Source organism: Henckelia pumila, chromosome 2, assembly GCF_033568475.1.
Source record: "Henckelia pumila isolate YLH828 chromosome 2, ASM3356847v2, whole genome shotgun sequence".
In the NCBI taxonomy this organism is placed as follows: domain Eukaryota; kingdom Viridiplantae; phylum Streptophyta; class Magnoliopsida; order Lamiales; family Gesneriaceae; genus Henckelia; species Henckelia pumila.
Window position 1 is genome coordinate 15,856,340 of NC_133121.1, and position 141,496 is coordinate 15,997,835.

Here is a 141,496-nt window from a genome sequence, read left to right on the forward strand (position 1 = left end):
GAGTGTTGTATCTCGGATTACTTTCTCTTAGTGGATTCATATTGGGGTGAACCCAAGATCCTTGGATGTAGGATAGCAATATCCGAACCAAGTAAATTCTTGCGTTGTTGTGTTCTTGTATTTACTTAGCATTTGTTCTGATCGAATTGCATGAATACATCTCTCTCGCATGCTGTTCTTGAGATTTTTTCTTAACAGATCAACTTTGACATAATTTTTATATTAAAACTTGACATTATATGTTTGTGAACGAAAATACCACGACAATTATTATTATTATTAAAAGTTAAATTCGGAGGAATTTTCTGACCATTGACAAACAAGAGTATAAATAAATATTATTATTACTACTAGTGCTGAGTATACCAAAAAGTCGTGTCATGCATTTACATTGTACTATATTATAATATAATTTATAAAACACTATATCTTATTTTTCAAGTAGAGAATGAATATTCAAAAGCTTAAATGATAAAAGTAATTAATCGAGCGACCGATTCTTGAAAGTAATATTTGAGAAGAGGACCTTAATTATAAATATGAAACACCATATGGGCAGGGAAACATATTAGAAATATAAATTTTTTTTATATAAAACAATTTCAATTAATTTATGCAAAATCCATTTTAAAAATTAATATACCTCATGTGAGATAATCTCACAGATCTATATTAGTAAGACAAGTTGACCTGAATCATATTTATAATAAAAATAATATTTTTAACCAGTGTTTTCAAAACTGAACCGGACCGGCCGGTTCGACCGAGAACCGATCACTGGTCCGGTCCAGAACACTACTAAAAATCGTTTTAACGGTCGAACCACTTAGAACGGATCAAGAACCGATCAAAACCGATCGAACCGGTCAAAAACCGGCCCCAAGAACTAGCCAAGAACCGGTTCAACCGGTATTTTAAATTTTTTTATTTTCTTTTGAAAAAATAATTTTTTTTAAAATTTTAAAACCTTGATTTAATATTTTGTTATATATATACATGATTATTTGAAATTTATACATCGTTAAAAATATTATTTTATTATTATTAAAGTTTTTTTAATTAATTAATTTATTTTTAAAAATATATATAACTATAACTAATATTTTGAATATATTCATATCATTATTTATTTTTCAAACTAGGATAAATATATTTTTTCTATTTATATATACCTTTTAGGTTTTTAAAATAAAATTTAAAATATATTATTAATTATATTATATTATATAAACGGTTTTTCGGTTCGTTCTAGGGTTGGGGAAAAATACTGAAATGCCGTCATATCGCCTATACTGTACCGAAAAAAAAACGTATATATCAAAAATTTCGGTACGGTATCAATTTTTCGGTATGGTATCGGTATAGGATTTGCGAAATTTCGGTATTTCGGTATACCGAATTTTTTTTAAAAAAAGTTGGTATACACGGTATTGGTATGATATCGCGTATACCGACAATTTTTTCATAAAAAATAGTTTAAAAATATCGGTATACACGGTATCATACCGATACCATACCGAATTTTGCTATACCGAAATTTTTCGGTAAAAACAGTATGGATTTATGTCATACCGATATTTCGGTATACCAAAATTTTCGATACGGTATACGGTATTCATTGAATACCGCGGTATACCGTACCGAATCACCCCGAGTCCGTTCATCCGGTTGAAACGATCCGATCGATTGGACCATTTTTTCAAAATAGACCGGTTCTTCGATCACCAATCCAATTATAAAAATATTGATTTTAACATAAAAAATAATATTTTTTTCATTTATCAAGTTAAAAAAAATATCGCGTCACAAAATTGTCCCGTTCGTCGTCTCAAAAGAGTTTTTGGAAAAAAAAAAAGAAATAAAATAAAGAAAGGACTCTTGGGTGGTTTTTATATATATTATATAATTGAATTTGGTTTATACATATATAATTGAATTTTATGGTTGCACTTACGACCTTTCAAATGCTACATAAGCCACAGGCCCACAAGAAGTTTAAGTTCATTTAACGTTGGATGGAAATAGATTATATTTAAGCTACCGTTGGTCGGTATTCTTATTTGTTTCAATCAGTGCACAAACCCAATTGTTGTTGTTATTGTTATTATTATTATTATTATTTTTTGTTGAGATAAATTTAGTAAAAAAATACTATATAAAAATTGATAGTTTGATTTGACCTCATGAAAGCTACCCGATTAAGAATTTATTGTTTTTTTTGTCCTTGACAAAAGAATTTATTGTTGTTACTTGTACTATGGTACACAAACAAGATAAACTTTTTAAACATAAGAATTCGTGGAAATATAGTTGCAAGATTCTTCAAAGGTGAAAGGTTAAATTTGTAAAACTCGACATTTTAAGTATTTTTTATTTTTTAAAAAGTAAGATTGCATTAGAAACTTTTATAAATGGATGTTTTATTAAAAAATAAAATAAAATACAGCATTGGATAACGATACAACTCAACCGTCATCTTTACATTGTCTTTCCTTATTTCAACCAATATCAAACATCAATAATTTGTTAAAAAAGAGAGAGAAGTTTTCACTCTCTCTTGAAACCACATTGTGCAACTAACATGTCTTGTTCAAGAATCACCCCAATTGATAATGCTAAAGGTACAACAAATATCGTGTACAACGATATTTACAACAATTATATCGTGAGATTTGCTATTTTATCGTGAGATTTTGTATTCAATTTATCGTGATATTTTGATATATATAATTTTTAACTTGTGTTGTAAGATTTGTTGTACAAAATTTTGTTGTACATGTAGCATTGCTCTTAATTTTAATGCAAGTCAATTTTAAAACCAGGTTGACTTTGAATTCCCTCAACAGTTCCCACTTATCGTCTTCTTTAATTAATTCCCTCAAACATCAAATAACTCCCAAAAATCTTTCTTTGAGTATTAATCTCCAAGTTATTTCCTCCCTATGGCCATATTTCAAAATTTCACTTACAATCCTCAAACACCTTCACCCCATCAATCTCCTTCAAGCAATCCGGACAATGGATTTGCAATATTTGCTATAGCAGTATTAGCCATCTCTGCCACAGCTTTCTTGTTACTCACTTACTACTTCTTCGCCACCAAATGCTACCTCAGATGTCAACGGCGGCGCCACCCTTCCACCCCATCGCCGGAACACGAAGACGAAGAAGTCCCGGTCTACCCCTACTACTCGAGAGGGATCGATGAGTTTCTGGTTCAAGAAATCCCAGCTTTTTTGTACATCAAGAATGACCAAGGAAACGGCTGTTTCTTGAAATGTGTGGTGTGTTTGAATGAATTCCAAGATAATGAAATGCTTAGGATTCTTCCAAAGTGCAGCCATGCATTTCATTTGGACTGCATTGATGTATGGTTACAGAGTAATTCCAACTGCCCTTTGTGCAGAGCAACCATTTCTTGCATGAATGGATGTGGGCCGTTTGAGAAAATTTTGGCGCTGAGCCAAGAAGAATTTGTGGTGATTGAAGTGGTTGGAACAGATGGGGATCAAGAAACAAGTGATTCGAGCAGCAGCAGCAGCCATTCTTCAAGAAACTTGGAACAACAGCAGAAGATGGAGAATCTCAAGAAATCGAGAACCTTTCATGAGATGGGAGATCATGAAGGCATAGATTTAAGAGAGAAATATGGAGAATTTTGTGTTCCCCCCATGAGACGATCTCTATCCATGGATTCTGTCGTGGATTCCCGAGTTCATTCACAGTTCGAGAGGTGACACCGAAGAAAGCAGTAGCAGTAGCCGACTGGTTTTTTCATTCGGACATGGAAGAAGATCAAGAAAGTCCAGTTGAGTTTCAGCCAACTCACCATTACATCACCGATTCTACTCATAATAACACTTGACCAAGTTTTTTTTTTCTTTCTATCAGACGGGAATTTTAGTTTTTGGTTGCAACAACATTATTACGAGGATTTAAAGTTCTTGGATTGATGGAATTGATATCATGTATTTCAAATTCGTTGTCTTGTTTGGATGAACTAAATTGAAACGAATTTCAAATATGTCATATGAAATTATGTAATTTTAATTGTAATTGTGATGGATTTTAATCATACGTAACAAATCCTTCCCTAACCTACCAAATGTTTCCCAGCAAATGCCCTTTCACCATAATACAGTTTCCCTTTTGGGCTTAAGAGTTAAAAAGATTTTGGGGGGACAAAAAAAGAAAAGAAAAAAATAAACCAATGGCACTCGTTTTCTCTTTCCAGGCTTTTTGCCGTTGAAAGTTTGAAACCAGAAAAATTTTGCATTGGTTTGAAGCTTTTTTTTAAAAAAAAAAAATGGAAAAGCAAGAACAATTTTCAGAATATAAACCATAAAATTGATAGCTTGAACACAAAATTTGACCAAAATAAACACACACTGGACACTGCAACTCATATCCATCCTGACTCGAAATCTTCGTTGGAATAAGGACCTCTGAACTTAACTAATTTCAACTAGTTGAATTAATATACGCTAAAATTATTTTATAATATTAAATCATATAATTATAAGGTTTAAGAGAAAAATCTTGTAAATATTTTCAATTAACTAATAGAATGAATCAATCAAAAATTAATAAATCTGACCACGCACGTCATCAATTAAGTTGACATTTATTTTTCTGAAAAAAAGCTAATCAAGATGCTAGTGAAAAGTCAAGCATCCGTCAGTAATGAAGGATTCTGTATTTCTTGTTTGACTAAAAGAAATCACTAATCTCGAGACATTTTTACATTATAACTCTGTATTTTTAATGAATATATAAATAAATACACATGTATATCATCAGTAAATGCGTGTTTTACAATTCAGACTACAAAATCACAGATTCGGGCCTGTTATTATAAAGTCAATGGAAACAGCATCAAAGTAAGAACAGTTCGACATAAGATTGTAACCATTATATTATGGCAAGACTATATAATAACATAACGATTGTATAACACTATAACTCCAATTATTACAACATTTGGATCCGAATGTTAGATCAAACAAAGAATGTTAGAACAAACAAAGATGTGAAAATAATTAATGCCAAACAATGCCCGACACCACAGGAGAGGTATTACTGTATAAAATTAGTTACAGCAATATATGGTAGAATTAAGGTTATATTACTATTATTATGGTATTAATTAATATGCCATATACAGTTGTAGTATCGTACCAATGAAGGGATAGTTGTCTTGTCGTAGCATGGAAGTTTTAAGCATAGACCGCGGTGGTGGTAGAGTATCGTTGTACAGCAATAACACAGTAGTATAACACGAGAATGGTAGTGTTATCAACAATCTTGCGGTGCAGTGACATAAACTTATCACAAGGAGGGAGAGAGTGGGTTCAAGTCCATGTTAAAACAAAAAATCATCCACCCACGTTTTAATGATTTTAAAGAGAGAGAGGGGAGGAGGGGGGAGGTACTAGAATGAACATAGTGCAATAATCATAATATTCTAGGCGATAGCAGCTCATAGCAACTAGAGATACCTGAATATTTGATAAAGCACAAACGCAGTTGCAAGTCTCACGGTGGACGCCGTGATCTTTTAAAGGCCACTTTACAACATTGGATGAAGCTAAGATCTCCAACAAACCCCAAAATGAGATCTAGCCAAAACATAAGAATCGCATTTGCCAAAAAGACATGAACAGGTAGTAGCCAGAAACTACACGAGCAAGTAGTTGCCAAAGAAAAAACCACAATTGACACTACTCCTGCACCACTAAGGTATTACTTCACATTCATAGTTCATCTCTTGTGATGGAACCGCACCTTCACCAAGAACTGCAACTTGACCTACACATCATAATGTTCAAGTCACCAAACCTTGTGCAAATGCACTCATGCATAAGTGCTAAAGATTAACTGCGCTGAAACATTCACCAAACTAGATTCATTACAGATGAATCGGTAGATATAGACATTTGTTAGCAGAATTCCTACACTGAAATGAAGAAACCGGTGGCCAGTTTCAGTACATGATTTCTGAGAACATAAAGCCAAGAAATTTATTTTAGCAAGGCTTGAGAAACTTTATATTCTAACCTTCTAACTCAACCCTCCACAAAACTAGTTACCAGGCCTTTCATTAAATGCGAGACAAACCTACTAGGCTACTACTAAAGTATAGCATTATATAGGCCAAGTTTTGCTTCATGTACTCGGCGACAATGATAAATTATAGTTCCACTTGTGTTGTTTTTTTGGAAGAAAATTCTAATTCCACTTTTCAAGTACAAGAACCACAAATCAGATTCCCAAGAAATGTGTTGCGAAACAACTATTGATGATTGTGAAGTCAGATTTTTTTAACCAAAAAAAAAAAAGATTAACTAACAACATTAATTTGTATGTTAATAGCAACTATTTGCTGAATTAGTCCAAAGAAAAAATCAGGTCTTTAGTAACTCGTACACACGGACTCGATCCTAGAACATTTCAATAGAAAATTACACTCCACAACAATGGTCAGCTCAAAACATTACTTACTTGAGCTGTGTTATAGACAATATACTCATTGTACATTAGCTCCGATGCCCTGACATTTGATGCTGTTGGTTTTCCACATGGTACAACCACATTATTCCTCCACTCCAAATATTCAGATTGTAGAGGCACATTTTTGCCGAGGCCTTTTGTGGAGTGCTTCCCTTTAGGCGGCTTATCCATATACTAAATTAAAGTTCCACAAATTAATTTGTTACACAGAAAGTGAAAGGCGTGAACATAACTAAATGTGAAGGATGTCAAGAACTACAATCGAGAGCCAGTCTGGATCTCAGAATAAAAAATTTTCAAGAATAACCAAAGATAGGAGGTAAAACATAAGCTTCATGTCACCTGGGACTTTGTAAGCTCGTAAACATCACCCAAGGCAACTTCACTGAGAAGCATAAATCCCACTGGATTCTTCCGGTCAGTATAACAATATTGGGCACTTTTACTAACCAGATCAGCAAAGTAAATTCCCTTCCCAAACTGTATAGAAAAAATTAAAGGTAAGTTTGTCTCTTCATAAAGAAGTAATGAAAACCTACATGAAGCGATGACTGGTGGGCAAAAAACAAAACCATGTATCCAGTAGCCGGGGCTTCAGGAGGAGCAATTCTTAATCCTTCTCGAAGGATACCAACAAAGTTGGTCAATCTCGAACCTGCAAGAAACAGAGTTATTTTCCCAAAAGCGACATTTCAGAGATTTAATTCAAGTGTGCGATTCTGTTATCCAAGGAAATGGCAGGAGTATCACCATGCCAGAGAAGCATCTTGTTCTTGAGTTTTTCTCTATAAGGAGCATATTTGTCCAATTCCCCTTCCCTTTCAAGAGAAAACACTTCCTCCAATTTGAGAGACCATTCCTGATAACATCGTGATGTACATAATCAAAATTTGGGCACAAACACTTGGCACTCTTAAGAACATTGCTTTAGCCCAAACCATCATGCTGAACGTAACAGTGACGAAAAGTGAACTCAAGCACAAAAATGGAGGGCATGTGGAAAGGAAATTACTGTATGAGTGGGAGCATGTGTAGTATGTAAATACTTCTCAATCAGCCGATAATCTTCACTATCCTGAGGAAGAGGGGAAATATTGCAGCGCAACTTCCTGTATTTCTCATCAACGGAGTCATTGCTATCAGTATCAAAACCAACTACTCTGGATGCTATTTCAATGTCCTGGAGAGCTTCCAACATTTTCACCTAAAGAACAATATAATCAAATCATTCATCACACAGCAGACAGGTCAGACACATAAGAACAATGGATTGCAGTGAGAACTATTTTTCGAACAAGGGAGCGAGAGAGCATATGCTGATGTCTTTTAATATCCATCGCCTCCAGGCTGTTTCTTCAACCACATACACAGTCACTGACCTCAGCTAGTAAGAATATTTCGAAGCCAAGATCTACTTTTAAAATACACACACACAACACGGAGAACAAAGAGAATGACTCGAGTCTCTGTAAGTTATCCCCTACAGGTTCTTGTCTCAATGATTTGGTGATATAAAGTTATAAACAGACAGTCATAAAAACGTATGACCAAGTATAGAAGCTCTTAACAAGCTTTAAAAATGTCGATTACCGAACCAAATCTCTCACATAATACTTTAAATAGCTCTGATTACAAAATTAATAAACCTTGGTACAGTGGTACTCAGCACTCGCAACGATACACTCAAAAACCTCCATTTCCATACAACAACGAATATGAAGAGTTTCTTAAAAGAAAAATGACGAGGTTAAAGCATTATACTATGTTTCTTGCCAATTTGAACGTTTCACATCCCAATACCTTCACCCTCCAAATCCAATTCAGGAAAAAAAAAACATATGCATGAGTGACTAGAAGACCCCGTAGTCAACAAATAAAAAGAGACATTTTCTTATATGGAAAAGGATGCAAAGAGACATCATCATTTTTATAAACAAAACTGTTAGTAGCAACGCCGCCCCTGTACCTTCATCTTAAAGTCGTCCTCATCACTAATTACATGTGGATGGATGGAAGGGATAACTGTGAAAAATCTGTTGCTTGCATCGACAATCAAATTCTCTCTAACAGAAGGAGCATAAGTAGTATCATTTAATAAATTCTGTATCTGTGTCAATGCCTCGAAACCTGAAATTGGGACAAAATATTAGAAGTGCATTGATCAAAGCTCAGTTATTAGATTAATGAGAACTAGAATAGAAATATAATTTTCAAACAATAACTTGTCTAGATATATCATAGATACCTCTTTGGATGTTACTTCTGCTTAATTTTCCAAGTGGCATTTCAGATAAGTTGATCTCAAATTCCATCATCGCAGCCCTGCAAAAATTTGAACCTCCGTATCTGTGGTTTGAAAAGCATAACATTTCATCAAGAAGTACAAATCAGTAACCTGTATGTCTCCACGTTAAAAAGTATTTTCATCAGTTCCACCAACTGCGGTGCAAGTTGGCTGTTTGCAAAGTCAAGCTGCTTCCTAGGTGAATCTTTAACCCCATAATCCTGCAAAGCAGAAATTAGAACAATCAAACTGATAACATCTCATGATTTTAAGAACAATGCTTGCATTCTGGTAGGAAAAATTCAAAATCAGAGGAGAAAGATATTAGCCATACAATGTCCAATGGATAGAATCTTCCAGGTTGTTTGCGGAAATTTTTCTTTTGTTCCCATGCCTCCCAAGGGTTCCCAGTCTTCTCGAGAAATAGACGCTTGAATTCTTGAATTGCATCAGATTTAGGCATCTGCTCTAACTTGTTTCCCCCTATTTTTTCATTTCCAACTCGACCCCATTTTCGGAAAACATGACAATCAGAGCAGTTATCATCTTGAATGATTTGAAGAATATAGTAGCTTCACATGACAGACAAAAAATACAATTTCAGGAAATATCACTAGAAAACAAAGTATTTTACATATCAGAGCAAGCATATTGAAATTTGAAGTTTATATTACCTTAAAAAAAACAGCATGGACTGTACTAGAGATGGTCACGGCAAATCATTGAGATCACACACACACACACACACACACATGCACTCAAATGCTGTATTTGGCGGTGACTGACCTTAGGAATATGAAGTATAAAATATAACATTATGTAACAAAAGTATCACAATTTAATCTCCACATGATTCACCAACAAGATTTTAGTTTTCCATCCCACTCCAAATTTTATTTTATTTTTTGAGGGGATCCCACTTCAAAAATATGAACCAATAATTAACTTCAGAAGAGTTGAAGCACTTGATATGCACAAATTTGCATAAAAAATAGTTTTTCAAAATATAACATATGAATAAAATAAGAGATGATTGAAATTTGGAAAGAAGACTTTTATAAGATGACCCTAATTAAATTACATCAGAAAGAATAAGAGCATTTACCTATTAACCCCAGTTGACAAGTCAGAAATGTTCAAAGTTGTATTATAGATACTTTTTCCAACCTCCAGAATGTGCCCAGAATCTTGTAGACCAGAATCCGCGTGTACAGCACTTTGCCCTTTCACCTTGACTGTAGTCATGCCATGTGTCTTTTCAACAGATTCTACTTTGTACGAATCAAAAGGGAGTTTTTTTTGTCTTTTAATGCAATCAATCAAATAATCTTCCCTTAACACTGGTAGTTTCATTCTCCTGTCAGGAAGAAATCATTGAGTGAAGAACTGAAAAAAGGTAAGAGAGGTAGGACCAATGGGTCGTATGATATTCTTTGCAGTTTCCCAAGATTACCTTGCCTTTCTTATTTCTGCACCAATTTCATCCAACACACCACTTACAACTAAGCAATTGGTTTCTGTGATATTAGAAGAACAACAATTCGGATTTACAAGAACTGAGAGACAACAAAACCAAAAATTCAAAAGAAAAAAAGTGGCTACAAACCTTTTCTTATCTTGGCATGAACCTGTCCACCTGCTTCCGTTATTTTGCTCTTCCACTCTTCCTGTGAAAGCACTTTGTTAAGCAAAAAGCCTACTTCAAACTCGTTATATAGCTCAAAGAACATTTATCAGCAAGAAAATGGGGTAGGGGAAAAAGATGTCTTCAAAATACCATTGATTCATGCGGGATTCCAGCAATAGCAACTTTCAAATCTTCAATCTTTTCAACCTTTGATGATGGGCTCAGCCAAATTACGGCTTGACTGCCTGATGATCCACCAGGAGAAGATTGAAGGATAAATCGTTCTGGTTTTTTTGCTTTTTGTGACTTAAACCACTGTGGATATCAATTGGGTATTGATGTTAAATTTTAGGTCAAGGATTCAAAGAATTAAACACATCATGGTGTCATAGAAGGACAAAATAAAATATAAGAAAAACTACATGGTGCTAATCAACTCATACCTTCAAGAGAAAGTCGTTACTTGTCTCTTCGGGGATTTTCCACTTTCCCTTGACACGCTCAGGTTTAGTGGTGGAATATGAACACTTACTCCACTCTGATATAAATCCACAACATCTGTACATACCTAAGGAATAACGAAGCCATCCCGAGCAAAGAGGGCATTTTGAAAGTGCTCCAAAAAGCATTCCATCAGCACTAGAAGGACCAAAAAGGAGAAACAATAAGAGGGGTCCCACATTAGAGAAACCTTTGACACGATAAAAACTGAATTGCACAATGATTATCAGGTTAATGGATGATAGAACCAATCAGGACATGTATCGTACGAGATATAATAATAATAATAATAATAATAATAATAATAATAATAATAATAGTTATGATACTAGAAGTAGTAGTCGTCATAGAAGTAGTAGTGGTCTTAGTAGCCATAATCGTGGTAGTAGTAGTTGTTGTTGTTGTGGTAGAGTTGGTAGTGGTCGTCGTGGTAGCAGCAGCAGTAGTAGTCGTAGTGGTGGTGGTGGTATAAGTAGTAGTTGTCGTCGTAGTGGTGGTACTGGTAGTAGTTGTAGTCGTAGTGATGGTGGTGGCGGCGGCGATTTGGGGGCCAGGGTGGGTGGGGAGGGTTTCTTTTGGATTTTCTAAAGTAACCATGACTTTTTTTAGGGGCCTGGAGGATCAACCCAAACACAATGTCAAGTTTGTTAATACTAGAAGGCATAAAAAGCCCATTTAGTTAACACGTGGGATAGGGGGAAAATATAAGAGTCAGAATGAGGAAAACGTTGAGTAGTTAGTTATCAAATATTCTCATATGTACTAGCTTGGCTAGGGGTTTACAGATTCCAAATCTGGGAGTTCTTTGTTCTTCAGAATTATTATATTTTAACACAATTTCTACCATTATTGTTCCATCTCTTCTTTGTTATTGCTATTGTTGATATCCAGGGAACCAGCCTAACAACTTTCAAATGATTTCACAAGGTCAATGAGTTTTGCTGTCAAACTGATCAAAAAGCGAATGAAAATTTACCATCGTTCTCGTAAATCAAGCTCTGATCCCCTCGAATCCTGCTCATTGGCTTCAAGCATCTCTCTCAACACTGAAGAAGTCACATGCTTTTTGAGATCATCTTTAAGCGCCCACTGAGCCTTAGTCTGAGCCTCCAGTTGGCTTTCCAGGGTAGATTCTTTTGAGGGTTCACCTTCAACATATTTCAAATTATTTTCAGAAGGCGACTTGATTGAAGAACTGTTACCTCCATCTTTAGAATTTTTCAGTTTCTGATCACTTTCAAATGCTCTTTTCCTCTTGATACCACTTTTGGATGTTGAATCCTGCAACAGCTTTTTCTCCTCTTTAAGGTCTACGTTTGTGCCTGAAACACAAATCATGGATCATCAGAATAGTATCCAAAGAAACCCCCAAGAAATCTAATGATTTATCATGAAAATTTGAAAGTTGGACCTTCGAAAGCAGAGGCATTATTTGTAACAAGAGAAGTAACCGTCGCACGATCAGTGGCTGAAAGACTATCCCATCCAGAAAATTTTTCTACCTGGGAAGTCGGTGACATTTCCATGTAACACTTTGCATGGTGCCATGCCAAGGCTCTAGCACTTTCACCTTCGGGTTTAGTTGATATACGAGCCTACATAAAGAGGGGGAAAAACAGATATTTAACAAGGCTTCCACGAACCTGATGGCATCTGTATACATGGTCCTGAAGCAAATTTACAAAATCCAAAATTGCGAAAAGAAACAATGGTAGCGGCAGTTCGAGAAGAACCCCTCTTCAGCTCAATTGGCAATGGGGAGAATCAGAATAGCATCAGGTAAAAGCTTTACAGGGAAAACCAGATCAAAGTATGCAAGGCCTTGATTGTTATATTTGCTTACAAAACAACACGTGATTAGACATGAAAATAGTTAATTATTTCCAAACAGCTATAAACCTGTAACTAGAGTAGTAAACAGTGATTAACAGAGATGCCATGATTAGGTTCTTGACAATTCATTTTGGCACTTCCCTCAAATAATTTTCCGCTACAGTTATAAGTAACTGAAAGGCCACACAGACATCCCCAACTCATCTGATTCATTAAGAATTGTGCACCATCATATGGGTCCAACTGGGGTAAAAAGTCTTAAAACCGTCTTACTTGGCTACTTGCTAATTAGGAAGAAGGCAACCTAAAAGGATGGCGAGGACATCCACAGACCACAAATAAAAGACTGGCTAAATTAAATATCAATCTCATTAATGTTTAACAGGGTAAGTCGCAAGATACTTAACCTCTCCCTTGGTAATCTTTTGATTGCAACATCGACAAGTAGCACGGGATGTTGGTGAAACTTCTATGCCACATTGGACAACAGGAGAAGCAGCAACGGAATCCGTCTGACCGACACCATCTACGTATTTCCTAATTGTCTGTTGATCTTCCCATCGAAGCAATTCTAAGCCTTCAACGTCATCAACCCTAATGAGAATATAAGAAATGTAGGAGAATTAGCAAACCGAACATTTACCATTAGTTCATTCATCAAAGGTTGAATAAAATCTACCGTAAAAAAAGGGTTGAATAAAATCCTGAATATGATAACACTTACGATTTTATCTGTTTTTTTTTCTTCATAATGCAATGAGCATGGTTCCACATCTGGCCCCGAAAACAAACACAAGTGAGGTGGCATCAAACAAGTTAGTTGCTTAACTAAGAGCAATTGAGTATCAAGGGAGGGAGTTAAAAAAACGTAATGGCAAAAACCCAGGATGTCAAGAATATCTCGTGTCACACAACTTCCAAGCCGGAAACACAAAGAACCCAGAAACCCCAGAGAAGACAAAACTCTTTAAATCATGCAAATGACAAGAATGAACCCCAGATATGAGTCGAACATATAAATGGCATGTGCTAAAGGAGAAACGAACCAGGAAACAAAAAAAAAATGACATCACCGTACTTAGAAAGCCAAAAAGTTGTCATTTTCAGATATATGACAAAAAAAAAACCTAAAACTAAGTTCATTTTTCAAAATTTATCCGGAAAAGAGGAAGAAAAAGAGAAATACAGGCATGAAACCATCGAATTGGGAAGCTTGAACCATCTTTCCGAGCCTGAGATTCTCCTTTTCAATGTGATTCTTGCAAGTCTTGCACGACGATCTTGATGACTTTGCATACTCCACTTTCCACGGCTTTGGAGGGTTCGCCATTGCCCTCACTTTCCTATCTTTTTGCCCCTTTTCTGCTTTCCTTTTTACGCTCGCGTTGATACAGAAACAGTGACCGTAACGTGACTACACACACCCCGACTGTGAAGAAATGATAATAAAATACAAAAATTTTGTAAATTTCGGGAATCAATGACTCTTTGGATTCTGGTTTAGCGGTTACTTCCAGCGAGTCACTTTGAGTTTATTATATTTCCACAATCGAAACCCAAAAGCTTTGTCAAAATCTGGCCTTTTAAATTGCAAAACAATGAATTTGGTGGTAGCTACACTATTAAATTGAAATATTAATGATTTTTATTTTATTTTTTGTATTTTCCATATATACATAATTATTACATTAAACAATTTATTTCAAAAAAAATTGTCTCCACACGAGAATCAAAACCACAATGCTGAGGAATCTTTTACCACATTATCTCAAGTCATGGGTGCCTATGCCCATGTGGACTACATTAAACAGTTTGTTGGAGTCCAAATTTCCTTCCTCTCTTGCAAAAACAGTAGCCTTATTCTATCGCAAATTGCAATAACAATAGGCATATTCTGGCCACCATTTTATTTTATATACAAAATGAGCAATCTTTATTTATCCTCTTTTTTTGGCAAATTATCTTGTGAGACTTATGGTATTTGAAAAAGAAGGCGACGGCGACGGTTTTATCGGAGGATTCTTTTGAGTCGATATCAACTACACGGAAGATCATAACGGCTGTGAGCCATGAGACAGCCGTTAAATTCCTTTTTTGTAAATGGAGGGAAAGAGTTCTTCAAGTTGGTTTCGCAATTCTCCCAAAATGATGAAACTTCCATCGCACTCGGCTCCTCAATGATACGAGATGGAAATTTTTTAAAGATTCATTCTTTCTTTGATAGCTACACTTGAACGTATTTAAAGTTCAAATTCGCATTAATAAATTAGAAGAAATCTAAACATGGGCATCAAATATCAAATATAATATACGTCTAAAAACGATTGTCCAAACTTTCTTTTTCACCTATTATTTCTCGCAAAAATTGTGAAGGGAAGAAGAAAACTTGCAAACATGTTTCGAACCGAACATTGAAACACCAAGAAAGATCTGTTTAAAAAGTATGTGAATAATGCTTTGGTCTTTTGATAAATCATCCTGGGTCAGATCTTCAACCGGTTAACAAAACGGATTAGATTTACTCAGCATCACAGAAAACTCGATTTCCGGCGGCAAATTAATGGCTAAGCAATGACATGATTTTAGACACATATCATTCTAAAGCTAACCAACCTAGACTGACATTTGCTCGACTTGTGGCGCATGCATGAAGAGGTACTGCACAAGAATCAAGAATGGATCTTAGCAACTGATACTCGATTAAATATTTACCGTTAAAAAATTATCAATTTGGGTTGTTCTTCAGTTACCTCAAAGGATTTTCCGGATCTCTCAAAGTCGAGCATGCTGAGAGCTACTTCACAGCTCTGTGAAACGATAGGCTCGGTGTCCTTGGCAAATTCCTCGAGCAAGGTTATACATTCTTCATCTGTATATTGCAGCATACAAGGGTCAAACGACAAATATAACATGAAACGTAGATCACATATCAGGTAAAACATGTAAAGCTGCAAAAAAGGGTTTGTATTTGGAAGTATCTGGAAAAACAGCGGGCGTAATGGGACCATGGGACCATGCATATTTTATATACTCTATCACATGAAATGGATGACGTCAAGTTCTTTCACATAGCCTTGACATCTATGCAAAGCAATACTCGAACAAATTTTATTTTGCTTATCTCGATCAGGAAGTTCTTCTCTGCAAAACAGGCAACTGGGTCTTTGTTATATCACGCACATCGTTATTAATATTTTTTTGAACGAACTTTTGTAATTCTAACTCTATTTAAAAAATTCACATTACAAGTCCACCAAAAAAAAAAAAATCACATCACAAGCTCATTAAATATAAGCAATCCAAATGTGATTATCATCCAGGAACAGAAATATGTGGAGGGGGTCAAACCTGCAATAGAACCAAGTGCTTCAGCTGCTTCATGTCTGACCATTGGATGTTCATGTACATCTCTGAGGACTTGGGACAGTGCATCTGAAGCTTTCTTGTTTTGCAGTTGCCCTAATACGTAGGCAACCTGAGGAAAAGTAAACACAAGAAGGAGATTAATGAATAGAAACAATGAACAGAATATATCATTATATTGTTAAGGTTAATAGGATATGAATGAAATTGTGTTGGCTCATACCAATTTAGAAAAAGTCCAGTTTATATGCTTGCACAACAAAGTTACATACACAAACTATAGATTTAACATTAGTGCTAAGTAATAGTAACACAAATAGGTGCACAGTGTCGAATGGAAAGATAATAACCGACAACTAAAATCCTCTGGATATATTAAGCAAGAGAACAACAACAGACCTCATGTCGTAGAAGAGCACTTTTTGCACCAAGGGATTCTATAATGGCAGATATAGCATCATTGTCACCAAGATTCCGGAGGGCAAAAAGAGCAGCATAACGCCCATACATGCTCTTATTTTCATTCAATAGAATTTCTCTGAGAACCAGAAAGGGGAAAAAGTAAAAGAAACGGTAGAATGGGGATATATATATATATATATAGTCATCTACATATAGTCATGACTCATCTACATATATTAGAATGGCTACCTAAGTTCTTTTACAGAAGAACATGAGGCAGGGGCAGCCGGATCAACCGACAAGAAAGGAGATGATTCTACAGCCATGGAATTCTTCATCTCATCTATTCGACTCAGTGCTAGTTCACATGTTTCTCGAACTTCCTGAGCAGGATCTAAAGTCAAACTATTCTTCAAAAGGAGAATAGCACTCTCAGAACCGATGGCACCAAGAGCTTCCGCAGCCTATGGATGCGTAAGTTCAAACGAGTATCAAAAAACCAAGGGAACATTTTCAAGTGACTGAACCATGTAAAAAAAAGATTCAAGTGCAAGTTACCTCATGGCGAACAATGGGATGCAATGAAAGATCGTTTAGAACATCTTCCAAAGCAGGAATGGAATGAATATCTTGCATCTGACCCAAAGCAAATGCAGCCTCATGGGCAAGCAGATTTGAAGCATCCCTAGTTGCTGAAGTAAGAAAAGGCCAAAACTTTAGGACCCTAATTTATAGGATAAATGGATAATAAACACAATTTCACAACAAAAGGTGGAAGTCACTTCAACAATACAATGACTGATAACTTATTCCCACTTTCAAGCTTAAAAGGGACTACTTGAAAAATAGTAGCATTTAAAATATCAGTAGCATCTTCTTGTTTTGGTTTCAATCAAGTATGTGAAGAGTTTATCATTCTTGATGAAGCCTTTCAATGTATATATTTCGCATTTACAGTTTTGACATAATTCAAATTAATCTCAAAATAGATAGATAAGTAACATGGAAGTTCAACTGGAAAAGAAACGTGAAACATTTAAAAGACGAAGAATTTAACCGAACAAAGAAGAACTAATCCTATCAAACCTCCACCAAAAGCCATACACAAATTCTAAACATAAATGGCAGCCAATATTGAAAAGCCCGAAGTCAATATACAAAATCCCAACCGTGTTAAACGGAAAAGAAAATATTTTGAAGTCTTTTACAGCCCAGTGCCTGCAATATACCTTGTATTAGGGCATTGCGAGGGGCAGAACCACGGAGGTTTCGGAGAGAAAATAGAGCCCTGAATCTCTCGGGTATCGGCTGGTTCTGGTTCAATAATCGCTCGCACAAAAACCTCTCGGTTTCGGCAGAAACTCGGAATGAACGATCGGAATCGGGACAGGCCTCCATCGGGGATCAATATATGCAATCGAAGAAGGCCCCTAACCGCGCAATTCCGACCACCGCCGAACTTCCGGGAATCTAGGGTTCAGACAGGCCGTACCTTCGCCGCGGGAAATCTGGACCTTCAGTTTGGCGGAAAGAAAGAAATGGACGCGTAAGTTATAGAGAATTTCAAATTTTTAGTCACTGTTTTTTTACAAGGTTCAATGGTTGTTTCATGTTAAGGGAGAGTTTTCTTCACATAATTTTTTTTTTTGCGAAAAACCCGATAATTGATTTTTTTAAAAAGTTTTTCTAAAGAGAATTAATACCAAGTTACCAGAAGCAAGTTGGAATGAGAATTATATTATATTATGCTAGTAAAAAATGCAACGGGATATAAAATAGAAGTTATTTTTATATGTATTTTTTTTTTGTGGGTGGAGTGAGTGGGAAATTGAGTGAGATAGTGGATAGAAATGAGACGAGAAGTTAACTAGAAACAAAAGTTGGTGTCATCAAAGTAGCAGTTACTATGGTAGTGTTTGAGAGAACTTCTTAGAATTATTTCTCAGTTTTTTCTTAATGAAAATCTGATTAGTGCTTTCTAAAAGCTTTTTCAAACACTAACTATATGTTTCTCAACTATTATGATATAGAAGAGAAGAATAGATATAGAAGAGATATGAGTTTAAAAAATGTTTTTACTTTTTTATTATAATTTTAATTTAATTTAATTTAATTATTTTTTTGACGGTTAATTTAATTATTTTTAGTCAAACAGTATATAGAAAAAGATATAATTACCTTAAATTTAAGATTAAATGAATAGATTTTAATTCTAAGAACATGAAAGTATTGAAATTATAATAGTTAATATTTTTAAAAACAATTACAGGATAATGCAATAAAAATGGGGTATTTTTTTAACCTCGGTTAAATATATTTAGGAGGTCATTTTCTTAAAAAAATAAATAAATAAAGAAGGTTGACCAAGTCTATTTTACAAATTTTTCCGATAAAAGTAAGCTGATTGCTAGTTAATAAGTCAATTGTCATATTTATATCATGATTTTTTTAATTTAATATTTATTAAAACATATTCATTCGATACATTAATGCAATCTTGTGTTTTAATACAATATTTGCAAATTGATACCTATAAAAATTGATTATAGAGTTTTGAAACACAAAACTTAAGCGAAATCAAACGCGTTAAAACTAAAATGATAAGTGTCGTTTTACTTTTCACATAATCATATGAATAATATGCATCAAATAATTTATTATTAAAATTCTTGATAACGACTTTTCAATAATGTCAAATTTAAAAACAAATTATAGATATTTTTATTATAATTATAATTATAACTATAACAATTAAAATATGTGAAGGACATTCATAAATTAAACAAAATACGTACCACCGCAAAAATTAGTACAAGGTTATACTAACCTCTTGTTTTTTTAAGGCAAACCTTTTGTTAGTGATATTGATGTATTGAATAAATACGAGTATATATATATATATATATATATACCCGTTTGGATTTCTTAGAATTTTTTTTAAAAAAAGTTTTTTTTTAAACTCTAATTTTGAAATTTTGAAAAAACTCTAAATTTGACTTAAAAAATTGTTTTTTTAAGCACTCAAATGATCATTCAAAACCTTATAAACTAAAAAAAGAATTTTTAAAAAAAAAATATGTTTTTTTGGTCTGGCTTTTGATACTAAATGGGGTTATATAATGATGGAATTTTTTAATCACAATGGGGTTATATTATGATGGAGTTTTTTAATCACAATGCGCCATCGTTTAAATTTCTTTCATTTCCCCACCCCCACCCCCAATCTCCCCTCCCCTCCTTCCGTCCTTCGCACAGTTTTCTCTTTTCTCTATTTTTGTGTCGATTTAAATTTTGTCTATCTCTAATCCAAGATTCGCTACCCAGACGAGGAGAATTTGATATGATGTCAAATCCATCGAAAAACGGTAAGCCATTTCATCAAATCAACCTGAACTTTTCGTTTTAATTTAATAATTTGAGTGTACAATCGATGTTCTTTGGTGTTGTTTTTACTTTTCTTTATTTGTGAAAGTAAATTCATCTTTCATGTTAATAGATTGGAGCTTTTTGATATCTGTTATGCTTAAACATTTGTCATCTTTCATGAATCGACATTTAAGTGTTTGTTGTAACGGTTCAGTCGCCAAATCTAAACTTAAATTGCTAATCAGTTCCTGTCAAAAAAAAAATTTTGTTTAAACTCTTTGAGCCCACATGTTTTGTTTCGGATGAAATTTGGTACAAAACATAAAAAATATGGTACAAGTACATGATATTTGAGTATCAAATGTGTTAGATCTAGTATAAATATATGATTTTCGAATACTAAAAAAATATTGATATTAATAACACATTTATCTTATTTGGATGAAAATCGGTACAAAACACTGAAAATATGGTACTCATATGTGATTTTTGAGTACCCAATGTGTTAAATCTGAACAAATATATGATTTTTGAGTACTCAAACACATGTTGCAAGTTCACATTAATAAAATGTTAAGATTTTATACTCAAAATTGTATTTTTTTTACTCGATCTTGAACAATTAATGCTATCATGTATTTGTACCATATTTTTAATGTTTTGTACTTAATTTTATCCAAGAAAAATAATGTGGGCCCAGGAAGTGCAAACAAATTTTTTCTGACAAAGGACTGATTCTTAATTTAATTTTGGATTTAGAAACTAAACATCAATTCACCCTTGTTGTAACGCATCCTTTAAAAATAGAGTAAAAGTTTTATACTTTTAACGCCAAATCCAACGTCTTTCATCACTATAATCAAACAAGTTCTTACATTTATGGCTTGTGGAGTGAACAAATGTTTTACACGATTTATGCGATATATTAAAGAAATGCATAGGGAAAATTAGAGAGATAGCGACACAAAATAGTAACTGATGATGTCGAAAATTTATTTCGGGTTCGGTTCGGTAGAATGAGTCCTCCAACTTTTTTATGAAGGAGGTCTGGTCGGGTACCAATGAATTCTGCAAAAGCAACAGCTAGGTCAGGGGCGCCGAAAGTGTTTTCGGCGTAATCCCTCTGATGTCTAAGTCAGTGTCTTGAAGGCAGAGGGTATGATGAATTCGAAAACAAAGGAATATGAGTGTGTGAATGTGAATTGAGAGTGAATGTGTATAAGAGCATAACAGTACCTGTATTTATAGAAAAAAAAAAAGAAAAGAAAAAAAGAAGTAAGTGACCTAGTCGAAATCCAACTAGTCCTGAGGTAGGGCTCCTCATTCATTGGACCACCCTTAACACTTATTCCTATCTCGTGAATATCTGTAAATGGTCAAACTTATCTTGTATGTCTTTGAGTCCTTCTTGAACTATAAAAGGTATACAAGACCCATCAGGCCCAACTCGGGTCGGCCCATAAAGACCAGCCCTGATTATAACAAAACCCAACATATTCTGGACCGGGCTGTATCTTGACATTTTGGGCCACAACGGGTAGACCTATTATAAACGAGCTCGGATTGAAATATTTTCTCGGGGTAACAATAACATATAAAAATTATGAAGCTTTCCTCAACCAGGATAGTTTCAAGGAAGGTGAATGCCTTCTTTTTTATTGGCTGCACATCAATATATTTTAAAAAAAAATTCCCGTTCGTCCTTAAAAAAAGTACTCATATTCTTCCTAAATAGTAAATATTATTCATCATATTCACTCTAGTATTTATTGGAGTATTTTTGAATTTCACTATGAATATTTTGTTGTAAATGTCTCGTTGTAATAAATTATTAACTTAATTTTGAATCTTGGTTACGCTTTTAGCTAGTTTTAATTTTATATGATTTGAACCATATTTTATACTGAAAAGACATTTTATTTTTATTGTTTTGAAATCAATTTGGATATATGCTTTAATATTTTGTATTCTATATGATCATTTTAAAAAAAAACCGCAAACCAACCACCACGGACCAAAAACCACAAAAAACCATAATGCTAATTTTACATATAAAACCGCGATCTTTTTCTAGAGACTAACCAACCACCGATGATAATTCGATTTGAATTTTTTTAAAAAAAGCAAAATCGATCAGTTCACCCCAGTTTCTCAATTTCTCGATTCTTCTCTCCAAGCCATCACCAATCTTCGTCACTTTAAAATCGCTGTATTTCCTCCGTCGGTTGCCTGTATTTTGAAAGCAAATACATTGCCGAAATCCTTTCGACGAGAGCTATCCATTGATACCCATTTTTTAAGGTTTTCTCACGGCACCCGAAAACCCGCCGCCCCTTTGTTCATGTTTTTCGGCCGGATACCGCCATCGGTCACCATAACATCTTAGAACGCGATCTTTTTTTTTTTTTTTTTTTAGCTTTGGAAGCTCGAATTCAGAACTTAATGTTGAATTGTTACTCTTTGGAGGTAATTTCGAAACTAGGGTTTCTGATTTTATGGATTTCGATTCAATTGACTTTCAATAATTGATATTTGATTTATTATTGGTTATAGGTACTATAATTGATATAATTGAGCTGGTTGGAGGTGTTGGTTATCTTTCAGAATTTATTTGGATTAAATTTTGAATTTCCAGATTTTAATATTGGGAATTTTAAGATTTTAGTGTTGATTTTTCATTATTTAGATGTTTAGATGCTATAGAAAATATAAATGTGAATTTTTTCGAAATTTGTAGGAATTTTCAGAAAATTCATTTTCGTTCAAGTTTGGATATTTTATTTTTAGAGTCATATATTTGCTATTTGGACATGGATAGTATGTTGTGTATTGAAATATGAATTTTGGAAACTTTAATTTGTTTTTTGGAACTAGTGTGATACTTCTTGGATTAATTACATGAAATATGAGTTGACATGAAATAAACGATTTTCACATGATTGGATTTTTCAAGAAATACTTAAGATATGTATATGGTAAATTCTTCAAGATAGTTACAAATCAAAGATAATTTTTAGCAAGTTTAATTCAATAAGTAGATCAAATCAATCCCTAAATATCAGAGTTTGAATCTCGTAGATCTGCAAGGATTTCAACATATGGTGCCAAGAAAAATTTAAGAAATATGTTTTAAGCCAATATCCTAAATATATAACAAATCAAATACTTTGAAGATAGGATGTATTACATGTATACAAATGACATTCATGTTTTATATGAGACACGGAACGGGTCACGTGTACACGATGGTTGCTATATCAGATTGTCAAATTATGAGACACGGAACGGGTCACGTGTACGATGGTTGCTATATCAGATTGTCAAATGATATATAGCACTCGAGAGTTTAAATAACTAAAATTGGGTCGAGTTGTAATCCGAAATAAATAAAAGAAGTTATATACGTAATATATCATTTTTCTCTCTCCTATATATCTTTGTCGTCTCTTTTTATGGGAGTCTCGATTCTTCTTTGTCAAAGCCATCACCAATCTTCGTCACTTTAAACTCGCCGTATATTCTCCGATTGCCGGTTTTCGAAAATAAATATAGTTTCAGAATCCTCGCGACGGGAGCTATAATCCAGTAGCAATTTTTCATACTTTTATCACAATTCTCGGAAACCCTGTCGGAAATCTGCCGCGTGCCGCCGCTGTACGCTTTCGAAAATCCGAAATTGATTGAAGGGTTTTCTTTCCCATGTTGTAAGCTTTGTTGTGATACCAAAATTTCACCGAAAACCCGCAACTCCGGCGATCTCTGTTTTGCGAGTCGGCTGTCGCTCGCCGCTACTATGCCGCCACCGATCGTCATACAACTTAGGATGATTTGAGTTCAATTATTAGGCCTTACCACTGCTCACCATTTCAGAGGCTGTTTTAGGGTGAGCCGAATTGTAATTCGATTTATGCGACTTTCAGTTGGATTATGATTAAAATAAGTGATTATTGTTGTATACTTGAATGTAGGAACAATCTCTCCGTGTATTCGAGGTATAAAACGAAATTTCAGAATTTGTTCAAGGAAATGTCGAAAATTCAGAATTATATTGTAGGGGAGTTTCGAAATACCTTATCGTGGCATTAGAATCTTTAAATATAATTGCTAGAAATTATAATGTGAATTTTGAATTAAAATCCAAAGTTTGGCATATTAGTCTAGCAATGGGAAAGCTAAAAATAATATGATGCGATTATGTCAACTAGAAACAATTGATTTTAGGTACTTTAACCGAATACTGAAATTTTAGAAATTTAAAGTGCCTAAATAGTCGAAGTTAGAAATTTAATTGAATTTAAATGGTTATTAGATTTTTATACTATTATAAGACCATTTAAATGAATATCCAGGTGATTTGTCTGAGTTGACACGTCTAGGCATTTCTTGAGGATTTAAATTATTGGTAATTGCTGGGTTGAGGTACGTATGAATTGTTCCATTACGACGTCTATAATGACATGTGATGACATTAAGTATCTTGTAATGAGCTGTGACGTGCTTTATGTGTTTACGTGGATTATATGATTGCATTCACGCATTTATATTAATTGTTAAGTTAATGTGCAGAATTGAGAATAATCCCAATTTTCTTTTATAAAACAAAATAAATTCTCATTTTATTCAAATACCTTTTTATTAAAAATGATGAGGGATATTCGTCAAATAAGCACTTTTAACAGTTTTTCATAGCACTTTGAGCCTTCTCCTTTGATTGCTATTGATATTGACCTCTTGAGATGTATTGAGTTATCGATGGAGCGAGTGACATTATTTAACGCACTCCTGAGATAGCACGAGACCGAGCGGGTAGCAACCGTGCTCTCGATACTACGTACGACACTCCTCATGACAGCATGAGACCGGACGAGTCGCTCCTGTCGCCCTCGATGCTTGAGATCGGACGAGTCGCTCCTGTCGCCCTCGATGCTACGTGCGTGGATGGGCAATGATGATTCGAGGTCTGCTGCGTTCCTGGCACAGGTGGCCATTGAGATTATTGTGATACGATTATTTGGACTCAATTTGGTATCCATTATTCCATTGATACCTGTCACGCATTGCATTTCATTGCGTTTTACTTGATTTTATTTCATGTCAGTTATATTTGTCGTAATTTTCCTACTTCGTCGTACTGAGTCCGACCCCAGTTTTTTTTTTTTTTATTTAATGCTGTGGGTGTTTGTGATTCCATAGCAGATCGTCCAGGGCATAGTTATTAAAAGCGCTTGCCTGGCTGCGCCTAGGCGACATGCGCAGCCGTTGCGTCTGGGTACTGACCCAGGCGCATGTATTGCAACAGGCGCGCCTGTGCAGAGTCGCACAGCAGGAGAGAAGCGCTCGCTTCTTCACTCCTGCTGCACGCAATTTAGATTTTTAATTAGAAAAAAACCCTAGTCCAACCAAGTTTTAAGCCCAATAACTAAAGCCCACTTTTATTTAATAATAAAAAAGCCTCCATGCATGTTAACGGCGCAATAGTCTCTACATCTCCCTCAATCTTTCTGCTTTCAATTATAGTTTCACAATTTTCTGAATATTAGAAAGGAAAGAAGACTGCCCAAAACAACTTTTGTTTTCTGATTTCTATTGATTAAAATCAGGTAACCTTAGAAGGCAGCCAGCAGCCCTTCTCATGTCATTAACATTCTCCTTCACCTTTTATCTCTTCTAAAGCTTATTCTTGCCGAAAAATGCCGAATTTTGAAACAGCAAACATTCGAAAAGATCCGGCATAGAATTATGCAACCTTATTATACTTATGCTATGCACTTATGACTTACTATTGCGTTTTAGATGATTGAAGTTTGTACTATTCAAGTTTTTCTTTAGTCATGCACTTATGATTTAACCAGATTATATATTACTTAATGTTTTATTTCTATTGTTTGATATTTTTGTGAATTATATCTAATTTATGTAAAATTATAGCATACATCACTTTATATATGAGGAATTATAAAATTTATGGCTAATACGCTTTACTTCGATAAAGCGTGCGCTTCGCCTTGCGCCTCAGGCTCCAAAGCACGCTAGCGCTTTTGTGCGCCTTGCGCCCTAATTAACTATGGTCCAGGGGATGTGGCGCGTCTAGTGGAGCGTCATCTGTTGGCACCCAGTGAGTTGAGTTCACAGATATATCTATATATTAAATTAGCGAGTTTTATATATTCCGGGGAGATGCCTCGTATATCGGTATCGATAGTTTCACTTTGTTTTGAATTAATGTTGGTGTGATCGAGCCTTGCCGGCTCTGTTTGCGTTTAGTCCTGGCCAGTGCGGCTATAAGTTTGTAAATTGATGATGTGACTCTATTTTCGAGTGTAGTACTGTTGTACAGGATTTGGGATGTCCTACTTACGGATAGGTCATGCCGAAATTTCTGTAGGCCCAACACGAAAATTTTTAACTCGTTTCGCTGTTTACATTAATTAATCCTGGTAATTTGATCATTAAATATTAAGACACGGGACCTTTCAATAGATTACCACAAACAGAGTCTTAGTTCTAGAGTTCTTCAAATGATATTTGTGTAGATTGTTCAGGTGTACGTATGAATGAAGTTCTTGTAATCTACAAATTTTATTTCTAAAGATTTAACATTGGACTTGTTGGGCACAACAACACTGCAAAAAAGGTTTTTTTTTTTTTTTTTCTCTCTCGTCTTTTATTTGTGCAACCAAAACACTATCATTGAATTGCCCTTGTTGACAGATTGGCCGATGTCCTGTTATTATTTTTTGATTGGTGTGGTTGTTTATTTTTATTTTTAATTTTTTATCTATTAATTTTGATTGTTATTTAAATTTATGGTTTTTAGGAATCGTTGATGGGTTTGAGCAAAATTGAAGTGAATTTGAGAAGGTTACTTGCTACCGCTCCACAACAACAAAATCAAGCAAAGCTCTTGCACGTAAGCTCACATTTCTCTCAATCCATTATGATATAGGTCATCATAGCCTGATAATTAGCACTTCTATCAATTGAGTTTTAAATATTCATGCTTAATTATGTTTTATTAGCATTGATTCCTCTTGAAAATTTAGCCAATATAACATGATATCCATTTCTTCCTTAATCTATTGAGTGAGTTGTGGTGTTTGAGCTTCTAACCATCTTTGATATGTTGTCTGAACACTTAATATTCAGTTTTGTTTTTGTTTTCGTACTAACACGGAACCAATTGAAGGTTTTTTTTACCACAATTTTCTCTCTGTAGTATGTAGCCACTCTAAGAGAGCAATTGGAACAATTGGGAGAAGAAAAGGGTCCGGAAGGATTGCCAAGGTTGTTTACTTTTCTCTTGGGATATAACTTATTACACCTCACATTTTCTTGATGTCATTGTGTATGGAAAAGATTTGTGACTTCTAATTATGTGAGTTAGATTGTACTCTTATATGGACTTATTTCATTTGTTATGATTAGTCGTCTTGTTTTTTTACTCCTTTATACAAGTGGTTAATATTTCATGGGTTATGGATTTCGCAATTCACGTCTGAAATACGAGTTTGAGTAGTAGTGATTTTTAAAACAAATTATTCTTAAGGGGTACTAGAAAGAATTGATCTGTTGTGGCTTCCAACATGCATTTGTTTAATAATTACTGTAGGATAATGGGGGTACTTTGTAGGAATCTCACATCAGTTCTATAAGAACTGCCATTAGGTCATTGTCGGTACCGTGGCTAATGTTCACATACATGCTAGAGTGGAATGTATGCGTCAAATACTAAGAGGTGGGTGAAATGGCCTCCATGGTGGGATTCCTTAGATGTTGCTTCCCAAGAGTTGCGCAATGTCGTGATCTCACATCTGCTCCCCTATTGATTCGAAGAGACCAATAAATAGGTGCCCTTTCACGAAGGATAGCTTTTCGGGTTTGGGTTATGTTCTTAGATTTATGGCTTAACAGTTTTGATTGGTGTGGGTTGTTGTCAACAAAAAATATTTATGCTCTTCATTCAGAAAAAAAATAGATTTTGTTCACATGCTCCGTAAAAGTGGTGGTTGGTTGCTTCTTCCTTGATGTTAAACTTAAAATTTATGTCACTTCAATTCTAACTCTTCTTCCATCTATTTTTACAGAGTTTCAAAAGGTCAATTAAGTGAATATTCAAATAAAGTTGAAGCTATAGCAACAAAGTTAGCGGAACATGAGGTATATTTCGTGATCTGTTTTTCCCCTTCAAATTTCAATAGCTCCCCGAAACATTATGTGGGTATTTCAAATCTCAGCGGAAGCTTGAAAATGCATGTTCTCATATATGATGATATCATAAGATTTGTTAAAAATTTTAAATCCACAGCTGTTACAATTAATGTACTGATAAAAAGTTTGATTATGATTCTTTACTTTTGATGCATATTCCAACCGATAAACATAGTTTTATAATATGATTTACTCTCTTTTTAGAACATTGGTATAATAAAGGAACTGCTCAATGAAACCAGTTGTGTTTATAAAGTTTGAAACACTTCCTGTTTATGTCAATCATTTCTGACAACTCTTCTTTACTTGGCAAGTCTGAGTCCAGTGTAGAGGTACCTCAGCTACCTTCTCTGAAGACTGATGCTGGTGGATCCCCTTCTAAATCAGAGGAAGAGAGTGTTTACACTCCCAGAGAACTGAGGAGGAGATTTGTGTGAGTGAATAGGACATTTATGGTCATTGTTATATGTTTACTTTTTCTGAAGTCGATGTTAACCGATGCAGTCCCCTGTCAGAGCAGAGGTCTCATGTTTCTGTTGAAGATAATAATTCAAGGTCGGTCAAATTGGATGCTGCAGCACAGAGTCATATTGAGAAACACAGGTATCTTTTCATATTGGTATATTTTTTGGTGATGAAGTGTTATATCTTTTATGCAATTTGCATAAACAATATCGTAACTGCTAACATTTGTTTGAGAAATTGTATCAGATATCAACGAATTGGCTACTACACATCACCAGTCATTGCAGAGTTATGCTGAGTATGCTTTCAAATATTGTCCCCAGTAACTTGATAAGAAATATTAAAAATTTACATTTTTTTTATAAGAAATGAAAAAAATTTACTATTACTCTAGCTTCTTCCTAGATCCAGTAACTTGATTATGATAATTTTTTAAAATAACCTTGAATGACTATTCCAGTGTGTGTTTGTGTGCACACTTTCTTTTTGTTGTGACTATTGTCCGGTTTCAATAAATATGTCTAGGAACTTCGGAATTCGAAGGCCATTCTAGTGTTCAAATTAAAATGCAAACAAGTTTTATTAGTACAACAGTATCTAGAATACATCTCGATCAAAATCAATTGTGAGGAACACTAGGCTGGATTTATATATTCCACGGGGTTTTCTGGATGTGGTCGAAATATGTTCCACGGCGAAATATGTTTTATTTAGGTAATCAGGAGTCACAAATTTCAGTCTTATCTGATCTTGAATAACGGTTTGCCAGTTTCTGGCCTCGTCCATATTTTACTTTTCTTGATCTACTTTATCTGCTAGTTTTTAAAGTTTTAATAACTGCATCCATTTTAAAGCATTGTCCTTGTTGTAGATGTTTACATGCAACTTATCATCTTACTACTTTTCCATACAGAATACTTCAAGAAGATTTGACCGATGAAATGGTTGTTTTGGCAAGGCAACTTAAAGAGAGTGGTCTTGTGATGAATCAATCCATCCAAAACACGGAGAAGGTGAGTTTGAAAATTTGCTTGCTTGCGTTATTTTCACCAATGGCCTTTTGAAGAAAGAAATCTATTCGTTTTCACCCATGTACCGAAATTATTACTAAGAGCTGCTGCATTTGATCCCTCAATGGATTCGTTTATAGCCCCTTGACAGACCACAATCGGCCTGTCATTTACGCGTCCATAAAATTCACATCCACTTGGATCGACAGATTCATTATTTATATATTTGTCTCTAGATACTAGACTCAACGGAGAAAGCTGTTGAACACAGCCTAGCAAGCACGGGACATGCAAATACTCGGGCTATGGGGGTGTACTCTCAGAGTATGAAAACATCATGCTTCACTTGGCTACTGATGTTCGCGATGACATGTATTTTCATTATGGTTGTGCTACTTATTCGTATTACTTGAATCCTTTTCAACTTTATTTTGGCGGGTCTTCATGGTCGTTAACGTTGTCAGATTTGATAATGTCTTGTAGTGTTTAGTTTATATGTTAAAAAAAAAAAAAAGGATGTCCAAAATAATGTATATCATTCTTGGTTGAGAAAACAATTCAAACATAATAGGGTGGGTCATATGAGATCGAATCACGAAATAATGTATCTTGTAAATTGTAATGCTTACCGTATGTAGACCAGTAAGATACAGTGAAAATTCGGTGACATTGTCTTAAAAGTACATCCAACAGTTAATATTTGTTATACGCGAGTTTATTAAAAAAATTTATATATCTTATATTTATAAACAAATATCCACTTTTTGATGGGTGGCGTGGAAATTCGAATTATACAAGATATAGTTAGGAACCTAGCTAGCCCTCACAGGGTGACACGTGGCTTGACAAGTCTTCTCGTATCATTTGAGGGTGCACTTTTGATAGTGGTAATAGGAGCTACTTTGCCTGCTAGAACTTTTTATAACAAAAAATTAAACAACTCCATAAGTATTGTATTTGTATTATTATTATTATTATATGACATTAAATATCCACTTAGAAAATATGAGTATACACACATGGTTTTGTTGTTAATTTCTGAAAATGTATTTCGAAACACACCTTTGAGTTTGCTATAACGAAGAAAACTTACATTGGATTAACGAAAAAAAAAAAATTTGTTTTGTAACTTGCGTGTTTTTGAATTTTGATAATGTTGTTGGATAATTGACTATTTTAGTCCATTTATTTTCAGTTTGTTTGTTTTTCCCCCAAATTAAAGTTTATTTTTTTTTAGTGACGATATATGTATTGTCGGAAAATGATGACAGGTGTTGACGTGACACCGATATTTTCAAGATGTCTGATGCCATATATATATATATATATATATATATAATAGTACTTGAAGAAAACATATTAATTTTTTTTTTTAAAAAAAAATGAACAAATCGATAGACTAAAATCATGAATTGTACGTGCATGACACGACCAAGACATGAAAAAACATGCAAATTAATTGACAATCAGAAATAAAGGAATGAATAATGTATAGAGGGAAAATGAAATTGGTGAGATGAAAGCCAAGATGAATATTAATGAGACTGATGGTTGATGTTTGCCCACTGTGTTCCTTCCTTTATCCCATACCATACTAAAACCCCCTTAGCTTTCACTCTTTCACCAAAACACACCCTTTCCTAGCTTCTCATCTTCCCCATAAATATTCCTCTTTTGTCCACCATTTTCCACCTGCAGTACGTGCATGCTGCTGCCCTCTCTCTAATTATTCAATTTAATTTCCCTCTCTTTCTCATTATATATATATAACAATTAAATCAAAATAATGGGTTCTTTTTTGGTCATATATCCCATTGATATAACATATACAAGAGTATTTTTGTAGACCAAATTAATTAAAAGTGTGGAATATAAAATATAGTACTAGTGAAATGGCCCAAGACTTGTGATTATGCTGCTGCTGCTGCGTGCATCAACCCCATTAAATCCGAAACCCCTGATTTATTGGCTTTGAATGTACAATCCCAAGTCATCCAGGCCCCCAAAATAGAAACCCCATCATGCCACTGACACACAGCATTTGTTGGGAACATGCAAAAGAAATTAACATATATATACATATATATAATTCTTTCTTTCTTTCTTTTTTTTTTTTCCCCATTCACTCAAAATTATAATGATGTGATATATCCCTTTAATTTGTTTTGTGTAAGGTGCAGAAACTCAATGCCATTGCAAGTATTGAAAGAGGCTTAAAGGTACACTCACACTAGCAGTTTAGCCTCCCTTTTGTGTGTGTATGTATTTGTGCAATTTGAATTGATAGAATTTTCCTCAAATGTGGCTTCATCATAACAGATCAACTGTGTCTGTGCAGGTACTCTTTGCTGTGCCCTCTCCTCTCTCTCTCTCTCTCTCTCTCTCTCTCTCTCTCTCTCTCTCCATTTTTATATTCATTTCTTGTCAAATCATATTTCTTCATGGCTGTTGTCTTACTAATTAAACATGCTCATTCATTGTTCTTTGGGACTTGTAATACATGAACTTGCGATTTATAAATTGACATTGTTATAATTAGGTGTATTTTGTTGTTTTTTTTAACTAATTTAATTTATATAAATAATTGTACGTAATGTATTAATTATTGATGTTTTGTGTCCTTATTATTTATAATTAACAAGTATGATGTTGTTACACTCCTATGTTATTTTATCGACATGGAATTTTTTATTTCTTTTCTTTTCACTCGGCTTATAGTAAATTAATTATTATGTTTTTAAACCTCCCTTTTCTTTAATTCTTTTCTCGAAAGATATTTGGATAATGGCCTAGAATCATTGATTTGGAATTTGGAGCAATATATGCACTTATAAATTAATTGAATCAACTGTACGTAGTACTACTGTAATAATTTATTGCATGCTTTCATCATATGTCTATGTTGCAGAAATGATTATTAATTACTTTGCAAAATGAGTTCAAGAATTACTGTTAGTTCCATTCTTTGGTCATTACATTTTTGGAACAATGTACGTAGCTAGCCGAAGAAATTACTCATTGCAAATTAAGTCTTTGTACTATCAAGAAAATTAGGATTGGCCGCTAGCTCCCAAGCCCTCCATCGACACAGGATCCGACCTCAAGTCTGGATGAAATTTGAAAATTTCTTGTATGATTTTTCTAAAATACGAATTAAATACATTTAGTAGTCTTATATATCTTGTCTTAATTTCTCGACTAGTAAATAAGCCACTTGTCCTTGTCTTTCTGATTAATTGACTTGGAATTAAAGAGTTTATCTAGAGGGATATATGTTTGATCATAAATTTTACAAGTGATTCATTTGAATTACTAACAGAAAGCATAAGGCGTTTGAACTTTAATTATAGAACGTAAATGAAGTTTATAATAATAGACGAATTCAAGAACCAATTACTTGATGTCTAATAAGATATTTGATTTAATTTCTGCACTTAATTTACAATAGAAATGCTAAAAATTAAAGCAATAACCGAAAAGTACTGATAATCTTGATAATTAAGCAGCGATGTAATTAATATGATCATGCAACGTGACATCTGTGATCTACATCTGCATTAATTCTTGAAGAAATCCAATCCTATACTTCATCTTCTTGTAATTAAAATCAACACAATGCAGAAAAGTAAATAAAACATGATAAATAATATTTAAGAATACCCAAGTCTAAGCTCCAAATCCAACTCCTCATTTGAATCTTTGAGCAAAGTACCCATGTTCAAATCCAACTTAACAAACTCTTTGGGCTTCCAAACCCGGCAATCCTTTCTTCTCGCGAACTCGAGAATCCCCCCAACATCTTTTTTACTCTCACCAAGATCTCCTCCGTGACAATTCAACAAGTCGTGCTTATGCTCGACACCGAGCGCTGGAGCCTTAAGGGCTTTGCTCAAAGAAGCTGAAGCTGGTGAGGTATTATAATAGTTAGGTGAAATCATAGATGCAGCAGGTGATGATAGTAACCACGAGGACGAAGACGAAGAAGAAAAACTAGGGTTAGGGTTTGAGTTGGGATTATCCCAAGAATTAGGGGAGAGCCTCATTCTTGCCCTATCTCTTCTATGGACATTCATGTGGCCTCCAAGAGCTTGAGCAGACTTGAACTCCTTCTTGCAGAAGCTGCAGCTGTAGTTTCTTTGAGGCCAAGAGAACCCGTAGGCGCGATCTTTTTCGAAGCTCAAGTTGGTGTTTTCCCAAGAATCCCTCAACCTCTGATCACAATTAGCACCCCACTTGAACTTATCCATTGATTTTGGCTTCGATGATCAGAAAGAAACCCTTCAGTTTTCTTGAAACTTAAAACATTAATAATTCAGGCTGAGTTTTTTTTGGTTCAGAAACTTTTGGAAAGCTGTACTGAGCAAAAAGGTAGCTTTATAGCCAGCCCGAGTTACATTATCATAAAAAATAAACAGCAAGTAATTTTCGAATTTTTACATAGAATTCAGTATACTTGTCATGAGGCCATGCGTGTAATAAATTAGAATATGCACAGATATATTTATTTAGAGTCTAGAGTTGGTTGTTTCTGAAAATAGGGTTTGCTTAAAGAATAAGTACAGAAGCTTTGGATTGTTGCTTTTTTGCCAAATGAAGGAGAAATCTAGTGGAGGGTTTAACACTCTGACATTATCATATGCTTTTAAGCAGACTTTGAGGCATCACACAATTATATATATATATATATAGTTTTGCTATGGTGCCCATTAACCGTGACAATTTTTGTGCCCACCATGTGCAATAGTTGAGTGTTTTATACATGGTGGACACAGAGGTTGGCACGGTTGATGGGCAGCATAGCAAAACTGTATATATATATTAGCTACTCATATATCTTTTTTATTTTTAACTTTTGATGGGGTAACTTAAATCAAAATTAGCGAAGAATATTAAATGGTTCATGATATAATTTAAAGAACTAATTTATATTTTCAAGAAAGATAAATACTGTCTCCGTTCCAATTATATTGTCCACGTTTTTTTTTTGTCTCAAATATATAGTCATACATCATATTTAGTAATACTTTTTTACACTTCTTTACTAATATACCCCCATTAACTACACCTTGAAAATTGTACAATCATTTTTTAATACATTAAATAGGGATAAAATAGGAAGTTTATATAAAATTTATTTTCCCAATAAATTTTTCTTAATTCGTGTGAAAACTAAAACAAGACAACATATATGAGACGGAGGGAGTATATATTTGTACCTGTCCTAGCTAACGATGAAATACATGCTTCTTGAAATATAAGTGTGTACCGTCCGGTGATGTTTTGGGATCATCATATCGGAGTTATTGGTGTATATATATCAGATGCTTTCGTAGGGGCCTTGTCCTAATTATGCATCCAAGAATATATATTTATCGATATATATGATATCAACGTTTTTTTCTCGATGAATCTCACATTTGATGATCACCTTTATATGCATCCTTGAATATTACACAAAGGTTGATAACATGAAATTTTCCCGCCTATTAGTTTAATATATTTTATGATAATAAAAAGATTACTCTTTTAATTTGCTAAGATATCTTTATCATATGATCATATCTAGCCTCGAAACGAGAGACGAAAAAGATGAAAAAAATTGACCAACTTAAAATCGATCCCTTTCACTTTATAGCCAAGATTTAGAAGTTCCTTCGGAAAAGGGGGTGCAATTTTATTTTTTTTTCCATCATCCGTTTCTTTACGAGTTTTTAGTCTCTTAAACTTGTCAAAGTATGGTTTTGATGCACTAACTTTTCAATCTAAGTTATTTCGGTCCAATTACCAATATGATATATGCTCAAAACATTATCTTTTTTCAGTGTCGATGTTAACAATTTTCACTTTTCAGTGTTCTCACATCAGTATTTTATGATATCACAATACTCGCATTAATACTTCATCAAAATTAAAATTAATAAAAACAAAAAAAAAAACTCAAAATTATTGCAGAAAAACCAAACTTCGAATATTTAGTGAACTAATCCAAAACAAAACAAAACAAATTAGTGGATCAGCAAATTATTTTCGTTTTTACGTTCAATCATTTATTAGCACGTAGACTTTAAACTACACGAACAACTATTTCTAAAAACTATCAAGTACTTAATTGAATTGTAGAGGTAGGTGTGCGTAGACAAAACTCTTATGAGACGGTTTTACGTGTAAATTTAGTGAGATGGGTTTCTGTTTGGATCACTCATACTTTAATTTTTATGTCAAAAATATTACTTATATAGGTAGGGTTGATTCGTCTCACGAATAAAGAGGATGTGAGACCGTCTCATGGATAAACCGTCTCACAAAAAATCTACTATGTGCGTATAGTTGTACAATTCCTTGCCATTTGTACTACAGTGAATAACTTCTCCCAACTTGTAAGGACCCGATTTTACTCTATTAATTAATTTGTGTGTTAAAATATGTATTTATAAATATCGGTTTATAGACGATATTAAATTGCATATTTGATTTATAAATCACACAGAAGTTGAAATAACTCAAACCGGGTCAAGTTTTAACCCCGAATAAATAAAACGAGTACACACATTAAGTATATTATTAGATTATGATAAGATATATATCTTCACTTTCCTCAACCTTTCCACCGCCATCACCCTGCGTTTTCTTTTCTTTTCGTTTCCAAGTTTTCTCATTTCTTCAAATTGCCGTATCTTTTCCGTCGGTTATCGATTTTTGAAAATAAATATAGTTCCGAAATCCTCGCGACGAGAGCTTTATTTTGATACCAATATTGTAAGATTTCCTCGCGTTGGTCGAAACCCGACTCCGACCAGCCGCCGTCTTCGCCGCCCCTAGCCGCCGTCCGATCGCCGCCTGAGCTAGGAGGAGTGTTTTTCCGGTTGTTTAGACCTTTAATTCGAAGTCTTGAGGTATATTTCGAATTTAGGGTTTCGAATTTTGGGTATTTCGATTCAATTGACATCCGATAATTGATATTTGATTTATTATTGGTTGTAGGTATTATATCGAAGTCGATTGAAGGTATTCGATATTTTTCAGAATTTATTTGGGATTTATTTTGAATTTCCAGATTTATTTATATTGGGGATTTTCGAATTTAAGTGTTGATTATTCATTAATTGAGTGTTTAGATGCTCTAGAAAATATAAATGCGAATTTTCGAAATTTGTAGGAAATTTCGGAAAATTCAGATTGTTCTACTTGGGGTATTTTGACTTTTAGAGTCGTATATTCGATATTTGGTCATTGATAGGATGTTTTAATATTAAATATGAATTTTAGGATTTATGAGCAATTTTTCTGGAATTACAGATTCTGAAAATTTGGGATTGGAATATCCGAGAAATACTTGAGATATTTCTGTGGTAATTAAGTGTCGGTTGAGGTACGTATGAACTGTTTATATTACGACGCCTATAATGACATGTAATGATATTAAGTATTTTGTAATGAGTGATAATGTGTTTTATGTGCTTACGTGGATTATATGATTTCATTCACTCATTTACAAGTTTACATAGCACGTTGAGCCTTGACTCCTTTGATTGCTATTGATATTGATCTCTTGAGATGTATTGAGTCATCATGGAGCGAGTGACATTGTGTTAGTGCACTCCTGAGATAGCATGAGGCACGGACAGGTAGCTCCTGTTGCCCTCCGATGCTACGTACGACACTCCTGATGACAGCATGAGGCTGGACGGGTCGCTCCTGTCACCCTCCGATGCTACGTGTATGGATTAGCAGTGATGATTCGAGGTCTGCTGCGTTCCTGGCACGGGTGGCCACTGAGTTTATTGTGATACGATTATTTGGACTCCTTTTGGTATCCCTTATTTCATTGATACCTGTCACGCATTACATTGCATTTCATTGCAGTGTACTTGATTTTATTCATGTCAGTTATATTTGTCGTAATTTTTATAGTTCGTCGTACTGGGGTCCGACCCCTGTTTTCTTTTTATGTTGTGGTTGTTTGTGATTCTATAGCAGGTTATCCAGGGGGATTTGACGCATCTGGTGGAGCTTCATCTAGTGGTACCCAGTGAGGCGAGCGTGGAGTCGAGTTCCCAGATATATGTATATATATCAGTTTAGCGAGTTTTATATTTGCCGGGGTGATGCCCTGTGTATCTGTATAAATAGTTTTGGACCTTGTTTTGAATTGTTATTTGTGTGATCGAGCCTTGCCGGCTCTGCATGTGTTTAGTCCTGGCCAGTGCGGCTATAGGTTTGTAAATTGGAGTTGTGACTCTATTTTCGAGTATATATTGCTGGTTGTGTTGTACAGGTTTTTGGGATGTCCTATTTACGAATAGGTCATGCCGAAATTTCTGTAGGCCCAAACGCAAATTTTTAACTCGTTTTTGCTGTTTACATTAATTAATCCTGGTTGTTTGATCATTAAATATTAAATCAGGACACGGGCCCTTTCATTTGGTATCAGAGCGTATACTGGGATATGCTCAAACTAGAGTCTAGGACACTCGAGTTTAGACACTAACAAAATGGTTGCGTATGTGTGTGACTACTTGTTCTTACGTGACTTACTTGTTGTGTTTATATTTGAACGTATTTGTTAGAACCAGTAGTTCTTGGCTTTAGAACTTAGTTTATGAATTCTATTAGAACTCTGAGTTCCTATCATAGTTTTCTGTTTGTTAAGATATTTTTGCCTGTATTTTAATCCTTGTGTCTTGTAGAATGGCACCAGGAGGAAGAGGTAGAAAAGGGAAGGAAGTTGTAGAAGAGTCTGCAGCGGAAAATGTTAGAAATCTTGATGATATTGTCAGGGGAAGACGTGGTCGACCAGCTGTTCAGCCTCCGAAAGATGTGGAATTAGAGATGGAACAACAACCACGGGTAAATCCTGACAAAGGAAAGGCGATTCAGGCTGAGGCTGATCCAGTAGCCCAATTGACTGAGAAAATGGGAGGAATACGATTAATAATTTCTCAATTTCAGGAGTTGCGTCCGCAAAAGTTCTTTGGCAATGAAGGAAGTGAGAAAGCTGCTAGTTGGTTGAAAAGTCTCAACAATATGTTTAATGGACTAGAATATCCTGATGACATTCGACTGAAGTTAGTTCCTTTTCAGCTGAAAGACCGAGCGCAACTGTGGTGGGAAACGACAGCAGAAACACTTTCTGATTCTGGTGAAAAGATCACATGGGAAGTATTTTGTAAGCAGTTTGCACAAGAATATGCACCACCATCTTATTATTCTGCTAAAGAAGATGAATTTAATCTGTTGGTGCAAGGCAATAAATCTGTTGCTGAATATGCTTCTCAATTTTCTGCTCTTTTGCCTTATGTCCCACATGTTGCAAAGAATGATCGGTCAAAGCTTTCACATTTTCTGAAGGGGCTTACACGAACTATCCACACGCTGGTGACTACTGGAACTCCATCGACTTATATGAAAGCAGTAGAAAAGGCAAAGAAGATTGAAGCGAGTCTACTCAGGGGTGAACCACAATCAATCCCAGCATCTGTTCCTCAAGGAGCTGGAAGCAGTTCACAGACACCAATGGGTTTACCTTCATATCAGCCTATTCAATCTTCTCCGCAAGCGAAAAGGCCTTGGTTTAAAGCTAAGGGAAAACCATTTAAAAAGAAACAGCAGTCTAGTTCATCGAGTTCCAGTGGTAGTCGTGCAGAAAGTTCAGTTGGATCGTCTGGTAGGGTATACTGTGACAGATGTGGTGGTAAGCATTTGAGTGCACATTGTACAGGATTTCCAGGAACTTGTTATACTTGTGGGCAGGCTGGACATTCGTCTCGAGTATGTCCAAATGCTGGAAGACAGCAATTTCAGCCACAACAGTTTGGCCAGTTTCCTGGACGACCATCATTCAGACCATATGCTCCTGTACCACAGTTTGCTCCTACACAGCCTTATATTCCAGGACAGTCCACTCAGCAGCCTAGGTATCCATCTCCTCAGAGTCAGCAGCGTTTTCCAGGTCCACAGCAGGCTCAAGTCCATGCTATGACTCAGGATCAGGCACAAGATGCACCTGGGGGAGTTATTGCAGGTATTTGTTATATTTTTGAGTATCCTGCACGTATCTTGATAGACACAGGAGCATCTCATTCATTTTTATCTGTTACATTTGCTGATGAGCATGAGATTGCTTTTACTCCGTTATTGGATACTGTGTCTGTTGCTACTCCTGCTGGTGTTTTCTTGATGTCTAATGAGATAGTTTTGAATTGTGTGATTAGATTTGAGGATAAGATCATGATAACCAATCTAATCAAACTAGCTATGTCTGATTTTGACTGTATCTTGGGTATGGATACACTGATGAATTATAGAGCTACTGTTGATTGTTTTCATGGCATTGTGAGATTTAGACCGTATTATGGCAATAAGTGGAATTTTTATGGTAGTGATTCACAATCTCGCATTCCATTAGTATCGGCAATGGAAATGTTTAGATTATTGTCGATAGGAAATGAAGGATTTATGATTTATGCTCTAGATGCGACGAAGGAAGAGAAATTGAAAGTTTCAGATATTCCTGTCGTTAAGGATTTTCCTGATGTATTTCCTGATGAGATTCCGGGTTTTCCGCCTCAAAGGGAAATAGATCTTAGCATTGAATTAATGCCAGGGACAAGTCCTATTTTTCGAGCCCCATATCGATTAGCTCCAGCATAATTGAAAGAACTCAAGACGCAATTGCAAGATTTGCTGGAAAAAGGTTATATTAGACCAAGTGTATCACCTTGGGGTGCTCCAGTCTTGTTTGTGAAGAAGAAAGACGGAACGATGAGAATGTGCATCGATTATCGGCAATTGAACCAGGCTACTGTGAAGAATAAGTATCCTTTGCCACGAATTGATGACTTGTTTGATCAGTTGTAGGGTACATCTGTATATTCTAAAATTGATCTTCGTTCCGGATATCATCAACTTCGAGTTCGAGAGGAAGATGTTTCCAAGACAGCATTTCGAACGCGTTACGGACATTATGACTTCTTAGTTGTGCCTTTCGGGTTGACTAATGCTCCAGCGGTTTTTATGGATTTAATGAATCGTGTGTTTCGGGAATTCATAGATCGATTTGTTATCGTTTTCATTGATGACATTTTGATTTATTCTAAGTCAAGAAAGGAGCATAAAGAACATTTGACATTAGTACTTCAGAAACTCAGAACATCACAATTATATGCTAAGTTTTCGAAGTGTGAATTTTGGCTGGACAGAGTATTATTTCTAGGACATGTGATATCAGCACAAGGAGTATCTGTCGATCCTAGTAAAATTGAAGCTGTTCTTAATTGGTCTCGACCAACCAATGTCTCTGAGATTCGTAGTTTTTTGGGTTTGGCTGGATATTATAGGCATTTCATCAAGGGATTTTCTGAAATAGCTAGGCCTATGACTATATTGACGCAAAAAGATCGACGTTTTGTGTGGACTGAGGAATGTGAAGCTAGTTTTCAGACTTTGAAAGAGAAATTGACTACGGCTCCAGTACTAGCATTACCTTCAGGCTCAGGTGGATTTGTTGTCTGTACAGATGCTTCTTTGAATGGACTGGGTTGTGTTTTGATGCAAAATGGACGCGTGATTGCGTATGCATCTCGTCAATTGAAACCACATGAGACTCGTTATCCAGTTCATGATTTAGAATTGGCTGCCATTGTGCATGCATTGAAAATATGGCGTCATTATCTGTACGGTGAACAGTTTGTGATTTATTCCGATCATAAGAGTCTGAAATATTTATTCACACAGTCTGATTTGAATATGAGACAACGTCGATGGCTGGAACTACTTAAGGATTTTGACTGTGATATTCAATACCAGCCAGAAAACGTGAATCAAGTTGCAGATGCTTTGAGCAGAAAAGTTCATACTAAGATGTTGGCATCTTTAACTATTTCTAAAGTTCATGAGCATTTGAGAACTTCAGGATGGACTTATCGAGCTAAAGGTAATCATTTCATAGTTTCATCTATACAAGTTGAACCACGAATAATTTCGAAAATCAAAGCAGCACAAAAGACTGATCCATATATTCATCATTTGAAAGAATTAACTCCAGCTGGTCAGTCAGGGAAATTTCTTGTTGCTTCTGATGGATGTTTGCGTTATAATGGTAGACTTGTGGTTCCGAATTTGATAGATTTGAAAGACGATATACTACGAGAAGCTCATTGTAGTCGACATAGTGTACATCCTGGAATTAGAAAGATGTATCATATCTTGAAAGCCCATTACTGGTGGGTAGGTATGAAGAATGATATTTCTGATTTTGTGGCTAAGTGTTTGACGTGTCAACAAGTTAAGGCTGAAAGAATGAGACCAGGTGGTATGTTACTTAGTCTTGAAGTACCACAGTGGAATTGGGAACACATTACTATGGATTTCGTGACACACCTACCTCGATCTAATCGTGGTTGTGATGCCATTTGGGTTATTGTGGATAGATTGTCTAAATCTGCCCATTTTATTCCATATGATCGTACTTGGACATATACGAAAATGGCGAAAATGTACATTGATCAGATAGTGCGATTGCATGGTGTGCCAGTTACTATAGTATCAGACCGTGATCCCAGATTTACTTCTAAGTTTTGGCCTAGTTTGCAATCAGCTTTGGGTTTTAAATTGGCCATGAGTACTGCCTATCATCCACAGACAGATGGTCAATCTGAAAGGACTATTCAGACACTTGAAGATTTATTACGAGCTGTTGTGATGGATTTTAGTGGTGGTTGGCAAGAATCTTTAGCTTTGGTGGAATTCTCTTACAATAACAGTTACCAAGTATCTATCGGGATGGCACCATTTGAAGCCTTGTATGGCAAAAAATGTAGATCTCCGATCTGTTGGGAAGAAGTAGGAGAACGACAGTTGTCAGGACCAGAGTTTATTCAAGAGATGAAAGAAAAAGTTGAACTGATCAGGAAAAGAATGAAAGCATCCCAGGATCGTCAAGCCAGCTATGCTAATAATAGACGTAGACCTTTAGAATTTCAGGTTGGCGATTTTGTTTTCTTGAAAGTATCACCATTTCGTGGTACTATGAGATTTGGGCGTAAAGGGAAATTAGCTCCTCGTTATATCGGTTCATACGAGATTGTTGAGAAGATTGGTATTTTGGCATATCGTTTGAACTTGCCGCAGAGTTTGTCTGCGATACATGATGTATTTCACGTATCTATGCTGCGGAAGTATGAACCAGATCCTTCTCATATCTTGAGGGCTGATGATGTGGAGTTGGATAGTTCCCTTAGCTATGTTGAGTATCCAATGCAGATCCTTGATCGTAAAGAAAAGCAACTGAGGAACAAGACGATTCCTTTGGTTATGGTGGAATGGAGTAGACATGGGAGAGAAGAAGCTACATGGGAATTAGAGTCTAGAATGCGTCAAGAATGGCCTCATTTGTTTGACAATGTTATGAATTATGCCTTGTACTCTGATTTCCCTATGTACTATCAGTAATAGATGTTTGATCCCTTTGTATATAAGTTTGATGTGTGTTTGATTTCGAGGACGAAATCTTCTTTTTAGAGGGGGAGAAATGTAAGGACCCGATTTTACTCTATTAATTAATTTGTGTGTTAAAATATGTATTTATAAATATCGGTTTATAGACGATATTAAATTGCATATTTGATTTATAAATCACACAGAAGTTGAAATAACTCAAACCGGGTCAAGTTTTAACCCCGAATAAATAAAACGAGTACACACATTAAGTATATTATTAGATTATGATAAGATATATATCTTCACTTTCCTCAACCTTTCCACCGCCATCACCCTGCGTTTTCTTTTCTTTTCGTTTCCAAGTTTTCTCATTTCTTCAAATTGCCGTATCTTTTCCGTCGGTTATCGATTTTTGAAAATAAATATAGTTCCGAAATCCTCGCGACGAGAGCTTTCTTTTGATACCAATATTGTAAGATTTCCTCGCGTTGGTCGAAACCCGACTCCGACCAGCCGCCGTCTTCGCCACCCCTAGCCGCCGTTCGATCGCCGCCTGAGCTAGGAGGAGTGTTTTTCCGGTTGTTTAGACCTTTAATTCGAAGTCTTGAGGTATATTTCGAATTTAGGGTTTCGAATTTTGGGTATTTCGATTCAATTGACATCCGATAATTGATATTTGATTTATTATTGGTTGTAGGTATTATATCGAAGTCGATTGAAGGTATTCGATATTTTTCAGAATTTATTTGGGATTTATTTTGAATTTCCAGATTTATTTATATTGGGGATTTTCGAATTTAAGTGTTGATTATTCATTAATTGAGTGTTTAGATGCTCTAGAAAATATAAATGCGAATTTTCGAAATTTGTAGGAAATTTCGGAAAATTCAGATTGTTCTACTTGGGGTATTTTGACTTTTAGAGTCGTATATTCGATATTTGGTCATTGATAGGATGTTTTAATATTAAATATGAATTTTAGGATTTATGAGCAATTTTTCTGGAATTACAGATTCTGAAAATTTGGGATTGGAATATCCGAGAAATACTTGAGATATTTCTGTGGTAATTAAGTGTCGGTTGAGGTACGTATGAACTGTTTATATTACGACGCCTATAATGGCATGTAATGATATTAAGTATTTTGTAATGAGTGATAATGTGTTTTATGTGCTTACGTGGATTATATGATTTCATTCACTCATTTACAAGTTTACATAGCACGTTGAGCCTTGACTCCTTTGATTGCTATTGATATTGATCTCTTGAGATGTATTGAGTCATCATAGAGCGAGTGACATTGTTTTAGTGCACTCCTGAGATAGCATGAGGCACGGACAGGTAGCTCTTGTTGCCCTCCGATGCTACGTACGACACTCCTGATGACAACATGAGGCTGGACGGGTCGCTCCTGTCACCCTCCGATGCTACGTGTATGGATTAGCAGTGATGATTCGAGGTCTGCTGCGTTCCTGGCACGGGTGGCCACTGAGTTTATTGTGATACGATTATTTGGACTCCTTTTGGTATCCCTTATTTCATTGATACCTGTCACGCATTACATTGCATTTCATTGCAGTGTACTTGATTTTATTCATGTCAGTTATATTTGTCGTAATTTTTATAGTTCGTCGTACTGGGATCCGACCCCTGTTTTCTTTTTATGTTGTGGTTGTTTGTGATTCTATAGCAGGTTATCCAGGGGGATTTGACGCATCTGGTGGAGCGTCATCTAGTGGTACCCAGTGAGGCGAGCGTGGAGTCGAGTTCCCAGATATATGTATATATATCAGTTTAGCGAGTTTTATATTTGCCGGGGTGATGCCCTGTGTATCTGTATAAATAGTTTTGGACCTTGTTTTGAATTGTTATTTGTGTGATCGAGCCTTGCCGGCTCTGCATGTGTTTAGTCCTGGCCAGTGCGGCTATAGGTTTGTAAATTGGAGTTGTGACTCTATTTTCGAGTATATATTGCTGGTTGTGTTGTACAGGTTTTTGGGATGTCCTATTTACGAATAGGTCATGCCGAAATTTCTGTAGGCCCAAACGCAAATTTTTAACTCGTTTTCGCTGTTTACATTAATTAATCCTGGTTGTTTGATCATTAAATATTAAATCAGGACACGGGCCCTTTCACAACTGATCGATAACCATGAGGAATAGAATTGACTTCAAAATTTAATATGTATCTTCAATTATGTTATCATTCGTTTGCTTCTTGGGAAATTGAAATTCTATCGTTTGGCTCCGGATTTGAAATTTTAACCTTTTTTAATTAACAAGAAATGATACATTAATGTCATACATTTTTTAAACGATCATTATAAAATATAAACGGAGTCATGATTTTTAAACTAACATAATTATATGCATGTCTTGTAAAAAAATTAATGAGCTTTTTATATTTCAAACTTGTCAAATTTAGTGTTTGAAAACTTTAAAAATAAGTTATTATAGATTATTTTTTTAACTAATTTGTCAAAAAAAATCATAATTATTTATTTTTAGAGGTTGCAAAACTCAATAATTTTGTTTAGAGACTAATTTGCAAAGATTAGTCTTGTTATCCCCTAGCAAGAAGCATGTGAAATCATTTTAGTAAAATCATGATTTTTCCATGTGAACACGTTCCAACCATTCGATAAGAAGCATATTTTTCGAAAAGAAGCATATTTTTCGAAATCACATGGATGTTTTTACTCGCTAATATACTCATACTCGATTTTTATACGGTCACAAGTAGAAAATTTTTCAAGTTATTTGTACGATTCGATTTTTATTTATCACGTCATCTATGCATACGATTAGCTACTTTTACTGTGTTTTTTGTTTTGTTTTTGTTTTGTTTGTAATCAAACATCAATGTGAAATTTTATAGTTATTACTATTCAAAAAGATGCAAGTACGTTTACACTTGAGTTTTTCCAAATAGTGGACAAAAACTCAATCCAACGGTGTAACAGTTTAGGGAGAATTTGAGTAATGAGCAATGCAATTATCCTCGGATCCACATGACCCCAGGATATAAATTGCTCTAACGATAGCATAAAAATTGTTGAAGATAACGAATACAGATTGATTGCAGAAAGAGATTAGCACAAGATCCAGAGCTGTCTCCATTAAAAAGTGACAAAATTTAATGATAATCACAATTCACAAATAACACTATCCCATGTATAAACAATAGAACCAATAACCCCTGAAAACCAGCTGCCAAAACCAATTCAAAAGAAGAACAAAAGCAAAACTATATACCCAAATGTAATGAATAAGACAAAAATATTTCCATTACTCCATTGAAGTTCCTTATCTATATAGATTTTCCTAATTGCATTTGCTTATTTGCTGTGAGGCTCGAACTTTAAGATTTGTCAGTATGACTCGGGACTATCTTCATCTTTGGCCGCGACCCCTTCATTCATCGGCAATGTTGCGAATTTCTCTCTATTGCCACGTACCTTTGCTTTAATTAGTCATCTGAAAGATCAGTAGCAGAAAAATATGGATGGGTCAGCAGAAATACCGTGCATGAACTTTATTTTGATGTATATCATCAAAATCTCAACTCACATTAGACCTGTCACTCGTCATGAACAAGAACTCAACTGAGTAAATATCAGCAGAATCTGCAAACTAAACCAACATAAGCTATCTACGTGTTGAGTTACTTTCGCAAAGCATAAATACAGAGTCCAAGCACATTGTTTCATGCAATAACCATACATCTTAGACTGTAGCAATTATTGCTGTAAGGTAATGCTTACATTGAAATTCGTGGATGTACAACCTCAAGGGACAGAGTAACAGTCCACTTTCCGCAACTCTTCTAGCCGAAGAACTATTTCCTGAATTTAGTAATCGATCCTTTTACATCCAAAGCAAGTTAAATCTCAGTGTGTCTCAACTCTCTAGTGTAGCAGATGTTATTTCCAATATACTTGTTGAGAATGACAACGTCTTGTTCATTTCACCAACAAATCCATTGCCCCACATCAAATCAGGAGACTTGAAATGGGCAGGGGGTGCCTTTGACATACCGTTCTGAGAAAGACTCATAATCGACTCAAGCATCACTCTCTGAACAAAGGAATCACTCCCCTCATCCTCTTTGTTTGACAATGCCTCCCTATTTAAATCTTCAGGATTCTCTACTTCGATTTCTCCCTTTTCAGGAAACGAGCCACTTGGCATGTCATCACTTCTATGACAATAAACTTGACACAAGTTTTTCAAAGATTGCGAGATGTAAAGTTTTTCATCCTCATAGTCAACATGGGATATATCATGATTCGGAACTTTTAAAGTTTCTTGACCTAGATCATCTTCTGATGATTCATCAAGAAAGCTATTTCCACCCAATTCTAGCTCAGTCTTCAAGGCCTGCAATTCCTCTTCCTTCTCAGCCAGGAGATCATTAGCTCTTTCCAATTCCTCAATCACATACTCTGCTTGCTCCTCCAATACTCTTAAATATTGCAAGGCTTCCATATGAAATGCCGCCTTCTGCTCCTGCAATCTTGTTATCATGGCCATTGCCTGATTTGCAGCAATAGCAGCAGCATTTCTTTCTTCTTCCAACTCCCTGAATAAAATATCAACACATCTTCGATATTTATCCACCTGTCTTTTTAGCTGATCAATAGTGGTTTCACCTTCAGTACCATAGAAACTAATTTCATCCAAGGATTCATAACTAGAGCAGTTACTCACAAGTGACGATGAAAATGGAAGCCACTGAAATCTACACTCGTCGTTTTCTCTAGATTCTTCGTGTTGATAGTGAGTGTTTTGTCCATTATTGTTAAATGATGCCCCGGCAACAGAGAATGGTGCCAGAGAATTCACATCTTCTCTGATCTTTACAGAATCGTGGAGAAAAATTGGCTGGACCACACTCTGACCTGAAATGGACTTATTCTTTATACTGTGAGACAGAGTTAAAGGCTCGCTCAAATTTGTATCATTTGAATATGAAGAACAAACTTTGTCAAAAGAACCTCCAGCAGCAGCTTCTGTAAGCTTGGTAGCAAATGTGTTTTCATTCTCACTGGTTTCAAAAACATTAATTGCTGCCAAACAATTTCGCGAGTTAAATATTGTAAGAGATCAACTAGGATACTTGAAAGGATAACGTTTATAAACTCACAGACTCGCATTTTTACACAAAGACAAGTAACATTAACACTAATATAAATTATGAAGTAGGAGGAGGATTTAGTGCTTACATTTCTGTTGTATTGGTGCCATGTTGTCCAATGAAGGAACATCATACAATGAAAGGAGCTCGGATACGAATGGAAAGGTCGGTATGTGAGGGAGAGAAGCATTGCGTTTAGAAGTCTCTGTGACTCCAACATCATGTTTTAGATCATAATTTAAGGTCACAATATCTGCTCTCAAACATGAACTAGGCCCCAAATAGGATTCTGCCCATTCAACATTCCTAGGATCACATTCCTTGAAGGCATCCAATGAGGAAGAAATGACGTTCATGGAATCAACCAGGTTAGGCTGAACAATAACTGAAGGCAACACTTCAAAACCTTGAAGACTCCATTTATCCAATGCCGCATTATTGACAGGTGTTTCAGGTCTACTTATGCTGAAACAAGAATCATCTTCACTCGTACTACCATATTTTCGGCAATAACAAGGATTTCTGCCGTCATCATTCTCAGCGTGTGGAGCCACCAATTCAGAATCCGGGGATCTTTTCGGCTTAGCATAGCCAATACAAGGAGACAAAGGATCAAAACTATCCATAGCACATCCTTCACACATCCCACGACTATCAGCAAGATTACAATGCACAGAACAAGAAACTAAAGAAGAAATCTCCTCTCTGTGATTTTTACATAAAAGGTTCCAGTAACTTCCGGGCTCTGCTTTTCCGAGAACGCGATCAACCCTTGAGCACAGCATACAAGGTGGAACCAGCTCACAATATCGAGCAAACTTTTCGGCCAAATACGTTAACAAAGCATTCATGAACAACAATAATATTAAGAACCATTCACAAGCTGCAGATGATAAAGAGTTCAAGAATCCAAGTGATTTCCCCTTTCTAGCAAATATAATCTCAGCAGACATGGTGACCATATAAAGACCACACAAAATTTCCCCGAAATCAAATTCAATATCCCTTTTTGAAGTTGTAAAAGCTAGACAAGACACCAAAAAAAAGGCCAAATCACTAGATTATACGATAATGATCAGGCGAAAAAAAATATATCCCACTTCAGATAATTCCACATTCGTTGTTTTTACACCCAAATTCTCGGAACAGAGAAGAATTCCAACCAAAAACACATAAGAACCCTAAATCCAATCGAATTTACACAGGTGGTTGAGATAGCTAACTCATCAACTGAATCGACAGCAATGTGAATCGCGAGCAACCATTCCAAGAAGGAAAGACGAGAGATTTGGCTCAACAGAGAATTGGGAAATGAAAATTTATGATGAAGAAAGAAAAATGAGTAACAAGAAAGAAGATTGAGATTAAGAAATTAAACACCAAAAAAAGACGCTGTCAATGTAATCTTTTCGCATCGGGCAGTAAAGTTGGGGAAATGGAAACTATACAATTTTGAATGAAATCACAATTCAGTCCTTCTTATGTAACCAACTAAATGTCGTGGAATAGCAATTTAGTCCTTCAAAGAGAATTTTTTTTTTTCCAAACAGAAGATGATATATCGTTCCATATATGGGATCTTGATGTCGGTTGAGCATTCATTGGCTAATCGATACTAAAACCTCCATTAGGTTGCAACTGGATTATTGATATATTTTATCTGGACAAAGGATTTGAAGAAGTTATTTTTTAAAAACAGGTCGAGACATTACAATAAAAAAAAATTTACATAAAAAGTAAAAAAAAAAATATCAGTGATCCCAAATCCTAATACAATTCTTGGTTCACAAAATTGACATGTCAATTGTGAGGGCTGAGAAGCTACCTCACATAACACATGAATTTTTTGTGTTATTTTAAATTACTGACATATTCGATGGATTCAAAATCTTAGTTGTCTAACACGGTTATTATTAAAAATATATATATGATTTGATATGATGTAAATTTAAAATCCACTTCAATTTTATACATCCAAACAAGTTTAGAATTTGAAATCAATTAACTTCTTTTCAAATATATTCATCTAAGAACAATATTGCCCACCGAACAAGGAGACATCATTCCTTAATTAATTAATTTTTTTTAAAAAAAATTATCATTTATGATAATAAAATAATGATCACTTATTTATAATTTACTGAAACGGCAAATTATCATTCTCTAGTATAAGTCTTACATAACTACCTTCAACTACGAGGAGAATGTATTTATCATCACTTGGTGTCATTATTCGAGCACGATTCTTTCAAGTTAAATAATCATACATTTAAAAAAAACTAAAAATTATTTTTGGAGTTGTATAATATTATATTTACGTCAGAGATGATCAGGAATTCAAGATAAGGAGCTGATTCACTTGTTCATTTTATTTTTTCAAATTTATATGTATAATAATTTGTTTTAAAAAGCAAATGATTACCTTCGTCCAATGGAAAAATTGGATCAATAATTAATTATATAAAAATTTCAATTTTAAAAACAATATTATTTTGTGAAAATAAACATATTTTCAAACTTGAAAATTGAATTATTGTATTTTAGTAAAAATAATTTTTATATATAATATTTATTGTCAAGCACCTAACTACCTACATCCAGATCATCATAAATATTAGTATGAACAACACATATGTTGTGTTTACATAAGATATTTAACTATTAAAACTGTTTTTTGTTATAAAATTTTTTAACTAGAAGAAAAATTGAAGGAAATTAAGATTATTAAGGTAGTGTTTGGGAGAGTTTCTAGGAAGAAGTCAAAATTTTGTTAAGAAAAAGATGATAAATGCTTCCTAAAAACTCTCCCAAATACTACCTAAAATGATAAGTGCGGTGAAAGTTATGAGAAGTTGAGTAAGTGCTTAAAAATATATAGAAAATTATAACAAATCATATATATATATATATATATATATATATATATATATATATATATATATATATATATATATATGAGACTTGATCCGGGGAATCCGTGCACACCCGTGCTCAAAACAATTCCGATTGACTTGAAATTTTCACGGTAGGATCTTTTCAAAAATACAAATCCAACGATATATCATATGCTACAAAACCTTCACAGCAAAAAAAAATTATTTTCACTGCAGTTGTTGCGACTGGTAAAATCAAAGTTAAACTCACAAACTTGTAAGCTAATGATTTCTGCTTCAAAAATTTGTTTTTAGGTTTAAAAATCTTAAAACTCATTTGTGTCTAGTTTTAAACACTTGGCGTTTGAGGTTCAATTTTTTAAATATTATGAGCCACAAATTTTCGGGTCACTTTATGCACATAAAACAATGAAGATAACTAGTCAAATCTTCCTACTTCGACCTACGTAATCCAAATGATTACATTTTTTTCGCTATATCAATATATATATATATATATATATATATATATATATATAGAGAGAGTTTTTTTCAAGTGTCCACCTACCATACCCACCACCATGTCCACCAATGATGTGGCACTATTCTATTGGATGTGATAAAGATGTGATAAATTGTAGGTCCAATAGAATAGTGTCACATCATTGGTGGGCATGGTAGGTGAGCACTTGAAAGAAACTCTATATATATATATATATATATATATATATATATATATATATATATATATATGAGAGTTTTCAAACTGTCCAACAAATTTATGCCCACTTCGTTTCCAATCACTAAAACCCGATGTCGGGTTTTAGTTATTTTTGTTTTTGATTTTTCGCACCACTAAGACACGGCACCAAGTTTTAGTGGTCTGACACGAAATGAACATCATTTGTTGGACAATTAAAAATTTATATATATATATACCTATTTTATAATAGTTGAGGGCACATAGTAACTGCTACTTTGAGGACATCAACTTTTGTTTTTGATTTTACCCTCTTATCTCATTTTTATCCACTATCTCACCAAACCTTCTACTCACTCCACCCACAAAAAAATACATCTAAAATAACTTATATTTTACACATGCATAATCACGTGCATTTTTTACTACTATATATAATTCTACAATACTACTTGACATATACCGAATTCATTTTTTTACAAGGCTTTTCTGTTTGTCGAATAACTTGAAACCAACGCAAATGCGATATGTGTGTGTAATATATTAAGGGTAAATGATTTAAAAATCCCCACCAACCTTTCAAACTTTATCTTAACTCCCTAACCACAATTTTCTTTATTTCAACTCCCTAGTGGTCCTCATTTTTGAATTAAATATTATTTAGCAACTAATCCTTTGTACGTGACATTGTTAACCTATCCAACTAGTCCCGGCCATGCAAGACTATCAGTTACGCAAGGTTTCCAGCCGATATACTCCGAATTAGGGTCCAACATGCTTTCGTGAGATGAAATAAATTTAAATACCTCTTTGACCAAAATGTCGTCGGGTCATACTTGCCGAGTTTTACGAAGTGCTCCTCACACTCCAACCACGCAGTCGCAACAGATGATTTCTACACAAGCTCCTTCAACGACACCCAGCACAGCCTTAATTCATTTTCTACCTTAAGGCGTATGGTATATAAATTTAATTATAAAATATGAGCATGAAAGAACAAGAGGCTTTAAAGAAATTATTCAGACATGATATTATTACATAAATCAACTCCTCTGAAGAGGAGAAGACAACTTGTTTAGCTACTCATAGTAGCCTTGTTCTTGTAATACATAAAGAAAACTTAATATAATAGAGAAAGAAATATTACAACAATTTATTTGTAAGAAAACTAAAGGAAATGATCAATCTCTTCAGCTTCCTTGAACGCTTGTATTTATAGCTGAGATTCCACTCGTTTCACCGAGAAACTTCAAGGAATCTTACAGCTATCTTCTATGTCTTTATATCATTATTGATGGCATCTTTTACTAGTGGAGGAGGCAGTTGCCTCGTATTTTTTATGTCATTATTGATGGCATCTTTTAATAGTGGAGGAATCAAATGTCTGCCACTTTCTTTTGGCTTTATTCTCCTCACATGCCTGCTTTATTGTTGTCGGGGCATCTTTTGCTTTTGAAGTAGGCCCCTGTGAAAACGCATCTTTGGTGGTCCTTTTCCACCTTTGCTTGTCTCGAAAAAATCTTTTCGATCCGTTCGGGGTCTGAAGTTTTTTTCCGAATTCTGGCTCCTTCTGGTTGGGACACTCTGGGCAGATGTTCTCTGACCATCTTCCGATATGAGCCATGTTACAAAATTTTCGGCGAGTCTCTTTACTCCCCGGCAGCTTGTTGTTCCATAAAAAGTTTCTTTTCTTTTCGAAGAGTTCTTCCGCAAAAGCCGTAGTTTTTCCTGTCATTGTGTTTAACAGGAAATTATCCGTTCACAGAATTCTGATAAAATTTGAACGAAAACTTGACCTTGTCCATCTCGGTGAGAGAAACCCAAATACCCCATACCCTTCTGGTTGAGATTTTATTTTCTCCAAAAGTGGACACTAATGGTATTTCCTCAGGAATAGGGTCCTTAATGAATCTTTGATTATTCATGTCAGGTCTCCTTAGCTTGATGAAATGAAAGGGTTCGTGTGATCCTTTCCCTGTTGGTTCTGGAGCTGCACTAAAGAAATATAATTCAAGCACATCTCCTCTGGACAAATGGTCGTTATTTGCCCATGTTTCTTGGACTGCTTCCTGAATCCATTTGGGTAACTGTGATATCTCCGGGAAGCTTGGTGACGTTGTATAAACTGAGGCCAAGGCTCCAAATTCATACCAAAGCTTTACATCTTTAGGATTAACATTGTTTTTTAGCCATACCCTTGGATATATCCCTACAACATCAACCCTGCAAGTGTTAGGGTTAATTTCACTTCTTGTACTTAATTTCTCCCACATCTGTTGATAAACCTAAAATTGAGAAATAATAGCTGGATTAGTATCGATCTTAGATTTGCCCTTGTCAGTGTTGGGCCTAAGATTGATCTCTTCCTCTTTTACCCCAGAGGCGGAGGGTTGACTTGATGAGGAATCCTCATCAATTGTTGCTTCATCTAGATCATCAAAAGCTGATGATAGATTAGCACTTGTTTATTGAGTTTTAGCTTCCTCAACATCTTGTTTTCCAACCGGTGGTTGTATTTCTTGTTTTTATAAAACCAATGGTTTTAGCATATCTTGTTTATGAGAAACCAATGATTTCTCTATGGCATTCACAATTGGCCCTTGAATAGCAGCCCATAGTTGTATTTGAGCTTGCATACATCCTGTAATTCGATTAGATACTTTTATCCGATCAGCTTGTTGTAACCTGCCGGCCATTTCAGCATTAATGGCTAATTGGTTGAACTCGGTTTGAAGTAACCCAAGGTGTTCCCTGAGATGCCTCTGCATTTTCATGATGGAATCCACGTCGCTGCCTTCCATCTCTTGTTAAGAAATCTGCAAGAATATTTTAATGAGATTTAATAATAACAATATCAAAAATATAATTTTGACATAATGTTTGCCATCTTAATAACCTAGATTTCTCAGGTTTAGATTCAATCTTATTTTTTAAGAAAGCTTTTACCTGTGTGTTATCAACCTTTAGCGTGAATTTTTTAGCAAGTAAAAATAATGGCCATTTTTCGAAAGCCCTTTTAACTGCATAAAATTCCTTTTCGTTGATATGCCACCTGATTGCCTCTGATTTTGAAAAAAGACCGCTACAATATCTGCATGGTATTTCTCCATCCGGAGTGATCTTGGTAAGGACTGCTGCCCACCAATCCTCACTAGCATCCGTAAATAAAACCAGATCATCTTCATCTTCGGGTATAGCCATTTTTGGGAGATTCTTACATATCTCCTTTAATTGGTTTACCCCTTGAGTATGGTCTTCGGTCCATATAAATATAGCATCCTTTTTTAACAAAGGACTGAACACCTTTCTGTACATTGCTAGATTGTTAATGAACATCCCTGCGAAATTAACTACTCCAAGAAAACTCTGGAGTTGTTTTATGTCTTTGAGTTTATCTGAAAAATTCTTTACCTTTTCCACAATATGGGGTTGTAGAATTATTCCAGTTTCATCAATCTCAATACCAAGGAATTCAATTTTCGTTGTTGCTATGACTGCTTTCTTTTCAGATAAAACCAGTCCTTCTTGTTTACAAATTTTAGAGAAAATCTCTAAGTGTTTAACGTGTTCGTCTATATTTTTTGATGCTATAAGAATATCATCAATATAAACAAACATAAAGTTGAAATAATCTTTAAAAAGGTTATCCATCTTTCTTTGAAATATCTGGGGTGCATTAGCCAATCCCATAGGCATAACTTTCCAAATATAGTGTTCTTGTGGAGTAGAGAAGGCTGTGAATTTCTTACTGCCTTCTTCCATTCGAATCTGATAAAATCCAGACTTACAATCAAATTTTGAGAACACTCTAGCATTTCGTATACAGCTAATTAGGTGTTCTCTACTCGGTATGAAGTATCCATCAAACTCCAGGATTTTATTAATACCTTGGTAGTTAATAACTAACCTGGGTTTTCCTCTTTTTATTTCACCATGATTTCTGACCAGAAATCCTGGGCTGCTATATGGTGAAACTCCTTCTTTGATTAGACCAAGGTCCAAATGTTCCTTGATAATTATTCTCATATCTCTTTGATCTGTTATGTTCATCGGGATAGGCTTATATCTGATGAATTCATACTCTTTGCCTTCCTTTAAAGTAAGACTAGCTTTGAGTTGATTTCTATCTCACCATGCCAAAAGATGCTCGTTGTAACTTTTTTTGAGCCTCTTTTTGACATCTTCAAGGGATACCTTATTTTCTAACTCTATATCTCTGTGATTTAGAGTCACCTTGAGAAGCTCCATATCCTCTGTTTGGAGTTCTTGTTCTGTTGTTATTTTCAACATGGTTTCTCCAAACCTTTTTGGATCTTTCATCTTTGGGTGAAAAAGTTGTCTTTTATCAACACGCTGGCTGCGAAATATTATCGGTAATTGTCGATAAAAATCAACTTTGAGTCTTTGAACGATAATTTTATGATCACAAATTATAGTGAACATAAGTCTTCTTGACTCATTGTCTTGTGTGTACTTCTTAAACATTTGTAAGAAGTTATTTCCTAACAGGATATCAGCTCCTGTATCATGAAAATAGATTGGTGGTGTCTTTACCTTTTACCAAGGTGTTTGACCTGCTCCTTCCATGAGGATTTCTGCTTGTTTTATTCATTTGCAAAGAATTAAAATTCTTCTAGAGAAATCCCGTCCAGCAATTTTTGGCAATTCTTCTTCACATTCTTCAGGGAAGACTCATCTTTTTGCTGTACAAATTCCTGCTCCCGAGTCAATATAAGCTGCAAAGTATTAAGCTTTATATTGTTCATACAACATTCCTATTGGAATGTATATGGAGAAAGGACTTGTTGTCATTTTTTAAAGGGATTACTAAATGGCCCCGCCATTTTTAACAGACTATGTTGCAACTCAGTAATCCGATTAAGACTTTTCACCTTTAGTTTTCCTAAGGCTTCAGAAGGTATAGTATGGTTACTTCTTTCTACTTCTTCGATGCGTCCTAGTAAATCATGTTCATGACTTACTAATTTCAATAGTTGTTTCTTCATCTGTTTGTAAACAGACTTTTCGAATCTGTTTAAGGGAGTGTCCCTTATCCAATTCTCTTGGTTTTCCATCTCGTAGAATTTTTATTGAATCCTCCAAGTCTTCTCTTTTGCCATAAACTCTATTCCTTTTTCAAGGTGTTTCCATGGTTTATGGTCCTCCAGAAATTCTAGGCCAAGAATGAGCTGATCCATTTCTTTTCCTGAAATTCCACAGATTTGAACTTCCAATTCTCCAATATTTATCACTCCTTGGTATGTTCTTTTTTCTTGTTGTTCCAAATAGTAAATCGAGTTACAAGAGAACTGATTCCGATGACTTGTAATTTCGAATACTATTTTCACTTCTTTCCATCCTTCTGGAGATCTAAGTTTTCCTATTATAGAAAACTCCTTTTCTTCTGGTGGAATTTCTTGAATAGGAGATTTGTCCCATCTCCTACTTGTCATTCGGTCTCCTTAGAAAAATAACCTTCGGGGTTCTATTTTAAGGTCTCTGTATAGAACAGGTCTGTCCTGAATTTGAATGTCTGTTTTCTGAATTAAAGGAAACTCGATTCTTTCTGGGTATATTGCGTGAGCAACTTTCCCAAATATCTTTGGAATTTCAATGAACTCTTTTTTAATAAATAATTCAGAATGGTGAGTATTAGAAAGAGCATATGAAATTTGATATATAATAGAATATGGCCTATTACCTTCCTTCATTAGTCTTTTTTCCTTAAATTTTTGATGCAACGTCAAGGCTCGACCAAAATCTCTATCAGCTAAATTGTAGGCTATTCTTGGATAAATAACTCCCACAATTTTTCCTACGCACAAATTTCCTGAGATAGTTCCTAGAACCGCATCTTGTATATTTATCATTCTTTTATCGCATACTACGATATCTATGGGTGAATCTATTCCTTCTTTAAAAGTAGCTTTGATCATAATCTGGATTGCTCCAATATGAATCCAAGACATTGTCTTTGCTACTTCCGCTTTTAATTTCTGTAATTCCTCTCGAATTTCTTCAAAGGGAATCAACTGCATCTCAATTTGATTACTGGTTAATTCCATAGGAATCGCCATTTCTCTTCTGGATACCTTATAAATCAAATTATGTCTTCTTTGTCTTAGCCCTAGATTTCCTAAAACTCTTTCAACTTGTCCTGCCGAAAATCCTTGGTACTTCTGTAGTGTTGGATTTTCTCTCATAATCCTTTGAACCATATTATGAGATATCGTGGTTTGACTAAAGAACCCAGCCAAACTTTCATATGTTTCATGTCGAAACACCTCCTCTTTACTCTGATTCTGATTCTGATTCATCCTCAGAAACTTCTTGACTAAATAATATCTCTTCTTCGTATATGCTTTCATCTGAGGGGATATCCTAAAATTGATATACTTGGACTAGATCTTGAAAGAAAACCGCATCATCCATATCTGGTGTTGCTTCAAAGAGTTTGACTCCTTTTTTCTCGTTTTCTGGACAATTTGTAGATATGTGTCCTTTTGCTCCACATGTCCAGCAGTTGCAATCCTTGAAACTTTCACTTGCCCTTGTATGAGTTTTTCTGAAAGTTCTTTTTGATGGTGTTCTTCCCCTACTTTGTGATGAGCCTGTTGCTGGGGACGTTCTTGTAGGTCCACTTCTTCTACCTGATCTATAGGATCTGGCTTTTTGTTTGGACCAAAATGTTCTTGGTTTCCAAGAACTCTTCATTTTTTTATTATAGGGATTATTTCTGAATTTTTTTCCTTTTAAATCCTTGTGTTCTGTTTCCAATGATCGTTGGAAGATCATTTTCTCTACAACACAAAGGTGTACGCTTATCTATACCCCTTATTTTCTTGTAGTTCTTTTGTAATGCTGCCATATGGCACCATTCTACCAATTTTCCTTTAAAAAAGGACGCGCGTCTTGCCAATGTATCAAGATTACCTGGAACGTATTTTTTAATCAACATTTCTCTCCAGGGACTTGGCATTTTTGCGAAAAATAGCTGAATAGCTACATTTTTCTCGACTCCCGAATTCCATCTGTATTTAGTGAATAACATAATGTATTCATCAACTAAACAGATATCATGTAACTCGAGGCTATACAGAGCTTGAGTATATCTTCTTTTTTTCTCTGTATCTTGATTATTGAAATAGTCTACCCCTATGAATTGTGCTTTAAATAGGATGGTCATTCTTTCTCCAATCTCGCTGAAGGATTCTCCTGCTAAGATTGATTTCTTCGTATCTGGCATAGTCATCTCCTATGCGATCTTGACAGATCCCATTAGACTCATTTCTAGAAGTTTAATGAATCATTCTTTATTGAGATCTAATGTCCCTGCTGCAATTCTCATAGCTGACGTCCAATCATCTATAAGATCTTTTCTGTTTTTGAAGTCCAAAACATCAAGGTTTAACATAACCCCATAAGGATGTATCGGGTCTAAAACAGTTTTTTCATAAGGAGTTTGATGTAGTGGTATTTTACTCCTTCTTGATCTGGTTTCTGCTGGATGTGAATTTTCTCCCACATGGAACTCACTATGTGGTTCTTTTGTTTTTACCACATCTCTTGGGGGATTTTACATGGGTTGTTCACCCTCAGGGAAATTCATTTTTAGATCTACAACTTTGAGATTCGCAAAAGAATCCGCAAGATCTTGTAGATCCTCTAGATTTAATCTTTCTAAAGCAGTCATCAGATAGTGTTTTTCTCTGATACTGCTTTTATAAGATTAATCATCATTTCATCATTAGTTAAAGGTTTTTGAACCATTTTGGTTTTACCTTTCTGATGTAACAAAGGTTTGGTACCAAACGAGAGTGGTAACCTTCCTCCTGTATTTTTTTTTCTAGAACCAAAAGTATGTTCTAGGTTTAGGATTTTATTTTGAAGATCCTTTAGAGTTCCAAGAATTTCTTCTTGTTTCTTAAGGATTTATTCAATTTGCCGAGGTATTTCATACAACTGATTGCTGTAATATTGTATCGTCTTTTGAATTTTTCTAAGATCTCCAAAGAGTTTAGAGGAATCTGGGGTAATCTCTAAAAATTTAGAGTTAGAAGTCATTTTTCTTTATCTCTTCAAATTCGAGAGCATTAGTCGCAACCTATTGTAAGTAATCTATTGTGAATAGATTAACTTGTTTATAGGATTTCGTATGAATAAAATCCTCTTGATTCAAACCTTCGTTTGAAGTCATTTTTTTGTAACATCTTCTCCTCAACAAAGAAAAGCATGAATTAACGAATAATATTATGTCTGAATAATTAACCTAAAGCTCTGATACCATTTTTGCGCATAATTATTTATACTGCAAATGAACACAAAATCTCCAGATTCAAGCATAAAACCTTTACAAGTTAAGCATAGAACCTATAGATTTTAAGCATATATTAGCATAAATCCAGCACAAGAATTAAATATTAAAATATTCAAGTTTGGTGGTCCTAGGGAGTTATAGTAAAGAATCTTTTGCCTAGGGAGTTATAATAAAGTTAGGAAGGATATTAGGGATTTTAGGACAATTCACTCATATATTAATTATTGAAATAATTTTTAAATAATAAATTTCTAGTAAGCTGTTAAAAGATAATAACTATTTTAATAATAAATTTTTAGTAAATAAAAAAATTACTGGTAATTAAATTTAAATTAAAATAACTAAAAATAAGGACAATAAAAAGTCTGCTATCTATTTTTCATCTTTAGGGTTATTTTGAATGTTCATTTAAATATAATAAATGTGGTTTTTATAAGGTACTTATATAAACACAAATATAAATAATTAATATTTTTTATATTAATTATTTTTTTGAGCAAACAAAAGGTCATATAAAAATCCCTGATGGTTTATTATGGTATTCTCATTCCAATTGATAAAAAAACATATGAAAGTGACTAATTAAAATACAAAATATATGCCTGATTAAAAAAAAATAGGTACTTCTTGAGATGATCTCACAAATTTATATATGTTAAACGAGACGACTCGATTATATTTGCAATGAAATAAATATTTTTCATAGGTAATTGAGTTGTGTTGAAAATTCATCTCATAAAATTGATTTATAAGAACATCTCAGAAGAGTTTTTACGATCAATTAAAATGATATACATGTTATCCTGTCAAACAAAAAAAATGCTATACATGTTATAATTGGGAAAGTTTTACATTTTTCACATCATTTGCTATGTATGGGATATAGCCGATGCCTGAAAGAGTAAAATCATCATTCAACTCTAATGAATGAACCCACAATGATCGATAATGCAAACGGTCTTTTAATGGTTACATTAAGTCTCGAGCAAATTTTAGATGGTTGATCAAATTATCTGTCAATTGAATATTGAACATTATTGTTTCTTTTATTGAATAATTTTTTCATTATTCAAAAAATTATAGCTTCTGGGATTCAATATTCAAGTTATTTAAAATAGTTTATTTAATTTTTATTTTTTTTATACCATAATTAACTTACATGATTCAATGCCATCAAAATTACTAGGCCCTCCATTGGTTACCTATTCCATGTGAATACAAACCTTGTATTTTGTATTTTTATTTTTTATATAGAAAATAGGTTAGATGTATTTGTCGCTCCTTTATATCACAAGTTAATACCAATCAAAGATGGCCATGTGCATATGATGATCCTTGTGAGATTTAATATCTATTCATTAATAGAAATTTATTTTTAATTTTTATTTGTGGGACACCCTTCTATTAAATAATACTATGTATCAAAGAAGGTGAATGGGGAAAAAAAGAAGCTTAAATTATGGTAAATGTACCGTTTCATATTCATTCTATTATATTAATGAAAATTTCTTAAAATTCTACCATATGTAGTATAAGGATTTGAGAAATGAAAAATGTCAAGCCTTTTTTTTTTAATCAAATTGAGAATCCACTCTTTAAATATTTTATTCCAATCCATCTATTCTAAATTATTTTATTTGAAATCTATTCCAAAATCAAAGTTATCGATTGAAACGAAGTTTTTAGTTAAATATATATGAAAATAAAGAGATGTAAAAATAGATTGAGCCCATCGTGTCAATCCGCTCTACCAGATTATCCTATTTCGTGCCCTTGAGGTAGCATAGACTTTTCCGTAAAAATAGATTGGTTGGAAACTTTAATTATTTTTAAGCATGTTCTTTGGGGCATTTTTATTTATGGTTGATTATTCATATTCATGTGATCTAGGCCAACTGGACTCTCATAGCCCAACCCATTGTAAAACAGCAATGGGCTAAATTTGTTTATAGTCATGATTCATTTTAACTTTGTTTTAAATATAGATATCAAATCGTGCCATATATAGTTTGAAATTATAATTTTATGTAAGAAAGAAAAGTGACACACAAATTTTAATTAGAAGTAATGATTACATTGACAGATCTACAAAAAGAGAGTATATTTTTAACAACGAAAATAAAAACTGGGGGAGAAAAATTTTCAGAAAGACAAAATGAATTCTTATAAATTATAATATTTTTCAGTCTCGATCATTGGTGAAAAATAAATTCAATACGCTGAAAGTTGAAGTAAAATTATTGCAAAATGAGCCAGTGAATGATGTCGCTTGAGACCATGGATTAAAAGTGGTAATAGGAGACGAAAATTTTAAGGAAAACATAATCTTGGAAACTGAAAAACAGTCACTCAAGCGTAAGGATGAACGTGTTTTCATGCGAGCAAGGAACTCAGATCTGTTTATGTTTTACAAATGCCAAGAACACAAAGTTCTGCACTAAAAACTCAACCCGAATGAGTCTTTGTCTCGCCCTTGAGCGAGCCATACGTGCAGGAACAGTTGAAGTCAAACGATCAGGCATCTAATAAGTTATGCACATAAGCTTGAAAGAATATTGGCTAAGCCCTTGACGAAGATTTTATGCGTTGGTCGAATGTGATGGCAACCTCAGATGGTTATGTTCGCCTTCATACGTAACTATAAGCATCGAAGGATCATCCAAGCATCTTTCGACATGTTTTCTTGCAGGACATCCTCTCATACTACTGCATTTATAGTAACCCCTGCACGATTTCACGACCAAGAAACTCATCCAATCGCGTGTCAAATTGCATCATTACACATTTCTTGATTAATTGCATAAACAGACAGACGAAGACACAAGGGTGAGATTTTAATCAACACAAACTAAAACATCAAATAATAAAGATAAGCACATGGCATGCATGTAATATGGTATTTATTCTGATACTACCCGATTACACGTTTAACTAATTCGGATAAGCAGATTGTCAGAGCACTGTTCAAATGAGTATCAGCTCCTATAATCAGCGGAGGACTTGACAGTTATGCATTTCTTATCCCATCACAACTCATATGTATTGATTGACCAGTAAATATATGCAAGTTTTGTCACCAAGTAATTCTAACCAACTAATTATATACAACAGTGAGAAACTAATGACAAATGGACCGATATATCCTTCTACATTCAGTATGGTTTCCCTTAAAAAACAATGCATCAATTTTTATATCATATCATAACTCAAGCAAATATCAATCCAAGCCACTTAACTACTAGTTAATGGTCAGTGAGAAAACTGCAAATTAAACTTCGTGGGCAAGAATTATTTGAGTTTCAACTGACTAATGCTATGGCTTTGCTGAGGTTATTCCTCAACCTGAGAACCACAAATAATTACCAAGCAGATTTCCACAACAAAAAAAATGAATTATACACCAACATGGAGTCCATCAGATGCAGTCAATTAAAAGGATTGATCTTAAAAACGAGAGAGCTCTATTTTAAAAGTTGAATCATATATTCCATCCAATGTCGCTTATTGAGGAAAGGAATCAAAATTACCTCGGGTAAGGAGAACCTTTGATTGGTTTCTGTCCATATTTTCTCCAAGAATACTCATCAGGGGGGATATCAGCTACCTTGTTGCTTATGGCGGGTACTTTGATAGATCTTTTTACTCGGTGTTTCCTGTTTAACGTGTGAAAGATTGAAACGAAAAACAGAACGATCATGAACCATATATCATATTGTAAATGAAAGTAACGAAGGCAAACAAGTTTAAAGCAACCACCTCTTCTTAGAGCAATGACATCTGCCACTGCCTCCACATTTCACACTTCCATCCTCTCCCCTTCCTGAACACCCTCTCTTGTGATGATACAAGCTTTGATCCATAGACCGAGCTGGAGCCGCCCCAGTCAGATGAAAGCCACTCACATCTAAATCGGCAACATTGCCATCTACGCTCAATGAGGAAATGAAAGACCTAGTAGATGACATGGTAGGGGTGCAAGTAGAGCTATCAAAATTCAGGCTAATGCCACTGTCGCTACGTCTATATGTTAGGTCAGCTTGCTGGTTCAACTGCTGCTGCTGCTGCTGCTGTTGCTTGAGAAAATAATAATTCTGTACTGGTGATTTCTGGGAAAGCTGCAGATGATTCTTGCTTTGTGAGCTCAATTCTAAGCAAGGGTTCCCAAATGTGATGGACCGGTTACAGTACAAACCGGTTTCTTGATGTGAACTGGTCTCAACTGGATTAATCTGAATGAAATTCTGGGGCATATCGGTAGTTCCACACATTGGACTTTCCAATAAGATATTTTGGGGATAAGGAGTGTGATTCTTTTTGGATTTTCTAACTCTAGGATGACCAGTACTAGAATTTAGAAGTGAAACAACTTTGTTGAATTTTAAGACAGCCTCCCCTGTCTGTTCTACAAAAATCCTATACTTATTCTGATCTTGGGGGTGCTGAGTTAAGAGATTAATCACTTTATAGCAACTTTCAACAGCTGCAGTGTTCGATTTTACAACCTCATCCATTTTCACTCCCTTTATACAAATATATATTAAGCAAAAAAGGAAACCAAGCCCTAAAATCCCAAATCCTACTAATTCAAGAAATCTTTAGCCATCCACAAGAGGCAAAAACTTAACATATGCTAAAGAAAAAAACCTCCATATTTGGCAACCTACAAACACATAATAGCCATCCCAAGCTCAAAATAGATTCATTCCAGGACCGAAACAACATGACATGAACTGGGCATATGGAAAATCTGCCAACGACCCCAAAAAAAAAAACCCAGATGAAATAAGCTCAAAACAGGAACAGACAACCAAAAAAAATGCCGAAAAAGACTGAAATTTGGACCTTGAGATCGAATGTTGGCGGAAAATGGTGTCAACCCAAAATTGTTTCAACCTCCACAAGGATTTAACAAAAATAAGATATGAAGCTGCAATGTTTTGATTTCGCAATGAACTGACAAAACCCAAGGACCGGAGAGAAGTAATATTCATACATTTATACACCTCTTTTATACAAGAAGCATGAATTAAAAATTGTGATTCTGTAGTGAGAGAAAGCAAAACATCGTAGAGAGAGAAAGTATGTGGAATAGGGTTACACGTCGCCCACAGTATGAGTACGGATACTACCCTGCGGACGGCATGAACAAAACCGTGGAATAGATTGGAATTTGGAGTTGGAGATGTGCATAGAGACGTGTAAATTTTTTTTTATTTGCTAACTAACCTGCGCATACCAAACATAACCTTAACTAGGGGTGGCGAAAAATACCAAAATATCGTCATTACCGCCTTTACCGTACCGAAAAAAAAATCGTTTATACCGAAAATTTGGGTACGGTATCAATTTTTGGTATCGATATCGATATAAGATTTTAAAATTTTCGATATTTCGGTATACCGAAAAAAAATCGGTATACACGATATCGGTATGATACCGCATATACCGATATTGTTTTAAAAAAAACATTTTAAAAAAATCGGTATATACGGTATCATATCGTACCGAATTTTATCGAATTTCGGTATTCGATATGGTATTGATATGAATTTATGTCATATCGAAATTGTCGATATACCGAAATTTTCGGTACGACCCCTAACCTTAACAAAGGTTATATTTTGTAGAATTATATATTTTTTTATGAATTATTATTTTACTTTTTTCTTTCTCGAATAATCAATTCACGGTTCATAATGGACCCCACTCCGGCTCATTTTAGCAACGAGATTCACCAACTTGGGACCTACTCGGTGAACCCCACGGAGAATCTTGTTCCGCATTTCCCAATAAAAAATGCCACGTGTCAAATAGTAATCGATTCCGTTTCTAATTATGCGTTTGGTAGAAGAAATCAAAAGAGAAAAATAGTTTTTTTAATAAAAAATGGGTAATTTGCTCAAAAATCCCTAAATGCAAATATATTTTGTTTTGGGGTCCCTAGTCATAAAATGTGGTACAAAACAATACAATATGTGATATAAAACCATACAAGATATGATACAAATTAACAAAAATTGTAGTACAAAAAAGTGGCTAGGGAGTGCAGAGCAAAACATGTTTGCATTGGGGATTTTTGAGCAATTTGCACATAAAAAATTATATTTATTATTTTAAATGTGTTTGAATAGATTTGAAGTGTTTTTAAATTAAGATAAAATATAAATATTTTTTAAAAAACTCATATTTATAGTTTTTCAAATGTGTTTTTTTATAACTCAACTTAAAAAAATTGTTTACAATTTATTTATTCAAATACAAAATTATTATAATTTTTATTTAAAAAAATAATTTTAAAAGTCAACTTCAAAAAGTATTTTTTTAAAATTAAAATGTTTTTGTATCCAAACTAGCTCAAAATCTCGAACCAAATCAATATTATCGACTTTGCAATGTCGTAAATCAAAACGATTTTTTTGACTAATGTTAAACATACTTTTAGAATTGACTGATTATAATTATGTTGAGTTACCAGCTGAACTCTCAATTTTCTTGATGTCTATGCAAATTGATTAAAAAATATGATGTGCGGAAATATATTAAAGTGCAAATTCTGAACATTGAGTAAGTGTGTGTGTGTGTGTGTGTGTGTATGCAAAACTTGAAAGAACAAGGTAAACTGAAAGAACGAGACGTAATGAAATGTTTATGAATATTCGGAGATTTAAACGACTCCTATATCACATCTTTTTTCTCCTCGAAATGATAGTATTAGAAGACTTTGAATCTTACAATCAACTTGTAAAGTCTTGCTTTGAGATTAGGACTTACACACACTGACCTATCTCAGAACTCCTAGATACAACACAAAGAATCAGTCCCCGACTGAATAAATGATAATAATATTACAACTCGATTTTACAAACACAAATTGATCCTACAAGGATCGAACAATATCTGAAAATGTGTGCTTTGAGTTTCTTGATCAGTTTTTGCTAAGTACTTCGAAACTTTCAAATCAACTGCTTAGAATGAGAATTTTCAAAATGATGCGCGAGAGCAAGAACACTTCCTTGACTGATCAAGCTACCTATTTATAGGTTTGGGATCCAACGGTAATATTTGAAAATTATATAAAAGATCATAAATTATTTCCTTTGCACTGTTTGTATTTGCCACGTCAACATTCTTCTGACAAAAGTAGCATTCTGGGATTGCGACGTGTTGTTGCAGAGATGTCAGTGTCAGTGTACGGAAAATTCTATTCACTTGATGTAAACTGATAGTCATTCCAACTAAATCATTTGAACACGCGGGCAGAGCTAAATTGATTGGGCGTATGTTTGGGGGGACAAACTGATGTATTATGCCGATTGAGTAGTTTATATGCGAGTAGTTTAGTCACTTTCGATATCAGTTTAGTGAGACGATCTGTATAGCAACTCGCGATCAGTTTAGCAACTTGCGATCAGTTTATTCACTTCCGATATGAGTTTAGCGAGACGATTCGTTTAGAAACTTGCTATCATTTTAGAAACTTCCGTTATCAGTTTAGCGAGACGATTAGTTTAGTAAATTCCGACATAAGTTTAGCGACTCACGATCAGTTTAGCAAGTTAGTGCAAAATACCAAAACCTTAGAATATCCAACAGACATTTAATGTTTTTTTATACATTAAATATATTTATATAATATATGATGTGTGTAAGTGTTTGTACATTTTTTTGAACATACCGATTCTCGATTTTATTTATTATATTTATACTTACACACATGCACATTTGATTATATATGGTGAATTTTCATCTTGGATTCGTTAGACTTGTAATAGACAATTTCAATTAATAAAATTATAAGTCCACCTCAAACAAAAAACAAGAAGTAATTTCAGACTGTGAAATATGGAAAATGTGACTTTTTTTGATTTTATTTACTTTTAATTAGATTTACTGGTTTTTGAAAAATATCAAGTTGTGTTTTTTTTTTTATATTTTTTAAATGTTTTTTATATTTTAATTTGTCTGTGTTGATAATTATTGAATTCTTGATTTTTTATTTTTATTTACTATCGTTTAATTTGTTATTTGAATATAGAATTAAATTTTGTGATTTTATTTGTATAATATTATTTATAAAAATGAAATAAATTATGGTAAATTCTTGTTAAACTCATTTATATGTTGGGAATTCCAAAATTATATAATTAAAAGAAACTTAATTTCGGTGTTTGCAAAAAACATAATCAGAATCAGGGCTGGCATACCGAATCAAAATACCGAGTTTTTGACATACCGTACAGAAATTTTTTCGATATACAGACATTTTTTCGGTATACCTAATTTTTTTTCAGTATTTATACGATATCAATATGAATTTTTTCTGTACCAAAATTTTAGAATTTCAGTATCGGTATGAATTTTTTTCATACCAATATTTTTGATACGGTATACCGAAAAACCACCCCTAATCAGAATTATCAAAATTGTTAAAGCTACTGAACTGAACTAGTTATCAGTTTGATAGTAAAATTGGGAGGAAATGACACGAAAGAAACTGATCGTAACAACTAGCTGAGCTAAACTGATATTGACAATCAACAAAGCTAAACTGATCTAGAGAATCTACAGATCTAAACTGATCTAGCTTATCTACAGAGCTAAACTGATCTCGCTCAGCTAGAGAGCCAAATTGATTTCATTTATCTACAAAACTAAACTGATCTCGCTCAGCTATGAGAGTCAAACTGATCTCGCTCATCTACAAAGATAAACTGATCTCGCGCATCGTCAAAGCCAAACTGATTTTATTCAGTCTATCAGAGACAGTTATATCTACAGTTGAAGACTCAACACAAAGAATGAAAAACAAAGTCAGTTAACCGATCTGGATAAAGTTTTCCGTACACTAACACACCTGCTACAAAATATCGCGATCATAATAGAGTACTATTCACAGAGAATGTCGGCAAAGCAGATGACAAAAGAGTAATGGGATTTTCTCAAGAATTTCAGAGCCAATATTTTAAATTATTACCGTTTTAATCGGAGCCTATAAATAGGCATATTTATCATTTGAAGACGCTGATGAAAATCCAATCGCTGAATTGTTGAATATTCTATCATCGCTCAAGTATTTTCAAAAAAAAATTTCAAAGTTTCAAGAGCGAAACTGATCAAGAAAAACTCAAAGCACACACACATACACTTGTTTATTCTGATCGTTTGAGGATCAATTGTGTAGCTTGAAATCGAGTTGTAATACTTTTCTTTCATACAATCGAGGACTATCATTGAATTTTAGTTAGGAGTTATAAGATAGGCAGTGTGTGTAAGTTCTAAGTCTTAGAGTGGGGTTTGTACAAGTTGATTGTAAAACTCAAAGTCTTCTAGTGATATCCTTCCAAAAAGGAAGAAGGGGTGACGTAGGAGTCATTGAAATATTCGAACATCCATATACATTTCCTTGCGTTTTTCTTTTAGTTTACGTCAATTCTTTTACTATTTGATAAACTTGAATCTGTGTTCATAATCCACACTTCGACATATTTTCGCGCAGTTATTATTGTTTGTCGATTTGTGTAGACACCAATATAAGAACGAAGTTCAATCATTAACTTGGTTGAATTCAAATTTAGTTACATCGAAAGTTTTTTTAAGTGTATTCACACCCCTCTACACATAAATCAATCCTACAAGTGGTATAAGAGCGAGGTTCTTATCTTGTTTTTGAACAATGCGTCTAAGATGTCTTCATGCAGCGAAATTCCTATGTTCTCGAAAATGACTTTGATCAGTGGAAGATACGCATGCAAGCTCATCTGTCAGCACTAGATGATGACATGTGGTATGTCATTATTGATAGTCCGATTATCATTACCAAAATTAACACTGCAATAGAAATTTTTGGTGGAGGACCACATGCAGTACGTTGAAAAACCAAGAAGTAAATGGACCACGGAGGAGAAAAAGAAGGCAAATCTTGATAGCGTGGCCAAGGACATACTATATAAAACTCTTGACAAAAATACTTTCAGCAAAATCAAAATGTGCAAAACAGCAAAAGAAATTTGGGAGATGACAGAAATCATATTGCAATTGTATGATAAAATCAAGAGTCGGTGTTATCTTCAATGTTACAACACCAAAGACAACACAGTGCAGCGGAAAATAAATACGTAAAATAAACAAAAATAAATAACCCAAGAAATTAATTTTGCACGAGTATAAAAACTCGTATGAATGCCTTAGGGCTAAATATCACTAGAAAAAGTAAGATCAATCTTACAAACCAATACTAGTGATTTTACAAAAAATAAAAAAAATCCTAAAGTTCTCAACATGTTGAGAAATCAAATTTGCATCCTAAATAAATCAAAGTAAAAACAATTAGATGCAACTCTCGTATCCCAAATACAGACGACAATAACACAGTAGTGCAATAATCATGGGCTGACATGTACATCTGCAGCCAAGTGACATCAGGAAATCAATGGGTATTACCCTTTTTTAATTAGGCTAGTTAGAGTGTTATTTCTTAAGAAGATTTCACTAAGTATGAATCTATGAGATAAATATGAAGTTAGTCAAAGTGATTAGTGGAGAAATTTTGATTTAAACTGATCCAATCACACACTAAAGTATTATTAATGGTGCCACTTTGGAGGTAAGTGCTCTTTTAGGTTTGAACGTTTTGATTAGGTTGTCCCCACTTGTAATCACGTGAAATCTATTCACATTATTTTATGCTCTTGATAATAAATTGATATATGCACACGCATCATAAATTTATTTGTAGGATTATAAAAAAAATAATCGTAAAGATACATATAATGTAAGATATATATATGTATATATATATATACCTTTACTATATTGTATGATTTTGTTATTATTCAGAAGAATTTTGTATTTAATGTTTCATGATATTATAACAAATTGAACTTTCGCATTGAATTTTAGGTGATGAAAGAATTGATGCACAAATATCGATGTACAATAAAGTTTTAAAAAAAGTGTTTTAAAATAACTACAAGATGAAAAACAGTTGTGTTTTTTTTAAGCAAGTAATATGCGTTGTTAAATAGATGTATCATATTCGATGAGTCTCTAAATAAATAAAATGTTTACTTTAAAAAATTGAAAACAATTGGATAAACATGTTTGATTTATCCCAACGCATGCACACGGAGACATGATATAATTGGACATTGAATTCCATTAACCAAGCACTAAACAAACACCTTTTTCTTGTTTAACGAATGAAATGTGATGAAAATGTCACCCAGAAAATAATCCAGAAAGCACTAGGAAATCTTGGAAACCATATGAAAAGCCACAAAATTTAGAATGAACTGATTAACATAAAATCCAGGGAATAACTTCATTTGTAACAAGAGTGAAATGGATCCAAAAACCTATTTTGTCGAATCGGAGTGATGAAAATTGCCAGTTTGGCCTAAAATATTTTAGATAAGAAAGACATATCATTGCTTCCTTCCCCTTCCCTTCTTGGTTGGATGCGCCTCTACTTGTTCTTTTCCACCAACTTCAGATATATCAGCTGCAGAAAAGTATAAATTTACCATAAGAATGGCAATCAAACAATACCGTCGCAACAATAAATAACAATAAATGTAAACCAATAGGCTCCAGCTCCAAGCCTGGAAAACATGGATTAAACCAAAGATTTAAGTTATTGGCAGTTCCTCTTTTCGACTCTTTATTATCGAACCCAAGAATTCAATTGTGCCCGATAATCTGATAGATTTCGAATGAAGTAAATAGCTATTTTTTCAAGAAAATTACACATGACAATTTCAAAATTTTCCCATTAAGGCATATCCAGTATGACAATCACTTGGTGGAAACATTACCTCCAGGTCCACGAGCCATCAGAGTAAAAAATATATTATTGAGCTTCTCCATCTTTTTAGCATCCTGTGCTTGGTCTGTCTTAAATTTGATACACTGATACAATAGAAAAGAAGATATCAAGAACTGAAGAGTATCCATAGTCTGGAATTTCATGGAGCCCAGTTTGCTCAATTTATAAAATATTTAGAACAGCTTGTAAGATATTTAGGAATTTGTACAATGTCTGCAAGTGTTATTAATTTTTTGAAAAAAGACCCTTGTAATGTTTGAAATGTTTTACTAAGATGCCTAATACTTTTTTAAGGTTATATAATTGTTAGTTAAAATATAACAGCTTTTATCTTTATATCACAAAATAACCCCACCCCCCCCCCCCCCACCCTCTTGGGTCTTTCTCCCCACACTACTTTTTCCTCCCCAGCGGACTAGAATTGTGTTCTCAACTTGAAATTTTTCCTACCCCCAACACTAAAATCTTAATTTTAAAATAAGAAATTGTAATAGAAAATTTTTGATACGTCGTAAGTACCAAGCTATGCTAAGTTTTTTATATCCCTTAACATCATAATAGGAAAATGGGTGGCACGAACACATAAATCTATATGAAGAAATACATCCAATGATCCAATATTGAGCAACTTTTAGCTCCAACACCAAGCACTTCATGTAGGTGGCTGAACTATCGAACCAACTAGCTTTACAAAATTGAACCTCAATCTATTTTAGAGAAAGCTAAGAAGAGGTTAAATTGTTTTTCTCCTACTTTTCTTGATGGAAAATAATTAAAACTTCACATCCCTGATAAATCATATCCAAGGTAAATTTCCCTTACAGATTTAAAAAAACAAATCCCTGACCCCAGCTAAAGAAAAGGCTTGAAATGCATTCTTCCACGTGTCACAAAATTTCACCATCCATTTAGATACAAAATTTGTTTCCATTTGCTCGTTTGGGTATTTTTTTTAATTCCATGAATTTCAATTTCTTCTACCATTTTATGCACTTGTGTAATGTGTACAATATTGTAATGGATTTCAAATACTTCTAAATTTCTCTCTCAAATTCTTCTCGTACTACATACAAATCCTCGCATCAAAACCCGACTTCATACTAATCAAGTCACATATGCCACAGGTCAAGGTGGGCAAGGAGCCTGAGACTAGGATGGTCCAACTACAACACAATGTTTGTAAAAGGTGCGCCCACAAAGTTTTATTAAGGGTGCTTCTTGGGCTCCAAGTGCAAGGCAGCGCACCTGGAGACACACTAACATCGATGATGAGGCGCAGGCTATAGCTGAGATAAGTCCCAGGTGTGCTAAAGGTTAAAAACGTTTCACTTTTTTTCTGGGCAAGATTTTATCCCATATTCAACACACAAACTCTCCCCAGTTGAATTTCTCACGACTCCCTCCAGCCAAGCACGAACGGAGAAGTTAAAAAGAATTTCAAAATAAAGTATAAATGCACTTGAAATCACACCACACACACGAAAAAAGTCAAAATAAAACCCAACAAAATTAACCACTTGGTGCATAACTCCATCCACTTAGAAGTCAGAAAGAAACTTAAAAACTGGAGCAATCCGGGAGATAAATAAGCATATTTTACAGGGGATTACAATCATACCTCTTTATCATCGGTGACTTTCAGAACCAATTTACCATCGCAATGTCTGTATTTCATCACATAACGAGTCTATGACAGCAAACGAAACCCAATCAAAATCGGTTAGCAAAAAAATATAAAGTAAATTAGAAATTTAATGCAACGACAGTACTTTCTCGGGATCGGAGCGAAACAACTGGATGGATTTTTCGAGAAAATCATCCCAAGATGCGATGTACACCATTCTGGTCCGAATTGTGAGGCTGATTGAGTTTGATTTGTCAAAATTGAAATGTCTTTACCACCTTAAATCACATAAAATCAACAATAAAAAGCTCAAACATAGAGAACAAAACTTGCGACCCATACCTGATTGCGAGAGAAAAGAGAAGAAATAAGAATCTCGGTTGGGGCAGAAGCTAAGGATTGCAGCGCTAGTGACAGACGGTGTGCAAGAGCCGATGATGGGTGAAGATTCAGTGGTGGCGAGGGATTCCAATTGACACAAGTGAATTGTTGGAGCGAGCGGCGGCGCTCATAAAAATATTTGGGTATTTTAGGCTTAATTAATAATAGGATTTATATTATATTTGTTGTGAAAAAGGAAAAATTTATGGTAAAAAGTAAAAATTTCAAAACTCAAAATATATCAAACTCTACACTTCACAAATATTTTTCTCTCAATTCAATTGTATTTTTCATCACAAATGAAGACCTATTTATAGATCCACATTTGAGATTAGTCCAAAAATAAATACATCATCATCTACATCATCACACACTAATTTTCCACATTTTACAACTCAATATTCAACATTCAACATTCAATATTCAACATAATATTAATAATAATAATATTTTTCAACACTCCCCCTTGTGATGATGATCGTGATATGATGACTGTCTTCATTACGTGTTTTATACTGCCTCGTTAAAAACCTTACTAGGAAAAACCCAGTGGGATAAAAACCATAGTAAGGGAAAAAGAGTGCAGCCACGTAAACTCCCCCTCATGTTAATATGAGTGATTCTTCACATATTCCGCAGATTGCGCATCCCAATGTTGTATATATGCTTTCTGAATATCGTCGTGGGAAGTGCCTTTGTGAAGAGATCTGATGAGTTCTCACTTGATTGAATATAACAGATATCAATATCTTTATTCTTCTCAAGCTCTTGAGTGTAGGCAAAGAACTTTGGGGGTATATGTTTTGTTCTGTCACTTTTGATGTATCCTTCTTTCATTTGAGCAATACATGCAGCATTGTCTTCATACAACGTCACAGGCTTCTTGTCTACTGATAATCCACAAGAAGTTTGGATATGTTGTGTCATTGATTTTAGCCAAACACATTCACGGCTTGCTTCATGTAGCGCAATAATCTCAGCGTGACTTGATGAAGTTGTTACGAGTGTTTGTTTCTGTGAACGCCAAGAAATTGCGGTGCCTCCACGAGTAAATACATATCCGGTTTGAGAACGTGCCTTATGTGGATCAGATAAATATCCAGCATCAGCATAACCAATGATACTTTGATTGGTGTCTTTTGAGTACAAAAGTCCCAAATCTGTTGTTCCTCGTAGATAACGAAATATATGTTTAATTCCGTTCCAGTGCCTCTTTGTTGGATATGAACTGAATCTTGCCAATAAATTTACAGCAAAAGATATATCAGGTCTAGTGCAATTTGCAAGATACATAAGGGCACCAATGGCACTTAGATATGGTACTTCTGGACCAAGAATAATTTCATCATCTCCACATGGACGGAATGGATCCTTTTCTATGTTTAATGATCTTACGACCATTGGAGTACTTAATGGATTTGATTTATCCATATTAAAACGTTTAAGGATCTTTTCTGTATAATTTGCCTGGTGAACAAAAATTCCACATTCTTTTTGTTCGATTTGCAAACCCAGACAATACTTGGTTTTTCCAAGATCCTTCATTTCGAATTCTTCCTTCAAGTACATCATAACTTCTTGAATTTTTTTATTCGTTCCAATGATGTTTAAATCATCAACATATACAGCAATAATTACACATCCGGATGTTGTTTTCTTGATGAAAACACAAGGGCATATTGGATCATTTACATATCTCTTTTTCATCAAGTGATCACTTAGCCGATTATACCACATTCGGCCTGATTGCTTCAACCCATATAATGATCTTTGCAATTTTACAGAATAAAATTCTCTGGGTTTTGAACTTTGTGCTTCAGGCATCTTAAATCCTTCAGGAATTTTCATGTATATATCACTATCAAGTGATCCGTATAAGTAAGCTGTAACAACATCCATAAGACACATTTCCAAATTTTCAGACACTGCCAAACTAATCAAATATCGAAACGTAATTGCATCCATAACAGGAGAATACGTTTCTTCATAATCAATTCCAGGCCTTTGAGAAAAACCTTGTGCAACAAGTCTAGCTTTATATCTGACTATTTCATTTTTCTCATTTCGCTTTCGAATAAAAACCCATTTGTATCCAACAGGTTTTACACCTTCAGGTGTAAGGACTATAGGTCCAAAAACATTACGTTTATTCAGCGAATCCAATTCAACCTGGATGGCATCTTTCCATTTGGCCCAATCATGACGAGTTTTACATTCACCAAAAGATTTTGGTTCATGATCCTCATTTTCATTTACGATGTCACAAGCTACATTATAAGAAAATATCTCATCAATATCTTCTATGTCTTTTCGGTTTCATATTTTTCCAGTATTAATATAATTGATAGAGATTTCACGATTCTCGTCAGTTTGTGGTTCTGATAGAATATTTTCATCATCAGGTGATTCTTCTGGAACACCATTTTCTATTTTATGATCGTCGTGTTTCTCTATGCCTTTTCTTTTCCGAGGATTTTTATCCTTGGAACCGACTGGTCTTCCACGCTTCAAGCGTTTTATGACATCATGAGTGTCTTCAATTTGTTTCTTTGGAATTTCAATTCGAGCAGGGGCATTTACAGCATGTATATATGATTTTGTTACCCCTTTTGTGTCTGCAAATGCATCTGGAATTTGATTTGCAATTTTTTGCATGTGCACAATTTGCTGTACATCTTTCTCACATTGTTTGGTCCTTGGATCCAAATGTAACAATGATGGTACATACCATGTGATTTCTTTTTCGATGTGTTTCTTTTCTCCCCCTAACACTAGAAAGATTTCTTCATTAAAATGACAATCAGCAAAGCGTGCTGTAAACACATCGCCTGTCTGAGGCTCAAGATATCGAATGATTGATGGACTATCATAACCGATATAAATACCGATTTTTCTTTGTGGACCCATTTTTGATCGTTGAGGTGGTGCAATAGGCACATACACCATACATCCAAAAATTCTCAGATGAGAGATATTTGGTTCTTTACCAAATGCAAGTTGCAATGGGGAGAATTTATGATATGCACTTGGTCTGATGCGAATTAATGCCGCAGCATGTAAAATTGCATGTCCCCATATAGAAATAGGGAGTTTTGTTTTCATAATCATTGGTCTAGCAATCAGTTGTAGACGTTTAATCAATGATTCAGCAAATCCATTTTGCATATGAACATGAGCTACAGGATGTTCAACAGTGATTCCCATTGACATACAATAATCATTGAAAGTCTGGGATGTAAATTCTCCAGCATTATCAAGTCTTATTTTATTGATTGTATAATCGGGAAATTGATTTCGCAATTTTATTATTTGAGCCATCAATCTTGCAAATGCCACATTCCGAGTTGACAATAAACATACATGTGACCATCTGCTAGAGGCATCGATCAATACCATAAAATATCGAAATGGTCCACATGGTGGATGAATTGGCCCACAAATATCACCCTGAATACGTTCAAGAAATATGGGTGATTCAGTTTGGATTTTAGCTGGCGATGGTCTTATAATAAGTTTTCCAAGAGAACATGCTTTACATTGAAACTTATTATTCTGAAAGATCTTCTGGTCTTTCAATGGATGACCATGCGTATTTTCAATAATTCTTCGCATCATTATTGAACCAGGATGTCCCAATCTATCATGTCAATTTGTTAATATTGAAGAATTATTAACCACCATATTTGATTCGATTGGCCTTATATGTGTATAATGCAATCCAGTAGGGAGCATTGATAATTTTTCAACCACATATTTCTTTCCTGATTTATATGTGGTAAGACACATATATTTCTGATTTCCATCAGTTATCGTCTCAGTATCATACCCATGAGAGTATATGTCATTAAAACTCAACAAATTTCTTTTCGATTGTGGTGAATATAAAACATCATTTATCAGAAATTTTGTACCATTAGGTAACAAAAAATGTGCTTTTCCACAACCTTCAATCAAGTCTACAGGACCTGATATGGTATTCACCATTGTTTTTGTTGGTTTTATTTCCAAGAAATATCTTTCATCTCGCAGAATAGTGTGTGTTGTACCACTATCTGGTATGCAAATTTCCATGATATTATTTCCATGTTTGCTCATAGCATTTTCCATATCAAACTTCACAAAAAAATGCAATAAAGAAAAATTAAGTACAATACAAATGCAAAATATAACATGCTTTATAATACAAAAATGCATAAAAAATACAAATTTGTTACAATATAGTCCCACCAATCTTTTAATCAATGTCTTCGAAATCATTCAAAAAATCTGCAGCATTGAAACTAGTTGAACCAATTAAATGGTCACTATCTTCAACAAAATTGGTCTATTTTCCTTTCCCCTTTGTCGATTCTTTATAGAGCCTACATAGGTGCTCAGGGGTTCGACAAATATGTGACCAATGTCCTGGAGTGCCACATCTATAACAAACACTCTCAGATCTTTTTAAGTGATTTTCATTTTCACTTGTATTTTCATGCTGCCTTTTTGGTGGGTGGTTCGTGACGTTCTTTTGAGATGAGTTATTGAAATAACTATCTCGATTATTTTCATATCTACGGCCACGACCACGACCGCGATAATTTTTACGTCCACGTCCACGCCCACGCCCACTTCCTCGACCTCGTCCACGACCAAAATCTGGTCTATGCCTTTGATTTTGGTTTTCATTTTTCATTACAACATTTGCTTCAGGAAATGCCGTTGATCCAGTGGGTCGGGATTGATTATTTCTTATTAATAATTCGTTGTTCTTTTCCGCCACAAGAAGACATGCAATGAGCTCAGAATATCTCGTAAAACCATGCACTCTATACTGTTGCTGTAGAGTTATATTTGATGCGTGAAAAGTGGAAAACGTTTTCTCAAGCATTTCCATCTCTGTGACTTGAAGTCCACAGAATTTTAATTGCGAGACTATTCGATACATTGCAGAATTATATTCACTGACTTTTTTAAAGTCTTGGATTCTCAACGAATTCCATTCATCACGGGCGGTCGGAAGTATCACTTCCCTTATATGCTCAAATCTTTCTTTCAACCCTTTCCATAAAATCATTGGGTCTTTTTCTGTGAGATACTCACATTTCAACCCTTCATCAAGATGTCGGCGTAAGAAAATCATTGCCTTTGCTTTATCTTGTGAGGTTGATATATTAATTTTTTTGATTGTATCACTTAGACCCAATGACTCAAGATGCATTTCTACATCGAGAGTCCATGGCATATAATTCTTTCCAGTGATATCGAGCGCAACGAATTCAATCTTTGCCAAATTTGACATGGTGACTAGAAAAATAACAATGCATTTTATTAGTTAATTTCCATTAATATGACAATACAAAATAATGGATAAACGATGAGTACAAGTAAGTGTACAAATAGAGAAAAAGCATGTGGTGGAAAATCGCTGGTGAGTACAAAACTCGTGAGCATGATGATCATAATCGTTATGAAAGATATCCTTAGAAAAGCCAAAAACTCCATCTTCTTCTTTTTCGAAAAAAACCGAGAAGAAAATGTTTTGAGATGAAGAATGAATTTTGGTGTGATTGAAAATGAGTTTGAGTGAACATATTTATAGGGCAAAAACTAGCCGTTTATTACCGTTTGTGACCGTTGGGGGTAAGGAAAAAAATCGTGTATGTGTTGAATAAAAAATCGTGATAATCATGTGATGCACATAATGATAATCATAATTAAATAATTATGTATATCATATCACATTATTATAAGATCGGTGTCGTAGACAACCTTTTATATAATAACATGAGATTATACGAATATGGTTAGTATATAAATACACAATAATATATATCATATCACGTTATTATAAGGTCAGTGTCATAGACAACCTTTTATATAATAACATGAAATTATATATTAATACAGTTAATATATATACATAATAAATATATATCACGTTATTATTTAAAAATCTTAGAGGCTTTTATACTTGTCGTATCCCTTACCGGGAGTGTGGGATGTCGTCTTAACATCCTCCCAGGATTTATAACAAGTTTTGAAAAAAAACTATTTTTTTTTATAACATGATATTATATATTAATATATATACACAATAAAAATATAAAAACAGTAAAATAAAAATTCTTACTTGTTGAATATTTTTGACTTCTTCTTGTATTTTGGAGCGGCGGAAAATATAGAGAACCTTCGAGCGATCGTGCTGATAACGTGTTGTGAAAAAGTAAAAATTTATGGTAAAAAGTAAAAACTCCAAAACTCAAAATATATCAAACTCTACACTTCACAAATATTTTTCTCTCAATTCAATTGTATTTTTCATCACAAATGAAGACCTATTTATAGATCCACATTTGAGATTAGTTCAAAAATAAATACATCATCATCTACATCATCACACACTAATTTTCCACATTTTACAACTCAATATTCAACATTCAACATTCAATATTCAACATAATATTAATAATAATAATATTTTTCAACAATATTAAATTTTTTTATTTTTAATAAATGTATATATATTATTAGGGATGAGCATTCGGTTAATTCGGTCAAAAATCGAACCGAATTAACCGAAATCGAATTAACCAAATTGTATTTTGGTTAACCGAACCGAATTAAAAATCGGTTAATTCGGTCACATTTTAAAAAAAAATTAAAAAATTAAAAATTTTATAAAATTAATAATTTAAATATGATAATTTTATCATTATAAATATATATTAAGCTTAAAAAATTAAAATAAGAAAAATAAAGTAAAATATTAAATATTAAAATATTAAATTTATATTATAAATAAGGTCTAATAAAAAAATTCAAAATTAAATTATTTTTAATTCGGTTAACCGAATTAACCGAATTTTTTTTTAAAAAAAAAACGAAAACCGAACCGAATTAACCTATTTAACCGAAATTTTTTAACTTAAAAACCGAATTTTCAAATTAATCGAACCGAATTTCCGAATTAATTCGGTTCGGTCGGTTAATTCAGTTTAACCAAAATTTTGCACACCTCTATATATAATGACATGACACTTTTAAAAAAATGTCATTAAGAAAGTGTTACTATAGGTCTTTTTTTTTGGTAGTGAAAGTGAAAAAAAAATCAATAAATAATTTTTTTTAAAAAAAGATAGAGATTGATATATTATACATTTTCAAAACTCGGAAATAAATCATCACTTTTCCAAAATAAAAATAACTTGTATTTTTGCTTTTGATTTCTTTCTTCTCTTTTTTCCCCTCAAATTAAAACCACAATATCACACAAACCTCTTGTCCCAGACCCAGTGTACCAATTTGACACATATATCGAGTTAGAAACCCGTGTAAACCCTTTTTCTTCCCGCATATAATAATAATAATAAAAAAACAATAATAAAAACAAAGCTTTTACTTATCACTAATAAAAATAAAATAAAAAAATACATTGGGGAAATATTCAGACACAATATAAAAGGATATACAATAAATAAATTTCCCAGTTGTGTAATTAATTACATCAAGATCCAACCAGACCCTTATGCCGAGCATATGAAATTATGGATAGAAACAAGCAGCCGCTAACGAGTGCAGCAAGGAGGACAACCTATATATATGTAAAAGAAATATTGATTAATTGATCTAATTAATGATTGATGTAATAAAAAACTTAAATCGAATATTAAAAATTTATCATTAAATTAAAATTAAAATACCCATTTAAATAGAAAGCCATGGTTCTCCCTCCATGGGTATTGAATGTTCATTCCAAAAATTGCTGCAACTAAAGAATATACACACAGGCACACTGTGCCAGAACTCAGGAACAGCTCCAACTGCAATATAATTACGAAAATATCTTCAGCTTTTTGTAATCTTATTTTTGTTTTTTTACAGTTTTGGTTATCTATGTCGTTAAAATTGAATTTGTGTCACGTACGTAACTTTTAATTTTGGTCGATTTTACTCAAGTTTTTAGCGGAAAATATTGATATGATACTACATGTATGAGCATGCGTCAACAACATCATTTCAATATCTTGTCGATTCACACAACAACACATCAGAAAATAAAAGGATCGAGATTACGAAAACAACTAACGACCTACGTCCTAACATTGAAATTTACCAATATAGAGTTAAACAACTATTTTATCTTGTGTCGGTATTTTTTCATGCAATGTTTTCTTTTTGTAGTTTTCGAAATTAAAAACTTTTTTATTAGCTTTTAGCAATGATGTTGATTTTGAGCAGCGATTGTGCAATGTAGTCTCGTTAAAAATAATAGTAATAATAATAATAACTTTTTAATTAGCTTTGTTTTATGTATAATGATTAGTATGTATATACTGTGTACCTGTATCAATTGATTTCGATGGTTGTCCAGCTGCGACATCCAAGAAAAAAAAAATAGTGGGTAAATATATCACATAAATGTCATATTTATATTCCTAGAGGCTAGCTGATTAATTAATTTCACGTGTCCGCGTTAATTTGATAAAATTATTCAAGGGCAACTCAATTTTTCCAGTGAATTAAATATAAAATATTTTATTATATATTAAGTCAAATTGGAAAAATATATAGGTCTCTTATTATATATAAAATGGATCGATTTTGTTCATTTCGACGAAGTAACATTTTTAACATAAAAAAAAATGATATTTTTCATTAATTGTAGATTAATTTGATAAAATTGACACGCGAAAGTTTTTAAGAACTAAAAATAAAGTACCTGAATGTTGATGTAGTCTTCCGTGTCATCGATGTATTCTCTCAACTGCAAAAGAAAACAAAACATATCTTTAAAAAAAAAAGAGAGAAAAGAACAAGAATTTTATTATCTTTCCTTTTTAACAAATTTATTAAACCCAGTACTAATTATTAATCACGTTCACGTACCGTGGACAACTTGTTCATAGTGCTCTCTATTTGAATAAAATAAGCCTGCAAAATGGTGGGGAGAAAAAGCAAAAAAAATGTAATTTAAAAAAAAAAAAGCCCTCAAATACTCATCATATATATAATAAGTGAATTTTGTGAAATTAGATAAAAATAAATAAACCTCGAGTAACATTTCGAGTTCTTCGACGTTATTTTCCGGGTGGGAAGTTGAGGTCATGACAGCAGTGTTGTTTATGAATCCCATCGTCAAAGGATCATCCTCATCGATCGATCGCCACTTACCGATCCCGTAACCGCTGGCGGAGGAGTAAGGCGAGGCGGAGGTCGATTTCCTCGACAGATAAAGATCCGCCATGTCGTCGTCATCGTCCAAAAGTTGCTCAATCTCATCCCTCACCTAATTTTCATAATATTCATGAAACACAAGTTAATTTAATAAAAACTAGACAACTTCGTTCATTGGTTTGAAATGAGGAACAAATAAAATTAGGAAAGAGTGGTGCGCATACTTTTTGGACTCGACTTGTCAATCTTGTCATGGAGCTCTTCATTTTACGCACACGATCTAAATTTCTACTGCTGATCTGCCCATAATCACACGTCCCAATTTACGGATTATTATTTATACAACTTATTTTTTCAGAGTTAGGAGTTAGATTGTTCCAATTAGATTTCGAACACGAGATTTCATTTTAAATTTGAGACATTAGTACAAGATGAACTATGCATTATATAACTTATGTCAACTTAAATTAATACATTCACTAAAAAAAAAAAACCTTAAATTAATACATTTTTAATGTATAATCTATTATTATATCGGTAATTATTAAAAAATAAATTGTATTTTATTTATTTATTTTAATTTTTTTAAAAAAAAATATTTTACCTGAGTTGTGAGTTCATCCAAAGCAGGATAAGCAGCAGCCTCTAATTCTCTGGTTTGGGAATCGAGAAACCCACAAATGCCTTCTAATAATACTTCCAGTGCTCGGAATTCGAATGGGAATTCTGCACAAATATCAAATTTCTTCATCAATAAAATCTCAACAAGCTTATATATATAATAGTATAATAATACCACTTCTTTCATCTGTTTGATCGGCTTCAATATCTTCTCCTTCGCCGCCAAAAGCCATCGGCAACCGCCTCTGGAGCTCCTCCACTACCGGCACCACATTTTCGTCCAGCGGATTCCTCAAAAAAACCTATCAAAATCTCATCAACACCGCCTTCAAAATCCGACATCCATCGAAATTAATCATTACCTCATCGGTTGTTATTATAGCCTTAATATGCTGCAACGATTATGACAGATGATAATCAACACAAAATTCGGCAGGAAAACAGAGTAATTTCTGGAGAAAAAAAAAACAAATATCGAAATCGGACCTCCAAATTGAGAAGGATGGCCCTCTCTCTACCAAGAATGGCGCATGGATAAGACAGTAAGTGGTCGAGAATCCGAAGATCTCTGGCATTTATGGAAACCCTTTTCATGATAGCAAATTTGTCCAAATCCAAAATAGTCCCCCGCCCGCTGCTATCGAGCAGCATCCAGTTCCTGGAAGCTGCTGTTTTCTTCTTCAAAGATAGTTCTACGGCAAAATCTTCCTCCATTTTCATCAATCCCCTTCCACCGTTAACACTTACAAATTTACTGCACAGACATTAATTACTGCGATTATATATGTTCTTCGGAAGATATGTGTGTGCGCGAAATGATTCAAGGATGAGGTGAAAGTGGGAGAAAAATTGATGGGATGGGATTAGAGGAGTGGAGGGGCCGTTGATAGGAACAAATGGGGACAATTGTAGCCGCAGCTGCATGGCTGGAGGTGGCAGATGGTGGGGGGAGATTAATGTACAAGCTGAGAATGTGACTTGTACAAACTAACCAACCTTTTTTATTTTCCTTTTTTTTTTTTTTTTTATCAAAAATCTGATAGGATAAACTCTAGCAACATGCGAATTACCATAGTAAAATAAACTGTATTGGACAAATCATGAGGATATGATAGAATAAACTCTCGACTTAAGCAACGTGCGAATTACGATAGTCGAATAAATTGTACTTGACTAATCATGAGAAATAAAATTGTTGATAGGAGAACAGAACTCCTTACCACCGGTTAAAGGTTCAACTACAAACTAATAATTTGATAAGAATATGTGTAGGGGTTGGGATTACGAGTTTTTGATGGAATTTAAGGTAAAATATTTATCATTCTTTTATGAAGGATTAATGTAAATTTATAATTCCAGGTAGTAAAGCACACTGTGTGTGAACAAACTGTAATTTTTTTTAAACAATATATTGTTAATAAAATTATCTAACTGGCTGGTTGTGGAACTCGATTTTCACGTGCATAATGATTCAATAATGTTTCTTTAAATCAATAAGCAACGGCTACTATAATAATATTTTATATTATTGATTTTCTCTTTGTATTTTTACAACACATATTTCATATATCTAATTGTTGGTGATTGTTAAATAGCAAGATCACTCAAAGTGATATATTTGGTGAAAATATAGGAGAATTTTTATACACGTGCGACTCTTTTACTACCTTTGAGATAATACCCAAAGGCCAAAAGTGGGATCAAATAAATCCCTGTAATATGTTGATAGCAACATTTTAATTGTATCAGACTGCCTCAATAATTTAAAGGGATCTTACTCACGAGTGTTACAAGCAATACGCAAAACACATTATTTTCCTAGTGCCATCATTTCAAGACAACGGTAGGTAGGAATACCATCTCAAAATCAAATATGGGAAAAGCGAGTCGCCCGATGAACAAGAAATTGACACAAATTAAGCAAAGATAGCTTCATTGATTGCTTTAGTAGAATGGGCAAGGAAGCAAGTGGCTGCCACTTGCCATGGCTTCTTTTGGTAATTTTTTGCATCAACTTGGGTTCTCTATTTTGGAGAAGATGAAGATTCTGAATTCTCTTTGAAGTTCGAATTCTATGGGAACAAAATATGAGCATCCATCGTGCCATAAGTTTGAAACTCGGAGTCTGGTCCATGCTTTAATATATATTTTTTTTCAGAATGTGTCGATGAACACTTGAGCAGTGACAGTCTAATCCCCACATTTTCACTAATCCATATAAATTTGGAGAAGAAAGAAACTGTGACAAAAATAAGGGTATAATGATATAACTTAATTTCCGTCCCTACAACAAAACTTCAATCATATCGCCCAACATTCTCTCGATTTGAAAAACGATGGAACCGTGAAAATACTGCCGATCCATGTATCAAGCAGATTTCAACTTGGCGGATGTGGATGCGAGATGGGAAAGTGTTTTGTGTCCCACAAACATCAAGAACATCCCCAGGATTCCAAGTGCCTTTAGTGTTGTGAACAGATCCAACTGCAAAAAAAAAAAAGTGAAGTTAAATATTTGATTAGTTTTGATCCCAGAAAAAAAAAAAAAAAAAAAAAAAAGAAAGGGAGAAGAAAGAAAGAAAGAAAGAAAGAAAGAATATGCTGGTGAACAAATTATTACTTAAAAAGAGGAAAAATAATAGAGCCAAACCTTGAACCAGAAGAGTGCATAGAGTGACAGAACAGCTGCAATGCCCAAATGGAAGAAAATGGCAAATGCTGCAGGAATAGTTGACCTCGGCAAATTCTTCAGGTTGGCGCGCAGGTAAAAGAGCTATGGAGGTGTAAATGCAAGAAACATTAGTGACAAAACAAGGGGACACAGAAAATGGTAAGAAATAAAAAATGTAAATAGGAAGTGGAAATATAAATCGGAAATTACCCCAGCCAAGAAACCCAAAAATGGCAAGAGAACAAGACCCAAGAAAACAAGAGAAAGCTCTCTAGGAGGACGCTTCTCTGGAGCCCTAAAAATGTGAGTTATTTCCGCCTTGGGCCCGTATCTAGAGTAAGGGTCAACAGACTGTGGAGGAGGGTGAGCCACCTTTTCGGGTGCGTCTGGCAAATCTAATTCGATAAGGCCCAGAAGTTGGAAGAATGAGTTCTCCTGAAATAGATGAGAAAAGGAAATTAGCTCGACCATGGAATGGCATATGCAGGAACTATGGATGGAAGGGAATCTCAGCAGCGCAAAACTTTCACTCCACGCAACATTTACCATGACAGAGTCACCAACTGTAAGTTGAATGTCATATTTTCCAGACAAATAATAAAACTTCTCAACCAGTCCCAAAAAATCCTACAAGACACAACACAAAGATATGGACAAGTTAGCCATTTGTAGAAATGGTTAGATGTTTCATGTGCAAGCATTAAATAATGATTCTCAACAGTCGGTTTGAAGCTTCCGTTCTTATTTCACTCTAAATTGCATCTAAAATTTCAAAGCCCACATCATATAAATGGTGTAGCATTACTAGAGAAGGTTACGATGTGCTTACTAAAACAGTCTCGAACTTTGTCCCGGAGGTGCTCACCACAAAGATATGCTCAACTCCACTGTCATGTCTTAGTGAGAGGAATGCCTGCTTAGAGCATGATGGTCAAACATAAAATACTTAACGTTTAAGGAACTATAGATTAGAACACCAACCTGGTGAGGTTTGAACGCATGTCCAGAAGGAGACGTCAAAGTAAAAGACAACCGCAATTTCTGGAGATGGTTTGCATATAAAGAAACAGTACTCCCTCCAGATAAATCCAGCCTAAATCACAAAATATACAAAAACTGAGCTGCTGCTCTTAACTGTTTCCATAATGAATATAAAAAAATTACGAAATTTCTATGATCGTTAAGACTTCGAAAACCATAAGCCAAGAACCATGATATAAATATATATAAGATTGACAAAATACAAGAATGGCAGTGAAGGAAAAGAAGATAACTGCCAAGAAAAGACCTATGCAAGAGTTGGGTACGATTAAAAAATAAAGAAAACATGGTACCACGCTGACCAGTGGAAGAACCAAGTATGCAGAACAGAAGACAGAGAATCACGAGACAGGTAGTTTATAGCAGAGAAATAAGCCAAAAGAGAGAAGGATATAACAACATGAATGGTTTCAAAGGATGTACTTTTTGTGCATTTCTACACTCCCAAGATCACTGTCAAGTACCGCAATCTCTGCATTGTCGACTTGAACTACTCCCGTTAAATGTATTGGAACTTTCGTTCGCCCACCAGTTACATACGTTTTCTTATATTCTGGATCATCAAGTATAATCTACAATTTGAAAACAAAGAAAATCAGCACAAAACAGAAAAGAAGAGTAACTTTAAAGAATACATAGAGAATGAGCAACAGGGGAAAAAAGGTAAGTACCTCAAAAGAAAAAACATAGTTCCCGATATCAATATTAGTTGGCAATGTTTCCAACACATGCATTCCACTGTCAGGGTCAAACTTAAGCTTCTGCATCATAAGATTCGAAGCAATTCAATTGTTCAGGTGCATTGTTCATATGCAGTTTTTCAGATGTGCTCAAAACTATAGTGTGACTGAGTAAGAAGTATTGAGTAAAAAGGTGAACCTGGTTAACGACAGAAGCATCTTTTGAACCTGAAACAAAAATTTGCCTGAGATTGACAGTCAGTGGCGGAGCAGCAGATCCCAACACAGTGTTGACCCGCACCTACAAAACATAAAGTGGCAGAGTAACAGACCAGACTTGCATAAAACAAAATTCTGAGACAGTCTGAAGAAAAACTAAGTTGAAGACTTTCAGCAAACATTTTACAGGTGTAAATGACCCATTGTGTCGAGTGATGGACTAGGTCACATGATTGGAAGGTACAAAATTGATTTGAAGCATAAATAAAGCCAAATTTTACATTAACAGATGAATTATAAAATAGATAACTCACAAGGAGAAATATTATCAAACTGAAACAGAACATCAACAAAACAATTTGATAAAAAAAACAATCAAAAGAGCAGACGAGATATTAGAAATATGCACCTTAAGCTGGTCTGCCCTTGTTACTGAAAGCACAGTTGCAGGAAGTGATAAAATCAAAGGAATAGATCCCCTGAAGAAAAGAGAGGAATTAAGGACGGTAAATGGTTACATTTTCGTGTTGATATACAAGTGGCTTCTAGCAAAAATAAGGATTGCGATTTGCAATTTCAAATCAAAACGAGATCAAGAAAGAACTATTTTAAGGATATAGCATGCTATAGGGGCGTGACATGAATACATAAAAGAAATAATAAAGCACAATCGTGGCTGCAAAGAGGGCTGAAAATTACTTGCCTAATTTTTTCCAAACAAGCCAAGGCATCAATTTGGTGATACAATTCTTTCGCACTGCCAGGAACACCAATGCCCAGGAAAAATTTTGCCAAGCCCAAAATTTTCTCCCCTGGAAGCTGCAATCATCACGCCACTGGATTGTTACTAACTTCTTATAAAATAAAGAGTGGTAGATAAAACATAGAATTAATTAAGCAGTATCATAATTCATAGCTCCTAAACAACAGACATTTAAGCTTTCAGAGGTGGCTCCAGCAAGAGCTGCGATCCCACGAACTACTGAAGAGGAGGCTGAAAGAGGACCCTGATCTCCACGTGCACCAACAAGTTTTTCATCAAAGTAACAAGCCCCATCATCTAAAAAGAGTAGATTTACTCAAAAGTCGGTGACAGAAATAGCATAATTGAATCACTGGCTGAGCATTCAGAAATAACTTGAGAAAAGGGCCACTTTGCTAATCGTTTGTTGGTTTGTATAGACTAATCGGGTATAAGATAGTTTTTTCAGCCACAAATGTCATTCATATCCATATTTAAAGTCAATCTTATGTAACCAAACACATTATATTATTATAATGACTACCGACCGGATCTTATTAATTTACAAAAAAAACTATTAAATTATTTGATGGTTTCAACAACCACCAATGAAGAATGAAATTGAGAACATAACATTTACAAAATGTCATGAAACCATTTTAATAGTCCTAATTCAAAAAACAAAAACAAAAAAATGAGCATTACCAGTTTGAAACTTGAAAGAAAGATGCAGCGGGCATAGCTTATCATTGATGTGATTGTCAAGTATTTTTTGAAAAAGAAACCATCAATACTCCATAATGTTTTATTTTATACACTTATACTTGTTAGGCTCTTAACCTCAGACTTAGGCTAGCAATATGCATCATGGGATGATCAAACTAGTAATTAAAGCTTCCATTTAGTTTATACTGTTAAAAAATGCTCGTTGCTACATTGATCCCACATAACTAAAATAAAGCTTATATTGAGAACTACTCTCAATACAAGCACAGGTAACAAAAAAAAGAATGTGTTATTTGGGCCAGAGAGAGAAAAAGAATCTAAATACATTTCAACAATGAACCAGAATCAACTGTAAATTTTTAAGTAGGATTAGTGCAGCGGAAGGGGTCTTTCAAAGAAACAATGAAACTCAACACGGAGAAAGTATTTAATGCTGAAAGTAAATTTTGAACACACATACCAATTACATGTTTAAATATACCGCCAATCCTAGTCCTAAACCAAGTAGGATACCAAGAGTCCTAATAGAATGATAATACTAATTACTAAGAATCCTATTATACCTAAAATAGTAATGATAATGCTATTAAAGTACTAAGAATATAATTAAAACTAAGATATTAAACTTGTGCTGCATCAAGGACAAGCCAAAGCCACAATAAAGACAGTGGTTTCTTCTTTGTCATCATAGCTGGATTCAAAGAATTGTTCAAACTTGTCATCAACGCATGTCAAAGATCAGTTTCAAATGCTAACAGTAAACACAAGAAATTTAAGGATATTTACAAGTAAATGTACGTAAAGAAACAGACATTACGCTCAACTAAAACACATACCGTATCTCTCGATGCTATCAAAAAGCTTTGCTATGTCATTTTTTAAATTAGCAACCTGGAAACAAAGTAGGCATATATCAGGTACCAGAGACAGTTAACATGCACTCCACTTCGGGAGTTTTTGAATAGAGGAAAGTATAAGGTATGATGAAGGAGAAAAGACTCGCAACAAAGGGCATAGTGATAAGTCATGATGGTTGCCTTAGAGGCTTAGCTAAAACACATGGTGTTTTAGGCAATGAAATAGTCCAAGGACACGGTACAGATTTGATTGCATAAAATCGATAGAAATTACAAGTACGCGCCAGAAGCATTTAAATGAACATCAATAACAGATCACACAAATATAGTGACGCGGAACAATCCAATGGGTTGAGTGGATTCTCAACAGGAAAAGAAAAAGCTCAATGAATTAAGAATCTTTGCTATTAATTTATATCAAGTACATAAGTAACTTTTACATTTAGATTTGTTGAAACAATATGTTTTAAGACAAACGAGACAGACAAACATAAGGCTCACCAGAGAACGATCAATCTCGGAAGATGCTAACGAAATAACTCCGGCCAGGGTCTCAAGTGCTATCCCTATATAAGTAAATCACAATAGGCACACAAGACATTGAGAAGATGGTAAACCAACAGAAAGTAGACAGGATTCAAAGCTGTAAGCTCAAAAGAATGAAACCAGCTGGCACCAAAATTATGATTAGCAAACACAGAAAAACTAAGATCAAGAATGATCATTAAAAAAAATCCTTATCAAAATAAAAAAAATAACAAAAAAACCCCAATCGGATATTATGGTGCCGATATATACTGAATCTGAATTTCAGTTACGGAAGAAATTACCAGCAGCATCAGTGCTAGATTCAGGATTGCTGGAACTATATCTCCATCTTCCATCACTCTGGCTGAGATCCTGCCAAGAATCCAGTATCACTTAGGCCTTCAGACAATATAACATATAGAAGCTTCTGTTAATGGAAGCCATATTAAACTGAATGGTGATCTGTAACAAATCCACTATTCACCTTCAAAGAGCGAAAAATTTTATCCGCATCTCTAAGATGGATGTCACTGTTGGAAGTTTGATCCTGCATATCAACAGAAAATATGATAAAGCACAGCGCAGATGAGGATACTACGAACATAAAGAATGGCAGCAAAGATGGATAGAAAAACCAAATTAATCTCTATCACACCCTGAAGCATAGGCTGCACAGCAGATTAGGCGAAATGAAATTGAAAATATGAAGAGAAATTATAACAATAGGTTTACAGTGGAAGCTTGTTTTTTGCTTCCTTTCTCCTTAATCAATCAATTTTCATCAAAAGTGGTAATATAATTATAATACAGAAGGCTTAAATTTTCAACAACCTCATGAAGGGTATCCATTACCTTTACAAGCACTAAACTTCCTACGGAGTAGTAGAAATCAAGAAGTGATTTGGCATCATTCAAATTACGGTTAAATCTAGATGCGATTTCCTGTAAAAATAGTAAAAGACCTGAATGTGAGACATTAGATGACTAAAAAAATTGAACAAAAACAAAATGAAAGGAACAAGTTTTACATTACCACAAACGCCTCCACATTGATCTCACATTTCAATATGCCATTAACTCTTAAGGCATTAAACAGATCCTCTGAAGCTGAAGTAGTTGAACGAAGGGTTTCAGCTACAGAAGAACAAGCAGAAGCCCTTATATCAGGCTTCTTTTCAATTCCAAGAACCTCCAATGTTCTTAATGCCTCATACGTCACTTCCAGGCTAACAAATTGGTAAGTGGGATTAGCATCCATAAAACAGCAATTAATGACTACCCTTACAACTCGATGGATGACATGCGTAAAACCCTATCTTAGATCATTGGAAAGCAAAATAAACATGCGCAGAGAGAGCCCCAGTTTTTGTTCAGATCACGAGAAACTGATCCCGCAAATGCTCGACAAAACAATTGCAATTGCAAACGCCCGTAAAAAAATTAGGAAAAAATAGCGATTGAAAGAAACAAGGTTTTAGAATCTACCTTCCAAAAGATCCGTCGGATGGGAACAACAGCTCCAATGCAGCAGATCGATGGGAATCGGACACCGGATTAAAGACTGCAGATTCACACATCGAAAGCAATAAAAACGATGCTAAAACCAGAAACCCTAAGTTCCCTGCCATTTTTAGGGCCGAGTTTTGTTTGTTGTGGAGAGATTTTTGGAGCATCTGCTCAGTGACTGAAATCAAAGAGGTTTACGGTCAATGCATCTATGAAAGGGAGATTTAAGGATAATTCCCGAATATGACCCCAGTCAACTGTTGACCAACCCGGCCCAAGTCTTATTGGGCTAAAACAATATTTATCTGAGATTTTAGATGATTCATAGCCTGTACTGGGCTAGCCCGGATCCGGAATAATGATAAAGACTATAAATATACAGAAATCTGGCTAAAATAGAGGGTTTTTTTAAAAAATAAAATAACATAAAATGTTGTAAAAATGAAAAATGATGGGAGGCAGTGAAGGTCCAAACTCGAATGTCGAAACCTAGCCGGCAGCCGTTGGCTTGGAGATGGCCGATTGCAGTGCTAACCGTTAAAAACGAGAACATGAAATGAAATATTGTTATTCATTTCATTTTTACCCCGCTTTTTCGTACTAAACATGTCCTTAAAACAATTAGTATTGGATTTTGGCTTCAAAAATTAGTTTTATATTCTTCTTAAACTTAGATTTTGTGTTAGCTTTATATTTATTTAATTAGAAGTCAAAAGTTGATCTTAAGGTGAATTTGATTGTCCAAAAGTAGTAATGTTATTTTGGTAAATAATTAAAATTATTTTTTGAACCATTTTACTCTTATCATTTTTTTTTTCAAACATGAAACTCTTTCTCGTTTTTCTCATTTGACTGTCATCAATCATCTTTCATTTTTCTTCTATGATAACTCATCCGAATAAATCGTCGTCATATAATAATATAAAGCATTGGTTGGTATGATTGATAGGATAAAAGAATGATTATTTATTGAATGATTAGTAATTTGTTTTGGAGGATAAAATTAAAATAAGATAATTTATGTAGTGTTTGGTCAGGTTGATAAATAAAAATACTAATTTAAATTTACATTTATTTGAAATTTTCACCCTTATTTAAAAATAATTGTTATTTATTTCTTATAATTTCTTCACTCTCGCTTCTTCGCCTTCCACACTCTTCTCATCTTCTCCCGTGCTCCCAAAATTTTCTTCTTGCTCCCTTCACATATTCAGCCATGCTTCTCTCTCCACCTCCAATGTTTCTTCTCACACCCTTCCTTATTTTCGTCTCGCCTGTAATTCCTTGGAGCATCATCACATTTCTATAATTTTGTGAGATTCTGCACCAACAGAAAATAATTTGGTTTCAGTTGAAAAAAAAAGAGGGAGAAATGAAAGATAGAGGTGGTAGCAAACATGGTGATGGCGATGGCGGCCATGGTGTCTGTAACGCCCCGAAAAATATCCAATTAAATAATTTATGAGAATTGGAATTAAATTTCTAAGTTTCATAAATTAAAGGACTGAATTGAAGTTTGGAGATAATCATGGACTAGATTGCAATTTTGGGAAAGATCAGAGACTAAACTATAAATATGGGTTGACTCATTAATTGCATCAATTATTGAGATTATATGCATGTGTTGTGTGCATATCCACTCCCTCATCACCTTCACGAGAGAGAAGAAGCCATAACCGACACCTACCAAGCTTTTCAAGCCCCGATCCAAGGAGATCCAACCGATAGAATTTTGATTTGAGCACGGTTTTGCGATCCTCGCAACAAGAGCTACGTTTCTACGTAAGTATGATTAAATTCTACCAATTTCTAATTTTGAGATGTTGTTGAATTCGAGTTTTTATGGTATAAATATGTTCTTGAGATAATGGAGATGGTATATCTAAGACGGTTTGAGAAAATACCATCGTTGGAACATGTTTTTTATTTTTGAAGTATTTTCGAAATTTTTGGAAATTTTGGATGATGGATTTCGAAATTTAAGGATGACTTTGATGATGATATTATGATGGAATTTTGATAATATTGATGTTGAGAATTTTTGAAATACTCGATTTTTAGACGTTATGCTGTTGGGTTGAATTTTGAAGAAATTGTTAAATGATTATTTTAGCAAGGATGACAAGGAATGATATTGAGAAATAATGTTGTCCATTTCAGATTTTGAATTGGAATTTATTGAATTGAAATCACAAGAAATCGAGTTGTTTAGAGTTAGATCAAGATTGAGATTGATTATTGTTCGAAATGCGATTTTTGGATCGAACAAGAAATTGATATGAATTTCATATGAATGTAGCTTTCAAGATTTGAGCATTTCCGGACTTAGAATTGAGGTATGGATAGACAATGAAGAGCTTGGGCTTGAATCCTCGAGAATATTTTGAGATTCTCGAGCCCAATAAAAACACACACTTATTTGTTATATTATTTGAATTATATGAATTGATTGAATAGCATGAAATTATGAATTTGATTTTATTCGATGATTATCGATATATGATTCATGCTAATGATTTGATATATGAGATGAGATGCTTAGATTGAGCAGATATTTTGATATATTGAATTGCATCATCTCATTCATATTGAACCAGACTTTGTTCAGATTTGATGGCAGACTTGCCTAGATTGCAGCGGATGTTTGGATCTATATTTGAGTAGCATGGAAATTAGAGCAACTTCCATTACCAGAATACTCTATATAGTAGTGTCAAAGTCCGGGGTTGAAAAGCTCAACGCCCACCCCGATTGGGAGAGTAGGTGGTGACGTTATGTTTTCTTTTCCCTTGGGATCCCTAAGATCAAGATTCAGACCGAATCAGAGAATTGATAACCCCAAATTCTTGAGCATGCATTTCATCCATGCATTATCCATTTGAGATTACTTATGGATTTATATTGATATCATTGAAATGTTTAAATGCTCATTTGTTTCTGTCATTCATATTGGGTTTTTATACTCACCGGTTTTTCGGTTGTTGCTTTGTCTTGTGTGTGTGCATTGCAACAGGAGGTTCGAGGTCAAGCTTTAGAGGACCTTAAAGATTTGAAATGAGAGTAGAACTGGAGCTTGGGTCTAGCAGACGAATAATTTTAAATACATGTTGAAAACATGTTGAATTTTGGAGTGTTCAAACTTGTTGTATTTTACACTCGTTTGAATGATTTTCAGACATCCCTTTATTGTATATTGTGATCAAGACTTTGAGAGGTCACCATTCCGGGTCTTTGGAGCAAGAAAAGAATAAAAAAATAAAGATTTTCGAAGCCCCATCGCGCCCTATAGGCGTGCCCGCGCCTCCTACTGTAAAAAAAAAAAAAAAAATCTTTTCGCGACGCATTTTTGCGTCGCCAAATATCTTATTGATTATTTTTTTAAATATTTGCACCCGAGGTCTCCACATTAGGTGGTATCAGAGCGAGGTTGAGATACCTTGAGTTGACATTAGAAGATTGAGAACGGGGTAGATCGAGTCCTCTTGATTTTATTTTCGCATGAGATTTATTTTATTGCATTATTACATGAATTCCATGCGAGCATGCTTTACTGCTTTAAAATTATGTGTCTATTTGATTCTTTGAATTAATTGTAAAGCATGTCATGATTGAACAGTGAATCAGAACGATTCCCTTTTTGAGAATTTCAAAGAATGAATCAGAATGATTCTTGATAAGAAATTGAGCATGATTGAATTGAAAGAGCAGAGAATGAACGATATGAAAATGATCCTTTGATATATTAACTGTTTATGCATTGATCTTGTATTATCAGAAAATGGCTCCTTCTGGGATAAGAAACAATCTTAGAGAAGAGGAAGCACCTCAGACTGAGGAAGTGCGTCGAGCAATATAAATATCGCAAACTAGGGAGGGCATAAAGTTATTGAAAATGAGATTACTTGAATCATGACTATTAGATGAATATCTTGATTACTTATTGAATAATCATGATAGTTTTGATGTCTGCATGAGATTTTAATGCAGGATTATATTCAGTATGAGATAGATACGGGAGAGCCATATCAAGAGTTAATGATTTTGGCTATTAATGTCATGAGATTGAAATGACAACTATGAAATCTATTCTAAAGGAGGATGAATTATAATTTCTTAAGACCTGATAGGTTGGGACTAAATGAGGTAAGATCTGATGTTTTGATGCATTTGAACTAAGTGTGTCAGATAACCTCGAACAGAACAAAGATAAACCCTTGAGCCTGAGGATTTTGGAAGAATACAAAATTAATACGATAAGAATTCTTGAGATTAGAATTCTATTGTTTCTAACTCGTTAATTTCAAGAACAGGTTGTAGGCTTTGTGATAGTGTAACAAACATTTTGAGACCAAAGCTAGAATTACAGATACCCATCCTGGAAGATGAATCGACCTAACAGTGATGCTAAGATTGATATGTTGATACCAAGGGATCGAGCAAAAATGATTTGAGATCCAAATGTACCCAGTAAGATGATTGAGTTTATTATGCTTTTTGGGTTATGAGTATGAGAAATGAATAAATTATATCATGCTGCTTAGAGTTACCGTGTTGAGATTTTGATGATATATTGATTTATCAAAAATTGATCTAAGCATGCGATATAATTGAAACTTGTTGTTGCATTTTTAAATGTCAGCAGTCTTAAGCTAAGGATTGGGATGAGCTGATTAATAGGATGTCTTGAGAATCCTATTAGATCCCAATCGATTGTATCGAAGATTGATTATTAAGTTATTCAATACTAAGTTGCAAGAATAATGCTATGATTGAGTCTTACATAAATGATGTATATTGGGTTTTATTATTGAAATGGATCGACGAGATATTATGAACTAAATCGTTTAGATGATACGATTTGAGAAATGTTCAAAGAGAACCTCGATTTCTCTTGAATGAGAAATGAATATGATGTTTTGGGAAAATATGATTGAGTTTTTCGTGGTACTTGGTACCTTATTGGGATTGCATTTTGGCATTGATGTACTTACCAAGTACAGGGCTACAATGGATCACAAAATTGTCAGATTTAGACAAGAGATGGCAGAAAAAATCTATGGTAAAGGTTCTAGATCTAAGATCCTTTCGATTTCAATATTAGTTATGACACGTTTACTGCAGAGAGGTTCCAAGGGATTCTTGGTCTATGCAATAGATGTATTGAAATCTAGCCCAGAATTAGCCAACATCCCAGTTGTGAAAGAATTTGCATATGTGTTTCCAGATGAAATTCCGGGTTTTCCTCCAACCCGTGACATTGAATTCAGTATCGAATTGATGCCGGTAATTTACCTATTTCGATGGCTCCTTACAGAATGACACCACTGTAACTTAAAAGAACTCAAAGAGCAACTTGAAGATCTATTAGCCAAGGGATACATTAGACCGAGTGTATCACCTTGGGGCCTGGGGGTGCCCCAGTGATATTTAAAAGAAAAAAAGATGGGTCGATGAGATTATATATCGACTATTGGAAATTTAATAAATCCACGGTAAATAATAAGCACCCTTTGCCTCAAATAGATGATTTATTTGATCGATTGAGGGTCAGAGAGGCAGATGTGCCCAAGACCGCGTTTAGAACCAGGTATGGGCATTTTGAATTCCCGGTAATGCCTTTTGGAGTGATGAATGCTCCTACTGTGTTTATGGATTTAATAAACAGAATTTTTCAGAAGTATGTTGACGAGTTCGTGGTGATATTTATTGATGATATTCTGATCTATTCTAAGAATGAGATTGAACATGCAGAGCACTTGAGAATTATCTTGCAGATTTTGAGACAAGAACAGTTATATGCCAAGCTGTCCAAGTGCGAGTTTTGGTTGGACCGAGTTGTATTTATTGGTCAAAAACATCACAAAAGTTGCGATTGAAGATTATAAAAAAATATCGTCCAACAAAAGAATCAAATAATAAAGATATAAAAATGCAAATTATTGATGGCGAAAACATCAGAAGAGTTGCGATTGAAGATGATAAGAATACTGCTTATTTTACAAAGAAAAAAAGACAAATGACAAAGTAAAAAATCGTGATATAAATAAAAGTCCAAAATATAAAGAAAAAAACATTTGACACAGTAATTAAGATATATTATATATATAAAGGGAGGGGGCATAATAGAAACTGTCATTTGATGAAGTCTTTTTACATTCCAATAAATACCCTTCTAACTTTTCACTACCCATTATCCACATTTTTTAAAACAAAAATCTCATCCAATCATGTTAATCCACATATTATTTTTTTTTCTCACAATCTCAACATTTTTACAAACCTAGTATCTATATTTTGATTGGTTAATCATTAAATCTATTAGTGAGTTTTTAAATTATAAAATAAAAATTTTATCTAATGATGTAAACATCAAAAATTTTATTAGGTTCCGATTTAATTTTTTTTATATAAAAAATTACATAAAAATTTCATTAAAAAAATAAAATATTTTAGACACACGCATTGCGTGTGCATTGTCGCTAGTTTAACTTAAGATTCAGAACTCATTTTATTTTTTTATGACGTGAGAACTCGTAGCCGATATCATTCGATGCACACTGGGTAAATTCCCAGACTAACGCAATAGCCTGCAAACCACGCTAGCCGGGTAAATCGCGCTAAGCAAGTCTTGTGCGATAGACTAGTCCAAGAAGATGTTGATAAGAAAAATCAAACTATTGACATCTGACCAAGTGCTCACCTACTCCACCAATTAAGACACCCCCTTGGAGGCAAGATAATATGAGTGATCAACACTATGGATCATTTTTTCTCTTAAATTTTATTAATAAAACTATTATGATATCAATTTTATATTATATTTTTTTAATATTTAATTTATACAAAATTATAAGATCGATCATTAATATATTTTCAAATAAATTCATTTTCATTTGCAACACAAAATTGTTTTTGAGCAAATATCTTTTGCACACATTTTATAATACTAACAAAAAGAACGCGATGCACGTTGATACAAATTAAAAATATTATGAATTAAAGACATATATATTGTTAAAAAATCAATTTCTAAAAGTTGTGCTATTAGCAAACAATAATAATAAACATAACACAAATAGAACAATATGAATTGAAACAGATTTTTGAAAAATGTTTATTCATCCACACACCATATACAAACATACAATAAAGAAAAAAAAAGTAACACAACATAATCAATCAACAATTAATTAGATAGAGGTATAATGACAACTAATGATGAGATTAATATGTATCAAAGTATAACCAATTAATATAATAAAGAACGTCTATCAAAAAAGTTGGACATATAACAATAAGTTAAATTATCTACGATCTTGTTAATTTATTTTGTACATTTATACGGGTGAGATAAATAAAATTTTTTATTTGTTCATAATGATTGATTCTTAGGTTGCGTTTGGTGCGTGTGATGAGATTATTAATGTATTTGGACTTTGTCTGATAAAGTAAGGATACATAAAAGTTGTGATAATTTTATTAGTTGTTTGGTACATTTTTTGTGAAATGATAAAAGTTTGTTTTTTGTTTTTAAATGACCATCCTAACCCCGTCGATTTACTTCCATCAGACTCGTTTGCAAGAAGTGAAAACCCAGTTCGATATACTGTGCACACACCCCGTGTTTGAATAGGAGACGATCCGCAGCTCATCTCCAACTGACCATACACAACCTGCAGAGATCCAGAGTTCTCCATACAAACTGTAGGTGGTTTTACCAAATAAAAAAAATGGCGATGTAAAAGAGAACTTGTCATTGCTTTACCCAAGAACATTTTCCTCCATGTTCTTCCACCCACTTCGATATACTCTGCACACACCCCATGTTTGGCTCAGAAAGTGGGAAACACAGCTGGTAGGATCTTTCATTCGTGTACGACAGAGTGAGAATCGGGGACGAAGATTCTAGATTTGAAGAGGGATGATGATTTCTTGAAAATTTTCAAGAAAGAAGGTTGCATAATGGTGGAGACGTCTTGCTCGGAGCAAGATACGCACGATGTAAGAAGAACACACTTTACAGTCGCCGGATTTCGAACCTTTTCTAATAGCTGCCACGAGAATTCCTGCTATGGAAAGGAAAGAGAACGGCGAGGAGGGTTACAAAAAGGGAAAGGGTAGAAGGGTACGACGATAATTTCCAACACTAATCCAATGTACTGTTCAAAATTAGATAACAATACCAGGGGATTGTGTCGGATTGTAATCTACCATTTATCTCAGAAATAGTTCCCTAATAACGGGCCGTGGGTTATCACTCGAGCAGCAAGAAAACGAGATAAACGCTGGATTGTTGGCTAATCACAGCTTTATCCATGCAGTACTAACCTTTTTATTGATTTATTTTAATATAATTTTATAATATACCATGATACTTGGTTTATTACCAACAAATTTGAATATTAATTTAAAATTTTGATCAAGATAAGTATTCATTTTTTTCATGATTTTCAAATTGTATCATTTTAGATAATGATCATAGAATAGAATTAGGTAATATTATTCTAACAAAAATATATTGTTTCTTCTGATTATAATCATGATGTCATTTTATGAACTCCATTTAATAAATTCTAAATTAAACTAACTATATATTTTGTTGGGTATGATTAAGCTAGGACAATTATATCACTTAAATTAATATGATATAAATGCGAAAATAGAATAACCCATATAAAATATCGCTATAGTTTTAAGTTTTTTTTCCTGATTTTCAGATTTTAGATAATGATTATATAATATAATTAGATGGTATTTTTCTAACTATAATCATGATGTCATTTTACGAACTCCATTTAATAAATTTAAAATTAAATTAACTATATCTTATGTTGGGTACAATTAAGTTATGACAATTATATCACTCAAATTAATATGATATAATAAATTATAAAATGTTAAAATAAAATAAACCTTTGAAAATATTGCAATAGTTTTAATTAATTATTAATTTTTTTATCAATAGTTAATTATTTATCCATTAGAGCAGTATAATTTTCAACTAATTAGTGGCAATGATAAGTTGAGAAAATGTGGTAAGTGGTTGATGGGTCAAGCTAACAATACTCATATTGTGCTTAATATTTAAACATATAATTGTGGATATAAGGCTAATTTTGTCAAAACACAATTGAAAAACAATGTATATCCACATGTTATAGGTAATATAATATTTAAACATATAAGACTAATTTTGTCCAAACACAATTGAAAAACAACGTGTATCTACACTTTTATAGGTATATATATAATTAATTATGTGAATACCCTAATTGTGCTTAATATTTAAACATATAATAGTGAATAATTAATTTTTTTTTTCATTATATCAATAGTTAATTATTTATCCATTAGAGCATTATAATTTCCAACCAATTAAATTCAATATAAAGGATGTCAAATATAAGTGAATTTAAAGAAATAGACACGTAATTCAATATAAAGGATGTCAAATATAAGTTAGTTATTTTTATATGTGTGTTTAAATATAGTAATTCAAATTTTATTGGGTAAGAAATAATATTTAAATTATATTGGGTAAATAATTTGTAAAGTTGAGAAAAAGAGGTAAGGAAGTTGTCAATACCCAATTGGAAAATATGTTGTATCCATACTTTTATAGATATATAGATATAGATATATATTGCATATAAATTACATTACATAGAATTTACTATTGACTGTTGCTGCAAATTAATCTCTTCTCAACATATTTATTTAACAACTCTTATCGGCAATAGAAATGTATTCCCACATGCATTGCACTTGCACATGCCTTTTCCTAATAATATAAATAAAATACAAATTAGGAAATTATATCTGCATATAAATATATATAGACATGATTTTTCTAAATAATACAATTAATTATCAACAATTCAAATCTCCATGTTTTAATAATAATTAATAAATGACAATCTGTGGATTATTCTTTCACATGTAATGTAAATTTTTTTTTCACATCAATAATAGTAAGATTGTTATTTTTTTTATCAACATTATATTTTATTTTGCATTTATTAATTGAAAACATCATATGATTATAAGTCACGAACTTACATCCATGTTACTGCAACTGGGGCAATTCGAGCCTGCAGATTTCATGACCATGATTGGCCACGCACAATTTTCATGTGATGGATCCACGAACCCATCACATGAAAATTGGCCGATCATAACCATGGAAACACATAGGGGTAGGGTCGAAGCACCCAACTGATCAATGATTTCATATGGCAGTTACTTCGTATTCATATTTATTTTATGAAAATAGTTAACCCAAATTATAATACGATACAATTATATCTAATTATAAACTCATTTGAATATTACCATGTTACCAATGTGGATCGAGATACTATATCATCTGATCATCTCCTTACCGAAACTGTAAGATGGCCAAGCGCGTGTCCATAAGCTGGCAGTAAACATAGTAATTTTATGGCAGCTGTATCAGAATGATTCATTTTAATCCAAACGTTAGTATGTCCAAAAAATTATACAAAAACATTTCAATTACTTCATTTCGTCATATATCCAATGCTGGAGACCATGTAGTATCATATTAAAAAAAAAATGTATTTCTTTGTTCCTCATCTGCAGGGTGAGAATGTTGCAATGCAACTAAATATCTACAAGGAAAAAAGATACATGTACATCAATCCAGATCAGTAGCATCGGGGATAAAATTTTCATGTCAGGCCAGAAAATGAACAAGCCATCGCAAAAGCAATGAACCGCCTTCACTCGACAGCCAGGTCAAATAGCGTGACCGCACTCAAAGTTTTGATCCAGATTAGCAGATGTTCCAAAAACTAATTACACTCAAAACCAAATCTTTCCATCAATATTTCGGTGATTCTTCAACTTCAACAGCACCAAGAATAAGAGACACCCCACGCACACAAAGCAATATAAACATACAGACACACATTCATGACATATACAAGCTCATGCATACTGTTCTGAGAAAATGACAGCAGATCAACTACAGGCGCCTAAAACCTGAACAATTCCAGTTAAGCGTGAGTAAAATATATTGAGGTGCAAGTACCATTAGCCAAATAAATATTGTGTATCATTAACAGAGTGAGATCAACCCACTAATAACTGATGTTTTAACGGTAAATAGTCTCACCAAAGTGATCCAAAGATGGTCACTTAATGTAGCTCATTCATAAACATGCTTAATGAAAACTCGTTAATAGAGATTGCAAAATTCTTTTCCGAAATAGAGGAGTAGCCTCGCCGGATAGAAAAATCAAAATGAAGCTCTCTTACCTAGAAAAGAATAGGAAGCTAATCCAATTTAAACTATAAATATGTGCTGCAAGTAAAATGCTAGGTTCAAGTGCAAGTATATTTCCTGTTTCCTTTCTCATTAATCAATCATTTCTGGGTCAAAAAGGTAATAAAGCTGTAAATGCAGAATGCTCGAATTTTCTATCAAGTCAATGAATTAACCATACACATTACCAGAACTAAAACTAAACTTCCAACGGCATAGTAGAACTCAAGAGATTTGACATCATTTAAATTATTATCTTTAACACTAGGTGCAATTTCATGCAGAATTTGTAAAAAGAACCAAGTTTTGGACAGTACAAGATTACAACGAAAAAATAAAAAACTGACAGGAACGAGATTTAGAATAAACGAGATTTAGAATACCGCAAGTGCCTCATCATCGAGCTCACACTCCACTATGCCATCAAGTCTTAAGGCATTGAATATGTCTTCTCAAAGTGAAGAAGTGTGTCAGCTAAAGATGAATGAGTGGAAGTCCTTACATCCAGCCTCTTTTAAATTCCAAGAACCTCCAGTGTTCTTGATGCTTCCTACTTCTCTTTCGGACTTGCAAAAGGGTGAGTAAAGTGAGCTGGACAACAATCTAAAAACTTCACCTCAGGTTAGGCTTCACAAAATATATTAAAAATTATAGGAAAATACTAATAGAATCCTGTAATGGTAAAAGAAGGAACAACTACACACACTTAAAATGAAATGAATGGATCGTAGATATCAAGCATGATGCATAAATGATAAATGTCAACCATCTTCGCTATAAAATATCATCTCCAGCATTTATTACACATTACACAAATTAGAAGTCTGAATTACATTCCGCCGAGCTGAACTGCTGAAGTAGTTTTAAATACCAGAGTAATACCCTTTTCTTCACAATAAGAAATAGAAGTTGATAGTTTCTCAAAACATTTAAAGATGGTTTTTTCAATGTGAGGAAATTATTTCAACCTTTGAGATGAACTTGGTATTCACATCGATTAGATTCTTTGTCCGGTAAACAAACTGTGACCGGTTTTTCTATTTCATTCCAGGCAAAATAAAAATATGATGGCCTGAGGCTTAAATCAGAGGGAGATGAATTTTACACTTCAAAAAAGTTGTTGAAATTTGAATATTTCCCATTTGACGGTGAAACATTCCTGTAAGAACCCTAGTAAAACCCGATCTCAACTCATAGGGAACCAAGAGTAACATTCACATGGCTACAATCTTTGTTGAGTCACAAAAAAAGAAAAACAAAGACAGAATAATCCCTTAAATGATCATGCTCTCCAGAAAAAAAAAATACTGTTTAATAAAGGGTTAAAAGTCCACCTTCCAAAAGATTAATCATGTGGGGACAATACTTTGAATGCAGCAGATTGATGGGAATCGGACACTGGATTGAAGTTCACAAATTTTTAGTTTCAACTATATTAGCATTTCATGCGGCAGCAAAAACAAGAATCCGGTCTACCAGTTTCCCAAAACGTCATTGATCTTGGTACTCTGGCTTCAAAACCCAATGAGATCCATTCGGGTTTTTCTCCAAAATAGCAATTTCCTTTAAAAGATTCTTGAACAAGGGCAGATCTTTAGAAGGTACCCTGAGTTTGAATTGATCCACAATGCTGGCAGAATCTATGCTCCCACCTTTTTGCTGAATAAAGGTACATATTTGACGTATCAAAACTTCCGGCTGTACAATCAAGCTGTTTGATGATTTAGAAGCCCTGTTACTCGAAAATTGTTCTCTTGGTGTTGTAGATGAAGCCAGCCTAATTTGATGTTCAACTCCATCATTGATGGCTTGTTCTCGGTTTCCTTTAATCCTCTCTAGCAACTCCATAGATGACAATGCTTTTCCAGAATATGCTCCAGCAACAAATCCATTTAGCCTGCTTGATTCTGTATTAGGGGTTTCTTCCGTTGGCTTTGAAGTGCTCACCAATCCGGAATTAACAGTAGAGCCAAATTTTCCTTTAGAAGACGATGGAGCGCCAGCTGAACCTGATTTACCGGTCCATGTTGGAACAGTTATACTATCCAGGCTTCGTAGTATTCTGGACTGGCGTAGAGCTTCTGAGGCTCTTCGTGCAACTTGAGCAGCATGTGCCTCGAGTTTCATCTTCTCTCCGTCGTTGGCATTCATTATCGCGTCATGGTTGACAGCACTCTGGAAATAAATTTAAAAAAAAAGTAAAGAAAATACTCAAAGCATCTAATGCAGCAAAGGATTGATTGATTTTATTCCATCTAATGATATAAGTCACGTTTCCTTATGTTTTTGTCCCAAATACATAGGCTTGTACTATATTTGGCAATATTTTTTCTACTATTTTACTGATATACCCTATTAACTATGTCTTGGAAAACGTGCAACCATCTATTGAGACGGAAGGAGTATAATGTTTCAGGGCAAAGCTGGAGGACAACCAAATGGGCAAGAAGTCCCAACGAACTTTCAACAACTCGTAAGTTTATCAGCATAATACACGAGACTAGTAAGTGGAAACTTACGTGAATACCATGAGCATCAAAGAGGCTCATCAAAATGCTTGTTTCATCATCCGTCTTCCTACGGTTGTGATCATCACTCCCTTCTCCCATTTCATCGCTCACTGAATTGTGTCCCCTGTCAATTCGTGAATCATTAGTATCTGATTTTAGATCTACGAGCTTGGATTTATTCAGTTTTTTTTTCTCAGCTCCGGCGGCATTTATTTCTTCCGCTAACTGACTGAAAATGGTGGACGTTTCAGTAGAAGCACGCTCTTCATCATCATTCAATGTGAAAAGATCCTTCATATCGCGGGACTTGAAGAATCTTCTCTGCTGAGGATTTTGCAATATCTTATTGGTGAGGAAATGTTTGTAGATCTGCCGGTGATACACTTTCTCTTCAATGGTCCCACGGGTAATTAGTCTATAAACTGTTACATCCTTCTTTTGGCCAATACGCCAAGCACGCTCCCGAGCCTGACTTACACCATAATTATGATTAGCAATATAGTTAGTTATATGTACTTGAACCCAAAAAATAACTTCCGGATTAGCTCCAAGATATCAGTTTCAAAATATGCATAAAAATTAAGTGAATTTCCAACCAGTATCTATATTTATTTTTGAATAATAAATAAATAAATAAATTGAGAACCTGCAAAGAAGCAGACCTGCATATCAGTTGATGGATTCCAGTCAGGGTCAAAAATAATCACCCTGTTGGCGCCAGTTAAATTTGTTCCGAGACCTCCAACCTTGGTAGTCAAGATAAAAATGAAAACATCGTCCGAATTGTTAAACTCATCAATCAAAGCCATTCTTTGTTGTACAGGAGTAAGACCATCCAATCTCCTGTAATTGTGGCCATCAGCCGTCAAAATATTCTCGAGAATATCCAGCATCTGTTGAGTTTGTGCAAAAAGAAGAACACGGTGTCCCTGCTCCTTCCACAGTTTAAGCACTTGCGCAACGACTTTCATTTTTCCACTGCGCTTGGGATTCCCATAATCTGGATTCGTGTGAGAATGTTCTCTCTCAAGAAGGTCAGGGTGGTTGCAAATTTTACGCATAACATCAATTCCGTATAGAGAGTTTCTGCTTCCGTCAAAAATTTGCTCAACTTCAGAACTAGCAAGAAATGCACGATACATAGATCGCTGCTCTGGAGTAAGGCTGCAGAAGAGGACATGCTCGGTCTTCTTTGGAAGCTGAGCATCTACATCAGTCTTCATTCGCCGGAGAAGGTAAGGCATGACCAGATCACGTAGGACGACAGCACATCTGCATAAACTGGATTTAGCCAAGAAAATAAAAGGCAAAACATAGTATAAATTTAAAAATTATACAGAGAGTGAACCAAATCTGCCATGCTATCACCAAATCAGACAAAATAAGGAAAGCATACAATCTCCTAACACAGTAATTGCACCTGTAAGCAGTGGATACTTGTAAAGGGGTTGCATTAGCATATCCACCGACAGATATTGGAACTGCGAATTCAGCCTCAAACACAGGCAGGACACCCAACTTTCCAGGGAAGACAAAATCAAACAATGACCACAATTCAGACAGTTTGTTCTGAATTGGCGCACCTGTCATTATTATACGATGAACAGTCTGCAATTGTTTGCAAACAAGAGTTATTTCTGCATTTGGATTCCGAATCCGATGTCCTTCGTCAAGAACTGCATATCCCCATTCAATATCAAGCAACTTGTCACCTAGAAGACGAAGTTGCTCATAAGTGGTTATCAGTAAGCCAGATTCTGAACTCAACACACGATTTATCAAAGAATCCCATTTTTTGGTACTTTTAGAATTTGTTTTTTCTTCCCTCTCACTGTCCTGCGAATCTTGGCTGTCATAATCACTATCATACGGTTTGATTGGCTTTTTAATACCAGACTTTTCCTTAGCTGAATCATGTAACAACTCCACGTGAAAGCCGGTATACCATCTCCTAGCTTCTCTCTTCCATTGCTGCAAGAGTGTAACTGGACAAATAACAATGCTTGGTTTGTATAAGCCACTGGAATGCAAGGATCCCAGAAAAGACAAAACCTGTACAGTTTTGCCAAGACCCATCTCATCCCCGATAATGCCACCGACTTTTTGACAGTGAAGTTCCCATAACCATTGTACCCCAATCTTCTGATAGTCGAATAGTTCGCTAAAAGTTGTTTCTGGGATCTTTAAGCCCCCCTCAAGTGTAACAAATGAAGGACCTTCATCATTCACTTCTTCATTACCAAATTCAGGTTCTTCATTGCTTGAGATCTCAGTATCTTCATGATATATGAAAGTTTAGTTCTCAGAAAGCCAGTAAGTCATAGAGAAATAATAAGACACAACAATTAGATGCGAGCATTGCGCCAAAAAAAATAAAAATTGCATTAGACATTAACAATAGGTAAACCTACGTAACAAACAGACGCAAACTTCTGAAAGACCGAAAAGAAAAAAAAATCACTGATTTTGGTTTTTTCAATTTGGAATAGTGATCTCATTGATTGATGTGCTTTGCATTTCAGAACGAAACACCAGAATCAGTTTCTAACAAAAATAAATGACACCATCGACAAGTTTGCCAACTACTTTTCCAGAAATTATAAGCAATGTCTAGAAAAGGTAGAAAGACGAAGACTGCATTTTTACAATCTTGATTTGAAAAGTTTTTGCAAAAAGGTTCCCCAGAGATAAGTTTTTTAAAGAAACAAAAATAGGACACAATAAAACACTTCATATACTAATTCATAGTGATTAAAAAAAACAGCAGATAACACGTTCTTAGAGTGTTGGAATACCACCTTCTTGCAAGATTTTGTCATCACGAGAAGTCATCTTCCTCCATTTCTTCCCGGGTTGAGGCCTTCTCTTCTTTTTTGTGTCTTTATCCTTTTTAGTTCCAATCTCTAAAGACCGAGGGATCTTCAAGGGCTTTCTTAGTCTTTGAAAAGGATGGCTTGGTGCATCAAGTTTTGGTAACATTTTAGGTTCAAGCAACATTGATGTGGGGCGAGCTTGTGCAGCCTCTGCCATTGACTGAACCGCTCTAGCTATGCTGGATGAAGCAAGGAGATTATTTTCTTCCATGTTCTCATTTACTGTCTGTTTGTTGGATGACTCTGGTTCTCGGACGCGACGTTCAAATCCTTTCAGCTTGTGAAAGGGTGTCAAAAGCCCCTTACGAATTGACTCGTCTCTTTCCTAGAACAAGCACAATTGGAACAATTTATCAACAAACATTGAGTGCTTTTCTTGAACTGTGTCATAACTAAACAAAATCACTCACAGTTTCCACAAATCCCGAAGTTGCTGTGGTCAAGACAGTTTCAAAATCATCATCTTCAATGAATGAAACAGATTTAAGTCTTTTGTTCTTAGCCTTACTTGTTTTGACAACTTCTTTCAACAGCTGCTTTGATTTAGAATCATCTTTGACGAGATCTCTTATCAGCTTGGAGTGCAGGTTATCCTTCGAAGAAACTGAAACATCGTTCTGAAGCTGAGCCCTAGTTTTTATCAAGCTTTCTAGTCGGTCAGCAGCAAGAGCATGCTGCAGCGTCAAACCATCGGGGGATGCCTGGCATACTTCATCAGACTCTGAGTTCCTCTGCCTTTTTCTAAGATCCCCATCAGAAAAGGGATCCTCATTTCTTTTAGAATTCTTAAACTGTTCCACAGCAGATGTGACGGCACCTATTTCAAGTTCAACAGCCCTTAGTTTTTTGAGCTTATCAGAAAATGCTTCATCACTCTTTGATCCAACGTGCGCTTCCTCCTCTCCATTACCTCCAGCTTCGTTACCATCTCCCACATCTTTTCTTGCCTGTTGACGAACACAAAATCCACAATTTAGCAATAATACAACCACCACATATTCAAACTACGCACAACAGTTCAAGTTACAGATTTATCAGATGGACTCGCAAGCCCAACTCTCTAGCAACAATTCCTAGTCAACAATCAAAACCCAAGAAGAGACTTAATATAAGATGAAATTACAGAAGAACATCTACTTCTGATTAGCAGACAGCTAAACACATGTAATGCATTTTGACGATAAAGCTCAAGTTGTTAAGATGTATAACCTGTTCCAAAATGTCCCGCTCAATGTCTTCAGGATTTGCAGATGTAACACCTAAAGTGCTCAGCAAGACCCTATCTTCTTCTTCTGCTTCCATGGAGAAGACTCCTGTCACCAAATTCTTGGATGCCGAGACAATATTACTCTTCTGTTAATCACCACAATGACGATATAGCTTGTTCAGATCAGCATTCATCAAATTCAAACATTTCAAAGTCCATATATTACATATTACATTTCAATAAACAAAGAGAAAACTGCTCCTCCGAAGACTAATAAATGCTAGAAAAATCAAACCTTTCTCTAATACCAACTCTTAGTTTTCTAAATGACCTAGAATACAATTTTCTGAAAAACGGACGAGTGGAGCGAACATTTTACATCGGTTTCTCCTCGAATCACGCAGTACAAGTACCAAAATTTAATTCAAGGATTCGCCAACAATATACATTATGCCACTTCCTCGTGCGAATAAAGATGCATACGTGATTTAGAGATTGTGATCCAGAAGGGTTCAGCTACTGCGCCGCAAGTAATCGAACTCCGATTCACGGACGATGCATCGAATTCTCCCCCAGTTTTGGGAAAATGGTCTCTCTTCGGGCGATTGTTGTTGATGACTTGTGCTGCGAGGGCTCGAAGCCTCGGGAGGGGTTAAAATATCCGCCAAACGACGATATATCGTATCAATTTGCACACGTGGCTATTCCATTTGCTTGCCAACTACGATATTACAAATTAAATTCTAAGATATAATTTTTATAAAAAAAAATATTTTTCTTTCAAAACGAATTTTTAAAAATAAAACATAACGAAATTTATATTTGGATATTTTCAATTAAAATTTCTTTAATATTTATTTATCATTTTTTTCTGAATTACTTAATCATTAACATTTATTGAGCATTCAATCTACAACTGCGGAATTTAATTACTTGTAATGCCTTTTGTGGACGTTAAAATATTTTTAGATACAAGGATTTCACATTAGTGGATTATAAATATATTCAAGTATGTTTTTTTATTTATAAAAATATCATCGTAAATTTCAAATCCACTTATGAATATATTTCAAATTCACTCAATAATGATGTTATTTATGGGAATAGTCATTCCAATGAAAATGGGCATTCTCATTCCAATGTCAAAACAAGCATGAGTATAGAGAATGACATGAGAATGTTCATTCTATTCTCACCCCATTCTTTTGTACCAAGCATCTCATGTGTAAGTTTTATATATTACTTCGTTGTTAACAATAAAATTATAATATAAATCTATGAACTTGATATTATTCATTCAAACACGATCTTAATATTAATGTTAAAAAATGCGACTTTGTCTATTTCAATTGTCTCTTCGCAGTTCCAACAGGACGATGTTCGTTGTACTCCTCTGTAATACGTTTCCAACAAGCTTTATCTTTTTGTGCATTTCCAATCACTAGATCGGTGCTTACAGAAATCCATGACCTCACGAGCACCTCGTCTTTTTCCAGTGACCAAACAGTCTTCTTCTTCTTTCGATCATCTTTTTCGTACCTCCGTCTTTGTATTCCTATCGATGGTAATGTTATCGAACCCAAATTGAGATGAATGTGGCGGAAATTGAGAATCCGGTACGGATGTTGGTGTTGCAGCCTCTAAACCAGCCCTTTGATTCTTCTGAAAGGAATGTGGGTGTTGTTGGATTATGAAATCCATGAGGAAGAGGATGCCCCATGTAAATTTGGTTGTCCATCATCGAAAAATACTCATGATGATACATAATATGTGGAGCATGCTAGAACCCACCCAAGCCTTTAAGGCGGCTCCACCCCTGTCTGCACGTGTTCTCTATTTTTTGTTATTTTGGACATAAGTTAAAAAATAGATAAAAGTAGCGACTGAGTTCATGCCAACATAAAGTTTGTATAATTTGATACTGAATCCAATGGTTTAAAATTGATTTGAACATATGTACGAGAATATTAATTACTCACATGCTAGCATTTCATAAATAAAAATGTAAAAACAAACAGTATATAATATAAGTATATTGACACACTAATTCATTTTTTCAGTTATTGATTACAAAATTTACAAATATATAAACATTCAAGATTCTATTTACTTCTTATTTCACTACTAATATATATGAGTAATGCTGCAGGTAGAATGAAGTCTGCACATTAAATCTTACAACATAAAAAATTAAATACAAAAAGTAAAAATTAAATATATCAAAATCTAACAATAAATTGAATACAAAATCCCGCGATAAAATATCAAAATCTCACGCTATAATTGTTGTAGATATCGTTGTACACGATATTTATAATATATTTAGCTATGAGAACCCCGAAAATTTGCTCATAAGAAGAACAGCGGAAAATTTAAATAGAGTTTAATTTTTCAGTTGAGTTGACTTTTTAGTCAAGTTGACCATTTCAGCCGACTATCCATACCAGTTGAGAAGAACTCAACTGAGCATCCAGTTGCCATTTTGCAGTGTTCTAAATGGCGGCCTCCTAGGCTAGGCGGCCCTCGACCGCCACGCCTCGGCATGAGGCGGTCGTTTCAGGCGGCCCAAGCTGCGAGACGGGCGAGGCGGACGGCGAGGCGGTCGAGGCGGGCGAGGCGGGTGCTTGGGCGGTTGAAGCGGTTGAGGCGGCCAAGGCTTTTTAAATGAAGTCAAGGTCCATAGTCAACTAATTTTAAATTATAGTAAAAAATCAATACATTTTAAAATCCTAGTCAAATTTTATCTATTTTAAAACCCTAGATCTTGACTCATTTCAAAAACATTAGCCACTTTTTTTTTTTCATTTTTGCTCTCCCACCCTCCACCACACACCTCAGCCGCCCCCCAAAAAAATGCTTTAAAAAAATTGCGGTAGGCGATCACGGACCGCACCGCCACCCGCCATTTACAACACTGTCATTTTGTAACAGACAAACTGATTTGGCTGAAATTTTATAATAGCCACCAAATTTTTGTAACAACCACATTAATTTGAAATCAAGGTGATTAATGACGATAAATGAGAGGCTACAGTCATAAATGTTCCTGTAAGTAGCACTGAAATTTCAGACTAAAGGTTTACACGATTTCTAATTAAAAGCATAACATAGTTTGAGCATTTAATTGAGCGAATAGAAAACATTAAGTTGAGTACCAGTTGAGCAAGCTTTGGAGCAGTTATGAAACAAGATCGTTTGAACAATTCGAACACTCCGAAAACCAGTTCTGTAAAGTGTAATTGGGCGTTTTAAAGTACCGAAATTTTGTCCAGTTCTGTAAATGTTTTTTTTTCGTTTAAATTGTTTTCAGCTTTGTTTTCTGATTAACCAGCATGACAAACGATCCAATTTTACAAGTACACACTGTGATATTTTTATGCATCAAAATTTATGTTTTAAGTGGTAGGAATATATATTATGAATCTATGTATCTCTGACACTCAGAACCGACGGGTTCTGATCTTTGTACTCCGACCTCACCTTCTAGAGGAGTAACATATAAAAGACTAATATCAATTAACCACGAATTTCATAAATAATTTTGATGCATACTCTGACTCTGATGAACTCTGTTATAAATGTTCGGTTTTATGCTGAGTATATGTGTTATCCCGAAAAATGTATATTTCATGAAAAGAATGTTGGTAAATTCTTCCATTTACTGAGTGAGCACCCTATCACTCACCCACCGTAATACACCCTTCTCAGATATAACCGAATATGAACTCGAAGAAGACGAACAACACAAGTTTTGGGGATGGTAAATAAGTGCTAGAAGCCTGCTGCTAGTCGTAATTTTAATTCCTGTCATTATTAGTTGTATTTCAATTTATTTGATTATGCATTTTTGTCTGCTGCGTATTTAAAGATTCGATTGTAATAAAATAACGTAATTTCAGGTTATGAATGAAAAGACTGGTATTTTTGAACTTTATGAACTTCGAGACTTGTTGTTTAATGTGAATACGTTAAATAACATCGATGTCAACTAAATCCAGTTTCGAAACACGACATTAATATTATATATATATATATATATATATACTCTTGAAGATTGCTACTAATATATTCATGTGATAAAACACATTTTTTTTAAAGCAACACATTCAAGCACTTGATATTATATATACTAGTCGTCGTGGCACACGCGATGCGTGTGTAAAACATGAAAATGACGAAAATTTGATATTTAAAAATATTTATATCTTTAATTCAGAAATAATACAAAACAGAAATAAAAATAAATTAAAAAATGTATATTGTAAATAGTGGATAGGAAATTCGGAGGATGGAGGTTGTTGAAAGTAGTGAGAAGTGAGAAGAAAGTTGAGAGAGAGAGTGATGAGGGATATAAAAGGAATACCATGACACCAAAATCAGTTGGTATATGGTGCTTAGATTTAATAATATAGTAACAGATAGTAAGAGACATATATAACAAAATTTATATATTTTTAAAATGTGATCACGAAGATAATCATGCTTGAGGGACGACGATTGATGAACCGTAACAAAAAACAATTAAAAAGGATCGGAGAACAATAATAAACCGATCCTAAACCGTGGTCACAAGGGCTAACAAAATGTTTACCTACCTAAAAGAGAGACACAAATATAATAATAATAGCATTTACTGGCAGCTTCTTTCCTTCTCCAATCCCCACCACACACATCCCATTATTATCATCAAGAAGCAATCTTTCATCCTTTCCCGGTTTTCTTCAACAAATTCATTGTTTTACCTCTCTCAATTATCACCCTTTATCTCCACCTGTATCTTCTTTTTTCATTACAACCCCGATTCTTCGCTCGACTGTCTTCCCTTTTGGTCGCTCGTAATTGTCATTTTTTTATTGATCAATTGTATATAGAAAAGTTTTTGATGCAAGCCCACCTATTTATCTCGCATTAATTGTTGATCGATCTTGTTTGGGTATGGGGATTGTCGAGGGTGTCGTGCAATTAGGGTTTTGTTCGAGGGTTTGTGTTGTTTTCACGAATGCAGTTCGATAAAAAGGAGGAAGGTTCTCGATCGCTGTTTGTTGACTGATGTATTGGATCTGCAGCCGGGATTGATTTTTTCCCCCCGTTATATAGGATTTATTGCGGTTGAGTGAGTTTATGTAGTCAATTATCGGTCTTTAATTCGAGTTTCTTTTTATAATCCCGAATTAAGACTGAAATACGGAGGATTCAACTTTATACGAGTTTGGGTAATTTGGTGTTTTGCGAGTTATTGAATCGAGTTGATTGCCATGGATCATGTTGTGGGCGGAAAGTTTAAGCTTGGGAGAAAAATTGGGAGTGGTTCATTTGGTGAACTTTACTTGGGTATGGTTTTATTATTACTGACGAGTTGTTATTTGGTACCGTAATTACCTCATGGTTTGTTTGGAAATTGTTATTTTATTGTGCTAACAAGTAAATCTATTTTGTTTATTGTTGCAGGGGTGAACATACAAACTGGAGAAGAAGTAGGCATCAAGTTGGTATGCCCCCGGGTTGCAATTTTATCATTCATTCTTGATTTCTAGTGTAGTCTACAGTGTGGGACTGGGGCAAAAGCTATTAATCTTTTGATGGTTATCATAGTGTTTGCTAGCATCTTTACTCTTTGTTTCATCAAAGTTTGGATGATTGGAATTATGTTTGTAATGTGGTTTCCTTTATTCCTGAACTTTTTTTTAATCTTTAATAGACTAAGCCATTCCGGATGTTTGAAATATAAGAAAAACATTATTGGTTGATGAGTGATGTAATTTCAAAATTAATTATGTTCTATCATGCTTGAGAGGTTTAGTTAAAAGATAAATACTTTTTAAACTTTTAATTTAATTAATACACATTGAAATGTAAACATATGTCTTGGGACGCTGCATCTGATTAGGAACACTATTTTTCAATTAAGTCCTATGGACATGGGAAAATTAGTACGAATAGACTCGGGTGGATTCTAGCACTAAATGCGGAAAGCACACCTCTTTTCCGTATGATAAACATAAATTTATATTTAATTTTTTTAAGTGTGTGCTTGAAAGATTCAAGTTTATCGCGGGGTAAAGGTTAAGGAAGATTTGTCTAATTATTTTCGGCACTGATGAATTGATTATCATCATAAGTTCATTTGTTATTATAACAATTGTCAGGAATCTGTGAAGACCAAGCACCCTCAACTTCATTATGAGTCAAAAATTTATATGCTTCTACAAGGAGGAAGTAAGTCGCCTTCACCCCATTTGCCCCCCATTCCCTGCATTTTTTCGCAAGATCAAACAGTTCTTTTTGATTGAGCACAGTATGGGTTATCATTTTATTCTCGTATGCTCTCGCTAAGATCAGTACTAAATAATTGTCAAATAAAGTTAGGCATGCTTAAATACCCATATTTGTTCATGGAGTAAATGATGCGTTAATCTCATTACTTTTCTAAAGTTGTGTTTTACCTCTTCTGTTCCACCTGGAAGACTTCCTGGGATAATCGGGTGTGCTGTTTTTTCTAGTTGGAGTGTTTATTCTGAAGTACGATATAAGTTGACTTAAGTGGATCTTTAATTTAATTTGATGGCATTCTGTCTTCATGCAGCTGGTATTCCTAGCCTGAAATGGTTTGGGGTTGAAGCCGAATATAATGTCATGGTCATAGACCTTCTAGGACCAAGTCTGGAAGATCTATTCAACTATTGTAACAGGAAATTGTCCTTGAAAACTGTTTTAATGCTTGCGGATCAATTGGTAAGTAGTTTAAATTTTAAGCATTTTCTTTAGACCGGTTATGAATTTTGATTTATCAAGTAAAGGTGCGATCTTATTTTAGATCAACAGAGTTGAATATATGCATTCTAAAGGGTTCCTTCATCGTGACATAAAGCCTGACAACTTTTTGATGGGCTTGGGGCGCAAAGCAAATCAGGTATCTCTTTCTGTTATTCTTAGGTTCCAACCATATATTTGTTTGGGTGATCTGAGCATTACACATGCAACATTTTGACTTCATTTTTATTAATTGACCTTTCTAGAAACTATCATTATCTCGTGCTAATTGATTTGCTGTAATCTTGTAATTTTGTTTTACCATTTGATTGATTAGTGTATGCGCTGCTCTTAGTTGCGTTGAGGGTAGTGTTTCCTGGATGTATGAATGATGTTTGCTACATGTATTTGTTTTAGTGCTGAAATGGTATATCTTGCAGGTTTATGTCATTGATTATGGTCTTGCCAAAAAATATAGGGATCTCCAGACACACAAGCACATACCATACAGGTAGATTCCTATCCCTTTATTAGGCCCAACTCATTTAGTATTGTATCATACTTGTCTCAAGGATGCCTGGACTGGATATGATGGTTGGAACCAATTCTGGAAAACAATACTGGCTTAAAACTAAGAGTGTACAACAATAGTTTGGTATAACACAGTGGTCTTGATCTATGCTATCAAGCAAGATTAAGCAGGATAACATGGTTGCTGGAAGATGGATTTTTGTTAATCCGTCAATAGTGTTTTAACCTTTAACATATACTGACAATTTGTGACAGGTCTATATGTTTTATATGCAGACTGATTGAACTTCTCATTTTGCTTTTAGGGAAAATAAGAATCTCACAGGCACGGCTCGCTACGCTAGTGTCAATACACACCTTGGAGTTGGTGAGTAATGGTGTATTTTAACAAGAATTGTTTCTTATCTTCAAGTTCCTTAGAATTTTTCGGGCTAATTACTTTCATCTCATCATGATTTGCTAATGCTGGCAGAACAAAGCAGAAGAGACGATTTGGAATCTCTTGGTTATGTGCTAATGTATTTTCTGAGAGGAAGGTGAGTTGGACTGGGTGACTTATTGGGTGGGAACTTTTCTACCCTGTTTGGATCTGTCTTGGCAATTGTCTTTGTTACTTTACTTCCATACTGATATTCTTTTTTTAATGTTTCAGCCTTCCTTGGCAGGGACTCAAAGCTGGCACCAAAAAACAAAAATATGACAAGATTAGTGAGAAAAAGATGTTAACTCCTATAGAGGTATATATATACCAAATGCTTGCATAATTAATGTCGCTGTGGCAATGTGTCAAAGTTTGAAATTTATCCTCTCCGCAATGGGGTCAAAAAGTGAATTAATGATTTAACCTGAAGCAACCACCAAGTGTCCCACTTTGTTCGCTTGATATGCCCGTCTTGCAACCTACATCTGCGAAGTGTTTTTGTTCTCTTGATGCCTTGGCTGCTGTTAGTGCTTGATATATGAGTCATGGTTGCTTGACACAAAAATAGTTTGAAGACAAATGGAACCTTTTTTGTTTGAAATTTTCGTTTGCGTTGCATTCAATCAAACAAAGCAAAAGGATTAACTGTTTCAGTATTTGTACCTTATTGTGGTTTGTTCAAGTATATTATCTACTCGTATAACGGATGCTCATATCATCCTTGGTTGATTCGACTTGCCCTTTCTAGATTTGAGAGTTCATTTGTTGTATTACACGTGACTTATGAGACCTGATAGTTCACATGATTTGGTACTTTGCAGGTGCTGTGCAAATCATATCCATCAGAATTCATATCATATTTTCACTACTGCCGTTCTTTAAGATTTGAGGACAAGCCTGATTATTCTTATTTGAAGAGGCTTTTTAGGGATTTATTTATTCGTGAAGGTAATGATTTCTAAATTTTATCTGTCTCTGTATATTTTCTTCCTTTCTCAATATTTTAAGTATTTGCTCGAGCATCTTGTAGTGAAGTTTGGATGTCTTGCAATATTTTGCAGGTTACCAATTTGATTATGTGTTTGATTGGACCATATTGAAGTATCCCCAGATTGGAGCCAGTTCCAGATCAAGAGTAAATATATGCATTTTATTCTCTTCTCCAGCCCTTTTTTATACTTCATGATGTGAAAGTAGTAATTATTGCATTTACTTTCAGAATCCCCCTGGCAATGCAGTGGCTGGAACTTCTGGTGAAAGACCAGGAAGAACATCTGGTAATCACTCGGATATCTAAATTTAATTGACGGTGCATAATTTACAAATTTATGAATGTTCAGAACCTATGATGTAAAGTGTGTGGTAAATAAAAGTAAAATTGAATCCTGAATCAGCATTTGCGGGCAAATAGCATTTTACGCCCTTTATTGAAACACAAAAAATCGCAGAATCTCCTGTATAGTGTTAATAGGCTTTGGCACCGCTTTTTTTCTTAAAAAAATAAAAAATCGAGCATATTTAACCCTTGTGATTTTAAAAGTCAAGTACATTTATCCAATTTGTGAGGGGTTTTATGCTTGATTTTTGGAAACATGGGGTTCTAAATCCAATTAATTTTACACAAAAGGGTTTTTCACTTTTTTCAATTTTCACAGGGCGGCGATGCAATTTGCCCCAATATTTTTGAATCAAATTATATTCTATAGCTGGCAGGTGCAGGCAAAACTGAGCAAATGATGGGAAGATATTATCTAAGATTCCAAGTTCTGAGTTAACTTAATGATTAATGAGAACTATTGTTGTATGTTGAATGACGTTGTCACACCTCAGATCTCAAAAACTGCTGTTATTTCAAAAATTGCCAGAATTTGAATATGTCATTGATGTACTGCAGTACCGGTCATAAATTAAAAAAGCCATTGGAGCTACTACTTGAGGTTTTAAGTGCTGAAAACCGAGAGAGATCATCCATGAATGTGTTTTTGTGCTTGCATTATGAGTTAACACGTTCATTTTCTCACTAAAATATGTACTCCATATATCTAATGGTAGATTTATGATTGGTCTCATGTCTTGTTTGGTTGTGTCGTCTAGTGGGGCAAGATCTTCGAGATAAATTTTCAGGTGCAGTTGAAGCCTTCTCTAGGAGGAATTCTTCAGGTCCTGCTCGGCATGGGGATCATTCCAGACACAGGACGTCAGATGATATGCCTACATCCAAGGACGTGGTATTTATTCCTTTTTCTTCTGTATAAATATATTTTCATTTGATCGTTTCCTCTGGTTTTCCTGCATTGAATTCCCGATTCTCATATTCTAGCTACGCATCATCTGCTTGTGACGCACGTGCTTGGACAATGCAACAGTGGTTCTGATACAATAGATGTATCCTTGAGGCTTGAACTATGAAATTTTGCTTTTAATATTTTGAAGAAATATGTCTGAAGTTCTTGATTTTATTGCAGCATCCTGATTCAGAAAAAGGCCGCACTTCTCGAAATGTCAGCTCTTCGAAGAGAGCAGCTGTTTCAACCAGCAGGCCAAGCTCCTCCGGCGAGGTAACTGATGGCCGTTCTAGTAGACTGGTCTCGAGCAGTGGTCGTATATCTACTGCACAAAGAATTCAACCCGGCATTGATCCGAACAAGCCATCATCCTTTTCTCGTGCTGCTATTACTAAAGGCTCTCGTGATGACCCGCTTCGTAGTTTTGATTTCCTCTCAATAAGGAAGTAACTTGAACTGCAAATGTTAATCTATTTAAGGTGATGATATCTTATTGTTGTAAATGTGAAATGTGTAATTTGTCGGACGCCACCGCATTTTGCGCGGTAAGTCATCAGGAAGAGGTGCGTCTCTGTTGCTTGTAAAACAAAGCATCGGTTGCGCATCCAAGAAGTTTTTAGTTTTACGCGGTAGCTCTTGTTTTCCAAGACTACGTTAGGTGTAACACGTGTCATTTATACCTTAGTCAAATTTTAATGTAATGATTTTGAATCCGACGTTTATTCTTCATCAATTTCAAAGAGACGTGTTACAGAAGTTCTATAACAATTACACTTACTGAACTCGAGAGGATTAGCAAACCTTGCATCTCCAAAAAATTTTCACAAGTCAATCAACCAGCGATGAAGTTGGTGTGAAATTTAGAGCTTCCACGATAATCTGATAGGTGATAACGCAACGTTCCAGCCTAAACAATCGGCTTCAAAACGGGCATTGTTGAATAACAACCAGAAAATCTCCCACGAGGGAGAGCAGTCAGCCAAAATTTGTTCCAAAACCAATGGGTTAAATTAAAAAACCAACTGCAGAATAAAACAACAATCCCTTCTGAACTGAAACGTGCATTAAAAAGCCTACTAAACATTGATTCATAGAATAAAGTAAGCCGATTTTGAATGTTTCCATCCCAGCAGACGTAGGACTAAGAAAATATTGCATGAAAATCTAATACAAGTTTGAAACCATACGATAAAATTGTAAAAAACAGAAATTAGGCAGCGCTCTCTTTCTTAAGCTTTGCAAGCTCTTGCCTTACCACTCCAGCTTTCTGCAGTTACATAGAAGCATACAGTTAGACCACTAAAACAGCTTTTATGGTTTATTTTTTTTTTTTCTGAGAGACCTCCTTGCCCCAAAAAATTAATACTGCATGAGCCATTGGTCCAAGTATCAAATAACGCAGCTTACACGACAAAGTGCATAACAATTTAAACAGTGGTCACACCCTAGTTGCGAGGTGCGACGATCAATGGCTGAGCAAACATATTGATTCCCTTTCCAATTCTTCTAGGGCGAGCAACTTTTAAAAGTAATCAAATCAATCCATTTATATACCTTGATTTTGGCCAACATTAATTTGAATCTATCAAAATCATTCAAAGATGCCCTTCTCTTTTGTACTATCAACTTTCTTCCCCAGGAACTCTTTTCCCATTTGCCCTTCACATCTGCCAGAAGAGCCAAAAATTTGAATTTCACCATTGAATGCAAGCAGGATAGTGTAAATTCTAGTTCAAAACGCTCACCCGCAGCTTCCATTGCAGCAATAAGGGTCTTCTTCTTAGGAACTCTTTTGATGTCAATCTTAATATCCGTAAGAGATAGCCTCTTGAAATTCATTTGGCTTCTTACCATATCAGGGGAATCCACAAGAGCCTGCCATCAAACAAAATAGCTTAAACGATAGGGAAGGCACCAACTTTTCAATCCATTTAGCAATCGCATCAATAAAACCAGTGTCCAGAATGATCCAGATACACCCAGGCTTCATGGACTCTACCAGAGTAAGTAACAACCCAAGCATTGCACTAATATATATAACCAAAAGAATGGTGCAGTTATTATCGACAAATCGAAATAAAAAAAAGTTCAACTCAAGCATCCATTCTCAACCTTGATGAGCTCGGAATTGGAACATTAAAATTTTCAAAAAGATTGCTTTCAAATTCATTATAAGATGATCATAATTTGACATATGACCCATTAACAGGTACAAATAATTTACAGTACACCAATTAACCAAGGAAGTAAGCAAACTAACAAGTTGATCAATCGATCTAAAATCCCAAGCAAATCAAAAAGCATAAAAAGAAACTGAATTCCCGATCCCAATTTCAATTTCCCTCGTTCTTTATAAGCTACCAGCTCAGAGTAACCTCCAACAGGTAAAAACGTCGACTAAAATTTAATCCAAATTCAACTGCGCGCAAAGATGGCATCATGATGGGATCTAAGTTGCACCAAAAATTTCGCATATATTTTTTAAAAAATCCTATAAATATGTATAATATAACATTTAACTCGCCTCATTCCCATAAAAAAGTTGATTCAGACCAAAATATGAATTATAGAGGCATACAAGAAATGAACAGAAAATCTACATACTCGGTTCTGGTCGATGACGTCAACAATGACGACAAGTTTGCCATATTCCTTCCCGTAATTCACGAGTGCCACTCTTCCAATCTCCACATATCTTTTGAACGGCTACATAGAATCAGCAAAAAAATATACCAGAAGTCACGCATTTTGCATTCAAATCCACAGAGTGATCAACATTGACACAGAGATATACATAAACAGAAAAATCATAAATTGTCTGGGGGGAAAAGACAGATGACGATTTCGGGAACTCACCATTTTCGGTGATCTCTGTGCGAGCGTTGAGGGAGTTAGGAAAGAGGCGGATTTGGAGCGACGAGTATTCGCAAAATTAGGGTTTTTATGAGGTTTTCTTATTCGCAACCTGGACTGTTTTACTAAAATCTGGGCTTTGGGCCATTTTTCAGCAGAGTTTTGGGCTTTATTTGTTCAATTGTCAGGTTTACGTATATGTGCTTTTTAAGAGATTTATATTTATATTAGTTCCTACGTAGTTTATTTGATAGTGTTTGAGAGAGCTTCTAAAAAGTACTTCTCAACTTTTTTTCAACAAAATTTCAAAAAATTTCAAAATTTTGTTAAGAAAAAACTGAAAAGTGTTTCATAAAAGCTCTCTGAAACACTACCTTCGTGTAATACGAGTGTTTGAGACACTGAAGTAGGTGAAAACCTGAGTTTGTGGTTAACAGTTTCTCCGATTAGCACGTTTTACAGAATTTGTCCCATTACGACCAAGCGAAGGTTAATTTATTATCTACACTTCTATACCATTATATAAAAGATGTGCTTATTATAGTAACTACCTTGAAGACACCAAATTTATTTATCCCAAAACTACCCTTTTCTACACAATATTTAACTAAAAACTTCTTACTAACTCCATGATTTACTTTTTTAAAAAAACTTCTCCTCTACACACACAAAATGTGTGCATTTTTTACTAGTTGTTATAAAAAATTTCAATATATTAATGTCTCATATCAAAGTATTCAATTTTTTTTATTAGTTCAATTCACTTTTGATATTTGATGAATTTTGTACAGAAAGATATGAATCTTTTATTTATATTAGTATGAATTGATGTTGTGAAACTATAATTCGAACATACATTACACTATCAAATCAGTCAAATTAACAAGCCAATCGAAATAGTTAGTTCTTAGATGTAAATGTAATATGGTTTTTTTACTTGTTTTTGTTCTCGCTCGGATTCGAACCCAAACAATTGAATCCAAACCCAAACATTAGTCTACAGCAGTTCATGTGAACTGAAAATCAATAAAACCGTTTCATTCCGTCAAATGTCAAATTATCAATCAACATGGACTGAAGGGCAGTTGAAAACAGTCCACAAATGAAAAATCAGTCTAAAAGTATCAATAAATTGAAAATTAGTCGAAATCAGTCAACATAAACTGAAAATCAGTTAAGTTGTCCAAATGAACTAATTTTTTTTTGAAAATTAATTGAAATCAGTCCACATGAACCAAAAAACAATCAAAAACCAATATAGACACGATTCATTAAAAGATTATATAGCAAAATGATTGAAAAATGATAACATGACGACACTCTTTTCCTCTGCTATGTCATCCTTATACTTCGCAAAATAATCGAACAAAGAACGATCAATCAGAAAAAAGGATGAAAGATGATTGCTTCGCAATATTTCGTTCTTTGCAATTTTTAGACGGTCTCACATTCAATTGCGTGATATATAATATATATATATATATATATATATATATATATATCCGATCTGACTTAAGAAAACAATATTATTTTTTTATGTTAAAAAAATTAATTTCTATTGTAAATATGAATCAAATCAACTCGTCTCATAAATTTACATCACACATTATTTAATTTCAGATTATATAATACAAATGTTCTATATATATATATGTGTGTGTGTGGGTTAATCTTACCGGTTAGTTCGATTGTCAATTTGTCATGAAATAAATTCAATACAGCTCAAAGAAAGTTATTAAGGTAGCTATAGTTGATTAGCATATCAAGACTAAAATTAGGCTTTATTGGTGGCGAGTAAAGGTCACCCGCAATTATAGTGAAACCATAGTTTTCTTGTTTTTTGATTAATGGGCATCAAGCACAAAGAATTCACTGCCATTGAAAATGATGGAGATTTTGTGTTCACATCATTCACATTTCACAGATAGTGATAGATTTTTTCCCCCCCTTCAAATTTCTTATATTTTTTAAATAAAATAAAATTTAGAGAAAATACCTCCAAAAAAAGTTGAGATACTCTTTAGCACAAAGATCTTTCTTATACTTTTATCATACATTGCATGGATAAATTTTAAGCCCATGAGATTTACACCAACTTTCCAAATTCATGGAGGGTTGGTTTTCTCATGGTAATCAGTAATTTTAACCAATCCATGCATGTTTGTTTCTTGAATTACAAAGAAAGAAAGATCTAAACAATGTCGTCGGCTAAAATGAAAGGCCTTTTGAAAGGCCTGAGATACATTTCACAGATATTTGGTAAGTGTTTGTAATCCAACATATAGTTTTTTTTTGTATCTTTCTTATAAATTTTTCTGCGTCACAATAAGCTCGATTTCGATTTCGCGCCATGTAAGCTACCTATACATACTTTGCCATGTAGAAGAAGAAAAAGAAGCAGAAATGCAGATTGGCTTCCCCACAGATGTAAAGCATGTGGCTCACATAGGATGGGATGGGTCATCAAATAATGATGCACCAAGCTGGGTAAAAATATGTTCCATTTTTATTTTTTGCAAATTCGCTCCTTTTTCCCGTTGATGATTGATTATATCCAGTTTTGTAATTAAGGGAGAAGATTTTGAGACACTTTGTCTGATTTTGTAGATGAACGAGTATAAATCACCAACGGAATTCCAATCAGCACCTTTGAGTTCCCCAAGAGATTCGAGAGAAGACATTAATGAAATCAAATGGGTTTCTCAAGGTTCTCACTTGTTTCATTTGTTCACACAGAATTCGAACTCAAATTATTTCAAGATAGATATTGTATATTTTCATGAGCCACTTGTTCTAACATCACAACGCCTCGAAGAACTTTGATCAATCGCAATATGTTTTGAGATATATCACTCGATCACTTGTTCTGAGACCATAGTCATGTCTTAAAAGAGCTTTGACTAATGACTTATTGATTGGGAATGTTTTGGTTCTTGCAGATTCAGGAAGAGGCAGCAGAAGAACAAAGTCTCCAGCCCGAGAGCATCACGAATTACCAAATTCATCCAGACGCCAGTCCTCAACAGACAGCGTTACAAATGAATCCCCAAAGAAAAAGGATTCATCGAGCAAATCAAGGCAACCAAGACGACACCACTTGAAGGATTCCTGTCTAAAAGAATCAAGCTCAGGAAATGATTCACCCTCAAGAGAACTACCGGATCTCCCCAAGAAATCACGCCGAAAGAAGTCCAAAGAATCAGTCACACGTGGTGGATCGTCGAAAATAAAGTCCAAAGGGATGACTGCTGACCGGACACACTAAGTTTTCACCGGATTCAGATGCAGGAGCCACTTGCTGAATCCTGATCTATGTTAAAATTGCCCAGGTCTAAGCTGAAGCCTACTCCAAATTCCAACGCTAGCTTTACAAGATGATCAAGGAAAGGGAAGTACTGTAGTTTCTAAAGAATACCGATGTTTTCTTTATGCTTATTTGTTGGGTTTTTCCTATACTTAAGTTTTGGCCTAGGAAGCTAGAGGCTGCTGCACTTTCCCAATTCGAAGCAACATTTTTTCAGATTGATGATGATCACTAGTGTAAACCAACTTTGATTTTTATGTCTTTTGAAAGTCTCGTCATTGGGAAGATTAGCTTCAATCGGTGTAAAGTGGTTGGCATAGAATCCAGATTATAGATGAGTGATATATATGTAGCGTTTTTCTAATGTGATAGAATTGTTCAGAAAGCCTCTTTGATAACACTAGTCTTAGAGTCTCAACCTTCGCACAGTTTTAACCGTTCTTTACAAAGAATTGTTCACAACAGATGATGGATTCCACTAACTGCATTCAGATACCATAAAATCTTCAGTTAAGATTCAAAAGGCACACGAATAAACAAAACGAGTATCAAAGCAAATGAAATTACCTCCATCGGACTAATGTGGTGGAGATTGTGGGTCGTAGTTAACGCAGGAAGGTTTTTTCGCGTTATAGTAAAAATGAGCAATCATCTGTACCAACTCATCAGCTGATTTATAGCCTAAATATTGCACTAAATGTCATCATTTCGAACAAATAAAGATTTGCTGCATATATAAAATAAAATACCATAGATATGAACTACCTTTTTCCCTGTACAGTACTTTATTTCCTCTAAGGAACAGGATCTGCGGGCACTCTTTAACTTTAAGAGCATATGCTAAATCTCTTTCAATGTTGATATCAATCTTAACAGTCTGATTTAAAAAAAGAATCAGCCATAACAAACAGGTAAAAAATAAAGAACAACGAGGAATTCTGTTGGGATTAACCATGCAAAAAGCAACAAGGATGAGATATCAAATCACAAACCCGAGGAGGCAATCTATCTTTGGCTTTCCAGTACACCATTGCTGCATTTTCCAATTCCTTTAAAACCTTCCAATTATCGCTTGCCCTGAAATGACAAACAATAAAACTAGATTTAATCTAGATTGACGAATTGCTATACGCAGCATAATGAATGCCATATAAAATATCACAATCTATTCCTCTCTAACTTAACAAAAGGACCGCAAGTCACAGGGGCAGACCCAATGAAGTGGAGCTAAACCAAAATAAAGTTGAAACTTTGCGTAAATTTTACAAATATACTAGTTTCTCCCATCAAATGCATTGAGTTTGCCCCCAACATAATTACGGGATTTCAACTCTAGTGTACTTGCCGGTTGTATCTTTCAAAGACCAGGACAATTAGTGGGCTAGGATGGAAAGCAAAGCTCTCCCACTCAAGGCAGTTGATCTCCTTTACCAAACCATCGTCGATCTCTCCCTCCCAATCAATCTCATGCCCATCATCACCTACAACATTTTTAATAGGATGCTGTTCAAAATACTCAGAGGCTCTGATTCCCCAACCAACATCAGCATCCAAAGGCCAATCCGGTGCATCCTCTTCAATCAGCATCTTCTTCTTGCTTGAGTCACCGTCTTGATCTTCATCACCATCATCATCATCATCATCATCATCATCCGACGCGTCGCTGTCTAAACTGATGTCATTTTCAACCTTGTCCTTCATGATTTTTTCCATATTCTTCAGAATTTCCGGATTCTGCTGTCTGATTGATGAAAAGGTTCTTTCTAGTGAATCACGCACGTAATCCTCAACCGCGGCTGCTTCACTCCTGCGACCACGCCTAGGCCGCTTAGGTTTCATTGGAGGAAAAAGTTTCTCGGGATTCTTGTCCTCGGTTTGAGGAACTTCAGATTTTTTAGCCCGATATTTTCCTCTAGCTTTCAGCTCAGGAATCTGGCTTGGATTACTATCAGAATTTGGATCGGATTTAGTTGAATCAGCAACGCATACAAACTTGCATCCCCGATTCATGGGCAATCGTACAAAGAAACGAGAACCCGAGACAGAAACCGAAACCCAAGGATGAGATGGGGCACGGGTAGGAAGCAGCAACGATGAAGAATGCAACCCCCGGTTAGCACTAAAAGCTGAAATAGACGACATCATCTCTTGGTCGTTAAAGCAGAATCTTACTGCCGTCAGCAGCACACAGTGTCGTTCCAAATCCAAAACCAGCTAAAGACACGCAGCACAGAAAGCTGCGAGCGAAGTCAATACGGAATCAGCTGCACGAGATAGAAATTAATGAGAAAAAAAAATTTAAAAAGTGGATTATGTCAACAGAACAAGATAGATACTTGAGTAAGCAAAACATCAAACATATGGCATGCAACCAAAACGGGTAATTCACGATAATTAAGAAAAAATGCATTCTTTCACCACCTCTTCGTAGGGGAGAGGGAGAGAGATTACAGAATCTCCGTTGATGGCGGCGCCGCCGCCGGTGAAGAAATGTGACGTGCTTCTGGGATTTTAGCTCGACTGCTTACCAGTACTTGAGGATTCCGACTTTTGTCCTTTTTGGTTCTTTTCAACTGGCTTCTTAAATGAATTAATTTTTAAATTTTTTATGGGTGATTTTTATTTTAATTTTATGTACTTTAATTCATACAAGGTACTTGGAATTTGATTTCAAGAATCAAGACTACATAAATTTAGGTGTCTCATTTTTATCACATTTTTGGCGTGTAAATTTGATATAGATCTTTTACATGCATGTTTGAATAAGAAATAAATAATATTGAATAAATAATAATATGTTTGATTTGATTTATTAAATTTGAGATAAGATGATAAATTATAATTTTATTATTTTCAAATATTAATAAATATAAATAATATATATAAGATAATATTGTAAGGTTCCATTTGATGATAGATTCATCTGAGATAAATTTTTAATTTTTTTTATTTGTGTGATAATATATGTACAAAATTGTAACCAAACCATATTTGACTGTATTGGCTTATTAAACAATCCTATCATATCAGCTCAATAAAACATAACCTTATTTCATATTAAATTCATTCATCCGAATATTACCTTGTTTGTTAAGTAAATAAAGTAATTTAAAATAATAGATTGAATTGTTTTTTTAATAAAAAAAATAGCAATCTTATGATTTAAACATAATTATTTTTTTTAAAAAAAAAACATATTAATAATGTGAATTCCAAAAGACTTTAATATCCGACACACTTTTTATTTAATAAGAGCGAGATGTTAATTTTGATGTTATATGCACGTCAATATTCACATTGAAAAAGATTGAGTATAAAAAATTTATTTTTCAAAATCTCATGATACAAGATTGTAAAATCTCACGATGTAGTAGTGTTGGGGGCAATAATTGTCCCTACTGGTAAAGCGGTCGAACCATATCACTTGGACTTCTGTGCGATTTAAAATAATTGAGTTGCACTATTACCATCAGCTATAGCTTTTGGTAAAACGACAAGCTATCAATCCTACAATTGGTATCAAAGTCAAGGTCATGGGTTCGATTCTCATTGATTGCAAAGAGTACAATTATTGGGAGAGAGATTGTTGGAGTGCAATAATTGTCCCTGACTCCCTGCTGATAGAACGGTCGAACCATGACAATTGGGCTACTGTGCGATTTAAAAAATTCAGTTATAATTTTTGATAAAAGTACAAGCGCTCGATCCTAAAAATATCAACATTTCAGGATATAATATAGTAGATATCGTGTACAATATATTGAATATACTTTTAACATTATTAATCTGATTATTATGATCATCAACTGATTAAGACGTGCTCGCAAGCAGTAATTTTAAAAACAAAGTGATTATTGGATTTTTATTTACAAACTTTTGGGAGTATTTGCGGCCATTAAAAAATGTACTTATTGCCCATTAACTAAAAAACAATTAGTTTCATATGTTATTTTTTAAATCCAAATTATGTGTTAGCTTATGATTAATTTAAATTCAATTCAAAACATGATTATATGAAAATTTTGATTTTCAAGTGATTTGGTAAATAGTAATACTCTAATAATTTTTTTTTTTTTTTATCAAACATTACCTACTTATGATTTTCAAATTTTTCAATTTTTTTTCAAACACTATGTACTTCTGAATTTTTCCTAATTTTTCGTAATCTATAGATTTAAACTACTAATTAATCATGATAGCATATATTTTTGTAAACACTTCCTAATTAATCACTTTAGTTCATCTCTAAAATTTACTTGGAAGTCGACAAGTCGTGCATGGATCGAAAGATCTAATTTACGATAAAAGATTTGCTATATGAGTTTAGTTAACATCCATCTCGCACGTATATATTTAAAAGAGTTATTTGCATCAACAACCCCTGTGAAATATTGAAAATCCACACTTATCCCCTGTAAAATTTTAATAGGCATCTTCAACCCTAATCTTTTAAAAAATTAGCACACTCGCCCCTTCAGATGAGTGATTGTTGCGCACGCGCCCTTCATGCGACTGAACAAAGATTTTGATATTTTTTTGCACCAAATAACCCTGTAAAATATTAAAAATACATATTTGACCCCTGTAAAAATAATTTTTAAATCTATTCAACCCAAAATGCATAATTGTTAATAAAATACAATTATAAATATTTAGAAAACATTTTTTGTTCTATTAATTTTTATTTTTTTATTTTAAATGTATTATCATTAATTAATTATTTTCTAAAAAATAGTATTACTTTATCCTCTTATCATTATTTTATTAAATTCACTTTGTATTTCCAACTTTTTCATTAAGCATGCATTCATAAACAAGTAATTAAATAATTTCAAGTACCAAAATATTGAACTAAACTGATAAGTTCAAACATATTGTTTTTTCGATTTAGGACTATATATTAATGAACCAAAATTTAAATTTTTCAAAAATATGCATTGCACAATATGCAATAAATAATAAAAAAAGTAACATGCTTATATAATTCTAAATCGAAATAGTAACATTTATTAACTTATCATTTGGTTCAATATTTTGGTATTTTTAGATATTTAAATTATTATTTATGAATCATGTTTAATGAAAAAGTTGAAGACACGAAGTGATTTGATAAAATAATGATAACGAGATAAAGTAATAAATTTTTTTAAAAATAAATTTATTAAAAATTATAAAATTAAAATTAAAAATAAAAATAAATTAAAATGTTTGGTTCTTATCATTCACTTATCATTTTGATTTAATATTTTGGTACTTTTAGGTATTTAAATCTCGTTTATAAATGCATTTTTAATGGAGAAGTTGGAAACAAGAAGAAAGTTTAATTAAATAATGATACAAGATAAAATAATAATATTTTTTAGAAAAAAATTATATAATCATAATAAATTTAAAATTAAAAATAAATTAATAAAACGAAAAATATTTGCTAAATATTTTATAATTAGATTTTAATAAAAATTGTGTTTTATGACTTGAATAGATTTAAAAATTATTTTCACAGGGGTCAAATATGCATTTTTAATATTTTACAAGGGTATTTTGTGCAAAAAAAAATATCAAAATATTTGCACTGTCGCATGAGGGGCGCGTGCGTAACAAGCACTCATCTGAAGGGGCGAGTGTGCTAATTTTTTAAAAGGTCAGGATTGAAGATGCCTATTAAAATTTCACAAGGGAGAAATATGCATTTTCAAATTGGTGCAAATAACTCATATTTAAAATTCGTCATAATTTTCGAAGTTACTTTGATATGAAATGAATTTGAAACAATTTGATATGAATTTTGAATTTAAAAACAAGTTAAATAAAATCCATCAATCTAAAATTAACAAAATAATAATCGAGACATGCATCCTGGAAGATTTTCGACTAGTATTTCCATTTGAGGATATTTTATTCGATCATAAATCTATCCGTAAAATTATCAATATTGAACTTTTTTCTTAAATATAAATTTATTTATTTTTCATTGTGAATGACCAATATATCCCTGGTCCTAGGACGGCGCCCGTTCAATTTGGAGATGGTTTTAGTTTAGAAATCTACATTGATGCATTATTTGGTGATTAATAACATCAATTAATGTTCATGCACAAATATGGGTGCATGAATTATTAATCAGTCAGTCCAAAAATTCATACATATTAATCTCGTTATATACCATAAATAAAAATAATAGTATATATGCGATGTGTGTATAAAATTATAAATGAGTGTTGATATTAAATGAATGTGCGTGTGATATGATACAAAGAGAAAATATTTAATAGATTTGTGAAGTACCGAATTTCAAATCTTTGATTTGGGGTGATATGATAAATCATTGAACCATTAGATTAATAATTAATATAACATTCGTAAGGTATGTTGAACTCAACTGATCGAAAAATATAATTTTATCAGTTGTTTCCTTGAATATTAAATTTTGACGGTCCAATTATACAATTTTATGAGGAAAATTACAAATTTCGGTATATTAATTCTTTACAATTTCGATCTATATTATCAAAAGTTATCATTAGACCATTAGCTTTGTTGTTTTTTTGGTTTCAATTTTGTTTCATTTTCTAATATAATGTTGATTTTGAGTCAGTGTAACGTTCATATATTGTGCAGTGTCACATCATCAGTTTAATTTAAAAAATGACTTAAATTACCAAAAATAAAATATTGAAACCCAATTTTTTTTTAAAAAAATATACACCATTCTAATTTTATGATTATTAATAATAACTTGATGTATGCGTGTATCTATCAAATAATAGTCAATTAACATGTTCTTTGAATAGTTTTTAAACCATTTCACACGTGTCTCAATATTGAGGTTAATTAACAATGTATTCAAGTTTCAACATATTGTTAAGTATTTTTTTTGGGAAAATAAATTTTTTGGTCTAGTAATTTTACCCCCATTGTGTTTTGGTTCATTAACTTTTTCTATGTGGGTTTTGGTACACTAACTTTGTATTTTCAGTGTTTTTTGGTTCAACTACATATGTGTCAGCTTCTGATTGATCCACGTCATCATTTTGGACCAATCAGAAATTAACACGTATGCAGTTGAACAAAAAAAAAACTGAAAATGCAAAGTTAGTGTACCAAAACCCACATCGAAAAAGTTAATGGACCAAAACTAAAACATGAACAAGTTAATTGACCAAAAATTTTTTATTTTTTTTTTATTTGTGTATCCTGTTCTTCAGTAATTTAAAACATGTTAATGTACGTAAAAAACTCATTTTATAGTCTAACTATGTGTCTTGAATTTGAATCTCACCAATTGCATGACTCCGCAAACATTGCAAATAACTTCTAGCAAGGGACAAAGTCCAGCCGCGACTAAGATGACCAAGTTTTGGAGCGAACACATGAACTTGGCCCGAGTGCACTTAAAGAAGGCACAACGGCGCATGAAGAAATGGGCCGATGCAAAGAGAAGGCAACAAGAGTACTCCATCGGAGACTAAGTGCTCATAAAGCTCTTGTCGCATAAATTTAAAGCCTTCCAAGGGGTACACAAGGGTCTAATCCGAAAGTATGAAGGACCCTTTACGATCATTTCAAGGGTTGGAAAAATGTCATATCGTCTCGACCTCCCCAACACATTGAAGATTCATCCGGTCTTCCATGTGAGCATGTTAAAGCCTTATTATTCAGATGAGGAAGACACAAGCTGAGGCGATTCTCACCGAGTACCTCCTGTAGTAACAATTTCCTTTGACAAAGATGTTGAAGAAATGCTTGCCAAACGCATTGAGCGGCGACGTGGAGTGCAACCTAGCACTCAATATCTGATAAAGTGAAAGGGATTGCCAGAGTCTGAAGCTACATTGAAACAAGAGATGTCTTGTGGCAATTCAAGGAATTACTCCAACAATTTGAGGCGACGGGTGCGTCAGCCGAATAGGTGGGGGAGAATGTCACAACCGATACCTTCTTGTGCATTCCGGAAGATTCTAAAGCATGGTGCAAGGTAGAGCTTGTGGATATTCTAGAAGTCTCTACATTATTCATGATATGGATTTATGTAGAATCCAATGTACTTGTACATACATGACTTGTATAGACTCATGTACTAGGAAGGATCTAGAATTGTGTAGGTTGTAGAAGCTTCTGGAGAGTTAATCTCCACCATTATAAAAGGGACCATCATTTGTTACACACCAAGTTTGAAAGCAATACAAAACATTCTCCAAGCTCTCTATTGTGTTTACTCAAACACTTAGACATACTTGCGCAACAAAGGTTACTTTGCTAGTATTCGTGACGGGCGTAGTCAATGAGCAAAGGCCGCACGTGATCTTAGAAGGGCTAAATGCGTGACAAATAGGGTGAATCTTTCACCCCAATTATATCAAATATATATAAATATATATAGTTTTTGAAAAATAAATTTAAAAAATTTATCTTAGATTAATATTTTCCTTTTATGAGATGAAGATTATATAGATAAATATATAACATTTATCTATAATTTATAAATACTAAAAAAAACTCATCCACTTGTTTGCCCATTAATTTTTTGAATTAATTAATAATTATACTCTCCTGCTTTTTTTCATTTTCAATTTTTTTTAAAGGTATCCTATAACTATAACAATTAAGGATAAACTAGCTTATTAAAAAAATAGATATATTCAGTTACAATAATGAATGAATTACCAAAATTAAAAAGAGTGCTGATTTATGAGAATATGAATTTGAATAAAATATATTTAGCTACTTCTCATGTAATGATAGTAAGTAATTGACACCAACGTTCCGCACATGTCTCCCATTGGAATTGTAAAAAAACAAAACTCATTCTTAGGTTTGCGGGTAGACTCCTATAATAGGAAAATAAAACACACCTACAATAGGAAAATAAAACACAAAGTCATCCGATGCATATTTATATTAAAAATAATATTGTAGATATGAAGAACAAATTTTTTATTAGTTGAGTGGATATCTATCATAAAATTGGCTTATGAGACGATGAATTTTTCGTGTGTGTATATAAAAAAAAATATAACGCTTTTTTTCATTGAAATCACAAAATTATAGCATGACATAACCATTTATATTATATATTTTTATTTATCAATATTTTGTTTTTAGCATCAATACTTTTGGTTTTCAAATTTTAGGAAAGAATATGCTTATTCAAGTATATTAATCCAAATATAAATATTCGTGTTTCTGTTTTTGAGTTGGAGTGATATATATATTTTTAATTAAGTCTCAAACTCAAAATATTCTTGCAAACTTAAGATTTTGATTTCAAATAGACATTCATCGGTCGATTATGCTCCAATTTTAGCTTTTAAATAAAATGATTAGTCGTACTCATATATATATATATCCAACAAATTGTTCGTTCATTTAATTAAAATGAATATTTATACATATATATTCAGTAGTATTTAGCTTTTAATAACTCTCTCACAAAATATATCTGTAAAAAAAAAAAAAACTATCTCTAAAAATATTTTTTTGGGATAAATTCAGAACCCACATTAACTAACAAATTTATGCCCCACGAGCTAAACACACCTGTAAATACAATCCCCCATAAAGAATATATACAATATAATATCATTATTGTTATTATTATAACAATTATATAATAATAATAATAATAATAATAATAATAATAATAATAATAATAATGAAATTTGGATCTACTATTGTTCATCTTGCCAACGGCCCCCACTCCATTTCTCCCGACCTCTCCTTCGCACAGCAGAAAAAAGCCGTCTCCTTCCGTCATGAGAATACGCAGGAACGCCAAGATTTCGCCACTGCTCTACGCGGCGACGTCTCTCAATCCCGGAATTATTGCTCAGCCGCACGTCTGCCAGCTCAACCAGTCGCCCTGGGACGTCATGAGCTTCTCCCCACCATCTTCTCCGCCGTATCAGGTCAGTCGAATCCCCCATACAAAAAATCTACGGCCTTTTGGCCATGGGTGAGGATCTGTTTGCTTCCCTTGTTCTTATTCGTGCCGAGCTCTTCTGCATTTGTGCCGTTTTCAAGCCTCTTCTTCTAGGGTTTTCTCTTCAGCCCCACCTTTAGGGTTCGTCAGCAAGAGCTAAATCCCTTGATCTGTTCCTGTTATTTGGTCTCAAGGAGTCGAATTTCTTTCTGGGTTTCTTCTTTTCTTGCTGCTTTTGTGGATATATGCTTCCTTCGTTTTTTTTTTGCTCGACATCGGATGATTTTTATGCAGGGAAATGGAAATTGTAGCTATGCCGGAAATGGAAGCTCGCGGGATTCTATTGCAGTACGTGAAAGGTAATATTTCACCCCTTTTGTTTAATTCGTTTGGGCTTCGCATTTCTCCATTATTATCTCGCCAAATAATCCACTAGGGTTTATGGGGCGGCGTATGATTTCCCCCCTCCCTCATCTAGCACCTGAATAATGCTTGATTATCAGCTGAAATCCATATATATATATATATAGCTATCCCATTCGTTGAAACCCAAATTTCTTTCGACCAACAAAAAAATTTTATTTGAATAATAGAGAGGCGGAGGAGTCGTCGAACAATGCTGTGAAATGGGAAGATTTCGGCGGAGCCGCGACAACGGAGGACGAACAGCCATCGGATGACCCGAATAACCCCACCGGCACCATTATCCTGTGCTGCAAGACCGATGGAAAGAGCTGGAAATGCAGAAGACAGGCTGCCAAAGGTAATTCACTATGTGATCACCATTTGTCCATGGTCAGAAGCTACAGCAGCTCCGCCCACTCCACGGCCAAGAACTCGTCAAGACCGGCGGCCGAGGGACGGCGCCGCCCCCGGGTCAAGAAACCGGCAGCACCCTCCTTGAGTAATCCGTATATGTTCTATTATTATTCGGGTTTCGGGCCACGTTGGGGCAAGAAAAGAGGCGAAGATGGTGCCAACAGCAACGCAGGAGACACATCCGATAATCTTGATCGTCGACATTACATGGAGCCGTCGAATTTATCCGAAACCGACGAGGAATTCGAGTACGAGGAAGAAGACGACGACGACCAAGATGAATATCAGAACGGGAAGAAGAGAACCCGAAAAAGGGTTAAAGCTAGATCGCTTAAATCCTTATAATCTGATATATTTCGAATTTTTTTTATTATCGTATAAATTAAACTAGTATGGTTTTATTGTATTGTTTTTTATATTATATTATATTATATATATATATATATAATATTGACTTGTCTAATTTTAATTTGGTTACTTTTTTTGAATTTTGGTTTTGTTATTGGACAATTATGTTTATTCTGCGATGGGTAACATAAATGTTTGTCTTTTTGAGTCAATGTGAGACTGCGGAATTTTGTACGTAGCATATTGTTATATTTCGTCAAGTTAAATTCCAAGGGTAGGATGGTAATTTCACGAGACCACATGTCACTTTCTACTTGTGCTTCTACATATGGCCTATCCACAAACGGATAATATAATATCCTTTCATGTGGAAATATTAATGAATTTATATTTTCCATACTATATATTATTTTTGAGGAGACAGAGAAAGAAATTAGTGTTAATTTATTATTTGATCCAATCCGAAAATATATCCTTGAAAAATTCGAAAATACCCTTCCAAATTTTCTCTTGTTCGCAATATGGATGGCTGAGATCTAGCACGTCTCAAAACTTGTATTTGGATCGATATATTTGATTCGAGTGGAATAATTTGATTTGGATAATGATTTTGTATTGCGAATTATGTAGTAAATACACGTAAGTGAAAATTTATCATAATAACTATTGAAAGTAGGGGCGGAGTTAAAATTTTGGGAAAATTGCATATATCACCTCTGTGATATCCCGGGTTCGCTGATAACCCCTTGTGTAATATTTTTGAGCTAAAAACCCCCTGTGTTTTCGGATCTGTAGCACACGCATACCATTTAGAATTTTACCATAAAAATGACGAAATTGACAATATCTTATCTTCCCAAAGAAAGTACGAATCGGAGAAATTGATATGTGTGTTTTGTTCGTATGGAAAAGAGGGTCACAGATCGGGGTTTCTTTGGAAGATTGGTGGTCGGAGTTGGTCGGAAATTAAGGAAAACTAGTCGGCTTCGTGGTGAGTACCAACGTAAGATTGGAGCTGTAGCTCGACATATTGAGGGGAAAAAATGAAGAGAAAAATGTCGAGGCTTGTAGGGGAGGTGAAGAGGAGTCTAAAGCAAGCAAGGAATGTCGGAAATACGGCTGGCCGGAGTCGTGATCGGAGAAGATGAAGGTGACAAGTTCAATGGCCGAACTGAATGGGTATGATTTAAGGGTATTTTGGACCAAATTTATAAAAAAAACCCTTGCATTTTTGCATCTATCGGCGCGTGAGCCACAAAACACAACAGGAGGGGTGCGCGTGCTACAGATCCAGAAACACAGGGGGTTTTTAGCTCAAAAAAATTTCACAAGACGTTATCAGCAAACATGGAATTTCACAGGGGTGATATATGCAATTTTTCTTAAAATTTTACTTCAGTGTAGGCTATTTATAAACAATAAATAATAAAGCAAAAAAAAAAAAAACAAGATATTTTAAAACATCACAAACTAATTATCTTTAAAAAAAATTCTAAAAAAAATTATATATGTTATCAACCGTGTGAAAATGAATTTATACTTTCTTCTTAATATTTGTTATGATATTCTTCTGATCAATAGTTTTTAATATTCTTCATTTTCAACTTATTTATTAAGACATTAGTTAGTGTTGAAATTCATTCTAAATAAAACAACGTACATTAGATTTTGTTCAATGTTGTTTGATATTATATGATAACCAGAAATTGTTTATTTCTTTCTTTATTCAGCACAAATGATAATAAAATTTTAACATTTATGTGTTATGCACATTTGGCACTCAAACTTATTTAAAACTAATGATTATATGCATTCATGACGTGATTTTGTAATTTTTTTATGTACAAATCATATAAAATAAATATGTTTCTACGTGGTTTTTATTTTTTTAAAATTTTTATTTGAAATATAAAATAAATCATTGTCGGATTTTTTTAATTCTAAATCTTAGTAAATTTATGTATTTATTCTCATGTAGGTTTTTTGTGTGTGATATGACTATCAAAACAGTTGGGTAGGCCATTCTAGTAAAGCATATTAGTTGATTTTGTATTGGCCCAACCTATATAGACTTTTGTTTTGGGCTGCGCACATTGGGCCAACACAAGCTCTGCCCCTGACTGGAAGTATTTAATTAAGTAGACCAACGTGAAGTTGATTTGGATTCACTTGGATGCAATTTACTCCCAATTAATAAGAGAATCTGATCTATCTTACCAGTATTACCCTACTTGTCAATCCATGCATTCAATTATTTGATACGTCACATCTCCAACATTAATTATATTTATGTGTTAAAATATAGATCATTAGGTCTATGATTTGGACAATACCCTAAAAGTAGGATCTCATCAACCTTTCCAATCATGGTGTGATGAGATTGAAAATGGCGTAGATATATAAGGATAGATAAATTTATAATGTGATGAGATAGATGATTGAAAAGTTATTAGAAAGGTGTGGGAGTTTTACCGTGGTTTGAATTTGGATTAGTATATTTGATGTCGGGATCCATTTGATTTGCAGAATGAGATAAATGTATTTCAAATGAAATCAATCTCGACTCTTGAGTATATGTGAAATCCATCATAAAAACTATGTTTGTAAAAGATTATATTTTGGTAGAAGTGATTAAATTTATAAAATATAAAAAAGTTAAGAAAAATCAAAAGTTGGTAGTATTTGAAAACAAATATGAAAATCTAAAAATCAAAATTTGTTAGTGTTTGATAACTTATTTTTAGAGTTGCAAACACTGTACTTAGGGAGTGTTTGCACTCACTAAAATTAAGTGATTATTAGATTTTAGCTTAAAAAAATCATATTTGTGTGTTTTTTAAAGTCAGATTTTGTGTTAGCTTGTGCTTATATTAATTAAAATCTTAAAGCTGGTCATGAGATGATTTTTATTGTCCAAAAGTGATTATACTATTTTGATAAATAAATAAAATTCTCTTTTGGACCATTTTGCCCCTGTCATTTTTCCGAAAACCCTTCTCGTTTCTATCATTCCACATCCTCTCTTCCTTCATTTTTCTTCTTCGATTGTTCGTATGTCATCGAGAGAAATCGATGTCGAGAACAAGGTATTTAATTCTCGAGATAATTTGCACTTAAAGGTAAAAATTTTCTTGAATTCGTGGTTTTTCATTGGAGTTTAGCAAAAATTTTACATTATTTTTTATTTACGTTGCAGAAATTCACACAAGCTCGAAGAGTTAATTAAGGAGATTCAATTAAGGAAACCGAGTTAAATCAAGGTAAACCAACATGGAATTCTTTCATGTTTATGTGATTACGATTATAGTAAAATATGCAGGTTATTAGATACACGGAAATGAGTGTGATTGGATGCGATTGATATTATTGGAGGTTTTGGTTTGCATTGAGTTTTTATTCCTAAATCTTTTGGAGAATTAGGCGGTTTGGGATGTGAATTGATGGTTAGGCTGACTAAAGCTGGTGAAGAAAGAATCAAATCCTTCAAAGTTAACATTGTATTGTAGGTGATTTTATTGTAATTCGCCTGCTCCTGCTTCATTTCCAGAGTCCAAAAACTCCTCGGCTTAAAAAATTTCGTCATTTTTAGCCCATAATCAGGATCTGCTTCTTTCTTGGCTGCTGATCTATTACTGCTACATGTCCTGCTCCCAAGACCGCAGAAACACAAACCCATTTGCTGCTTCTGTTTTTCCGACAAGGAATCTTAAAAACTTGAAATATTCAATCCCCTATGGTGGCATTCGATGAATATCACACTGTTACAGCTAATGAACGATA

The 141,496-nt window shown here is 34.1% G+C and overlaps 16 protein-coding genes and 1 long non-coding RNA gene across 50 annotated transcripts; 6 read left to right on the forward strand and 11 right to left on the reverse strand.

Annotated features, from left to right (window-relative positions):
* The first annotated feature begins 2,932 nt into the window (after window positions 1-2,932).
* LOC140885229 (RING-H2 finger protein ATL16-like) lies at window positions 2,933-3,806 on the forward strand. Its single transcript, XM_073292175.1, has one exon. The coding sequence runs from the start codon at window positions 2,943-2,945 to the stop codon at window positions 3,735-3,737; it is 795 nt and encodes a 264-aa protein (XP_073148276.1). The 5' UTR covers window positions 2,933-2,942; the 3' UTR covers window positions 3,738-3,806.
* Window positions 3,807-5,087: 1,281 nt separating this feature from the next.
* Window positions 5,088-14,326, reverse strand: LOC140879877 (poly [ADP-ribose] polymerase 1). Its single transcript, XM_073283827.1, has 20 exons — window positions 13,942-14,326; window positions 13,480-13,529; window positions 13,163-13,349; window positions 12,334-12,517; window positions 11,899-12,244; window positions 10,865-11,060; window positions 10,572-10,736; window positions 10,401-10,461; window positions 10,248-10,311; window positions 9,900-10,151; window positions 9,129-9,366; window positions 8,906-9,015; window positions 8,756-8,832; window positions 8,477-8,637; window positions 7,523-7,714; window positions 7,261-7,369; window positions 7,083-7,165; window positions 6,853-6,990; window positions 6,502-6,684; window positions 5,088-5,808 (listed from the first exon to the last, which is right to left on the reverse strand). Exons 1-20 carry the CDS (start codon window positions 14,083-14,085, stop codon window positions 5,761-5,763), a joined length of 2,988 nt encoding a protein of 995 aa, XP_073139928.1. The 5' UTR covers window positions 14,086-14,326; the 3' UTR covers window positions 5,088-5,760.
* Window positions 14,327-15,201: 875 nt separating this feature from the next.
* LOC140883573 (deoxyhypusine hydroxylase-B) lies at window positions 15,202-18,110 on the reverse strand. 2 transcript variants are annotated; one of them, XM_073290099.1, is made up of 7 exons: window positions 17,750-18,108; window positions 17,079-17,212; window positions 16,770-16,984; window positions 16,518-16,656; window positions 16,104-16,230; window positions 15,506-15,624; window positions 15,202-15,413 (listed from the first exon to the last, which is right to left on the reverse strand). In XM_073290099.1, the coding sequence occupies exons 1-7, from the start codon at window positions 17,916-17,918 to the stop codon at window positions 15,369-15,371; spliced, it is 948 nt and encodes a 315-aa protein (XP_073146200.1). In that variant the 5' UTR covers window positions 17,919-18,108; the 3' UTR covers window positions 15,202-15,368. The 2 variants fall into 2 exon arrangements, with proteins under 2 accessions (XP_073146200.1, XP_073146201.1); XM_073290100.1 differs by lacking the exons at window positions 15,202-15,413; window positions 15,506-15,624 and adding an exon at window positions 15,661-15,896 and having other exon boundaries at window positions 17,750-18,110.
* A 1,638-nt stretch (window positions 18,111-19,748) lies between these two features.
* LOC140879479 (uncharacterized) lies at window positions 19,749-30,228 on the forward strand. 22 transcript variants are annotated; one of them, XM_073283193.1, is made up of 13 exons: window positions 23,257-23,769; window positions 23,855-23,878; window positions 24,236-24,305; window positions 24,678-24,746; window positions 24,784-24,911; window positions 26,704-26,796; window positions 27,103-27,170; window positions 27,971-28,043; window positions 28,409-28,527; window positions 28,615-28,697; window positions 28,806-28,857; window positions 29,473-29,572; window positions 29,806-30,228. In XM_073283193.1, exons 4-13 carry the CDS (start codon window positions 24,740-24,742, stop codon window positions 29,980-29,982), a joined length of 900 nt encoding a protein of 299 aa, XP_073139294.1. In that variant the 5' UTR covers window positions 23,257-23,769; window positions 23,855-23,878; window positions 24,236-24,305; window positions 24,678-24,739; the 3' UTR covers window positions 29,983-30,228. The 22 variants fall into 22 exon arrangements, 19 of the variants coding, with proteins under 19 accessions (XP_073139311.1, XP_073139294.1, XP_073139300.1 ...); XR_012149437.1 differs by having other exon boundaries at window positions 24,236-24,746; window positions 28,599-28,697; window positions 29,806-29,845; XM_073283199.1 differs by adding an exon at window positions 25,879-26,001 and having other exon boundaries at window positions 24,236-24,911.
* Window positions 30,229-33,219: 2,991 nt separating this feature from the next.
* LOC140877270 (transcriptional regulator SUPERMAN-like) lies at window positions 33,220-33,816 on the reverse strand. The gene has a single exon (XM_073280813.1). The coding sequence runs from the start codon at window positions 33,814-33,816 to the stop codon at window positions 33,220-33,222; it is 597 nt and encodes a 198-aa protein (XP_073136914.1).
* Window positions 33,817-36,366: 2,550 nt separating this feature from the next.
* LOC140879507 (uncharacterized) lies at window positions 36,367-36,933 on the forward strand. The gene is made up of 3 exons (XR_012149444.1): window positions 36,367-36,462; window positions 36,551-36,574; window positions 36,866-36,933. It is a non-coding gene; the product is annotated as an uncharacterized lncRNA (long non-coding RNA).
* A 9,537-nt stretch (window positions 36,934-46,470) lies between these two features.
* LOC140883281 (probable myosin-binding protein 5) lies at window positions 46,471-49,549 on the reverse strand. The gene is made up of 3 exons (XM_073289696.1): window positions 48,232-49,549; window positions 46,794-48,075; window positions 46,471-46,483 (listed from the first exon to the last, which is right to left on the reverse strand). Exons 1-2 carry the CDS (start codon window positions 49,103-49,105, stop codon window positions 46,907-46,909), a joined length of 2,043 nt encoding a protein of 680 aa, XP_073145797.1. The 5' UTR covers window positions 49,106-49,549; the 3' UTR covers window positions 46,471-46,483; window positions 46,794-46,906.
* A 12,833-nt stretch (window positions 49,550-62,382) lies between these two features.
* Window positions 62,383-65,116, reverse strand: LOC140881809 (probable WRKY transcription factor 21). 2 transcript variants are annotated; one of them, XM_073287401.1, is made up of 4 exons: window positions 64,876-65,116; window positions 63,790-64,780; window positions 63,561-63,686; window positions 62,383-62,757 (listed from the first exon to the last, which is right to left on the reverse strand). In XM_073287401.1, exons 2-4 carry the CDS (start codon window positions 64,542-64,544, stop codon window positions 62,613-62,615), a joined length of 1,026 nt encoding a protein of 341 aa, XP_073143502.1. In that variant the 5' UTR covers window positions 64,545-64,780; window positions 64,876-65,116; the 3' UTR covers window positions 62,383-62,612. The 2 variants fall into 2 exon arrangements, with proteins under 2 accessions (XP_073143502.1, XP_073143501.1); XM_073287400.1 differs by having other exon boundaries at window positions 63,790-65,116.
* Window positions 65,117-71,207: 6,091 nt separating this feature from the next.
* Window positions 71,208-73,982, reverse strand: LOC140884049 (signal recognition particle 9 kDa protein). The gene is made up of 5 exons (XM_073290714.1): window positions 73,824-73,982; window positions 73,627-73,717; window positions 73,476-73,544; window positions 71,847-71,940; window positions 71,208-71,533 (listed from the first exon to the last, which is right to left on the reverse strand). The coding sequence occupies exons 2-5, from the start codon at window positions 73,696-73,698 to the stop codon at window positions 71,457-71,459; spliced, it is 312 nt and encodes a 103-aa protein (XP_073146815.1). The 5' UTR covers window positions 73,699-73,717; window positions 73,824-73,982; the 3' UTR covers window positions 71,208-71,456.
* Window positions 73,983-81,249: 7,267 nt separating this feature from the next.
* On the reverse strand, window positions 81,250-84,618 carry LOC140881268 (magnesium transporter MRS2-I-like). 5 transcript variants are annotated; one of them, XM_073286442.1, is made up of 11 exons: window positions 84,126-84,615; window positions 84,002-84,031; window positions 83,818-83,941; window positions 83,623-83,744; window positions 83,243-83,317; window positions 82,894-83,130; window positions 82,731-82,775; window positions 82,564-82,608; window positions 82,186-82,215; window positions 81,545-81,664; window positions 81,251-81,435 (listed from the first exon to the last, which is right to left on the reverse strand). In XM_073286442.1, the coding sequence occupies exons 1-11, from the start codon at window positions 84,357-84,359 to the stop codon at window positions 81,349-81,351; spliced, it is 1,149 nt and encodes a 382-aa protein (XP_073142543.1). In that variant the 5' UTR covers window positions 84,360-84,615; the 3' UTR covers window positions 81,251-81,348. The 5 variants fall into 5 exon arrangements, with proteins under 5 accessions (XP_073142546.1, XP_073142543.1, XP_073142545.1 ...); XM_073286441.1 differs by having other exon boundaries at window positions 81,254-81,435; window positions 83,815-83,941; window positions 84,126-84,612; XM_073286445.1 differs by lacking the exon at window positions 83,243-83,317 and having other exon boundaries at window positions 81,250-81,435; window positions 84,126-84,618.
* Window positions 84,619-85,822: 1,204 nt separating this feature from the next.
* On the reverse strand, window positions 85,823-92,786 carry LOC140880531 (dolichyl-diphosphooligosaccharide--protein glycosyltransferase subunit 2). Its single transcript, XM_073285059.1, has 19 exons — window positions 92,589-92,786; window positions 92,137-92,329; window positions 91,956-92,045; window positions 91,588-91,650; window positions 91,406-91,475; window positions 91,077-91,141; window positions 90,555-90,609; window positions 89,183-89,310; window positions 88,954-89,069; window positions 88,660-88,729; window positions 88,231-88,332; window positions 88,023-88,112; window positions 87,775-87,923; window positions 87,292-87,403; window positions 87,140-87,223; window positions 86,857-86,937; window positions 86,521-86,745; window positions 86,290-86,412; window positions 85,823-86,124 (listed from the first exon to the last, which is right to left on the reverse strand). The coding sequence occupies exons 1-19, from the start codon at window positions 92,774-92,776 to the stop codon at window positions 86,008-86,010; spliced, it is 2,121 nt and encodes a 706-aa protein (XP_073141160.1). The 5' UTR covers window positions 92,777-92,786; the 3' UTR covers window positions 85,823-86,007.
* Window positions 92,787-103,027: 10,241 nt separating this feature from the next.
* LOC140879954 (DNA excision repair protein CSB) lies at window positions 103,028-111,120 on the reverse strand. Of its 5 annotated transcripts, none has more exons than XR_012149562.1 (9): window positions 110,970-111,120; window positions 110,489-110,632; window positions 109,690-110,226; window positions 109,205-109,604; window positions 107,827-108,682; window positions 107,069-107,678; window positions 106,416-106,874; window positions 105,231-106,071; window positions 103,030-104,462 (listed from the first exon to the last, which is right to left on the reverse strand). XR_012149562.1 is itself a non-coding variant. In XM_073283949.1 (8 exons), the coding sequence occupies exons 2-8, from the start codon at window positions 110,579-110,581 to the stop codon at window positions 105,388-105,390; spliced, it is 3,639 nt and encodes a 1,212-aa protein (XP_073140050.1). In that variant the 5' UTR covers window positions 110,582-110,632; window positions 110,970-111,120; the 3' UTR covers window positions 103,028-105,387. The 5 variants fall into 5 exon arrangements, 1 of the variants encoding a protein (XP_073140050.1); XR_012149561.1 differs by having other exon boundaries at window positions 103,030-104,487; XR_012149560.1 differs by having other exon boundaries at window positions 103,030-104,499.
* A 3,992-nt stretch (window positions 111,121-115,112) lies between these two features.
* LOC140882536 (casein kinase 1-like protein 10) lies at window positions 115,113-121,223 on the forward strand. Its single transcript, XM_073288596.1, has 14 exons — window positions 115,113-115,817; window positions 115,935-115,975; window positions 116,633-116,702; window positions 117,070-117,218; window positions 117,301-117,396; window positions 117,677-117,747; window positions 118,073-118,134; window positions 118,240-118,303; window positions 118,420-118,504; window positions 119,010-119,136; window positions 119,250-119,323; window positions 119,408-119,465; window positions 120,283-120,416; window positions 120,654-121,223. Exons 1-14 carry the CDS (start codon window positions 115,742-115,744, stop codon window positions 120,921-120,923), a joined length of 1,377 nt encoding a protein of 458 aa, XP_073144697.1. The 5' UTR covers window positions 115,113-115,741; the 3' UTR covers window positions 120,924-121,223.
* A 310-nt stretch (window positions 121,224-121,533) lies between these two features.
* Window positions 121,534-123,479, reverse strand: LOC140882537 (large ribosomal subunit protein eL14y). Its single transcript, XM_073288597.1, has 5 exons — window positions 123,330-123,479; window positions 123,078-123,179; window positions 122,219-122,348; window positions 122,028-122,140; window positions 121,534-121,740 (listed from the first exon to the last, which is right to left on the reverse strand). Exons 1-5 carry the CDS (start codon window positions 123,330-123,332, stop codon window positions 121,684-121,686), a joined length of 405 nt encoding a protein of 134 aa, XP_073144698.1. The 5' UTR covers window positions 123,333-123,479; the 3' UTR covers window positions 121,534-121,683.
* A 1,794-nt stretch (window positions 123,480-125,273) lies between these two features.
* LOC140882142 (CRIB domain-containing protein RIC6-like) lies at window positions 125,274-126,597 on the forward strand. 3 transcript variants are annotated; one of them, XM_073287934.1, is made up of 4 exons: window positions 125,274-125,585; window positions 125,713-125,813; window positions 125,934-126,033; window positions 126,266-126,597. In XM_073287934.1, the coding sequence occupies exons 1-4, from the start codon at window positions 125,525-125,527 to the stop codon at window positions 126,589-126,591; spliced, it is 588 nt and encodes a 195-aa protein (XP_073144035.1). In that variant the 5' UTR covers window positions 125,274-125,524; the 3' UTR covers window positions 126,592-126,597. The 3 variants fall into 3 exon arrangements, with proteins under 3 accessions (XP_073144035.1, XP_073144036.1, XP_073144033.1); XM_073287935.1 differs by having other exon boundaries at window positions 125,275-125,585; window positions 125,684-125,813; XM_073287932.1 differs by having other exon boundaries at window positions 125,276-125,585; window positions 125,710-125,813.
* A 384-nt stretch (window positions 126,598-126,981) lies between these two features.
* Window positions 126,982-129,272, reverse strand: LOC140882141 (thioredoxin-like fold domain-containing protein MRL7, chloroplastic). The gene is made up of 6 exons (XM_073287931.1): window positions 129,052-129,272; window positions 127,976-128,894; window positions 127,623-127,707; window positions 127,396-127,507; window positions 127,198-127,311; window positions 126,982-127,112 (listed from the first exon to the last, which is right to left on the reverse strand). Exons 2-5 carry the CDS (start codon window positions 128,773-128,775, stop codon window positions 127,208-127,210), a joined length of 1,101 nt encoding a protein of 366 aa, XP_073144032.1. The 5' UTR covers window positions 128,776-128,894; window positions 129,052-129,272; the 3' UTR covers window positions 126,982-127,112; window positions 127,198-127,207.
* A 7,110-nt stretch (window positions 129,273-136,382) lies between these two features.
* Window positions 136,383-137,713, forward strand: LOC140877271 (uncharacterized). Its single transcript, XM_073280814.1, has 3 exons — window positions 136,383-136,535; window positions 136,844-136,908; window positions 137,143-137,713. The coding sequence occupies exons 1-3, from the start codon at window positions 136,383-136,385 to the stop codon at window positions 137,711-137,713; spliced, it is 789 nt and encodes a 262-aa protein (XP_073136915.1).
* The last annotated feature ends 3,783 nt before the right edge of the window (window positions 137,714-141,496 follow it).

Coding starts and splice junctions, on each gene's coding strand:
- LOC140877270 (XM_073280813.1), bottom strand. CDS start 33,816: ATGGATAAGTTCAAGTGGGGTGCTAATTGTGATCAGAGGTTGAGGGAT.
- LOC140883281 (XM_073289696.1), bottom strand. CDS start 49,105: ATGGTCACCATGTCTGCTGAGATTATATTTGCTAGAAAGGGGAAATCA. Junction 48,076..48,231: donor GGCACCAATACAACAGAAAT/GTAAGCACTAAA, acceptor ATTGTTTGGCAG/CAATTAATGTTTTTGAAACC.
- LOC140882536 (XM_073288596.1), top strand. CDS start 115,742: ATGGATCATGTTGTGGGCGGAAAGTTTAAGCTTGGGAGAAAAATTGGG. Junction 116,703..117,069: donor TATGCTTCTACAAGGAGGAA/GTAAGTCGCCTT, acceptor GTCTTCATGCAG/CTGGTATTCCTAGCCTGAAA. Junction 119,324..119,407: donor GAGCCAGTTCCAGATCAAGA/GTAAATATATGC, acceptor ATTTACTTTCAG/AATCCCCCTGGCAATGCAGT.
- LOC140883573 (XM_073290099.1), bottom strand. CDS start 17,918: ATGGAGGCCTGTCCCGATTCCGATCGTTCATTCCGAGTTTCTGCCGAA. Junction 16,657..16,769: donor TCTTCTGTAAAAGAACTTAG/GTAGCCATTCTA, acceptor TCTGGTTCTCAG/AGAAATTCTATTGAATGAAA. Junction 15,414..15,505: donor GATCCGGAAAATCCTTTGAG/GTAACTGAAGAA, acceptor ATTCTTGTGCAG/TACCTCTTCATGCATGCGCC.
- LOC140877271 (XM_073280814.1), top strand. CDS start 136,383: ATGAGAATACGCAGGAACGCCAAGATTTCGCCACTGCTCTACGCGGCG. Junction 136,536..136,843: donor CATCTTCTCCGCCGTATCAG/GTCAGTCGAATC, acceptor ATTTTTATGCAG/GGAAATGGAAATTGTAGCTA. Junction 136,909..137,142: donor TCTATTGCAGTACGTGAAAG/GTAATATTTCAC, acceptor TTTGAATAATAG/AGAGGCGGAGGAGTCGTCGA.
- LOC140885229 (XM_073292175.1), top strand. CDS start 2,943: ATGGCCATATTTCAAAATTTCACTTACAATCCTCAAACACCTTCACCC.
- LOC140881809 (XM_073287401.1), bottom strand. CDS start 64,544: ATGGATGAGGTTGTAAAATCGAACACTGCAGCTGTTGAAAGTTGCTAT. Junction 63,687..63,789: donor TGTCATTGCTCTAAGAAGAG/GTGGTTGCTTTA, acceptor CACGTTAAACAG/GAAACACCGAGTAAAAAGAT. Junction 62,758..63,560: donor AAAGGTTCTCCTTACCCGAG/GTAATTTTGATT, acceptor GAAATCGTGCAG/GGGTTACTATAAATGCAGTA.
- LOC140882141 (XM_073287931.1), bottom strand. CDS start 128,775: ATGATGTCGTCTATTTCAGCTTTTAGTGCTAACCGGGGGTTGCATTCT. Junction 127,708..127,975: donor GTCTTTGAAAGATACAACCG/GCAAGTACACTA, acceptor TTGTCATTTCAG/GGCAAGCGATAATTGGAAGG. Junction 127,508..127,622: donor AAGATAGATTGCCTCCTCGG/GTTTGTGATTTG, acceptor TTTTTAAATCAG/ACTGTTAAGATTGATATCAA.
- LOC140880531 (XM_073285059.1), bottom strand. CDS start 92,776: ATGCTCCAAAAATCTCTCCACAACAAACAAAACTCGGCCCTAAAAATG. Junction 88,730..88,953: donor GCTTGTTTGGAAAAAATTAG/GCAAGTAATTTT, acceptor TCTTTTCTTCAG/GGGATCTATTCCTTTGATTT. Junction 86,746..86,856: donor CAGTTGGTGACTCTGTCATG/GTAAATGTTGCG, acceptor CATCTATTTCAG/GAGAACTCATTCTTCCAACT.
- LOC140879877 (XM_073283827.1), bottom strand. CDS start 14,085: ATGGCGAACCCTCCAAAGCCGTGGAAAGTGGAGTATGCAAAGTCATCA. Junction 13,350..13,479: donor AAAAAAAAACAGATAAAATC/GTAAGTGTTATC, acceptor TATTCTCATTAG/GGTTGATGACGTTGAAGGCT. Junction 9,016..9,128: donor GATTCTATCCATTGGACATT/GTATGGCTAATA, acceptor TCTGCTTTGCAG/GATTATGGGGTTAAAGATTC.
- LOC140882142 (XM_073287932.1), top strand. CDS start 125,525: ATGTCGTCGGCTAAAATGAAAGGCCTTTTGAAAGGCCTGAGATACATT. Junction 125,586..125,709: donor ATACATTTCACAGATATTTG/GTAAGTGTTTGT, acceptor TTTGCCATGTAG/AAGAAGAAAAAGAAGCAGAA. Junction 126,034..126,265: donor AATCAAATGGGTTTCTCAAG/GTTCTCACTTGT, acceptor TGGTTCTTGCAG/ATTCAGGAAGAGGCAGCAGA.
- LOC140881268 (XM_073286441.1), bottom strand. CDS start 84,359: ATGAAAATGGAGGAAGATTTTGCCGTAGAACTATCTTTGAAGAAGAAA. Junction 84,032..84,125: donor CCATCCTTCTCAATTTGGAG/GTCCGATTTCGA, acceptor TAATCGTTGCAG/CATATTAAGGCTATAATAAC. Junction 83,318..83,622: donor TGGATGAACTCACAACTCAG/GTAAAATATTTT, acceptor GATTATGGGCAG/ATCAGCAGTAGAAATTTAGA.
- LOC140884049 (XM_073290714.1), bottom strand. CDS start 73,698: ATGGTGTACATCGCATCTTGGGATGATTTTCTCGAAAAATCCATCCAG. Junction 71,941..73,475: donor AAGTCACCGATGATAAAGAG/GTATGATTGTAA, acceptor CTATTGTATCAG/TGTATCAAATTTAAGACAGA. Junction 71,534..71,846: donor GATGGCTCGTGGACCTGGAG/GTAATGTTTCCA, acceptor ACTTTTCTGCAG/CTGATATATCTGAAGTTGGT.
- LOC140879954 (XM_073283949.1), bottom strand. CDS start 110,581: ATGGAAGCAGAAGAAGAAGATAGGGTCTTGCTGAGCACTTTAGGTGTT. Junction 108,683..109,204: donor TGACAAAATCTTGCAAGAAG/GTGGTATTCCAA, acceptor TATATCATGAAG/ATACTGAGATCTCAAGCAAT. Junction 106,072..106,415: donor TTGATGCTCATGGTATTCAC/GTAAGTTTCCAC, acceptor ATTTATTTCCAG/AGTGCTGTCAACCATGACGC.
- LOC140879479 (XM_073283191.1), top strand. Junction 28,858..29,472: donor TCATTGCAGAGTTATGCTGA/GTATGCTTTCAA, acceptor TTTTCCATACAG/AATACTTCAAGAAGATTTGA. Junction 29,573..29,805: donor CCATCCAAAACACGGAGAAG/GTGAGTTTGAAA, acceptor ATTTGTCTCTAG/ATACTAGACTCAACGGAGAA.
- LOC140882537 (XM_073288597.1), bottom strand. Junction 122,349..123,077: donor ACGTCATCGACCAGAACCGA/GTATGTAGATTT, acceptor GTTTGATGGCAG/GCTCTTGTGGATTCCCCTGA. Junction 121,741..122,027: donor TAATGTTGGCCAAAATCAAG/GTATATAAATGG, acceptor ATGTAACTGCAG/AAAGCTGGAGTGGTAAGGCA.